The 121,292-nt window shown below is 50.3% G+C and overlaps 3 protein-coding genes across 3 annotated transcripts; 2 read left to right on the top strand and 1 right to left on the bottom strand.

Annotated features, from left to right (window-relative positions):
- Positions 1 to 3,506: 3,506 nt before the first annotated feature.
- On the bottom strand, positions 3,507 to 50,965 carry STAG3 (STAG3 cohesin complex component). The gene is made up of 28 exons (XM_088154055.1): positions 50,762 to 50,965; positions 50,578 to 50,679; positions 50,332 to 50,428; positions 50,109 to 50,185; positions 49,766 to 49,970; positions 49,518 to 49,669; positions 44,067 to 44,140; positions 43,861 to 43,984; positions 40,232 to 40,330; positions 38,295 to 38,374; positions 38,008 to 38,115; positions 37,752 to 37,854; positions 37,554 to 37,665; positions 34,275 to 34,378; positions 34,084 to 34,176; positions 33,799 to 33,888; positions 33,463 to 33,663; positions 18,164 to 18,234; positions 17,897 to 17,984; positions 17,605 to 17,715; positions 17,466 to 17,558; positions 15,887 to 16,055; positions 15,649 to 15,782; positions 4,788 to 4,889; positions 4,558 to 4,703; positions 4,281 to 4,409; positions 4,022 to 4,201; positions 3,507 to 3,874 (listed from the first exon to the last, which is right to left on the bottom strand). The coding sequence occupies exons 1-28, from the start codon at positions 50,963 to 50,965 to the stop codon at positions 3,733 to 3,735; spliced, it is 3,390 nt and encodes a 1,129-aa protein (XP_088010181.1). The 3' UTR covers positions 3,507 to 3,732.
- A 21,830-nt stretch (positions 50,966 to 72,795) lies between these two features.
- On the top strand, positions 72,796 to 86,261 carry LOC103048098 (protein-glutamine gamma-glutamyltransferase E-like). The gene is made up of 13 exons (XM_007440932.3): positions 72,796 to 72,851; positions 74,569 to 74,736; positions 74,980 to 75,216; positions 75,699 to 75,817; positions 76,507 to 76,635; positions 78,096 to 78,273; positions 79,171 to 79,306; positions 80,748 to 80,851; positions 81,874 to 82,119; positions 82,585 to 82,881; positions 83,961 to 84,118; positions 84,307 to 84,440; positions 86,007 to 86,261. The coding sequence occupies exons 1-13, from the start codon at positions 72,845 to 72,847 to the stop codon at positions 86,155 to 86,157; spliced, it is 2,064 nt and encodes a 687-aa protein (XP_007440994.1). The 5' UTR covers positions 72,796 to 72,844; the 3' UTR covers positions 86,158 to 86,261.
- A 16,675-nt stretch (positions 86,262 to 102,936) lies between these two features.
- Positions 102,937 to 118,021, top strand: LOC103067576 (protein-glutamine gamma-glutamyltransferase E-like). Its single transcript, XM_088154053.1, has 13 exons — positions 102,937 to 102,943; positions 105,240 to 105,413; positions 105,861 to 106,103; positions 106,499 to 106,617; positions 107,233 to 107,361; positions 107,442 to 107,622; positions 107,735 to 107,870; positions 109,551 to 109,654; positions 109,737 to 109,979; positions 113,936 to 114,253; positions 114,751 to 114,908; positions 117,373 to 117,497; positions 117,806 to 118,021. The coding sequence occupies exons 1-13, from the start codon at positions 102,937 to 102,939 to the stop codon at positions 117,963 to 117,965; spliced, it is 2,097 nt and encodes a 698-aa protein (XP_088010179.1). The 3' UTR covers positions 117,966 to 118,021.
- Positions 118,022 to 121,292: the final 3,271 nt, after the last annotated feature.

The raw sequence follows: 121,292 nt of genomic DNA, 5'->3' as shown, positions 1-121,292 counted from the left end.
GCTCTTCAATCAGGTGCAGCCTGCAAAGACATAAACCAAGGAAGGCTTTCAGACCAGACTTCTGTTCCAGGGCTAGAATTGCCAGGGAGGTTCTTGCCTTTTCTCCATTCATAGTCATCCCTCCCAGGCCCCATATTTTGCACCTCTTTGTAGCTGTTCTGTAAGTTCCAGCGGTCACCCTAACCACTGAATGGTTTAGCAGCACAAAAAGCAAATCAGACTTTGGGTGCCACAGCCTCTATGGGAAGTCCCTTTTCCACAGAAGCCTGCTGTCAAGCTCTCTGCCCTTATTTTTCTCCCAGCCGCAGGATTCAACCTTTGCTTTTATCGGGAGGAACCTAGGCTGTACTCCCCCTGAGAGCAAAATTAATATTCTTTTTATTGTGGCTGCCAAAAACAAACAAAATATGGCCATTTCTACCTGGTGGGACAGAAATAAGTGCTAGTGCCTAGGAGATACCATGGTTGCCTCCTAAGTGTAAGTATGAATTGGCTAACAGGGAAAGTAAATGTAAGTCACACACACACCCTTGCTTCATTAAACTGGACGTGCAAAAGAGCCAGAGTGAACAGCCAGCGTCTCCAGCCAAAAGGCTCTAGCTGCCTTTTCAGCAAAACCCACCACCACTTTCATCAACAAGATCTTGCACATAAAAGTAAGTGTGCCAGGCCAACCACTACCAAATCCTTCTGCATTTTTGAGTGTTCCTGAAGTTCAGCAAACCAGAAGGCAAAGGCAAATTACACCCAAAAACCCTTGCTTTTCAAAAGCAATCAGGCCAAAGCTCTCCAAAGGCCAACTGCCAAAAGCAAAACATTGGTACTGATCATTTGGAGAAAATGATGGATTGATCCTGGCTTCCTGGTTGGGCTGGTGAGCATGTACCTTCTAAGCGCTCTTGGGTTCTTGAAAACAGGCTGCATGCACAAAGCCTTTGTTTACCCACAAAACTGCTCATTTGTGCAGGTCTGCACCCATGTTGGCTGCGCCTTGATACAAGCTACAAGCTTCGCAGGGATGTAGGAGGGGGGAGAGACTTGAGCCCAGAGGCACCACACGTAATAGGGCCTAGGGCTGGACCTCTCCTCCTCTGTCAGCACTGACTGGTACTGGCCACAGAGAAAGGAGGAGAACCACCATGAATGGTGCTTCTCAATCCCTGGAGCTAGTCCAGAAAGATACCATGGTTGACAGCATCAAAAACCACCAAGAGTCAGGATGGACATACCAACCCCATCCCAAGCCCTCTAGAGGCTATCCATGAGTGTCACCAATGCCATCTCAGTTCTGCACCCCAGCCTAAAAAGAGTCTAGATAATCCACTTCATCCAGGGCCCTCTGTAGCTGGGACCCCACCACTTCCTCAACAACAGGTGGGGAAACATCCTTCAGGCTCCCTTAAATCTCTCAGCGGCATTCAGTGCCATTGATCAAGGCATCCTTTTGGACTGCCTACAAGACTTGGAAATAGATTATGTTGTACTATGGTAGTTCTACCCCTGCCCAAGAGGGCAGTTCCAATCAAGGACAGTGGAAGAGAGATCAGCCTGGTAGTTACTCCCGTTTCTCCCCTATTTTTTAACATCCACATGAAGCCACCCAGGAGAGTCATCCATCAGTTCAGGTGAGGTGCCATCAGTACGCTGATGACAGTCAGGTAGGTACAGGTAGTCCCTGCTTAACGACCCTAACTGGGACCAACAACTCCATCACTAACCAAAGTGGTCATTAAGCAAGACATCACGTGGCCGCAATGGCTTCCTCACTGACCTCGTCAGAGCCAGCTGGGAAGGTCAAAATCAGAGTCATATGACTGCAGGATGCTGCATCCGTCATAAATGCATGACAGTCGCCAAGCACCTGAATCATGACCGCAGGGACGCTGCGATGGTCTTGTGATGACCAGCTGTCACTTTTTTCAGCACCATCACAACTTTGAACAGTCGCTGACAGATAGTCCTTAAGCGAGGTCTACCTGAATTATCCCAGGCAAGCTAGAAACATGGTGGAAGAGTTGACCCACTGTCTGGAGGTTGTGAGAGATTGCATAGGACAAAGCAAGCTGAATTCTAGCAAGACAGGCATATGTCCCAAAAGATCATCTGCTCGCTCAGCTTGGGTTTTGACTCTGTATGGTGTTGCCTTCCCCCAAAGGAACAAGTAGATGATCTGGGGACTACAAGGCCTTGGATAGGAAGGTGAAGGAACTGGGAGCACACATTCCTCTGCTTTCCCAGGTGGCAAGACTAGATCCAATGAGTTAGAGCTACAAGGTAGGTTCAGTGGAACAGGCTGCCCCATGAAGTGATTCCTTGTCCATTGGAAGTCTTCAGAGGCGGTAGCGTCATCTATCAGACATACTACGGAACACTAAAAGCTTGGACTTAACCCTGAAGATCCTTTCCAACCCTGTGACTATAAATGCTAGTTTTAATAGTCCTTTCAGGCTTGCCTCCCAGGGGCCTTGAGAACTATCTCCAGGGATGGTTGCAATTGGCACCAGGTGCAATTTTACAAAGATTGCCCTGGCTAGGGCCTCCAGCTGCTGTTCAAGTAGGAGTTGTGAGTCCAGGAGAACTGCAAAACTTAGCAAACTCCATCCAGCACCGCACATGATGTCAGACAGCCTCCGTACCCACCACCACTCTCTCTTGCTAGGATTCATCTACATCTGTTCTTCCCCAGCCAGTCCCAACTGTCTCACATTACCAGCCAGAAGCAGTGATGTACAGCTAAGTTATTATCTGTCTAGTGATGTTACTTCAACCCCATGCTGATGTATGATGCCCCTAGGAGATTTGCGTATGTAGGGGTAAAAGAGCCTGCAACACCACATGACAAAGTAATTGAGGGCTCAATCTCTGTGCCAACCACTATCTATACAAACCTAATTGGGGGCGGGGGGGTAGAGTGGAATAGAAGCCTTAAAGCAACTCTTTGAAAAACCCAGATAAACAACTTCATCTAGCAAGCAACAGTGTATTCGTTCCAGTATGCATACATAGAGCTATTTGGAAGAGTTCATTCCCTCCATTCCGAAGTGGTTCTTGTTTGGGGGTGGGGAAGGGAGAAATGTTCTTTTTAAACTTAAACCAGCTGATTTGAGAAGCTGAGGTGGAACAGTTAGAGGAATACCTCCACCTGCCCCATTATAGGGAATGAAATTGAAATAAAACAGGACTGGAACTATGGAGGTATCTATGAGTCCCCCAAGTAGCCACCACCCTTGCAGCAGCCCCAGCTTAGAACTAATGGTCCCTTCAGCAGTTTTTTCCCCTCTGCAGCGCTCCCTTCCAGTTCCCAGAATGGTTCTCACGGTGCTCCTTAAAAGGTTGCTGTTTCACTCCAAAACTACCCCGGTCAGCCTAATCTACAACAGCATGGATGTGGCTGGTCCCTCCCGCCCTGACTCAGGCAGGACAATTCAGAGGTGACTTGTCTCCAGTCATATCATTTAAGCAAAACAAGATATTCAAAGCATTCCCTACCTGGAACACTCGCAAAACAAAACAGCTCCTTTGGCTTTCGAAGTTTTTACTGCAGCACTTTACAGCACATCCATACTGGCCCAAGTATCCTTACCGTGCCAGCTTTCTGCCCAGGTGGGGTCACCACAGCCTCCCCATCTCGCAGGGTTGCTGGAAACCCAGCTATAGTTTCCTGCTAAAAGGCCATTCAAACCCTGATGTGGGGCACAAGGAGTCACTCTATTCTTGTAACCCACTGACATCTCACCTCTGTACAAACTCCGATTCGCTGCCTGAATTCTCCTCTCCCAGCAGAGGGCTAGCCAGCTGGCGCTTTGTCCTCAGGGTGGTGGAAGTCAGCAGTGGTGTCTCCAGGCGGCTGCTGGAGGTGAGGCTGGCATTGCAACTGTGCCCAGAGGACTCTGGCAAAACAGAACACCAGGCGGACTGGTTTCCATCCTCAACTCCACAGGAGCACCACCAGTTCTCTTCCAGCCCTCCAAGAGTACCTTCCTTACAGAGTTCCCACTCACCACCTCAAATCCCTCTGCACACAATTCTGTGGGCCCCACACCCACCATTCAGGCGTTTCCTCTTGGCAGCACAGTCAGGTTGGAGCGGTGCATCTTCCAGAGGGCTCAGGGAATGCTGATAGACTAGAAGTGATGACCAGCAGGGTTCGTCTTTGTACTCTGAGAAATGCGCCTGACACATCATCTTCAGATAGGCGAAGCTGTGTGCAGGAGGAACACATCAGGTGTTTTCAGCTGGGAAAGATGCTTTCCAAGAGGTTCCCCCATCCGTATACTCACAGCAGAGCCTTATCAGGAGGCAACAGCCTTGGAGAAAATTCACTTAGCAGTTCCAAGAAGGGCAAGTTGATGAGACCCAGCTTGGTGTTTGGGGATGCTGGCTCCTCAAAGGCAAACTTTATACCATCCCTAGAATAAAGGGAAAGATGCTGTGATGATGGTTCAGCTACCTCCAATCCTGCCCGTCGCACCTGGGAATCCTCCCTCCCCCCCCAACCTGGCTTTCAACAGGCATTTGGCCAAGCCCTTTCCCTAGCAACCTCCAGAGCACCCTCACTTGTGCAAAGCAACAAGGGCTGGGCGGTTCTGCAGCTGGTGCAGCCCAAACAACAGAGAGAACCGCCGTGCCAAGTCTCGGATCTCCAGGAATGCAGGAGAGTCTGTGCCTCCAGGTCCCTGTTCCAAGAGCAGTTGGGTCAGCAACTAGGAGCAAAGAGAGAACTTGCTAGCCACCAGCTGTGCAAATGCCCCATTCTCCAATAGCTCCACCACAGCAGTTCCCACTACCTGCTGCAGGCTGAGTAACAGTGTGTGAGCCCATTCAATTCTGTCAATTTGGCGTGTCTGATTCAGGGTTTCCTTGATGATGTCCCCATAGTCACTGTAGAACTGGTGGGAAAAAATGGAACAATGGATTCTTTTGTTGTTATTTTTTATTAATTATATAAAACAAACAAAAACAAAGCAAAAACTAAGTAAAGAGAAAAGAATACATATACACACATAAGTTTTACACTAAAACAAAAATAACTATTTTCAATGTAGTTACATGGGTTGCTTCTGCTGCCGTTTTCTCTTTTCCGAATAAAATGCAACTATGCTTTTAATTCAGATAGATATAAACACTTTTTTTAACAGTTCATAGGATCTGAATGCATCTTCTGTCAACAATACAATATTCCAGTCTCAGACTAGGGTGCCAAAACCCAAATCTCTCTCCCTGTCACCATTTGCAAAGCCATCCACCTACAGTAATGCAGGGGTCAGGCTTTCATTTTTGTTACAGCCTTTTCTTACTCTGCAGAAGCAGTTAACCACCCCATTACCTACAACGGGCAATCAGAAGCTATTCAGGGGACCACAGTTCAGCACATACTCCCTCTGGCCCCCTTCACTTTTCATTCTGACACTCCCCAGGCAAACCCCTCCCCAGTGTCTCTCTTCACTTGCAGGAAAATGGTGCAGATACTGCCACACCTCTCCTAAAGTGGACTGCAATTGTGCAATTTCTTAGCCACTGTAAAATTACTATGGAATGTAGATCCTTGTGGTAATTACGTGATCTGAAGTCTTCTTCCCTGAGCGTAGGGTTAGGGTCAGAAGCAAAACTATCAGGCTTAAGAAGGCAATAAAGAAATCTATGCCTTCCTCAGTCTTGATTCCTGGCAACTACTTGGGCAAGTCCCTACACTTTTCTTAGCAACTTTTTTGGAATTGGTTTGGCACTGCCTTCTTCCTAGGGCTGAGAGAGAATGGCTGGTCCAAAACCACCCAGCTCGCTTTGTGCCTAAGAGGTATGACAACTCACCGTCTTCCAGTTTCTAACCTGGTGCCTTTAACCATTATACCAAACTGGTTCTCCTTGACAGTGCAGTGTAGCATATATGGTTAGTCCTCACTGAGCAACCACAGTTGGGACTGGCAACTCTTCGCTAAGTGAAGCAGTTGCTAAGTGGGAAATCACATGACTGCGACTGTGCTTTCCAGCTCAAAGCTGACAAGACCAATCAGTTTCACACCTTTGACTTTGGTTTGCTTCCTAACCACTCCCCCACACTTTGGAATGCTCACTCCACCGATGGAATAATTAACAAGAAGGGAATTAGCATTTTTATTTACAGTCATTAGAGAGGAAGGGATTACAAGAGAGTAAGCAGGCACACAGTGGGGAATAGTTTGCATAGCACTGGTGCCAGCAGCCATGAGCACACTATGCAAGCAGCCCAGTGTATTTCCTACTGTATACCTTACTCTCTTGTAATCCCTTCCTCTTCAATCTCTCCTCTCTGTGGGGGGCGGGGAGGAGGAAAGAACAGGTTAAGCACAGGAGAGACTGCCTACAGAAATCGGTTTTTCTCCCCCTGCCCACCCAGAGTGGATATGCAGAACCTTACCTTTCTTGCATTTTCTTGGATAGGGCTCAATGTTCAAGTTTTATCAATATACTTCAGTGTATCTTCTGAGGTCCTAGTAACACCAGCACCACCACCCCACCAGCTTTGTATCATCTGCAAATTTTATCAGTATCCATTTTATCCCCTCATCTAAGTCATTTATAAAAATGTTGAAGAGCACTGGGCCCAGGACAGAACCTTGAAGTATCCCACTGCATGCCTGTATCTGGACATCTATATACTACTAAAACTCTCATGTCTGTATCCTTCAATTGGGCAAAATAGTGTATCATAGGGCAACAATTTTTGAAGCAAGGTACCTCAAATGGGCTAACTTACAGAACACGTCCAAAATCTGGGATCCATGACTCCCATGGGATTGAAATTTGGGAAATTTGTGGCTGCTTCAGCACTGCTGCACTTCCACACTGCTGCAGTCAGCCAAGGTCACATTATCGTCATGGGCCCAACCTCTTTCCCACGTCCCTCTGCCCCCTGCACCCAATCATTTAAGAAAACTCTTAAAAGCAGTGGGCACTGAAGGAAGGATGAAGGAGCAACTTGGGTGCCTGCTAGCTGCGGGGTGCCAACAGTCGACGGGTGAGCCTTCTTCCTCCTTCGAGGAAGGGGGCCCTTGGGAACACACAGAAATGGGGAGCAGGGGTGCAGTTTTCCTCATGGTCTACGGCTCTTTTTGTTCTACCTTTCCCCAGCAAAGTGGCAGGCAGTTCCAAGAGTCAATCGAGGAGGAGGTGGCGGCGGCGGCTTCATGGGGCTTTCCTGAGGATCACGAGGGGAGGGCAAATGGTGCAAGTCTATATTATACCTAGGAGGTGTCAGATTCAGCCCAGCACAGCCAAGCAGCAGCACTGTTTCAGTTTCACTGCTGCTAGTCAGTTTCACCACCTCAGGCATAGGTGGGAAAGGTAAACAGGCAACTGCAAGTCAATTGCCGGCAGGCAGCGGCAATTAACCCTGGGCGAGAACAAAGGGGAAACAGATACCTTGTAACACAGCCGACTTCCCCAAATGCCCCAGGCAACGGCAACCACAATACTCAAGGAACTCAGCAATCCAGCAACGATCAACAACCAATTAAAAACCTCTGGTTTTACCCACATTAGAAAAGCTCCATGAGCACGGCGATTGCGAGACAAAGGAAGCAGGCTGAAACTGCCATTAGGAGAAGGGAGCGGGAGCTGGACGACGGAAGGGCAACCCAAGCATGGGCAGAGGTGGAAGCCAGGGGTACTGCGGGTTCAAGGGGGGAAATCCCATATAAACACTGTAAGGAACATGCCAAGCCAATCCTGGCTTTGTCTGTAACCGTTACGCATTACACCCAAGTAAAGTAACTTTCGTCCAAGCATGTGTCTCATGAGGGTTTTATTCAGCGTTGAATGTGGCGATCCTTACAGGAGGGAGGGAGGGAAGATTTCTGATGCTCCCCACGAGCTTCCCACAAGCAAAGTCAAAGGGGAAGCCGGCAGCAAGTCGTAAGTCACTCCTGCTCCCACTGCTTTTTTGCCCTTGGTCATTGTTTCTCTGTTTAGGTAAGGAAATATCTCTGAAACTATGGCCCAATGGGTCATGGGTTGTCCAGTAGATCCATTAGAAACCACACATTGGATACAGTTGTTCAACTGAGAATCCATCTGTTAGTAGGACCATCCATCCCACATTTTTCCATTTTATCAAGAAAGCAACTATAGGTAGTCCTCAGTTTAAGAACGAGTTCCATTCCCAAGGTCTGTCCTTAAGTCTAATTTGTATGTAGCTGGAACAGTATTATTGTATAATACTGTGTAAAGTAGCATTGTGTAATTAACTCGAACCATTGTGTATTTAATTTAAATTTTGCTACAATAGGCTTCGTTCTTAACTATGGGTCATCCGCAAACTGGGCATTCTTAACCCAGGGACTCCCTGTATAGTCAACTTTCTTAAATACCTTACTGAAGTCTAATTACATTACATCCACAACATTCCCAGTCTACTAATCCAGTCACTTTGTCAAAAAAAAAAAAAAAACAGTAAGGTATGTCTGATGTGGAGTTTAAAGGTTAATATTCTTTAAAAGTAGGCTTCCTTAGTTAAGGCTTTGTTTTTTATATGTAAATCATGTTTCCTGGGTCAACAAAAAATTGCATATAGCCAAGAAAGTTGTTGGGATTCAGGATGCCCTCTGATACCGTAATTCAGTTTAAAGCACGGTTTCCCAAACTGTGAGATGAACCTCCCTTGGGGAAATGCAGATAGAGTCCAGGGGAGATGTGAAGAACCTTTTAGTTACATTGTTAAAATAAATTCATCTTTCCCAAAGTTGCATTGTATTTTCATTATTCATTTGTATTCACTTTGGTGTTTGGATGTTAGGGGAGGTGTTAAAACATTAAGATTACATTAAAGGGAGGTGTGATGGCAAAAAGTTTAGGAACCCCTGGTTTAAAGTGATCCTGAGAAACGAGACAGGAGACAAATAACAAGGTACAGGCTTGCATTTGGGGAAAGGATAATCTTGTCATAAAATGGAAAGGAATGTAGATCAGGGTTGACCAGATCAAAGCACCAGCCTCAAGGGTTATTGCCAATAGGGAGTTGGGGCTTTTCCTATCTATGCAATGTAATTAATTATTTGTGACTACTGATGCACTTTTCTGTCTCCTATATAATTCTTTGCAATTCAATTATTTGCAAATATTCAGTGCTCGGTCAGTTGAGCTGGGAACCCAGTGATCACTGTTATGTGGTATTTTAATAAAAAACTTTGTTTCAGATTTCCACTGCTTTGTTGATATTACAGTGGATTTTTACCATGACACTGGTTTGACTTGTATTTTAAATAAAACTATGCTGGCTTCTAGTAATCAGCTTGTTCCTTTCTAAGTGCTTGCAAACTCACTGCTTATTTTTTCTAGGGTCTTCTGAGGTACTGGTGTCAAGCCAACTGGTCTTAGTCTCCTGAGTCCATGTTCTTTCTTTCAAGTTAGGAACAACATTTGCTCTTCTCCAATCTTTTGGTGCTCCAGGATTTCTTAAAAATTTTAGTTAGTGATTCTGAGAAGACATCCATCAGTTCCTATAACACCGCAGAATGTCATCCAGTCCAGGAAGCTTCCTTCAAAGCAGCACTATGAGAAAAATATACCTTTAGGTGAAAGAAGCAAGTTTTTGGAGGCCTTGAATGGGATCCCCTTAATAAAACTGAAACTTAAAGGAATGTGCAGCACCTTTGAAGCTGGTGTGAACTAAGCTGATTGTAAACTCCTTATCACAAACACCCCCACAGCAACTTAAGGGAGGATGCCTTCTTCCTGGCATTTGGCACCTTGAACTAATCAGTTTCTTCTTCTTCCTAGTAGATAGCAGTTGTCCTTGTAGATAACAGGTAACAGAGGGGCAAAAAATAACTTGAGAAGTATTGCTCATTTAGGTGGTATGCCTGCATCATCATATGAATATGTGTTCTTTTCCCTTTCCCCTTCTTGTAGAACTGTATAAATATCAGGGCACCCATTTTGCCTACAGGGGAGTGTCTCCCGCTAACTCTTGGTGGGGTCCCTCTGCAGTATGTTCTACCTAATAAACACTGCAGTGAAGCCTTGATTATTTTGCACTTGTGTCCTGCGCTTTGATTCCACAGCAATTTCTTCCCTATTTTGATCTGCATTTCTCTTCCGCCCCCCATGGTGCAGCTTTTGATAGGTTGGATAGGTTTCCTTTTGCAAAAAGAGGCAAAGTAAGAATTAAGCTATTCAGCCTTCTCCCTGTTGCTCATAACCTCTTGACATCTTCTCTAACCAGCAGGCCAGCTGTTTCCTTCACCTTCCTCTTGTCCTGTGCACACCCAAATAACTCTTTTCTGTTATTTTTGACATTCACCACAAGCCTCAGCTCCCTTTTCTTTCTCTCTCTCTGTTGTATTGACTGTGCTTGCACCTCAATTATCTCCTTAGGGATCAGTTGGGACTGCTGCTCACTTACCTTCCTCCCTGCAGTGTAGCACTCCCCCTTGACACTGGGCTAGGGTTGCCGCTGGAGCTCCCCAGATTTATGGTTCTGGGGGACTTCAACCTGCCTTCTCTGGGCCTGGAGTCTGAGGTAGCTCAGGAGTTCATGTCCACCATGGCAACCGTAAACCTGGTCCAACTTATTCAGGGCTTAACTCACAAAGGAAGTCATACACCGGTTCTGGTTTTTGTCTCGGGGCAGTGCCATTGTGATCCGGAGTTGGGAGATGTTAACATCAGTCCCTTGCCATGGATGGATCACTCCCTCCTGGCCCTGGAGTTCTCTGCAGCAGCCCCTCACTGCAGGGAGGTGGGGCCTATTTGATGTACCCAGGGAGCCTGGGATTTTTCACAAAGTTCTGATGCACAGTTCAGCCAAGGCCTTTGTCGCAACTTGGAATAAGCATGTGATGGGAGCCTTGGACCGGACTGTGGCAGTGTGGATTGCCTATGGCCTCAGATCTTGTAGAGCACCTTGGTTTATTGAGGAGCTCCGAGAGATAAAGCGACACAAGAGACACTTTCCAAACAGTCTTTCCAGGCTCTTCCTGGCAGTGTCATCTGTTCCAACATGAATGAGAAGGCAGAGGCAGTTGTCAATAAGTTTGATTAGCTAGGTTGCTCCATCATGTCCTGGACCTTTGTTTGAGACAACCCACTTCCCTTGATGTCATGTCTGGTCTGCAGATTGCTGACTCTATTCTTCTCAGCAGTGAGTCACCCATCACCACCACAACCCTTTCTTCTTTCTTCTGTTGGATTCCTCACCTTGGTGGATGTCCAAGCTTATCACCTTCCCATCCCTGGAACACTGGGAGAAAACCTTTCTTCAGAAGTCTGTAGTCACCCTCAATGGGGAGTAATTGAAATTGATTGCACAGCTCCTATCACAAAGACCAGCTCCTGACTCTCTTGATCCTCTGTGTTATGTTCTATTAGCCTTCTTCCTCTGGGGCTCCTATTTTCTTTGTAGTGGTCTCTTCCATCCTGTGTTGTTTTCTGCGACATCCTTTTGCCTTGTTCAGGAACGCATCTTCCCTGATGAGTCTCAGTGTGGCCAAATGTGCCTCCAGCCTTTCTACTTTTTCCTTCCGCAATATAACAGTTTTCACCTGGTGCAGGTGTAGTTGAAGTCCTCCTCAGGCAGGAACAAAAACATGGCACATATGTTAAATATCACCATGGTATTTGCCTCCTTGTCCACGTCTATGAGTCTCCCAAATATTCTACAGCTCCAAATGATGTTGGAGTAAATTAGATTCAGCGGATTTCCTTTCCTTTTCTCTCATGTTCTGTCTTCAATTTCTTTTGCTCAATCTCTTACTCTTTTCTTTGAATTCTGCATTACGCTGTTTGCCCCAAAGCAAATATGTGATGAGTGTGTTTGTAGATATGCTAAATGACTGTAACTGTGCCTTATAACACTGGTCTTGCAACCAAGGGGAGAAGCAATCCTAGATTTAATCCTAAATCATGGTCATTATCTGATTTGAGACACAAGTGTTATAGAACCAATACAAATCTGTAATCATCTTGCTATTACATTTACCATACATGTAAACAGGAAATGGTCACCCGAGTCCTACACAATCACATTTGACTTCAACAGAAGAATTCATCAAAAGTAAGAAGACTGGTGAAAAAAAGACTGAAAGAAAAAGTCAAAAAGGCTGGATCTATATAACACCTGGAGATCATTCAAAATCTTATTATTAGGACACTGCAATAAATCATTCATTCCCCAGCTTTCAAAGGAAGCCAAAGCTGTGGCATGTATCAGTCACATTTATTGCAGATACAACTGGCCCTTCATCACTCTACAAAGTCTAACAATCTTGCTGTTTATATAGGTATATGCTAAGGTTTTAAATCCTGTGCTTCTGTCTCCTGCCTTTAGATCCAAGCCACTCTTTTCTCAGAATTTTCTGGTACAGCCACTAGCCAAGTGTGTACAGAAGGGCCCTCTTTCCATCTTGCCAGTTTCCTCCTCAACAACTGAGACTTAACTGGAAAGTATTCTGCAAAGTAAGGTAAAGAAACAACCAAGGTGAAGAAGAGGCCATCATGGCTTTCAAGAAATGTCCATAAAGCTGCAAAAGTAAAGGAGGATTCCTGCAGGAAATGGAAATAAGAACAAAAATGACCTTGCTGATTTTTCTTCAGAATAGCTTGTTCTTCTATGTGTTATTTTTACTCACTGTTTCTACCAATTTGCCTGGAACAGATAAAAAGATGTGTAATTTCCTGTACTTCCCTTAGGCCAACTAAGTTTTCCTCTCAGGACATTCTCAAATGGAGCCTGTAACTGTGGGAGCCAACATTACTCTCTGTTCCTCATAATAAGGCTCATAATGTAGGATTAATTTCCACATTAATCACAGGCTTGGTGCTGCTGTTCTATCAAAACTAGAATAGCCATGAAGGAACAGGCAAGGGATAGTAGAAAAACTTTTTTAAAATAAAGGATAAAGAGGGGAAAAAGAGTGTCCTTTTCAAAAACATTTATAAGGCACAATATCCATGCCAAAAAAAATTGTTTTAAGCAAAAGGCAAAGAAAAATTGGCAAGTGGAGGGTCCATCCTCACCGTAATCAAAGTAAAAACTGAGCCCTGTTGATCCTTGCCTTTTCTGATTAATAGAAATCAACCTGCTACTAGATACCTCCTCTATATGAAACAGAGAACCAGGACAGCAAGAAGAGTTGCTATGACTGGAACAGCAACAAAACCATTCAGGTGGTAGGAGAATCCACAATTAAAAAAGAAGCCAAAACTTTCCAGGTGCAGCGGAAAGAATGGATATCCACCATCCATCAAGACAAAAAATACAGCAAGCAATTTTCTTACACAGATCATGTACATGTTGTAGATGTACAAGGACATGGAATCACAGAGTTGGAAAGTGCCATAGAGGTCTACTTTCTAACTCTGTGATTCCATGTCCTTGTACATCTACAATAGAGGTCTACCATAATGGAAATATGGAAAGTGCCATAGAGGTCTACCATAAAGAAGGCTGAGCGCCGAAGAATTGATGCCTTTGAACTGTAGTGCTACAGAAGACTCATAAGAGTCCCCTGGACTGCTAGGAGGTCAAACCAGTCAATCTTAAAGGAAATCAACCTTGATTGCTCATTGGAAGGATTGATAATGAAGCTCAAGCTCAGATACAGTGGTACCTCAGGTTACGAATTTAATCCGTTCCGTGACTCTGGTCACAACCCGATTTGTTCGCAACCCGAAGCAAATTTTCCCATAAGGTTCAATGTAATTACCGTTAATCCATTCCGGCGTCCGCGGATCATGCATCAAGGGCGGAAAAACGGCCGCGGAACGCGCGGCAGGGTGGAAAAATGACTGCGGATCACACGGCAGGGTGGAAAAACGGCCGCGGACCACGCGGCAGGGCGGAAAAACGGCTGTGGACCACGCGGCAGGGCGGAAAAACGGCCGCGGACCACGTGGCACAGGCGGAAAAATGGCCGCGGACCACATGGCACGGGCGGAAAATGGCCGCGGACCACGTGGCACGGGCAGAAAAATGGCCGCGGACCACGTGGCACGGGCGGAAAAATGGCCACGGACCACGTGGCACGGGCGGAAAATGGCCGCGGACCACGTGGCACGGGCGGAAAAATGGCCGCGGACCACATGGCACGGGCGGAAAATGGCCACGGACCATGTGTCACGGCGGAAAATGGCTGCGGATCCGGTTCGTACCCCGAGGCGGAGTTCGCAAGCCGAGGTAAATTTTTGCGGCCGGAGCTGGTCGCAACCCGAAAAGTTCGTAAGCAGAGGCGTTCGTAACCCGAGGTACCACTGTACTTTGGTCACCTAATGCAAAGAGAGGACTCTTTGGAAAAGACCCTGATGCTGGGGCAAAAGAAGAGAACGGCAGAGGATGAGATGGTTAGATAGCATCACTGAAGCAATGAGCATGAAACTGAGCAAACTCAGGGAGGCAGTGAAGGACAGGAAGGCCTGGCGCGATATGGTTCATGGGGTCACGAAGAGTCAGACACAACTTAACAACTGAACAACAACATAGAGGTCTACACCTAGTCTACCCCTTCTGTCCACTGCAAGATCCACTAGATCATCTCCAGCTTGGTGTTCAGAGAGCCAATTTGGTGTAGTGGTTAAGATGCTGGACTAGAATCTAGGAGATTGTGAGTTCTAGTCCTGCCTTAGGCATGAAAGCCGGCTGGGTGACTCACAGGGTAGTTGTTACAGGGAAAATAGAAGGCAGGAATATTAGATATGTTTGCCACTTTGAAGTACCGTATTTATCAGTGTATAACACGCACAGGCATATAACACGCACCTTAATTTTAAGAAGGAAGTTGAGTAAAAAACCTTAAATTTAAAATAAATAACTTGGAAGCAAAATAAAGGGAGCTCTGAACTTTTTGTTTATTAATATTTATACCACTTATAAGGTAAATACGTAATATGAAAGAAAAAGCACCTCTTTGAATGAAGAAAACCAGTGCTTCTCATCGCTCGCACGAGCACCTAAGTTCTGCAGAGCAGGAGGTGAGCGGTGGGCGAGCGAGGTCAGGCACTCGCATGAGCAACGGGAGCACCGGTTTTCACTCGCATGAGCAACAGAAAGCACCAGTTTTCGCTCAGGAGCAGCGGTTTTCGCTGGCTCACCCGTCACTCACCTTCTGCTCTGCAGAGCTGCCCCGGTTACAGCCCTGGCTCAAATGAAGGCTCCGCTCTCCCAGCCGTGCCGCATGAGTATCGGTGTATAACACGCAGCTAGGATTTCAGCCCCAAATTTTAAGGAAAAATGTGTGTTATACATTGATAAATACGGTAACCAAACATTTTTTAAAAAGGCAGGATAAAAATATAATCCACCATAATCTCTGACAGATGGTCACCCAGGCTCTTTTTCAGTGCCTCCAGCAAAGAACTCACCCCTTCATGTGGCAGCCTGTTCCACTAACTGACAGGTCATACTATCTCAAATTCCTCCTGATGTCTTTCTTGAACCTACCTCCTTGTAGTTCTAACCCACTGCTCAATCTTCCCCTCTAGGGCCACAGAAAATAAGTTCTTTCCTTCTGCTCTGTGACACCTCTTTGGATATTTGAGGACATGAGACTAGACATTCTAGAAAGGACTGAAGAAACTCTTGAGGCAAGGCAGGGAGTAGCTAAGCTTGAATTATGATTGCATCCAATAACTCCATGGCAAAACAAAATTTCCCATGCCTTCCCACCCTTCCTCACATACCTTGGAGTAATACTTGAAGATGTCTGAAGCAGCACTCAGTTCCAGAACTCCATAGACAACAAGTTTGCAGAATCCAGCCAGCAAATTACGGCGGTGGTGCAGTTGTTCAATCTGAAGCTCTTCATTTTCACTATCTGAGTTCAGCAGCCAATAAAAAATGGGGGAGTATTAGCGCACTTGTCCACTAAAAAATCCTGCTCAAAACCTTTCAAATTCCAACTTCAAGGATAATGCACACCATCATCCTGAGCTTGGCTGTGGTTGAAGACATGGTCCATTAGAAAGCCAGCCAGCTGTGACTGCAGAGCAGACTCTGGGTGATACACTAACTCCTGCAGGACATGGTGCCCTCCATCAGTCAGCTGTGGACCGAAGATCAGGAGCAAATCGCTCAACAGCACAAAGGCCTGCAAAGAAGAAAGGGAACAAGAGAATCACACGCTGAAGAGACTAATATTTTCCCTGAGGTTGACACAGCAAAAAGTCCGTGCATTAGATTTGCTCCTAAATCAGTTATACGGCCACCCATTTCTGCTTCTACTGGTTACAGAACCACCCAGTTTTGAGGACCAGTTGGTGCATGGAGAAGCACATAATGAAAACATGGCTGCTGTTCTTCCAAATACCCATTTTCCAAAAAGCAAGCTGAGGAGGATGCTCCTTAAGACTTTTGATCCAGCTTAACCTTTCTGGATCTCCAAACAAAGCACTGTCCTTCTAATTTTCCAAGAGGAAAACCTTGCAAACAAAGCTGATCCAAGAAAGTAGTATTTTGCAAAAAGTCAGATTCTTATTTAACTAAAATAATGTATTTTTAAAGTGAGGCAGAGAATTTATCTAGTAAAGTCTCCCACATATCATGTTTGAGTTCTTTACATATGAAGAAACCAACTTCACCTTCAAAGTCTAAACTTCATGGATCCAGATTGTTGGAGGGGCACCTTTACTTGCATCAGCTGCAGAACTTCTTATCTATCTGTTGAGAACAGCTAACTTGGTAGGAATGAGAAGATGCCTGAAAGGATATTTCTGAGTTGGTCAAACAACAGAGCTGGGGGTGTAACTGCCAAGGAGAAAGTCAATGCTCAAAAGGCAAAACCTCCTAAAAAGAAAGCCCCAGAGGAAGCAAAGGGGAGCAAAATGGAAATGCTGGCTACCAGCCATCCCAAGAAAATGCCAGAAGTCACTGTTTCAGCTCTCCAGCCCAGCTGCCCACAGAAGGTGGGAAGGGTGCCCCTAGAAATCAATGGCCGGGAAGCAGAAGGGCCTTTGCAGGCTGGCAGGAAGAGACCTTTAGTCAGAAACACACACCAAGTGGATTCGGAAGCCATCACTGGTATCTTTGGGTAAACAAGGAATGTCCAATGGTTGATGCCCGGGTTCAAATCACAACGCAAAAGGAGAAAAGCACTGCCAGCATTGTGTAAAGGTTAGGGTGGCCATATGAACCAATCAATGGTACCAACTTGCTCTTATGCGGGTAACAGGAAGCCAAAGGGCCTGTATTGTACCACCAGCAGGAAAAAAAAGGAGCAGCAATCACAACTAAGTAAATATCTCATTTTCTCCATCTTTTCCTCACATACTCACAGACGTCCACCCCCCACCCCCAATTAAAGTTACTGCTTAGGGCACAGGGTAAAGTACATTGTAGCTTTCTCCCACCTTCTATTCACCAACGACTTTAAGATGTGTGATATTGTGGAGCTGTATGGAAAATACGAAAGACCCAGCAGACACCTGCAAGGCGATGCTGGACTCCTGTGAAAGTAGATGAACATTCTCATTCCCACAGCTCAGGCTCAGATGTCTCTCACCTGCTCCTGGACACAGGGATCCATATCCACAAGACAGCTCTGACAGAGGGAGCAAAAGGAAGCAACCTTTTCCTTGAGACTGAGCAACTGCTGCTGGAGGAAAAAAGGGAACCATGAAGGCACGGCAGAAAAGGACGACCCCTAAAGGTCCCAAACACTTGCTCACCTGGTCAGAAAGGGCCCCAGATGAATGGTGGGACAGTTCCCAGAGCAGTGAGAAGTGAGAGCAAGTCATGGCAGAGATCACCACCTGTAAGGAGAAGAGGGAGGCAGGCAGGCAGGCAACATGTGACCACCCAAAAGCAGGAAAGCTCCCACTCTGAGTTCTCCCAAGGAATGGGAGGTCAGAAGAGCGACTGAGCAAGAATGAGACACAAGAAGAGAGGCATCCAGTTGTCCAAGGCCAAGGCCCAGAGCAGTTGGGACTGTACCTGTTGGTGGGCCTCGCCTATGTCCAGCAGGTGGTGTAGGAGACGGACACAGGGCTCAAAAAACCTCCATGGAGTGAGGTCGTGAGCACTGGAGATAAAAGAGCACACAAGAAGCAAGGGTGAGTTCCTAGAAACTCACCAGTGACAGCATGAAGGTGTTTTTGACTGGTCCAGAGTCTGAAAGCTAGGGATTTTCTTCAAAAGCTATACACTGGAGTAGGGGACAAAACTGCAAGGAAATGGCAAGACTGAATACTTTCCACTCACCTGTAGAAGAAGGCAATCCGTTTTAAAGTGGTAGCCAAGCTGTACACCACCTCCTTCTCAAAAAATGAGGACTGCATAGAAAGGAACAAAAGAAACACAGAGACACAATGCAAGATGCTTCTCCTACACAGAGAGAGGAGTATCTTGACACAGAAAATCATAGACTTGGAAGATATCTCAAGGTCCAACCCCATGCTCAGTGGGGGCCTCATGCTATCTCTGACAAAGATTATCCAATCTTTTCTTGAAAATCTCTAGAGATGGAGCACCCACAACTTCAGAAGGCAGCCTGTTCTACTGCTTAGTAGTCTCACAGGCAGGTAAATCTTTCTTATTTCAAGTCTGGATCTCCCTTTGTAAGCTTCCACCTGTTGGTTGTCTTGCCCTCAGGCACTGCAGAGAATAAATCCACAATGTCTGCCCTGTGACTTCCCTTCATGTATTGGAAGAGTGCTACTACGTCTCCCCTCAGCTTTATCTTCTTTAGGCTAAACATACCAAGTTCCTTTAACTGCTCTTCATAGGATTTAGACTTCAAGCCTCTTACCATCCTTGTCGCTCTTCTCTGCACTCTTTCCAGTTCCACAGCCCAAAACTGCATTGGCTCTTTTGGTAGTTGTGGTACTTTGCTGGCTCATGCTTAATCTGAGGTCTACCAGGACACCCAAATTCTTCTCACAAATACGACTGTGAAGTCAGGTACCCTCATCTTTTATCTGATTTCTACATTTCTCACCAATGAACATGTTGCTCCATAGGGGCCAGTATTAAAAGTCTGTCAAGATCTTTTTGAACCTTGAGACTGTTTTCTGGAGTGTAAATCCCCCCCCAACTTTGTGTCACCCACAAATTTTATGACCGTCTCTTCTGTTCCCTCATCTAAGTCATTTATGAAGATTTTGAAGGCTACTGAGCCCAAGACAGAACCCTGAGGTACGCCGCTTCATACCTCTTTCCATTAAGGACCACACGTTGACTACAGTTGTTCAGCCAACTGTGAATCCATCTGGAAATAGGACTGTCCATCTCACAGCATTCCAGTTTATCAGGGAGGGAGCTATAGCCTACTTTATCAAATGCCTTACTGAATTCTAAGTGCAGGGCCTCCATCTCGTTCCCTTGCCCTCAGGCACTGTAGAGAATAAATCCAATAGTACCTATAAAACTAAAATTAGGTCCACCAATTGGTCCACCAATCAAACCACACTGTCAAAGAAAGCAATAAGATTTGTCTCGCATGATCTGTTTTTAACATAGTAATCGTCTTTGTCCCTTTCTAAGTGCTAAGTGCACCTTCTAGTAATCACCTTGTCTCTAAGTGGTTGCAAACCCACTGCTTTCTTATATTTTCTAGGATTTTCCCAGGTATTGATATCAAGCTGACTGGTCTTCGCTTCCTGGGTCCACTTTTTTCCCTTTTTAAAACATTGGAACAAGACTGGCTTGTCTCCAGTCTTCTGGCGCTTCCCCCTGCTCCAGAATTTCTCAAATATTTCAGTCAGTTGCTCTGAGATGACATCCCTCAGTTCCTGTAATGCCCTGGGGTGTAATCCATCCAGTCCAGGAGACTTGAATTGGGCCATAGCACACACTCATAACAACGTCATTTTTGTTTGTTTTTCCTTAATATTCACCCAGACTCTTTCAGCAAAATTTTCATCCTTGGTGTCATGAATTTCCATACAGGTGTGGTCATTTTTACATATAATGTAACTCCACTTCCCCTTTTCTTGGGCCTGTTCTGAGGTTTTTTGAACAAATTATATCCTTCTAGTACTGGTTTTCAATCATGAAATCCATCCCATCAAGTTTCAGTAATACCTACAATATCATATTTGCCTTCCCATAGTAGGATTTCATTTCCGCCTGCTTGGTCTCCATATTCTGAGCATTGGTATACAGCATTGGTTCTCAACGGGGGCAGTACCGCCCCCCGGGGGGCAGTGGGAGGATGCTGAGGGGCGGTGAACTTGTTTTGGGCAGTAGGAGGGCGGTGGGCATGTTTTGGGCGGTAGAGGGGCGATGGGCATGTTTTGGCATTCGAACTTAATTTTAAAACTCCCAAACAAATTTATTAAATTGATTATCCGGTTTACACCATTTGTACCAGCAATAAAATGAACTTACGCGACAGCTGCCCTCACGCACTTCTAAGAATGGTGAGACGAATTTGTATTCTAGGTAGGATGACCTTGAAGAACTCGACACTACGATTCTTCTCCGATCCCAACCAGCACAGCGCATGCGTCAGCTGTTTTCCCGCGTGATTAATCGCAGCGCGTGTGTCAGCTGTCTTCCCACGCGATTAATCACAATGCATGCATTGAGCGTCCTTTCAATATGAATGTTTGATTTGACCCGTGTTTCTTGCAGCCGCCAATGATGTCAGTTAATAAAAAGTGCCGCGAATACAGTTCCACGTACTTGAAGTTCGGATTTGTTCCTTCGCCATCGAACTCGCAACTACCCATGTGTTTACTTTGTAACAAAGTGTTATCTAATGAGGCAATGAAACCGTCTCGTTTGCAGGAGCATCTGCAAAAAATTCATCCTGACAAACAAAATAAAGATTTGTCGTTTTTCACGAACATCAGGGACAAGTTTCTGAAGGCACCGTCTGTCTCAGGCTTACTAGCAACCTCATCAAAAAAATGCGACGATGGTTTGATAGCCTCTTATAATATATCAAAATTAATTGCTGAATCAGGGAAAGCTCATACCATCAGCGAAGAGTTGATACTGCCGGCTGTCAAGGAAGTTTTAGAAACGGTTTTACACCATCCAGCCGCATCCAATGTTATAAAAAATGTCCCATTAAGCAATGATACAGTGCGACGACGAATTGATGAGATGGCTGAAGATGTTGAAGCTTCCTTATGCAAACTTTTGACACCCACCGAATTTTCTCTTCAGGTTGATGAATCAACCTTGCCAAGTATTAATGAGGCTTTACTGTTAGCGTATGTCCGGTTTGTGAAGGAAGGAAAAATTATTCAAGAGATGCTTTTTGCAAGAAGCTTGATTGCAGATACTAAAGGTGAATCTATTTTTAATACTGTCAAAGATTATTTTAAAGAGAAAAATATTCCTCTTGCGAACATTATGTCTGTTGCCACCGATGGAGCTCCTGCAATGGTGGGTCGTCATCGTGGGTTCATCGCCCTTTTGAAGAAAGAGGTACCAGGTATTTTAGCTGTTCACTGCGTGATTCATAGACAGCATTTAGTTGCAAAAAACCTCAGCGACCGTTTGCATCAGTCATTACAATATGTCATCTCTGCTGTGAACAAAATTCGCAGTAATGCTCTCAACGATCGATTATTCGGGCAGCTGTGTAAGGACAACAATGAAGAATTCAATTCCTTGCTTCTACACACCGAGGTTCGCTGGCTTTCCGAAGGTGCCTGCCTCAATAGGTTCTGGAATCTTTTCGACTCTGTACTTGAGTTCCTCGAAGAGAAAGATGTAGCTCTGAGACAGATTGCTACAATTTAAGATTGATGTTGCTTACATGGCCGATTTATTCGCAAAATTCAATGGAATTAATTTGCAGCTTCAAGGCGAAGAGCTCAATTTGATCACAACAAAATCTGTTATTTCTGCCTTCCTAAAAAAACTCACTTTGTGGAAGCAGAATTTTGGTCGCAACGAGTTCAGCCAGTTTCCAATCTTGTCGGATCTGCATAAGAGCAGTGAAATCCCCTTCAATGAAACACGTTTACTGTCAACACCTTGAGTCTTTGCACAAGGACTTTTCTGAGCGTTTTGAGGATATTTTGTCCCTGGAAGTCCCTCAATGGGTCATGAATCCTTTTATGAATATTGAGACAGTAGAGGTTCAGATTCAGGAGGAATTGGCCAAACTTTCAACTAATGAAACTTTGAAAGCCAGCTTCCAGAATGGTGATCGTCTCACAGAATTTTGGCTTCAAAGTAACATCAATCGCTTCTACCCAGGACTGTGGACTATCATCAAAAAATTTTTAATTGCCTTCCCTTCCTCCTACCTTGTCGAGCGAGGATTCAGTCCTGTGACTGATCTAATTACAAAAAAGAGAAGTCGACTCCAAATTGTGGAAAGAGGGGACTTGCACCTTCATCTCTCTAAGAATATTGAACCAAACGTTCAGAAACTGGCTCTGAACCATCAAGCACAACCATCCCACTGACATAATCAAGCATGTTTCATTGATATTACTCTTTTAGCGTATTCTTTTGCTGTTTTTTTTAATTATCTAATTAAGAATAAAGAATTTTTAAACATTAAAAAAGCATTTGCAAAAAAATAAAATAAAATAAAAAATAAAAAAAATAAAAGAGCATCAAAAAAATAAATAAACGTATTTACAGCATTTTGAAATAAACATATTTACATAAAAGAGCATTTAAGCATTTTTTTTTGCATTAGTCATTTTAATTTTAATAAAAGGAATGCAATTACCTTCCAGGGCAAAAGTATCGAGTTAAATCGAACAAATTTGGTGTGTAAGTCTACTGAAAAAAATTACTTAAAATTTTTGCCTTTTATAATTCAGTAACTCCCCCCCCCCCATACCCTAAATTACAGGATTTTCACAAAGGGTGGCGTTGAAAAATTTTCCACTCCTTAGGGGGGCGGCAGCTTCAAAAAGGTTGAGAATCACTGGTATACAGGCATCTGAGCCCTTTAGCACTCTCTTTTGCCTGATGCATCTGATGGTGTATTCTTAAGTATTCCTTCCCTCTTACCCCTTCCTTCCTTGTCACAAGGGTTACAGCCTTTGGTCTTCTGTTTCGGGAGTGGTTCCACTTAACCTCTCCCAAATCTCTTCCCCTCCAGATTTAGACAAAAACCTAACCAGAATACCTCTTGTCACAAATTATGGGGAGGCTGGGAAAGGAATGGAAAAGAGGATATAAACAATCAAAAGTGAAAAGGTGCGTCAATTGAGGGTTTATCTCACAGATGGCAACTCAGCCCAGGTGGCAAGAAGCCTGAAAAGGAGTCTTTCAAATCATTTCAAGAGACTCATCCTTAATGAACTTACTATAAACTCACTACAGGTAGTTCTCACTTATCAACTGCCTCATTTAGCAACGGTTCAAAGTTACAATGGTGTAAAAAAAAAAAAAAAGCTTTGTGACCAGTCCTTGCATTTACAACCGTTATAGCATCCTACAGTCACATGATCACCATTTAGATACTTCGCAACTGGCACACATTTACAACCGTTGTAGTGCCCTGCAGTTACGATTGCCATTTGCATGCTTCACAACCAGCTTCCGACAAGTAGAGTTAATGGAGAACATGGAAATAAAATTGCAAGTTACTGTCACGTGATGTCTCGCTTAACGGCCATGGTGATTCACTTAATGACAGAATGGGAAGTGACACTGTAAGCCCGTCACAGTCATGTGATTTTCCACTTAGCAATCATGGTACTTAGCAAGGGAGCTGCCGGTCCCAATTGTGGTTACTAAGTGAGGACTACCTGTATAAATGTTAATTGTATATTTATTTATTGTTTTAATGTGTTGTGAGCTGCCCAGAGACCCCCATTGGGGGGAGATGGGCGGGGACAAGCTAAATAAATAAATAAATAAATAAATAAATGTGGAATCCAAAGGTTTTTTTAAATTAATTTTTAATTTTTTTATTACAAAAAAAACACAAAAATGCTTTAACATAAAAGTGAAAAAATACAACAAAAAAAGTTAATATATCATTATAATAGTACACAGTTCCAAAGCTGATGTCTTGTCCACGCAGCTGGACAAGATAAAGGAAGTAAGAAGTACAGGTAGTCCTCGACTTAGGACCTTTTGTTTAACAACTATTCAAAGTTACAACGGTGCTGAAAAAAGCAACTTACAGCTGGTCGTCACACTTACGACCATAGCATCCCTATGTCACGTGATCAAAATTTGGGCACTTGGCGTGTATTTACGACAGTTGCAACATCCTGGGGTCACGTGTTCGCCATCTGTGACTTTCCCAGGGAGTTTCGGACAAGCAAAGTCAATGGTCGAGGAAAACAATAGAATGGGGAAGACTAGAGATCTCTTCAAGAAAATTGGAGATATCAAAGGAACATTTAGTGCAAAGATGGGCATGATAAAGAACAAAAAAAGTAGGGACCTAACAGAAGCAGAAGAGATTAAGAAGAGGTGGCAAGAATACACAGAACTATACAAGAAAGATCTTAATGTCCCTGATGACCCTGATGTCCATGCTGGTGTAGTCACTGACCTTGAGCCAGACATCCTAGAGAGTGAAGTCAAGTGGGCCTTAGGAAGCATTGCTAACAACAAAGCTAGTGGAGATGACAGTATTCCAGCTGAGTTATTTAAAATACTAAAAGATGATGCTGTTAAAGTGCTGCACTCAATATGCCAGCAAGTTTGGAAAACGCAACAGTGGCCACGGGATTGGAGAAGGTCAGTTTACGTTCCAATTCCAAAAAAGGGCAATGCCAAAGAATGCTCAAACTATCGCACAATTGCACTCATTTCACATGCTAGCAAGGTTATGCTCAAAATCCTACAAGCTAGGCTTCAGCAGTACGTGAACCGAGAACTACCGGATGTACTGGGTTTCGAAGAGGCAGAGGAACTAGAGATCAAATTGCCAACATTCGCTGGATCATGGAGAAAGCATGAGAGTTTCAGAAAAATATCTACTTCTGCTTCATTGACTGTGCAAAAGCCTTTGATTGTGTGGATCACAACAAACTGTGGCAAATTCGTAAAGAGATGGGAGTACCAGACCATCTTACCTGTCTCCTGAGAAATCTGTATGCGGGCTAAGAAGCAACAGTTAGAACCGGTCACGGAACAACCGACTGGTTCAAAATAGGGAAAGGAGTATGACAAGGCTGTATACTGTCACCCTGCTTATTTAATCTATATGCAGAGTACATCATGAGAAATGCCAGGTTGGAAGAATCACAAGCCGGAATTAAGATTGCAGGGAGAAACATCAACAACCTCAGATATGTGGATGATACACCCTAATGGCAGAAAGTGAAGAACTAAAGAGCCTCTTGATGAGGGTGAAAGAGGAGAGTGCGAAAGCTGGCTTGAAACTCAACATTAAAAAAACTAAGATCATGGCATCTGGACTCATCAATTCCTGGCTAATAAAAGGGGTAGAAATGGAAGCAGTAACAGACTTCATTTATTTGGGCTCCAAGATCACCGCAGACGGAGACTGCAGCCATGAAATTAAAAGACACTTACTCCTTGGGAGGAAAGCTATGGCAAACCTAGAAAGCATATTAAAAAGCAGAGACGCCACCTTGCCGACAAAGATCCGCATAGTCAAAGCTATGGTTTTTCCAGTAGTAATGTATGGCTGTGAGAGCTGGACCATGAAGAAGGCTGAGCGCCGAAGAATTGATGCCTTTGAACTGTGATGCTGGAGAAGACTCTTAAGAGTCCCTTGGACTGCTAGGAGGTCAAACCAGTCAATCTTAAAGGAAATCAACCCTGATTGCTCATTGGAAGGATTGATACTGAAGCTCAAGCTCAGATACCTTGGTCACCTAATGTGAAGAGACGACTCTTTGGAAAAGACCCTGATGCTGGGAAAGACTGAAGGCAAAAGGAGAAGAGGACGGCAGAGGATGAGATGGTTAGATAGCATCACGGAAGCAATGAGCATGAAACTGAGCAAACTCAGGGAGGCAGTGAAGGACAGGAAGGCCTGGCATGATATGGTTCATGGGGTCACAAAGAGTCAGATATGACTTAAACACTGAACAACGACGTCATTGGGGGAAGCCAGATTTGCTTAACGACGGTGATTCACTTAACCACCCTGGCAAAAAAGACTGTAAAATCAGGTTTGACTCACTTAAAGACCACACTGCTTAGTGACAGAAGTTCCAGTCCCAACTGTGGTCATAAGTTGAAGACTACCTGTACATAGATTTCTTCCCAGTCCTGATGTTCCAGTTTATTTTGTTTAATGAGTAGAATGGCTCTCATCTTTTCTTCCCCAAAATCCGTAACTTCTGAGTCCTCTTCATTGCAGCTTATAAGAAAATACACAGAGTTTTCACTAGGGCTCCTACACTTATTTGCTCAGGTAGTTTTACATCTTGGAAATTGTTCTGCCACATCCCTGATCCATGTTCTTGGTAGGCAACATACTTCACCAGCTGATGGATTCAGTTTGCACACATTGTTTTCTTATAGAAGTGAATCACTGATTGCCACAACCTCTTTGTCTCCCTACTAGGCAAACTGGCATTCCCTTGCTCCTTCAGGATTCCGCATCCTGCCTCCCGTTCAACAATGTGGCTATTTATTTCCATGAAAGCTCAGAGCCTTTTTTTTTTCTGCAAGTCACAAAGATGTTTCTGAATTCTAGCAATGGAAAGTAATCCTCAGAATTCTAGCTTTGTGTGGACACAGAGGTGCTTGACCAATCTGAATTGGTGTATCTCTTGCATATAGAAAAAGCCTATGATGATCAACTGGTCTCTTACATGCAGAAGAGTTCCAAGATGCTGGTCTCAAGTATACAATTTCTGGCTAAGGGTAGCCTCAAAACTTCTGAAACATATAGAGGATATAGGCTTTCAACCAGTATATGAAATTGGGACTTAATTATCCCAATATCAGTTTGAGTTAAACTCTGACAAGCATGGATCTTCCAGGAAATTCCTGATTTGTCTTCCTAACAACTTTCTTCTTCAGAGGGTAGTAGAAAGCACACATGGATCAGCTCTTGACTTAAAATTAATCAATAGGAAAGATTTCATTGAAGTGGAAGTGCCCCTGAAATTGGACACAAGAATGCCAACTGGCACTTGAGCACTTTAAAAAGCTGTTTATGCCAGAACCAATTCTGAAACACCCAGACCCCGAAAAGCCTTTCATAATTCAAGCGGATGCATCAGATGTAGCTATAGGGGCGGTTTTACTACAAAGGGCTGAAGGGGACACATTACAACCGGTGCCTACATTTCCCGGAAATCTACAGAGATTGAAAGGCGCTGGCTAGTGTGGGAGAAGAAAGCTTTTGCTGTGAGGTGGATGTTACTAATGTGGAGGCATCTGCTAGAGGGGTCGCCTCACCCATTTGAAGTCTGGACTGATCATAAGAACTTAGAAGCTTTGAGATCCCCGAGGAAGTTGTCCCCAAAGCAAGTCAGATGGGCTGTTTTTCAGTCGCTTTAACTTTTCTTTGAAATATATACCAGGGGGAGGGGGAAACATCCTAGTGGATGCGCTCTCTAGATTGCCCCAACACAACAGTCAACGGGAAGAAGTGGTGGCTGCAGTCATTCCGGGCTCCCAATCAGGGTTGGTCGCTATTACAAGGTCCCGGAGTAAACAGCAAAGGGAAGAGCCAGAAGGGAGTCTGTTAACTGAATTGAATAGCAATTTGGAGAAGGATAAGTGGTTCCAGGAGCACAAAGACTCTTTGACCAATGAGGGGGGAGCATGGTGGCTAGGAGACAGGTTATACGTCCCAGTTGAATCCAGGAAGGCGATTCTAGAGCGCAGCCACGACAGCAAAACGGCAGGGCATTTCAGATTCGTAAAAACACTGCATCTCCTTCGAAGGCAATTTTGGTGGCCACCTATGAGAAAGGACATAGCAGAGTACATGGCCACTTGCCCCACGTGCGCCATGGCTAAAAGGAAAGGGGGTAAACCAGTGGGTCTGTTACAGCCAGTAGCGAATCCAGAAAGACCCTGGAAACAGATCGCTATGGACTTTATTGTTGAATTACCCGAGAGTAAAAAGAAAACAGTGATCTGGGTAGTTACGGACTTGTTTTCAAAACAAGCACATTTTGTACTGTGTGTAAGAGTTGCCACATTCATCACTGAATAAAGACTCCATGAGACGCAGGCTCGTGCAAAAGCAATTTACTCAGGTGTAATGCAGGTGGTTAAAAACAAAGCCAGGGTTGGCTTGGCACAGGTTACATTGCATTTTATAGTCTCCCCGTTTCCCGCGCTTAGCAAGTCCCGCCTCTTGCTAGTTCCGCCCCTCACCACCCCTGCCCGCCTTTGCCCATCCTTGCCTCACCCCCGGCTCCCCCCACCTCAGGTCGATGGCAGGTTCAGCCAGGGTCCTTTGTTTTCAGCTGTCTTGCTTGCGTGGCCGGTCCCATGAGGCTGACTCACAATTGCGCTTGATGGGCAACCGCGGCTTGAGCTGCGGAGCACTTTGTTTCTATCATTGGCTGCTTGCCTGCAGCGGCTGGGTAAAATCCCACTTGTTACAAAGTACTTGATTCCTGCCGCAGGTTGATTGCCGCCACCTGTCGCAGTTTACTTGCAGTTAGCGCTTCCTCTTTCGATCTCCTGCACCTGAGGCAAGGAAGCTGACCAGGCACATTTGAACTTAGCTAGGCGGAATGGCAGCTAGCTTGAATGGTGTGTGCTGAGCCAGGCTGAACCTGACACTGTGCACGTCCATTCCCTCTGCAGGGAAGTTGGCTAAAATGTTCATTCAGCACGTCTACAGGCGTCATGAGATCCCCAAACAGATCATTAGTGATCAGAGGGTCCAATTCACATCAAAATTCTGGAGGGCATTTATTAAATTGATTGGGTCAAGTCAGGCTGAGTTCGAGTCATCACTCTCAGATGGATAGAGCCAGTGAATGCCTGAACTCTGTGTTAGAACAGTACTTAAGGTGCTTTATTAACTACCAGCAAGATAACTGGGTGGATCTGTTGCCTTTTACCAAGGTTGCGTATAACAATGCCATGCATCAAAGCACTGGCTTTACCCCATTCAAAATAGCTACCGGGCAGGACTTTGTGCCGATCCCCAAGCTTCCTCAAAAGACCACTCAGGCTTTGGCTGATGAATGGATACAACAAATGACAGATATGGCTGATAATTAACGGGGCATTGCAGGAAGTGAGAGAAGATTATAAAAAATATGCTGATCGCAAATGATCCCCAGAAAAGGACTGGAAAGTGGGGGACAAGTCTATCTATCTACTAAACACCTCAAGTCAAGCCAGCCATCAAAAAAGTTGAGTCCCAAATTTGTGGGACCTTTTACCATAGAGAGGTTCATCAACCCAGTTACTTTTAGGCTACAGCTACCAAAAAGCCTTAAAAGGATTCATCCTATGTTTCACTGCAATCTGTTAAAATCCTGTAAAGAGTCATCAGAGTGGCACACTTTCCAACCACCACCACCTCGATCCCATGATGAAGGTGAACAGCATTTTGAAGTAAAAGAGGTTTTGGATGCCAGAAAACAGAGGGGAAATACAATTCCTGATTCACTGGAAGCATTTTCCCAAGTCTCAGTGTGAATGGGTCACAAAGAAACATGTCAGAGCACCGCAGCTGATCAAAGACTTTTACAAAAAATACCCAAAGAAACCAAAATAATGGCTTTATAAGTTTTATAACTATGTAAAAAGTATATGTGTGTGTGCGCGCGCATGCCCCTTTTCTCTCTGTCTTTGATCTTTTACAGGTCTCTCTCTCCAAAGGGCGAACCTGATCCTTTTTTCCAGAGGGGCAGCATGGCAGAAGCCTCACAATCAATTAATTGAGCTGCTAGTTTGCTTGCTTTGTTTCTGCCATTACTAGAGGCGGGGGGGAAGGAAGGATGAACCATTAGGCACAGATGGACTGTCATCTGTTTCTCAGGAATGCCCAAGGTTATGCCAGCATGAGACCAGGGGAAAACCGGTGACATGCACAAGAAAGATTATAGACAGGAAGGGGGGTGAAGGGAAAAAGTGGGTAAAAGTAAGTTTGGTGCGCGCGGGCTTTTTGTTTTGGCAATGACCTAGAACTGTACATTGGTTCCTCAACAAATGAATTCTTTGAACCTACATCGGTTTCAATGGGAGTTGCTTTCGTTGGGAACTGAGCCTTGCAGATTCTTATATTACTAGGAACGCTGAAGGAAAGTGACCATAGAGTGATGAAATTCATTCTATTCTATTCTATTTTGTTTTATTTTATTTTAGGTGTGTCTGGGCTGCTTCAATTGTTATGACTCTGATTCATTAAGCAGTAATATTAAACACATTATCAACATCAGAATAATTTAAAAAATAACCATAATTATTACTTATTTGTCCATTTATTTGAAAGATTTATATAGCTGCCCATCTTACACAATGTAACCATGGGTGGCTAACAACAATCAAACGATATCAACAAACTAAAAGATACAAACAGAAACCCCATAGAATTAAAGGCCATCACATTCCAGCCAAGGCACCGTCACAACCTCATACAAACTGCACATCTGCTGGGCTCAACTCACTTCCCCCAAGGGTTGGGCCAGAAGGCCTTCTGGGAGGCCAAGAGGGTATACAACAGTTCAACCTTATACGGATATTAAATACATCCTGGATTTCATAAAAGCAGATTTTAATGAATTCAGGGCAACGATAAATAGGATCCCATTACAGGAGAAGCAAATACAAAAAGGAACCCAGGATAGGTAGGAGTTCCTGAAGAAACTAAAATACAATTGCTAAAAAAATCCATTGAGGAAAAAAACTGGAGGAGAGCAAAAGAACCTAATGGGGCTATACAAACATTCTTAGACTTATATCCTTCTGGTCAATCAAGATAAACCTGACACAAAAGGGTTAACTCTCCTCTTCTGGGAGACAGCAGAGCTACACTGCTTTTTGTCTGTAAACTCTTCCACTTTAGTCACCCTGACTTCAACTGAAAAATATACCTTAAAAAGTTTATTATTCCGAACTCACAAGTCATAGAGAAACATGAAAAATAAAGTATTACCACTAAACAGAGGAACACAGATGATTCAGTATTCAACAGCACACAGACCCCAAACCACCTCTTGCTAGGTAGAGCTGCCAGGCCCATCTTCAGTGACCAGAAGAGCACCTCGTGGAAAGTCCAAGTGCCATTCTCAGTCACCAAAAGATAGTGCTGACAGGAAAGTGGACTACACGCTGGGCAGGTTCAGGTCAACTTTAGTTGACTCCAGAGATGCCAAGGTCTATTCTGTAACGTTTATTAAAGCTAGACCACTCTGACCATGTGGCTGCCTTACAGACATCCAGCAAGGAAATTCTGGGTGAAGCACACTCTGATGGCTGAGCCTGTCCACCATTGTGTTCAGGGAGCCCTTTATATATTGCCACAATCAAAGACAGGCAGGTGTCTCTGCCTACCTCATTAGCCAGTCTGCCTCCATTCCAACACCCTTTGAACTTTTTGTCTGACTGATTTAGAGGCTGCCTGACTTCCAACAACTCTGGGTGGCTTACAATTAAAAACAAATTACAAGACAAAAAAGAAATCATAAGTGCCCCCAAAAACATATAATTAAAAAACCCCACCCAACTGAGTTTCAACCGTCACTCTACTCTAAAGCCTGGGAGAAGAGCTGGGTCTTTAAGAGCTTCCTGAAGCCACTCATATCTCTGGGGGACATCATTCCAGAGGACAGACACTGAGAAAGAGAGGTTCCTCCAGTGATTGATATAAGTCTTGATTCTGATACTGTCTGTCTATATCAGGAGCTCTGAGTCCTAACCCTCAGCTCCAATCAACTGTTCAGCACCAAGGGCCTTTGGTAAGGATCCCAGGCCTTGAACTGAGAAGGATCTCAGCCTGTTCTCCAGCCTGTTCAGCCAGCATCCGTGGTCAGCTGCACTCTGATTCTCCTGAACAACACCCAAGTTTCAGAAAGGATTGGATGATGATGAAATAACTGAAATTATATTCAGATGAGACTGAGGTATTGTTGGGCCAGTGGGAGACTCAGCTCTGGGACCAGCCCCGGTTGCCAATTATTTCTTGGGCACCATTTAAACTCTTAGCAGTTAGAACCCAAATTTTTGATGGCCTGTCCATCTCCGTATCATCTTGTCCAACATTAAGATCAGCAGAACCAAAGATGTCTATACTTTCTGAAGACTTTTTGGGAGTATGGGAACAGGCTTTCTGTACTGCTCTGCTATGGGATGCATTCTCTCTACAGCCACTGCTCTTTCTCCTTGACAAAAGGAGTCAAGACCTTCCTCTTTAGTAAAGTCTTTTCACTCTGAATTAAGTGATCATTTATTTTAGCTGCTTTTGTTAGACTTTGATTGGCTGTGTATTATTTTCTACTTTGCTAAGATACTAAAGAATATGACAGCAACAATTGAAGAGTCAGCAATAATTCTGTGGATGGCAGGGGAAGCAAACATTGAGGACAGGGCAAAAAACACAACTCAAGCCAGTATACACCACCACCACCCCGGCCAGCATTTGTGCTAGGGGGGAGGATGCAGGGAATTAAAATTATAGCCTGAGTGTGACTAATGATTACTGCCTGCAGCCACTTTTCAGATCAGCATGACCACAAGAAAAAGTGAAGAGGCTAAATTAAGAGAAATGGCTTAATTTTAAAATTTTAAAATTTTAAAAATCAAAGGAGGAACATCCAATCAGAATAATTTCAGGGCCAACTAAAGTGGACATGACAATGAACCACAGCATATGCTTAAGTTCAATAACCAAGATAATTAAGGAAAAGTTACAATAGATCAATTAATAACCAAACATTCCAAATTCATTAATGCATTATAAGCTGATATTGAACACAATGAGTTCATTCAAGAGCAAAGTGCGCTCTTCTCTCACTGCCATCATTTGAGGGCGCCTCTCAGGCACCTCAAGATGGATCTGAACAAGCATCCTATGATGGAATGTATCACAAAGAGGAAGGTGATGTGATGGACAGCAACAGAGAGCAAGGCTATCAGGAAGATGGGAATGCATTCCAGGAAGGGAAAGGAGACAAAAGACAACACAGTCCGCAGGGGCAGCCTGGGGAGCATAACAGGTTCAGGACAGCCACTCCCTGGAATCTCCCAGGGTACATCCACTAGTTGCAGTGGTAAAGATTTAGTCTGGCAAGATTCTGTCTATATGGTGTAAGCAAATAAAAGAACTGAACTCAACTGGACAGTTTTACCATTGTTTCTTGGGCTGGGCCTGACACATCCTCCTGTGAAGGCCAAAAGCCTGCAAGGATTAAAATAGTCCTATCAACTAAGCAAACTGGAGGAGGAACTTACCATAGGACACTCTTTCACCCCTCATATTCTTAGCATTTAGAGGCTAAGCTAGAGCAGACTTTAGCCACCAGAATCCTCTACTATGATCATGTCAATTGGGACTAATGAATGAGAGTTCAAAACCTAGAAGGCACCAGAATCCTGAGCTAGGCACCCTCCAGGCCCACATCCCAAGGCAGCTTCTACTCCAGACCAGAATCCCTATCAAACTGCTCTCACTCTCAAGACTCATTCAGGCCTAGACACCTGCCATGATACAGTTCTTCTACCTGGAGTAGTTCAGTAGCCTCGTGTTGGAATTTATCCGCCAGATAGTCCACAATACAGCTACGAGCAAAATCTGCATGGCGATAGAAAGCAAATTCTGTACGGCAGAGCAGATGGAGAGTCTGGGAAGCCAACTCCAGCACTTCACTGTTGGTGTGCTTTTCCACAACTTCCTTTAGCTGGGCCAGCAGCAATTCTAAGTACTGGGAGGAAAAGACAGAGAGAGTCACAGCAGCATCCAAAGGCAGATTCGGACTTTTTTGGGAAACAGGAGGCAGAGCCTATTTAGGGGGGAAAACAAGGTACAGGTGGGGAGAGCAATAGCATGAGTCTCCTACCTTTTCCCGGCGGCCTGTGCTGTAATGAGTTAGATCAAAATAACACAAAGCCTCCAGCAGAGGTCCCACTTTCTCGGCATCAGCTGAGAACTGCCAGAAGAGAGCAGAGAAGAGTGTCAGGCTGCTGAACCACCACCAGAGGGCACAAACAGGACACACCGCTCCTTGCAAGGAAAGCCAAGTGTATCAGCCCTCCAAAACAATCAGGCAGGGCCACAGGCTAACAAGAACAGAATGATCTGACTTCTCCTCCTGCTTAGCAAGAGATCCTCTGAATGCATTCACCTTCGCTAGCAGCTGGGGCAGCAGGGGGATGAAATGTTGCGTGAGTCTTACACGGTCTTCGGCCTGCACTTTGTGTTCCCGAGCAGAAGATACCTGACAAAGCAGAAAAGAGGAAGAGGAGGAGAAGAAGGAATAGGTAGGTCCATGTGGGTTAAGAAGAACCTTGGTTAAGGAAGAACCAAGAAGGATACCTTCTTCCCAGAGAACCTGCCAACAGGTGGATGCCCTTCTGTGGCTTGCCGCATGCTGGCCACCAAGATCAAAATGAGGCTGCTCTCCTTTAGATCACCCAAACCTGCTGAGCAACATAGCAGTTTAGCTATGGAGCATCTAACACGTAGAATGCATCCATATTACACATCTATCACAACCTGCAGTCCTAACAGTGTGGCTGAACTACAGTTTCCTAAACATGCAGGAGCACTATACTATAGCATCCATAAAGAACCACCAATTTAACTTATTTTTAATTGGATACAATAAGCAGAATTTTTAAAATACAAATTGCCTAGCTTTCTTGAAAAACCCTGAATAATTCCCTTACATATTTCTCCATAAATACATTTAACAAATAAGGGGTCATCACACATCCTTGTCTGCTCAGGGCTGACCCATTTGCCAAGCATTCCACTTATTCTCACACATGATTTACTATTGCTCTCACCACATTCAGCAACCATATTTATGTGAAACTTTCCATAATTCAGATTCCCATTCACTTTTATAATATGCTTTCACTAAATTTACAAACATAGACTTCAATTTCTTAGTCGTATGTTTCTCAATGACCTAAAGAGCAAAAATGTGGTCTGCACAATTTCTTCCCAGCATGGAGAGGAACATGACTAAAGAACATAAGGTACCTCCAGAAACTGTAGCAATCACGTTAGAAAAGCTAAAGCTCAGAATGAATGAAGGCTTGCATAAGACAGCGAATACAACAAAGAAGAGTTCTGTGGAGCCCTTGGTGCTCTCTGAGCTGGGTTGTTTGCTTGCAGACGTTTCATTACCCAACCAGGTAACATCATCAGTGCTGGTGTATGGGGTTTGCTCCCTGTTTATATACAGTAGCTTGCCCTGCCAGCGTTCGTGAAGGTATGGGTTTTTCCTTGGTAGTTCCTTGATTAGGATACTGTTTTCTACTTGACTGATTGTTAATCCCTGTTTATCTGGGTGTTGGCTCATGGAGGGGATGCATCCTGGTCTTTTTGTTTCCTTCTTAGCTTCTTCTTGTCTCTTTTGAATGGTGTGTAAATATGGTTTATTTCTATGTATCTACTGATGGCTGATTTGTCTGAATGCCAAACTTCCAGAAATTCCCTGGCATTTTTGGATTTGGCTTACGCTAGGATGCTCACAATTTCCTTAAATCTTTACCTAAATTGGGTAAAGATTCCCAGGATTTGGCATCTTACAGGCCCATTTCACTTCATTTATAGAGTATAAACTGTACTCAGTAACGGCACAAGAAGAAATACTGTCTTAATTTCTTTTTGTCTGTCTTCTCTCAGAAAAGAAATGGAGCCCTTAGCTGGTCATCATTACAAGTAAACTAACTCAAGCCCCCAGGGCCAGATTAAACTCCAAGGTACTGAAAGAACTTGAGGAGAGGGCAGCAGGTCTGCTTTAAGTAATCATGAAAATTTCTGGAAGGTTCTTGGCAAATATATAGGGAAAAGATCTGAGCATCGTTGTCAACCACGAGTTTGCCGTGTGATGTAGCTGCTAGAAAGGCCAGTGCTATCCTGAGATGCATTACAAGTAGTCCTTGCTTAACGACTGCCCCATTTAGCAATTGTTCAAAGTTACAACAGCACTGAAAAAGCAACTTTACAACCAGTCCTCGCACTTACAATGTCACAGCATCCTTGCGAAAATGTGATCAAAATTCAGGCACTTCGCAACCAGCAGGCATTTATGACAATCACAGCATCCCGTAGTCACATGATCACCATTTGCGCACTTCACAGCCAGCTTCCGACAAGCAAAGTTAATGGAGAAGCCGTCAGTAAAATCGCAAGTCGTGGTCAAGTGATGTCTCACTTAATGACTGTAGGTAATCTGCTTAACATCTGCAGTGAGAGTGACATCGTAAGTCCGGGGCAGTCAGATGATGTTTCACTTAACAACCATATTGCTTACCCACAGAGTTGCCGATCCCAATTGTGGTTGTTAAGCAAGGACTACCTGTAACATGAGTTGAGAATTCTGATTATGGGAATTCTTGAATTTCCTTAACAATTTCCTTAAAGAAACTGAATTTCCCTAAGAATTTCCTTACAGAATTCCAATTAAAGGAATTATTCCACTCTATTGATCAGATCCCATTGTGAGTATATGTCCTGTGACAAATTGTAGCAAGTTCAGAGGACAACTACCAACATGGAGAAGGGTCAACAAACCAGCCCCTATGAGGAAGAGTTAAAGGATCTGGGTACATCTAGTCTACAGAATCACAGGGTTGGAAAGCACCTCGGACACAAGAAACTTCAGACCATCCCAGACCAAAGACTGTCCAGCCTTTGAAACCCTCCAGTGATGGAGCCTCTACAACTCCAGGGGACAAGCTGTTCTACTGCTCAAGAGCTCTCTCTCATACTTAGGAAATTCATCCTTGTTTGTTTGTTTATTGTTTGTTTATTCAAATTCATTATATCCTCCCAACTCCAATCGACTCTGGCACCATACTAAACCAAAAAAATCTATAAAAACGGATAAAACATAAAACCACATAAACAGCCCAGAGTAAAATGATCTTAAGAGCAACACAACTCAAACAAAACAGGCCTGGGACCAAAGCCAGGTTTTCAGAACGTTCCAGAACCCCTGGAGAGAGACACTGTCCTTATCTCTGGGGGGATGCTTTCCAGACGACGGGGGCACAATGAAGAAAGTACACTTCCTTGGTCTCGCAAGACAACATTTAATAGAGGGGAGCTGGAGCACACCCACTCTGCCAGAACATACCAGGAGGGCAGGAACGATTGGAGACAAGCGGCCCCTCAGATATCTAGGCCCTAAGCCATACGGGGATTTATAGGTAATAACCAGCATCTAGAATTGCACTCCCAGAAGGCTAAAAGGGTAGGGATCCCTTGGATCACAGGTGGGAGGCTATTCCAAAGGACTGGGGCAGCCATCAAGAAGGCACACCCCCAAGATCCCATCAGGTGACATTTAAAGGAGGGGACCTGGAGCACACCCACCCTATCTAACCTAGTAGAATGGGCAGATACCCTCAGGGAGCTGTGATCCCACAATAACCTAGCCCTGTGCCATGTAGGACTTTAAAGGGGATAACCAGCAACTGAATTGCACCTGGAAAGCAACTGGGAGCCAGTCCATGATTCCACTTACACTTTGCCCTTCCAACCCTGGGTGGGATTTAAGGAACTCTGAGGGCACCTTTTTTTCATTCATTTTAGCAGCAAACAGCTGATGTGAACTGAAGCCCATCAACCAATGCTCACCTTCTACAGAAGATTCCTCCAGCAGAAGGCCTGTCATTACCTGCCAATCCTTCAGCAGGGCAGACGCACAGTCCCAAAGGCTATCTACCAAATAGGCTGCATGGTCATGGAACTGTGGGTGCAGAACAAAATAGTGAAACCAGCCTGGGCAAGCCTCCCCAGGACTCTCACTCTTTGTTGTTCAAACACTTTGCTTACCTCACTTTCAATGAAGAACACCAAAAGCAATTGAACGAAGACACGAGTGCCCTCATGGTGCTCCCCTGATTCTCCCCTGGCATTCACTTTGGGTGCTAACAACCTACAAGCCAAGCCACAATCATTAGGAAAAGGAACCCAACTTAGAAATCTTTAGGAAGAAATAGGAAATTATATTCCTGCACACAACAGGAGGAGAAAGTTTTCTCAGAATGCCCCGCTGCATTGGAGAGGAGAGGGACAGAACCTTACTCACTTTTTGTATAAAAATTCACCTGCAGCAGCAGCTACAGGACGATTGGAAGCATATACAAGTGGGAAGACCTTTTCACAGTCAGCATCTGTGAGTGCACTGTCCATATTCCTGCACAGAAACCAATCTTTAGTGCACATAAAAATGCCAATCCCCAACACTTCCAATTAAGGGTGGAAAGGACAGACCCAAAACCCAAGAGACCCTCTGCCAGTTAGCACAGAGAATATTGAATTCAAGGAGTAATTCAAATGCTAACAATGCCTCCAGATTACTCTGGCATCACTTACTGAAGAATGAGAATAAGCAGTCTAACAGCTTCCACTGCCACTTGGGGCTCTTTATCCAGCACCATGGACACAATCCGTTCCTGCAGAAAACAACAGAAGTACTGGGGAGGTGGGGAATACCAATGCGCCAACTGTTTAGGAATGGTTAAATATCTCCTTGAAAATGCATCAGTCATATATTTCAGTACTTAAAAATAAATATGTTTCTGATTATTAGCTATTCTTTTATCAGATCATTACATATTTTGTTTATGGTCAATGTTTTGTAATTTATGAAAGCTGCCACAGGGCACCAATCCTCCACTACATAAATGCATGCCTTCATAAGGTTGAAGTCCATAGGTTCATAACCTGCCTCAAGTCAAGACCCATCTCCTCTGGCAGTACACTACGGAAGACAAATAATGTATTTCATATGCAAATATATGATTACCATCAGGGATCCTGAATCCTGAAAGAACGGGCAAATTGAAACTGCTTGATAACCCTGGAGGGGAAAAAGCTAGATTACAAAAAACAGGCTGTTGCCCTTTCCTTAGTGTGAAGGGATATGGGTATAATAAAAGACATTATGTTAAAAGAGGTTAATATTGGTGGAAAAGGCAGGCTTGGAGCCTCCTTAGAATTTAAATGCTGGACTGCCCGTAATAAGGTCACACAGTGCTCTTTATCAGATGCTACATTCCAGCTGCAATTCTTACGTATCATTTCAGAAGGAATATAAGCGATATCCTTGTGCGCTTTGGGGCTGTTCTGTATTCTTCTGGCAAGCCCAGTGATCACTGTAGTTGTGCATACACGTAGAAGACTTTGCTTTATCTTCTATCTCTAATAGCTTTCATTCCTTACTTAACCCTAACAAGACCTCAACAGAAATTCCCAAGCATCACTAGGCTCTAGGACAAAACTCAGCTTAAGTTCACAGACAGACAATATGGCATGACTAGCTAAGAATCTTTCTGGCATACTAGAAAAAGCCACTAAAACAACTGATTGCCCTGTTACTGCAAATATGTGATTCTTTTTTTCCATAACCACTGCAATTATGAAAAGCACATCTTTTTCCCACCCTTCACACACCCTTTTTGCCCTGCGTTTCTCGGCGTTGGATGAGTTTTGGCTGTTGACATAGCCAACATCTCTGGAAAACTGCTTCATAACTCCCATACCATCATGTTCACTGTAATCAAAGAGTGTAAACAAAAAGAGAGAAACTGCCAGATAAGCAACAAAGCATGGTTCAACATCCTTCATTGTTTTCCAGATCCTGCAAAGGTGAAGATGCTTCATCTTAAAGACACATTTCAGGATAGTCTTAAAACGGATTAGTACAACACCCCCGCACACATACAGACCCCTTTCTCCCTAAAATGGAACAATGGAGGACTGCTTTCCTCTCCTATGCTGGAAACCTGGCATGACAGGTATGAAAGGAACCCAGGAAACAAGGTGCTGTTGGAGAGAACCTTGAAAGAAAAAAGCAGCAGTGAGGTTGGACAGGGCCTAGTGGTCACCTGATTTTGCTCCAAAATAATAGCTGATAAAGCATGGCAGATTTAAGACACCTGGAAGCTGTCCTTGAATGGTGTCGGATTAAGGGGTGAAATGCCACACATACAGGTACAATTGAGGACATCTTAAAGCTTGCTTGCTTGCTTGATTTATTTATTATTTAACTTCCTATATTTATTTCTTAAAGCTTTAGTTAGTTAGCTTATACCACCCAACTCCCAACAACTCTTTGAGGTTTCTCACTCATGAACTAGGGATGAGATAACAGCAAGGAGAAAAGCAGATGTTTTCAAACGGTGTTTGCAGTTAAGTGTAATTGAGAACAAGCTCTTAGAATGATCTTCTCTCTCATTAATGAAGCTCCTGCCACCTTTTCAAGATGGGTCTGCTAGTCAAAGCTAACGGGAGGTATTATGGCTGTTTACCTTGAAGCGACTGGTGAAAAGCTCCATCTGCGAGGCAGTCTCCCGGCTGCAATATAACCCTTGCAGAGCAAGTAGGCACTTGAGTCGGACCTCCCCCTGCTGCAAGACAGACCCCATGTAAGAGAACTGCAAAGGATTGTAGCCAAAACCAAATAATGTGCCTAAAAACTACAAATGGTAACACCAAATCTTCCCCTTTGTACTGAATTTGTATTTGCCAGCTCGGAGTCAAGTAACCCAACCAGGATCAGGTTCAGAGAACGGCAAGAGCAACAAAAAATGGTCAGAAACAGGAAACAGAGAGAGACCTCAAGAGGTATTTATCACTCAAGAAGTGAAGACCAAGGCACATCATTAAGTTGTTATTACCATGCAAAGCACGACACAGACTAACAGCCCTGTTACTGCAAGACCTATCTGGGTCCAGCAAGAGGGAAAATACAAACCGATTAATGGGCAGAAGATGGCAGATGGCCCTCCACCAGGGGCACTGTAATCTGGATTCCTGCATCCAGTCCTGGAGGGGACTGAACTCAGAGACACGGGGCCCCTTTTCAATTTTATGTATGAACTTCTGGGTTCAAGTCCTCAACTCTGTTGGAACTTACTTAAGTAAGCCATTCTTCTGTTAATCATCACAATCAATATATAAAACAGGGACATCAGCTGAACTCATAGTACTGCTATAACAATCCAAATACACAAACCAATATATAGTAAACAGACCCACAGAACTGGAAGAGCCTACAAACCTGGTCCTCTGCTTAGTGCAGAAATTCAAATTAAAGCATCTCAGACAAATGGATACCTAGCCTTTCTCTGAACCCATCCAATAATATTAAGACCCCAAATCCTAGTGAATAGAATTGTTTTTTCTTCTGAGTACCAACGGGAAGGAGGTCACCCTTACCATGTAGGCCATACTATTCCATAAGTAGGAGACAGCAACAGAGAAGACGTATTTCGAAGATCCCACCCCTTTAGCTTCTGGAAGTGGAGGGACGCAAAGCATACCTTGCTGACTGAAAATGAGGGACAGGCAGGTTCTACCTGGCAGACAGCTTTAAGACCACCAGGACCAAGCCATGAAGGGCTTTAGGATGGGGAAGAGAACTGAGTCATGCTGTAGTGGCCTGGGCTTCCATTTTTCTTTCCCCATCACTGTCAACTGGAACCCCCCCTTAGGAAGGAGCAAAGCCACTTAGGAAGGAGTAAAACAGTGCCTTCAAGTCCCAACCCTTACAGGTTCCCCAGAAGGATACCAATGTTGATCACATCAAAACCCACTGAGAGATCTAACAAGACCCAAAGGGATACCTTCCCCTCATCACTATTATGGGTATCCACGAGCGGCTAATGCAATTTCTGTTCCACTCTCAAGCGCAAGGATCCACATCATCTACTTCTTCCAAGGTCCTCTGCAAATGACCCCCAACCGATTTAGACTTAACCAAACTTAACCAAACAGGAAAGGTTGGAGAGGTGTCAGATGTTGCCCAGATCTGCCGAATTCAGGGCTGTCTCTTCGGGAGGAAGCATACCACTTCCTTCGAGGCAGGTACTACCTCCCCCTCCCTTGCCAGTTGCCCATAAACTTCAGTAACCAGAATGTGATATGACTGATCCTGATGGAAATGTCCTCCACCTTCAGATTGCAAACCAAGTGCTCCAAAGTAATTGGTTCCATAGAACACAGAGGAGCTGGGGGTGTGCACGGGTGGGGAAGACTTACCTCAGCAACTTGCAATCTTCCCTGCCGGCTTCCCCGTTGACTTTCTGGGGAAGCCGGCAGGGGAGGTTGCAAGTGGTGATCGTGTAATTGTGGGGTGCTGCAACTGGTCATAAGCACGAGCTGGTTGTCAAGCACCCAGATCACGATCACATGACTGCAAGGGTGCTGGGACAGCCGGAATTTTGAGGACTGGTTGTAACCATTTGTTCAATGCCATCATAACTTCGAACAGTTGCTGAATGAATGGTCAGAAGTCGAGAACTCTCTCTCCCCTTCCTATACCTGTGCATTTGATTTTTGCTCTTAAATGCATGATTTTGCTATTGTCTGCTAAATTTAATTGTTATTCTCAGCCCACCTTTGTACCATATCACACCATCATCTAAACTGTTAATAAAAATAATGGAAAGTGGCAGACCCAAGACTAATCCTTGTGGAACCCCAATTAATACAATTTTATGAAGAATTTACACTCTTTGAGCATGATTTTCAAGTCAGCTAGGTATTGTGGTGGTAAACAGTACCCCCCCATATGCTTGTAAGCTACATTCACTGCCAAACTTATGAGATGTCCCCCATACATGTGAACTGCTTAAAGTGTCCTTGTAAGAAAACATTTACAGCAAGCTGAAGTGACCCTGAGTGGTGACAGGGGAAGAATCAGTCAGGAACCTATGGCTCAGTAAACCAAATTGTTTATGTTCACTGACCATATCTTAGAGATAGTATAGCTCACATGCCAATCTAGTAGGAAGGGATAAATAATGTCACCCAGATGGGTTTATCAAAAACATTCCAACATCATGCTGTAATTTACATTACTGTATATCTGTCTTTGCAATATAGTAGGCCAAGGGTATATAAGCTATGGTTCTGCCTTTGCTAAGGGCTGCCCAACAAGCTGCCAATGCTTTGCTGGGAGCCCAGCATATTCTGTTTTATCACTTGCGTGCTAATAAAATTATGTTGTATCTTCAAAGTGATTTGGTTGCTTTAGGTGAACCAGGTTTTGGCCTCAAAGGTATCCACTTAATTATCATGGTATTTTGCCATACTTGACTAGCTTCCTAATAAGCAGATACTTCTGTCAAGCTTAATTAGGGTTAATGTTGGCCAAGCTTTTTGTGACTCCACCCATTACATTAATATTATGGTAACCCAGAAAACTAGTTTACTGGGTATCCAGACTGATCATTGGGTAAAAGCAACTAGAGTGCTACACTTACCCTTCCTGCATCAGCCTGTTATTACAACTAGAGTATTTGGCAGCACCACTTCTGTGAATATGCAAAAGGGCGTAACTGCTAATGCTGGAGAGCTGCAGAGATATATGGATAAGAGGAGGCAAGGAGTAATACTTAGCATACAGGGGTTCTGTTGCCAATCCAAGAATGTCTCCCGATCAATTTAATGAGAAACCATTCATGCCCACGACGACACACCCCACTGTACTGAATTAGCTCCACAGTCTTAGATGACAGCAGTCTAGCTGTGCAGAGCATCTTTCTCAACATTTGTATTTATATTTATATTTTGAATTTAGACATTGCCCATCTCACAAGGAAGTACAAAGAGTACATACCAAACACCTTTTCCAATCATTAAAGCAGCCATGTCTTTTGCAAAGCAGAGATGGCCGGGAGCACCTTTTAAATAAGTGCAAGCCTTGCAAAACATGCAGCTGCTTTAGCGCTTCAAAACCAAGTGCTATGGACATGCTCCGTAAATTAGAAAGCATATTGTTCAAATGTTTTACATAGCTCTACTCAAATAAGCAGACAGGTTCATAATCTTGGAAACAAGAACTAGGTAACAAGAATGCCTTTAACATCTTGCAGAAACTTAAAATTCCTGAATGCCGTACTAATATTTTTCTGCAAGTGCCCTGGCGACCCACCTTGTCATGCAGAGTCCAGCCAATGTACTTGAGATAACCATCAGTTAGGAAGGAGATGGTGTAATGTTGTATCCACTGGCCCATCTCTTCAATGCAAATAGCACGGATTTCAGGTATGAGGTCCCTTAGCAAATAAACAACAGGGTCAGCAATCAGACTCCAGATTCTGAACCTACTCCATTCACACATGTCCTAATATCACTCACCTATAGCGATGAACAAAGACTCCCTTGAAAAGAGCATTCATCAAGGTCTCTAGCTCTTCTTGCTTCTCCTGGAACTAAAAACACATAAACTGGTAGCAGAGGGATATGGCACTCTTATTTTCAATTATTAGAAAGACTTAAAATAGACAAAAGAATTTATGGTTTTGAACACTGTAAGACTGAGTTTGAAATAGAATTCTATACAAATGAGGAACATATAATTGCTAAAATGTATACACTTTTATTGAAGTTTGAAACAGAAAAGGAACAAGTGAAAGAATATATGATAAAGTGGGCTAAAAATTTTGGTTATAATATACAGATGGAACAATGGGAAAATATGTGGCTGAAAGGATTGAAATTTACAGTATGTTATAATTTTAAAGAAAATTTCTATAAAATGATATACCATTGGGTATGTCACCAGAAAAACTGTCTAGAACGTATAAAGGCACTTCAAATTAATGTTGGAAATGTGAACAAGAAGAAAGGACATTTTATGTTTGGTGGATGTGTAAAAAAGCTAGAAAACTCTGGATTCAAATACATCTACTGATTTAGAGGATTTTAAAGATTAATATACAATTAGACCAGAGGTTTTTATTTTGGGATTGATGGACAAACAGTTGGAAAAATGTCATGGAACTTTGTACATGATAACTGCAGCAAGATTGTACACACAAAGATAGAAAGATTCGGAACTACCCACCAATGGAGGTTAGTGAAGATGATGGAACTTGCCAAGATGGCTAAATTGACTTCTTTGATCAGAAAAAAGACATAAATTAAGTTTATTGCTGATTAGAAACCCCTTATGGACTTCTTGCATAAAACAAAAAAAAATGAACTTATGATTTATGGTTTTGATAATTAGATTACAGAAAGAGAAGAGTTATGTTGTAACCACAGAGTAAGAGGTAAATTATTAATTGTACTTATAACTGCTGTAAAGATCAGAAGCTACTTCTTTGTATCTTTTTTCTTTTCTATTTTCTTTTACTTTCTTCCCTTTCTTGCACTTTCAGCTTTCTCTTTTCTTTTCTTATTTTATATTAGTTTGTATTAGTTTTTATCTTCATTTTTTAAAAATCTTTAATAGACATATTAAAAAAAGAACTAAAAACACATAAGGCAGGCTTATGCCCCCAGTCACATCTCTAAAGAGTTTTAAACTTTCACAAGCTCAACCCAAAGCTAAACAAGAAGTAGCTCCGTGTATTTCATATTTTTATCACAGCACTATGATTCAAAAAGGCTTAGATTGTCAAGATCCTCCTGCATTTGACTGTTTTCTAACATGTTTGCTATCCTCCCTATTTTTGCAACATCTGCCAGTCTAATAACCATGTTTTCTAACCCCAATCCAAATCATTCATAAACATGTTGAAGAGTATAGGGCCTAGAACAGAGCTCCACAATATATTACTCAACATTTCCCTTCAGCTTGAAATCAATCCGCTGAAATACACTTGCTAGGTAGGCTGTTCCACCAGCAATGTATCCATTTAATGATAGCACAATCCAGACCACATTTTGACATCATCTTTGCTTGGATCTCAGGGAAACCTTTATCAAATGCTTTGCTAAATTCTTGATACAGTGTTGAATGCATTCACTTGGTCAATTAAAATGGTCATTCTATCAAAAAAAAGGAAATCAGATTAATTTTGCATTCGTTCTTGATGAAGTTATGCAGGTTCCTGCCAAGTAATATATTCTTTTCTACATGCTTGCAAACCTACTGCTAAATAATCTGTCCCAGCACCCCAGAGTGGTCTTTGGTTACCCAAATATTCCAGCTGGAATCACATCATTTATGTGCGTGTGTGTGTGTGTACAGTATATATATATTTTTACAGTATTTCTCTATCACCACAATTACACATCTCAAATCATAAAATCTTCTGAGCAACTGACCTCATCCCAAGGGCACAGAGAATGAAATCCCCCAGCACTAATTCCCCAGAGGACTCCAACACCAACTGTAACAGAGGATGGTGCTGGGCAGCTAGATGGGTGCTACAACAGCAGAATCCCTAATCTGAAGTACAGGTAGTCCTCACTTAACGACCATTTGTTTAGCGACTGTTCAAAGCTATGACGGCACTAAAAAGTGACTTATGACCGGTGCCTGAAGTGACAACCATCGCAGCGCCCCCAGTCATGTGATTGCGATCCAGGCACTTGGCAACCAGCTTGCATTTACAACAGTTGAGTGTCCCAGGGTCACGTGATCACCATTTGTGACTTTAACAGCTGGCTTCCAGCAATCAAAATCAATGGGGAACTGCATGATTTACTTAACAACCATGTGATTCGCTTAACAGCCACAGCGATTTGCTTAACAACTGCTGCAAAAAAGGTTGTAAAATTGGGTCGTCACATGATTCACTTAATGACCACACTGCTTAACAACCTAAATTCCAGTACCAATTGTGGTCATTAAGCGAGGACTACCTGCAAAGCTAAAAAAACGTACATCCAGACACCTCTACAGCACAGCCTCTGGAAGCAACCAAGCTGTCCTGGAAGATCACTACCCTTGACATCATGGCCCTAGACCATCTGTAAATCTTTAGGGTAGATCACTGAGAGGAAACACCATCCTCTTCACCCAGGCCAGTTTTGGTAATAGACACCAGGGCATCTTGCACCTCTTTCCCCGACAACTTCATTTCCAGGATATATTCCTAGAGGGAGCCAAGGGGTTGCCAACAGTGAATTCTGACCCTGAGCAGCCACTGTATAGCAGTAGCTACAAGTGGTGGCAGCAGCTGCTCCCAGTCAGTCTCACTAATGAATCTAAACTACTTCTCCACCGATGGCAACAACATCCTCCTCCTCCAAAACCCCTCTCTTTCCCAACAATCATAATATACAGGTGGTCACCACTTTTCAATTCCCTCATCCCACTTGCGCAGTTTATGCTCTCCACTACCTCCATCCACCATCTCCTCCAATTGCATACAAAAGTCATTCATTCAAATCTTCATATGCAGAACTTTCTCCCCACTCTTACAATCTTCCCGACCATACTACACCCCACCATTCTACCCTTTCTCCCTTGCCAACATTCTTCTTCGTTTATTTCCCTTCCTTAGTTTTCCTTCCTTCTTCATATTCTCCTTTCACACTCTACTCCTTTCCACCTGGGCTCTTTTTCCCTTCTTCACTGTCTCTACCTTCTCCACATTTAAAACTGTCCACCTGACTTCCTTCCAGAAAGGTCTCCTGACCATCACTGACACCGTGGGGAAAACAAGCTAATCTTCAAAGCAAAGCCTTATCCCCATCCCTACCTTTAAGACTATGCTGCCCAGAATTACTGTCAGAGGGTTATCTTCTTGAAAAAAACTCCAGAAATTCTTAGCTTTTTTAATGCAGTGATACAACTTTTTCCTGTAATGTAAGATAAAAATTTTTTTGCTATAAAACATTCCCTATTTCAAGAATAGCATGTTCTTTGTACTCTAAGGATTTTATAAAGACATTTCAGAGAATTGCCCCAACTGGAAGGAAATGTGTAAACCAGGAACTGGCAATAATTTCAGGAGCTAGACACCAAGGTATAATAGCCAACGCACGCACACACAAAAATTAAACTTTCCTAAATCTTATCTCTCAAATCTCACATGAGATTTTCAAGAGCCAGTTTGGTCTAGTGGTTAAGGCACCAAGCTAGAAACTAGGAGATTGTGAGTTCCAGTCCCGCCTTAGGCATGAAAGCTGGCTGGGTGACTTTGGGCCAGTCACTCTCTCTCAGCCTAACTCACCTCACAGGGTTGTTGTGGGGAAAATAGGAGGAGGGAGCAATCGCCGCCTTATTTATAAAAAATAATAAAGGCAGGATAAAAAATCTAAAAAAAAAAAGCAGACAGGAGCAGAACTGAGTTTAGCTACTTCCTACAGAAATCAGGAAACTGCAATAATTCCTACAACTGTTAACTGCAACTGCAAGTTTCCTAAGCAATTGTCCAGGCCATCAGATCAGAGCACTGCTTTTGCTGGCCTAGTTGAGGCAGTTCAACCTTGGGTTACAACCACTTGTTCAGCAACCATTCAAATTTGCAACAGTGCAGAACAAGAGGGATTTACAATGGGTCCTCAGAGTTCTGGCTGTCATGGCATCCCCGCAGTCATGTAATTGCAATCCAGATGCTGTGTGTCCGGCTTGCGATTACAAAGTTGCAGCGAGCCACAGTCACACGATCATGATTTCCGACATTCCCTGCCAGCTTCCCACAAACAAAGTCAATGAGAAAACTGGCAAGTCAGAATTCACAGTCATATGAGGTTCTCACTTGAAGGAACTAGCAGAAGCGATCACAAAACTATTCTTGGTAATCACTGAGAACTCTTGGAGGACTGATGAGGTCCCAAATTGGAGCAGAGCAAATCCCATCCCCTTAAGAATAAAAACAGTGCCCAACAGGATTGGACCCCTGGTTGGTCCAGCACTCTGTTCTCACAGTGGCCAATCAACTGCAAAAGAAAGTCCACTAATCTCCCAGCAGATGGCCTTCAAAGGCAGTCACATTGCCGTCTCATGACATGAACTGGTCCAAGCCTTTTACAAAACAGGGAAGAGAACCCAGGAAGCTAGACCTGTCAACATGTTTGGCAAAGCCCTCAAAACAGGTGATGAAATCCTTGGATGGCCATGCTACAATTAACAGGAGTCAGCATGGGTTCTCACAAACAAATTGTGCCAGATGAACTCTTGTCTCTTGATTCAAGACAGCCACTAGCTTAGCAGATTAGGAGTATAATGGAGATGCAGTATACCTGAACCTCAGCAAAGCCCTCAAAAGAGCACCTCACAATATTCTCCTTGATAAAATGGTAAAATAGGGATAGATGATATTAGCGTTAGATGGACACACCATTGGTGCTCCTTAACAGCCCCCCTTCAGTTTGGTGGGAGCATCTGTTGGAATACCACAGAACTCTGTCCTTGGCTCTGTGATGTTCAATATTTTTATTAATAACTTGATGGAGGGACCTGAGGAGATGCTTATGGAGTCTGCAGCCAACACAAAGCTGGGAAGTATGGCTAATAATGTAGATGAAAGATTTTTTTAAAAAAACTCCAGACTTGAGCAGTGGAGTAAAACAAACAGGATAGAACTGTTTCCCGAGAGGGTATGACTAAAGCCAGTGGGTTAAAATTTCAAAAAGCTTCAAATTGGACACCAGGAAGAACTTTCTGACTATACAAACTGTCAGCCAGTGGAACAGACTGCCATATGATTTGGTGACTTCTCCTTTGCTACAGATCTTCAAACATAGGTATTGCTATATGATTATCTGTTAGAAACACTCTCGTGGATGCTGCACTGAGAAATGGGTTAGACTACATGGTCTTTGAGGTCCCTTTTAACATTGCGATTCTGTGACTGAACAAGATGCAGCCAAAAGTTGTCTTTATTGGTCTCCCTGCCAGATGCTCACCTCCTTATGTTGCTCCAACAGCCCTTCCAGCTTCCCTGGGGCCCAGGAGCCTAGTCCCTTAGCCCGCTCAGTCTCGTATTGTCGCTGAACCTTGTCTTTTTGCAAGCTTACGCTCAATGCCACATTCACCAAGGCTGTCATCAGCTTCATAGCTAGAATGAAAGAAAGGGCCACATAGCACAGGCATTCCCAATTGCCCAGGGAAGCCATAGCTGCCTCTCTTTGATACCAATTACTGTCCCACCTACCTGCCAGGGTACTGGTATGGCGGAAGGCACGCACTTGAGAATCAGACATGCCAGTCAGCAAGGCAATGAGGCTGTCCATCAAATATTCATCATAAACAACATTATGTTGGGCACGGCGCACGAGCACCGCTATTAACTCACAGAATCCTGCACGGAAACGTCGCCACGCGGGAGTGGTCAGTGACAAGGGGTACTCTGCTGAATCCTGGGGGAGGGATGGAGAGAAAGATCCATCAGAGCTAACCAGGCCGCCGCCGCCGCCGCCCCCCCCCCCGCCCGCTCTATCTGCCCAAAACAAGACTCCCGCCCCCTTCCTGGCCCTTCCCTCGGCCCGGGCTCTCACCTCGTGGAAGGATTCTGTCAGACGGCGGATGACCTCCGAGTTCTGGAGACCCTGAAGCATCTCCAGGCTCACAACGCCTGCCGGGCAGAGACAAACGCGCGGGCCAATCCATCCTCCTCCCGCGACCGGCTAACGAAGCAAAAACGCTCCCCCAGAGCCGGGAGGATCGGCCAGCCAGGGCCCCCAGGATCACCCCCTCCGCCAAATCCTGCATGGCACCCACCTCCGCAGCCGCAGGAGCGCACGACGAAGTTCACCAGCTCCAGGAAGCCCCGGTCCCGGTCCTCCCGGTAGCTCTCCAGCCAATCGTCCACGACGGGCTGCGGCGTCGGGCGAGAAGAGGAGGGGAGAGGCTGGAGCCACGGCGAGGGCGCCCGGAGCCGCCCGCCCCCGGCCGCCACGCCACGCCAGCCCCGCGGCGGCCCGGAGGGAAGGGGGCCGCGGCCCCACCGTCGCCGCCGCGCCTCACCTCCAGGGCGCTCCTGCCCGCCTTCACCGCTTCGAAGAGGCCCGGGCCGTCGCCGCCGGATCCGGCCTCGCCCGCCGCTCGCGGCCTCGCCCGCTTCGGCACCTGCGCCGGGCGGGAAGCAGAGCCGCCGTCACGCCCGGGTCGCCGCCGCCGCCCTTGCCCTTCCGCCCGCCTGCCTACCTACCCGGCAGCCGCGGCGCCGGGCCTGCCGCGTGGCGCGCCGGCCGGCCTCGGCCTCCGCCGCCTCGAAGTCGCTGCCCGAGTCCCACGCCGCAACTGGGCCCGGCTCGCCCGCCGCCGCCGCGCCCCCTGGAGAGGACGAGGACGAGGCGGAAGCCGGGCGGCGCGGGGCAGGCCGGCGCCTCAGTGCCATCGACGGCGGCCCCATGGCGGCCCGAGTCGAGCACGAAACCGCCAGGCCGGGTCACGTGGCCTGGCGCGCGCGGGGCGGCTGCCGCCTGCCCGGCACGCGGGCTCTCCCGCCCTGCGCACGCGCGGCCCGAAGGCGCCCGCCCGGGGAGGGGCTCCCCGGAGGGCCTGGCTCTCCCTGCGGACGGGGCGGGGCGCGGGGGGGGGTCTCTGCCCGCCTGCCAAGTCCGGCCGAACGCCCCTTCCTGCGCCGGGGCTGGCCCTGTTGGCGCCTCTGTCCGCCCCGCCCCCTTTATGCCTCGCCCCCAAGCAGAGACACGAGCCGAAAGCGTTGCGCCGGTGTGCTTTTCCCACGCACAGACAGGATCGAGCGCAACCTTTTTGACCAGTGGGTTCGGCTGGACTGCCCTTACCCAGCGGCAGGAGTTGCGCGCAGAGCAGTTCTGCTCGCGTCGTGCAGAAGTCGTGACGATGCAGGAGGGCTCGCGAGGGTCCTCCGTTCGCTTCCGACAACGGGGCCTTCGGATCCAGGCCGCCGGCGGCGCGAGGCGGTTACTCTCCCGTGCCTCGGGCGCCCGCCCAGGCGCCACGCCGAAGCCGGCAGCCAGCGCCACGCGCGGTCCCGCGGTCCGCGCCGGCGGACGAAGCACGGGAACGAGCAGCACTCGGCGTCCTGGCGAGGAGGGCCTGCGTGTCGTCGGCATCGCCGGAACCTGGAACGGCACGCGTGATCCGAACGCAGGCCTGGAAGGCCGCACCCTCGCCCGAAGGAAAAGGGCCGGCAGCGGGAGTGCTCTGTCCACGCGCGGAGAAGGGGGAATCTCGCTGAGGGCGTTCGGGAAGCGACGGGAGCGGTGTCGTCGTCGGGGTTTATCGGGAGGCACAGGCGAGGCCTTTCCGCGGCGGCTGAGCGGACGCTGAAGGAGGCCCGGAGTAGCGCCGGTGGGAGATCCCGACCGCCCCGGGGCGGTTTTTTTTTTTTTTTTTTTTTAATCTGCGCTCAGTCGTTACCGACTCTGCAGTGACTGCTTGGACGGGTCCTTGCAGTTTTCAAGGCAATTGTTTCAGAAGTGGTTTGCCAGAACCTCCTTCCTAGGGCAGAGCCCAGCTGGCAAGTGCAGGAGGCGGGGTTTCCGTTGCTTCGCGTCCTTTTCGGGCGCGCGCGGTTTTTCGCGCTTACCGGCAACTGCTCCCGACTCCTTTTTGCAAGGCGCCGCCAGCATTTTTCCTCCCACCGGAGTGAGAGTACCCATTTATCTACTCACATGAGTTTTCGACCTGTTGGGTTGACAGGAACTGGGGAGGAAACAGGAGCTCACCCTGCTAACGCGAAGGCTGGACTCGAACCGCTGAAGCGTTGACCATTTCTGGCCAACAACTTTCAGCGTCATTAAGCCGCTGCGCCACCGCGTCCCCCCCCCCGGGGCAGTTTACAGATTGTTAAAAGCATCTGAAAACAGGCAACAGTACAACAAGCGCAGATGAGGTACCAAAGGAACACCCGGATGGAGCAAGGGAGGGAAAGAAGAGCGGCCCCGGTCGTCCTCGCCACGGGCCTGGGCGGAGAGCCGCAGCTTCAGGGCCCCTCGAAGTACTGGTGGGGCGGGGGCAGCTTCCTTCCAGAGGGCAGGCGCCGCCACAGAGGAGGCGCGCTTCTGGGGTCCCTGTTTCATTGAGGGGACCCTGCTAGGTCGAACCGGCCGGGCAGGTACCGTGGAGACAGGCAGCCCCTCGAGTGACCAGGCCTTACGCTTTACGCGTAGAGCTTTGTAGTAGCGGCCAGTACCTTGAATTGCACCCGGAAGCAAACCGGCAGCCAGCCCGGCTCGCAAAGCAGAGGTGGTACGTGGGCATACCGAGGCATGCCCATCGCTGCCCGCGCCGCTGCATTCTGGACCAGCTGAAGCTTCCGGGTGGTCTTGAAGGGCCGCCCCAACTAAAGCACATTATAGTAGTCAAGCCGTGAGATGGCCAGGGCGTGAGCGACTGTCTGAAGGCCCCCTGATCCAGGAAAGGATGCAGCTGGCACACCAGATGAAGCTGGGCAAGGCCTTCCTGCCCACAGCTGCCCCCTGCTCCTCAAGCAGGAGCCGGGAGTCCAGGAAGACCCCAAATCCCACGCCACCCTTGAATGGGGGAGTTCCACCCCACCCGTGGTCAAAGTTGGAATATCCCCAGATCTGGGCGGCCCAAACGCCCACAGCCACTCGGTCTCGTTAGCGCTGAGTCGGAGGCGGTGGGTCCCTCCCTGTCCAAACCCACATAGCCTCCAGGCGCCGGGGCAGAACCTCGACAGCCTCGCTCGGCCGGCCCGGAATCCAAAGAGGCAGCTGGGTGTCCTCCGCGTACCATTTCGCGGTCATCAGGATAAGGAGCTAATAGGGAGGCCGGGAGGCAGGGCTGACCCCTCCTCCCAGGGTCCTGCAGAAGAGGATCTTCGAGCTGAGGACTCAAGCAGGCGAAATAAAAGAAAGCGAAAGACCTTGTTAATAAGGCGGAGGAGCGAGTTGTGTCAGGCTCGGCAGCCGCAGCGTGCGCCCCAACCCGTCCAGGAAAGGCACTGGGATGGGGGGAAGAGTTGCAGTGGCCCCATCAGGCTGAGGAGCACTGCCGTCCGGAGACAAGGGAGGCCTCGCTTCTCTAAACCTCCACTCTGGCCACCGCGGGGCTGCTCTGCCCTGGAGATATGAAATCAAGTGATTGTGGCCACGTGGCTCCAGACCAAGGGCAGGGTTGCTGGGAACCGGGCAGCCCCGACTGCAGAACCCCCTCTGCTAATTGCACAGGTGAGCCAGCTGGCGGGCAGCGGTAGAGACCCCGGTGGCGCCGCAGGCGTGGAGAGTCTCTGATGAGCGCTTGCTGGCGGCTCTCCCTGCCGCTTGCTAGAATGGCAAGAGGACTCGAGAGTGGGAGCGAGGGATCTGGCGTGCTGTCGGGTGACCGAGGGACAAGCCCTTTTTGGCCTGAGGGCCACGTAGGGTTAGGCAAGCGTGCAAAGACAGTCCAGAATCGGGGGGGGGGGGATGGCAGAGCGGTGGGACCAGCTCATTCTCCCTTGGCAGGGTGTCTTCCTCTGCCTCCCCTCAGAGTCTCTGCCGACCTTCTAAATGGGAAGAGAGTGGCACTCAGGGGCAGTTCCCCAGGGAGCGCGTTCCCCAGCCTGGGGGTGGCGCAGGAGGAGGCCCTCTCCCGCCCCCCACCAAAAGGATGGGCCTCTGCAGTGGGGAGGGGGAGGGGGCCCCTAAACAGCCAGGCCCTAAAGGCTTGTTAAGTAGTGCCCAGTAGACAGGCCCTCGGGACAGGTAGCATGTGGACCCCTGGACCTCGCACCAACTATACCTCCTGGATCCTTTGGGGAGGTAACTCAGGTGCCCATGGAGGCCATTGCAGTAGCCAGGACTTACCATGATGGGGCAACCCAGCCACGGGGGGCGGGGGGATTGTGTGTGCATATGGAAATCAACTGTTTTGTGTCGTATGAGATTTCAGTGATCCCGTAGGGGCTCATGCGGGATTGTGCATGCTTTTGTGAACTCCTTTTGTTTTGTTTTTTATCAGAATTTTTCAATACAGCAAAAGAGTACAAAATTAAAGAAAAAATAAAAAAGGGGGGAAAGGAAAAAAACATGAAAAAAGAAAACATAGAATAACGACTTCAGACCTTCTTTCCATCAAGTAATTGCCATCTTACTTTTCCCCCTTCCTCTTTAACCTTTTTTAATCCCCAAATTCATAAATTATCAATTCACTCTTTTCTTCTTTCAATAAAAAATCTTATAAAAAGCTTCCAGTTTTTTTTTAAAAGTCTATCATTTTTTCCCTGAGATTTTGTGAACTTCTGAATTCGGGGAGAAAAGAATTACTTGAGAGGGAGATGTCATTTGGGAATCTATGGGGCATCATCTTGTTGACATCACCTGCTCACGTGGATTTATTTGGAATATTGGAATTGCCTTCCCGTGTCCACTCAGCAGCTTAACCTTGCTTGCCTAATTTCTGTGCAAGGTGGTTGTGCTGCCCAATGGCTGGATCTGAGGGATGGGTTCTTAGTTCTCAATGGGGTTATCAAAACACAAGATGCTGAGCTGATGGCTGGGTTTGCACAACACACCAAACCACAAACTGGTTCTTGTCATCTTTTATTCGTTCTATTCTTGTAATGTTGTGTTTTTATTTATGTATGAGGTTTTGTTGCATTGTTCTATGTGAGCCACTGTGGTGAAGGGAAAACACCAGCCTCCTTGTGAGTAAGCCACAGCACCAGAGGACGAGTGCCTGCAGACTCAGTGCTTACTCAGCATAAAGGCCTCTCTCAAGGGGGGGGGGTTGGAGAAGAAGAAGGTTGAGGGAGGAGAACCCTGCCAGGGAAAAGCCCTTGCTGAATTACCCTGGATTAGGCCTGTATAAACAAAGTCCCCCGCCCTTTGGTGCTGAGCTCATTGCCCAGGCAGAGAAGGGGGCTGGTTCCTTACACTGGGAAGCCTTACTCCAAGCGAGGGAGGGGGCAAAGGCGGCTCAGGTGAGGAGCTGCTGATATGCCCGCAGCTGAGGCTGGAAGGCTTAATGAGACTTTGTGCCAGAGCAGGAGAACAAGCCTCAAACCGCTGCCGCCACCAGGTCCAGTTGCTTCCATGGTTAAATCTTTTATTTTGAGAGTTCTTGGTTTGGACCAGTGCAGGGGCTCCAGCGAGTCTGTTTTTGTCGTCAGCCGCCATCCTTCAGTGCTCAAGGGACAGGGCAGGGGGAGTAAACTCCATCTCCGGAGAGCCCGGTATTTGCTTTCTGTTGCTCACTAGTCAGCTCCTCCCCTCCGTCCGCAAGGGTCTCTGCCACAGCCGCCAAGAGTCACTTTTTACTGCCGCAGCAAACACACGTGTTTAAGAAATAAATAACATAAAAGAAGCTAATAATTATTAGTTCCTGTTTGCTTTTATCTTTATGCTTCTTAAAACTTAATAAAGTTCTTATTAAAAAAAGAACAGCAAGCTACCTAACCCTATTTTACCCTAATTAGCGTGTGGTTCATGCCCCGTCTTGCGCGATGGGCAGAACGGTGAGGTGAGCCGTGGGTACGGAGGAGGACCTGGGAGCTGCTGCTCCTCCTCTCCTGAACCTCCACCCCTTCTCCGAAGTCAGTTGGAAATCAATGCTGTGCCGTTGTTTCCTTTTCTGGCAGAGCCGTGGCTGGTTTACACAGAGCTAAAAGCTCAGCAGAATTGGTACTACTTGGAGGGCTGCCAAAATGCCCGTCCACGTGAGGGGAGCAGGAGGAGTTGGATGAACGTAAGGAGGGATATAAACAAACGGTGCCCTCAGTCCCTGGGCACCCTGGAGGTCTGGAAGGAAGGAGCCAACCTCCTTGCCTGAGGAGGGAGCCAGGGCCCAGGATGCCCCCTCCGATGTTAGACAACTGCCCCTTGGGCCAGGCCGAGTGGAGCTGTAGCCATGCCAGTCTGGTCAGATTTTAAGGAGAAGTCCTTGGGAAAGAGAGGAAGTCCCTGGTGATGGGGTGACTGCGGCAGAACGTTTTGGTTGCTGCAAGACAGGACTGCCTTCTAGAAATTCAGGAGAAACAGCATTGCCTTCATGTTCTTCTCCTTAATTATGATTTGTGTGGCTCTGAGGCATGGCGCGGTTAACCTCCGCATAAATATTCTTGCCTGCAGTGTTTTCAGCATGTTTTCCACTAGCTGGAAAAGACACTAGTTGGTCAGTGAGCTACCGTTGTCAGGCCTTGCCCCAAGACCTAGAGGTAATTATGCCTAGCGCAGGGGCTGCACAGGTCTGGGGGGGGCAGTCTGACCCGAGGCCCATGGCCTCCAGTGCCAGTCCAGGGCAAGTTGAAGGATCTGATGTGCCTGCAAGGAGAGAGGCCCAGTGACCAGCCTGAGGCCGCTGACCACAACTGCTGGGCTGGGCAGCATTCTAGCCAGCAACAGTTTTGGAGGGCCTTTGCCCCCACCCCCACCTTCCCTCTGCCGCCTGACCTTGCCAGCCTGTGCAGCTCCAGGGGCTGGTGGCGGATCTGCCCTGCACCAGGGCTGGGAACGATGGAAGTGTATCCTGCAGGAGGCGGCGGCCAGGTCAGCACTGCAGCTTCAGCCCGTCTTGAGGTTCTTGTCCCGAGAGACGAGAAGGATGGCTTGAGGAGAAGAGAGCTCCTGCCTGGCAGGCTTGGATCACCAGATCAAGGCTGTTGCTGGGGTCGCCCATGTGGGAGCGCTAGGATTTGATCCCTCTGCCACGTTTCCAGATCCAGGAGGGCCTTCTAAGAATCCCAGGGCTTTCATCCACTGAGTCAGCCATTCCTATCACGCTGCTGTGTTCTAACCCACCAGCCCCATCAGGGAGAGAGAGAGTCTTTTGTTCGCTGATTATGGGAGCCAAGTGGGAGCAACGGTCAGCAGGACAGAGGTGGGACCCACTGGAGCAGGAGGAGGTGCACCTGCAAGGGATCCGACTCCCTCAATAAGCACCCGTAGGACGAGAAGGCAGATGCTCCTGGGGCCGCGAAATGGAGGGGAGCAAAGGTCAGTTTTGAAGCTGGAGAGATGTTTAGAAAATTCTCTGCAAAGGTGAGCGCTGGAAGCGGGAGCAGGCAGCAAGGCGCCATTCTACACAGGTTGGTCAAATGCTTTGGGAATTGCAAAGGGCTCCCCAAGGGAGTCCCCAGATTGGCTGAAGAAGCATCAGAATGGAGTTCAGTTAAGCAGATGCAAAGAAACGCACACCGGCACACCAAAAAATAATCTGAGGTTCACATGGATTGTTAATGGATTTTAACTGGCAGCAATCGATCAAGAAAAGAGACTCACACGGGGCAACCCTGACCCCTTTGAACCAATTCTGCAGGTGGGAGGCAGCCCCCCTAATATCCGCCGGAATCAACTGAATCCGGGTCCCGCCTTCCTTATTTCCCCTCAGACTTTTCCAAACCCACCGCAGTCCTTTAGCGGCTCCTCTCGGGTCTCGGCTTCCGCTCCAGGCCTTGTCTGAAATCACTGGCTATGGAAACAAGCGAGCTACTGGAGCTGGGTCTTTCTGCGCCTCCGGGTGAGGACTTCGCGCCAGACCGGTGGGAGGGGTGGACGTGCTTCCCGTGAAGTGAAGACACGCCGCGCTCTCCGTCCTGGGGGCGTTTTTCTGCTGCGTGCTTCCCTCCAACCGACCGGGCGAGCGTCCCTTGGATCCAGCAGTCAGTCGACCCGCTCACGCGACTCATCCCCTCCTCCTTCCGGCACAGCAGCTTGCCAAACTTCATTGTACAACTCCACAATGCAGCCGCCTTGAGAAAGAGGATTGAAAAGGGGTGCCTGGAGCCCCCCAAATTACGGAAAAAGAACTCTTGGCCACTTTTCCTGTGTGAAACCTGAGCATGCACAGAGTTGCAGCCTGACCAAAAGCCTGGAGGAGGTGTTAGTGAGAGAGCCCCCCCACCCAGCGTCTTTCCACAGACCCAGACCTGCAGGTCCACACGACCTTGGCATGATTCAAGGGCCGAGCGAGCTATTTCTGGGTCTGTCCTGGTTTACCTGAAAGTGAAGCAAAGCTGGACCTTCTTTTTCTTGCACCTGTTGCCTCCCCACCCAGCCCCCTGTCCTGGCTGCTCAGCCTCCGTTGTGATCTGGAAGAGAGCAAGGGCTGAAGGGGCAGCCTCAGAAGGCGAGCGGGGCGCCCCGGCAGCAGCAGCCGCCCTCCTGGCCTGCTAGGGCATCAGCAGCCCCCCACTGCCCCTCCTCCCTGCCCGTCTTCCCCTCGCAGTTTCTGGCTCGCCTTTAAATCTAGCCGGTGGGATGACCCGAGGAGCTTCAGGGGTCTTCCCTGGCCTTCATCAGGGCAGGCGTGTTTCAACTGCGTGGAGGGCGGGCGCACCTTTTGCTACTTCAGCAAGGCTGTTCCAGTGGGACAGTAAAAGCAATAAAAATGGTGGTGTTAAGTCCCAGTAATTTTCCCTTGCTCCAGAGAAGGCGTGCACGCCTGTTCCAAAATGGAGCAGGGGGAGAGAGAAAGGAACTCAACTTTTCATTTTTGGTGAGGGGATTCTTGATATGTCAGGTCCTGTAGTAGTAATCCAGGGGTGAGACTGGTGTGCGGTGGCCAGAACACTACGGGCTGCGATGTGGCTCCTCCGAGTGGGGGGAGCAGGGGACAGCCCTTACGGCTCCCCAGACTGACTGCCTAGGTCATCGCTCCCCCTGTGGTGTCTGTCCTCCAGGTGTGTGGGATGACCACGCCCATCGTCCCCAGCCAAACAGCCCCTGCTTTGCACAGAGGAGCCTCAAGTGCATCCTGGATCGCACCCTTGGCGATCACGCCTTCCTTCCCTCCCTCCCTCCCCTGGGTCTTTCATGCCGGTCAGGCTTCAGAAAGGATAAGTCTGGGGGAGAGGCCCAGTCCTCCCAGAAGTGTTCTAGGCTGTTGAAGGAGGAGGAATGAAAGGCCACCTTGCACAACGCAGCTGCCCCGCCAGGGTTAAAGCAACCTCAGGGAGGGGTGTGATCAGGAAGCCACAAGCTGAGCAAGCAGAGCACCTCGCCTCTGCCTAATGGGGTTTCGGCTGGGGTTGTGTTACTGTGTGTGTCGCCCGCTCGCTCGCACAGGGAAGAGGAGGGAGGGGCGAGGAGGAGCACGTCCTCAGCGGCTGGCTGCTTTCATCACTGTGGGTCTTGCAAAAAGCAAAGGCGAGCCATTGCATGGAAGGGAAATGGTGGGAGCACCTTTTCTTTGGGGGGGCCATCATGGTTGGCCACAGCGTGACGAGGGGCAGGCCGATGGGGAGCAATGAAAGCGCCTCCGAGCACATGAAGTGCTTTTCTCACCATATAAATGGTCCCAGGAAGGGTCTTGTCACCAGCCAATGGCCTCTTCTTACTTAATCATCCGAAGCAGCAGGTTTACCCGAGCGCTACGGAAGAGGCAGGTCAGCGTCGTAGTTAAAGGTGCTGGGCTAGGAGCAGGGAGGTCCGCCTTCGAGTCGCCCCTCAGGCATAGAAGCCGGCTGGGTGAATTTGGGTCTCTCTCAGCCCTACACGGGAAGTCAGAGCATACCAGAAGAAGGCAGCGAGGGCAAACCGCCCCAGAAAAGGTTGCCAAGAAGACTCGCCCAAGGAAAGGTTGCCAAGAAGACTCGCCCAAGTAGTCACTGGGAGTCAAGATTGGCTCGGAGGACCACAACAACAACAGGAACAGTTCAACAATGGAGCAAACCCAAATGCCGGCATTTTATTTATGATGTGCTCCCACCTGGGCGGTCCAGCTACAATAAAACATTAACAAGCCAGAACTAAATAGCTATTAAAATTACACAAAAGGAATAAAACTAATACATACCATAATATACATATAATCACAATGAAAATAATGCTATGAAAACCTAAATTTACTGTCTAACTTTATTAACAATATACAACAAAACAGCCCTACCCCAATTCTCAGCATCTGTTCACAACCACTTCCGCCAATCAGTCTCCTTTTTTGAATAAAGAGGTTTTCAAATGCTTCTTAAATGCATCCAGGGAAACGTGGAATTCTGAAATCGGGCCCCAGTTCCTGAAATGCGTGTAAACGAGATGGAGGAACACCTGAAAAAAGCCCCTGTCCTGCTGATGCCCTTGTATAAACCCTCAGGATCATACAAGGGTCTGGCAGTGGGAAGGGCCAGCCAGGGAATAGGGGCCTGGGGGGCTTTCTGTGTGGTTGCTGTGCTGAGAAGAAGCTTAAATCACAGTCCACCACCCCATGTTTGGAGTACACTCTCAAAACACACCTTGGGGAGGGGGATAGAATCTCCAAGAGTTGGAAAGTGCCTTGGGGGTCCATCTAGTCCAACCCCCTGCCCAGCACAGGATCCTCAGTCTATCCTAGACAAAGGCCTGCCCAATCTTTTCTTGAAACCCCCCGTGATGGAGTCCCCATGAGGCAGGCTGTTCCGCTGCTTAATAGCTCTCACAGTCAGGAAATTCCTCTTTATAGTATTTCAGGTTTGAGTTCTCTCTGTAAAGCTTCCCTGCATTGGTTCTGGTCTTACCTTCTGGTATTCTGGAGAATAAATTCGCACCATCTTCCCTGGGACAGACCTTCAAGTATTGGAAGGCTGCTTTCGTGCCTCCCCTTAGCATACCATGTTCCTTTAACTGCTCTTTGTGGGATTTAGACTCCAAGCCCCTTAGCATCCTTGTTGCTCTCCTCTGCACTCTTTCCAGTTCCACAGCATCCTTTTTGTATTATGGCGACCAGAACTGGGCACACTGTTTCAGCAGCAGAGAACAAAACATTCACTTCCTTTGATCTTGGCATTATCACCTCTACTGATGCTGCCCAAGACTGCATTGGGTCTTTTGGCAGTTGCAGCACACTGCTGGCTCACACTTAATTTATGGTCTACCGAGACATCCAGATCCTTCTCACAAATACTCCTGGTAAGCCAGGTATCACTATCTTGTATTGTGCATTTGGTTTTTCCTGCTTAAGTACAGAACCTTGCATTTCTCACCACTGAACAATGTTTGGTGGACAAGGCCCGGTCTATTAAGGTTCTTTTGAACCTTGAACCTGTCTTCTGAGGGGTTAGCCCCCCAGCTTTGTGCCATCCGCAAATTTTATGAGCATACCTTCTGTTCCCTCATCTAAGTCATTTATGAAGAAGATGTTGAACAGTTCTGGGGCCAGGGCAGAACTGAGGATCCCTACAGCATGCCTCCCTCCATGTAGACATAGACCCTTCAAGGATCACAACATATTGGCTACAGTTGTTCAGCAACTCCATCTGGAAATGAGACCATCCATCTAACGCTGTTCCAGTTTATCAAGAAGGAGGCTGTGCTCTATTTTATCAAATGCCTTACAGGTAGTCCTTATTTACTAACTGCCTTGTTTAGCGACCATTCGGAGTTATGACAGTGTTAAAAAAAAACAGCTTTGTGACCAGTCCTTGCATTTACAACCATTGCAGTGTCCCACAGTCATGTAACCACCATTGGTATGCTTCACAACTGGCTTCTGACAAGCAGAGTTAATGGAGAATGTGGAAGTAAAATCACAAGTCATGGTCACATGATGTCTCACTTAACGACCATGGTGATTCACTTAACAACTGAAGCAGAAGTGAGTGGTCACATGATGTTTTGCTTAGCAACCATAATGCTTAGCAATGAAGTTGCTGGTCCCAATTGTGGTCGCTAAGTGAGGATTACTGTATTGAATGATATGTACACTACTTCCACCTCATTCCCTTGTCCTGCCAATCAAGTCACAATGTCAAAGAAAGCAATTTGTTTGGCATGACCTGTTTTTAATACTACATCCATGCTGGCTTCCATTAAGTGCTTTGTCCCTTTCTAAGTGCTTACAAACCCACTGCTTTATCATATTTTCTAGGATTTTTTTTCAAGTATTGATGTCAAGCTGTAAAGGTGTAAAGAAGTAAAAGGTGACGGGAGAGGTAGTGAAAATCATCTTCAGATCAGACCCATTAATCAATATTGGTACAATGCTGGCCCTCTAGCTTTCAAGTTGACCCCTGTGGCAAAATAAGGGATGTTCCTGCACACATTTGGGATGCGACCATTTCTTTTGACAGATTTTACACTTGCTAGTTCTATGCCTGGGTGCCCAAGTGAAGTGTAATTGGGCTGACAGATGATGACAACTTCCTCACTGGGGAAAGAGGAAGCATATGTTGTTAGGCTGCCAGAGCAAGGTCAGGCAAAGGCAGCCCCTGGGTCAGCTGTCAGTCTGGTTCTCTTCCTGCATCAGTGATGTCAGCTGAGATGGGTCCCTGACCAAGGCCAATGAAAAGGAACGGTCCCTTTCCAGGGTGGGCTGTAGTCCTTTCTGAATGTTAGCATTGCAACGGTTGCAGGTGGCAGCTGCAGTGACCAGTCAGGTTCTCTTACTGTCTTCTGTCTTCTTGTGCCATTTCTCCCTTTTCCTCTTATGTTGGTTCCTGAAATTGATGTGCCCCTGATGATGTGTTTTTCAACTTCACCGGTATTATGGTTTGAACAATCTAATGATGGGAGTGGTTTGAACAATGTGGCTGTAACCTAGGGGCTTACCTAGCAACAGTGTGTTCTAGAAGAAAGCTTATGCTGTGTTCCTGGATGGAAACTGGGAGATGTAAGCATGTGAGAAAGTCAGTTTCTGATATAAAGCAGCGTTTATATGTCCATGGGACAATTTCAATAGAGTGGCCAGAATATGAACCTGTTGCAAAGGGTGGTTAGGCTCACCTTAGTGACAAGTGAATATTCTTGACAGAAGGTTCTTCTGCCATGGCCCCATGAAGAACAGAACAACAGAAAGAGAAGAGGGGTTAGCTATACCAACTCAAAAATCTAAGTAAATGAGCTTGGCAATACTGTAGAGAACATATGGGTTAAAATAAGTTGGAAAAACAAAAACATACTGTTGTTAGTATTCACTATTGCTCACCCTATGGAGAACATTTATTTATTTACAGTGGGGCAAAAAAGTATTTAGTCAGCCACCAATTGTGCAAGTTCTCCCACTTAAAAAGATGAGAGAGGCCTGTAATTTTCATCATAGGTATACCTCAACTATGAGAGACAAAATGGGGGGGGGGGGGAAATCCAGAAAATCACATTGTCTGATTTTTAAAGAATTTATTTGCAAATCATGGTGGAAAATAAGTATTTGGTCAATATCAAACGTTCATCTCAATACTTTGTTATATATCCTTTGTTGGCAATGACAGAGGTCAAACGTTTTCTGTAAGTCTTCCCAAGGTTTTCACACACTGTTGCTGGTATTTTGGCCCATTCCTCCATGCAGATCTCCTCTAGAGCAGTGATGTTTTGGGGCTGTCGCTGGGCAACACGGACTTTCAACTCCCTCCAAAGGTTTTCCATGGGGTTGAGATCTGGAGACTGGCTAGGCCACTCCAGGACCTTGAAATGCTTCTTACGAAGCCACTCCTTCGTTGCCCGGGTGGTGTGTTTGGGATCATTGTCATGCTGAAAGACCCAGCCACGTTTCATCTTCAATGCCCTTGCTGATGGAAGGAGGTGTTCACTCAAAATCTCACGATACATGGCCCCATTCATTCTTTCCTTTACACGGATCAGTTGTCCTGGTCCCTTTGCAGAAAAACAGCCCCAAAGCATGATGTTTCCACCCCCATGCTTCACAGTAGGTATGGTGTTCTTTGGATGCAACTCAGCATTTTCTCTCCTCCAAACACGACGAGCTGCGTTTAGACCAAAACATTCTACTTCGGTTTCATCTGACCATATGACATTCTCCCAGTCCTCTTCTGGATCATCCAAATGCTCTCTAGCAAACTTCAGACGGGCCCGGACATGTACTGGCTTAAGCAGGGGGACACGTCTGGCACTGCAGGATTTGAGTCCCTGGCGGCATAGTGTGTTACTGATGGTAGCCTTTGTTACTTTGGTCCCAGCTCTCTGCAGGTCATTCACTAGGCCCCCCCGTGTGGTTCTGGGATTTTTGCTCACCGTTCTTGTGATCATTTTGACCCCATGGGGTAAGATCTTGCGTGGAGCCCCAGATCAAGGGAAATTATCAGTGGTCTTGTATGTCTTCCATTTTCTAATTATTGCTCCCACAGTTGATTTCTTCACACCAAGCTGCTTGCCTATTGCAGATTCAGTCTTCCCAGCCTGGTGCACGTCTACAATTTTGTTTCTGTGTCCTTCAACAGCTCTTTGGTCTTGGCCATAGTGGAGTTTGGAGTGTGACTATTTGAGGTTGTGGACAGGTGTCTTTTATACTGATAATAAGGTCAAACAGGTGCCATTACTACAGGTAACAAGTGGAGGACAGAGGAGCCTCTTAAAGAAGTGGTTACAGGTCTGTGAGAGCCAGACATCTTGCTTGTTTGTAGGTGACCAAATACTTATTTTCCACCATGATTTGCAAATAAATTCTTTAAAAATCAGACAATGTGATTTTCTGGATTTTTTTTCCCATTTTGTCTCTCATAGTTGAGGTATACCTATGATGAAAATTACAGGCCTCTCTCATCTTTTTAAGTGGGAGAACTTGCACAATTGGTGGGTGACTAAATACTTTTTTGCCCCACTGTACTTACTTACTTACAGAACTTACACGGCTGCCTATCTCGTATAGTGATTCTAAGCAGCTCACGACAATCAATAAAAACAACGATAAAAACAAAAATACCCTTCCCCTGACACCAGTCCAAACAGCCTCCCAGCTCAACCCCCATCCTAGCCCAATACCTGGGGGAAAAGTCAGGTCTTCAGGGCCTTCCAGAAGGCTAAAAGAGTAGGAATCCCTTGGATCGCAGGTGGGAGGCTATTCCAAAGGGCTGGGGCAGCCACCAAGAAGGGCATCTCCAAGGTCCCGTCAGGTGGCAACATTTAAGGGAGGGGACCTGGAGTGCACCCATCCTATCTGACCTAGTAGCCAGCGCAGCTCACGCAGCAGTGGTGTAACTTGGGTGAATTGCTGGGCACACAAAACTGCACATGCCACCGCATTCTGGACCAGCTGCAGTTTCCAGAGGGTCTTCAAGGGTAGCCTCATGCAGAGCACATCGCAGTAACCCTAGGTTACTAGACTACTGCAATGCGCTCTACATGGGGCTACCCTTGAAGAGTATCCGGAAGCTTCAGCTGGTCCAGAATGCAGCCGCGTGAGCTATTTTTGGGGTCCAAAGAAGGACCCATATAACACCTTTGCTCCGTGAGCTGCACTGGGAACCAGTTTGCTTCCAGGTCCAATTCAAGATGTTGGTTATCACCTTTAAAGCCCTACATGGCATGGGGCCAGGCTACCTGAGGGACCACCTCACCCCCATGATTTCAACCCGTCCCACCCGATCTCACAGAGAGGGCATGCTCTGGACCCCCTCGGCAAAAGAACTCCGACTAGCGGGGCCCAGAAGGCAGGCCTTCTCTGCTGTGGCCCCCGCCCTTTGGAACATCTTGCCCCCGGAGGTGAGACAGGCCCCCTCACTCCAGGCCTTTTGGAGGGATTTGAAGACCTGGCTCTGCCATCTGGCCTGGGGCGGGGAGGGAGGTTGTCAGAAATGGGGTTGGCTAGCCCCCTAGAGGCCTGGTGTGGCTTCCAGCGGCCTCTTGGATTTTTTCCTCTTCTTTCCATTTGTGTAAATGTGTTTTTTCTTTTTATAAATTTTAATTATGTATTTATTTGTTTTAATTTGATGTAAACCGCCCAGAGTCCCCCATTGCAGGGAGATGGGCGGGGATAAGTCTATGTATAAATAAAAATAAATAAATAAATAAAAACCCAAAGAGGAGGTGACTAAGGCATGAGTGACTATGAGTAAGGGCTCCTGGTCCCGGAATGGGTGCAGTTGGCACACAAGATGAATTTGTGCAAAGGCACCCCCGGCCACAGGGCCACCTGCTCTTCCAGCAGAAGCCACAAGTCTAGAGGACCCCCAAATTGTTCACCAACTCTATCTGGGGGAATGTTGCCCTGTCCAGAGTCAGAAATGTCAACTCTCCTGAACCCAAGGGCCAAAAACCCACAACCACTCCATCTTGCTAGGTTTGAATTACAGCTGGTTTCTGCCCATCCAGTTCTTACAGCCTTTACAGCCTCCAGGCACTGAGCCAACAGCTGAACAGCAAAACTTGCCTGGCATGGGACAGAGATGTATAATTGGGTATCATCAGCATCCTGATGATACCGAACTCCATGCCACTGAATGACCTCTCCCAGGAGGGGAGAGAAACTCGAGCCCAGTGGGCCTAGGGCTAGACCTCTCCTCCCCTGCCAGCACTGACTGATACTGGCCACGGAGAAAGGAGGAAAACCACCACCGAACAGTGCCTCCCACTCCCAATCCCCAGAGCCAGTCCAGCAAGTTACCATGGTTGATGGCATCAAAAGCCACCAAGAGATCCAGGAGGTCCAGGATGGACATACCAACCCCCTCCCAAACTCTCCAGAGGTCATCCATGAGTGTCACGATGCCATCTCAGTTCTGTACCCTAGCCTGAACCCAGACTCAAAAGGGTCCAGATAATCCACTTCATCCACAGCTGGGACCCCACCACCTCTCAATAACCTTCCCTAGAGAAGGTAGGTTGGAGACTGGATAAAAGTTATTCAACACTGATGGTCTCTTAAGAAAGGGGTGTACCACAGCCGCCTTCTAGGCAGATGGCACCATCTCCTCCCATAAAGAGGCATTAACCACCATTTGGATGCAACCCCATGCCACATCCCAGGAGGTCTTAACAAACCAGGAGGGACATGGGTCCAGAACATAGTTAGCCGAGCTCACAGCACCACTTCCTCAGAATTGACAGGATTGACCTCCTCCTAGATAACTAAGATAGGATGTGCCTCAGTCACTTCCACTGTAGCAGAAGTTAATTCTTCAGAAAGCAACTGCAGATCTTTCAAAGCATAATGAAGCAGTTGTAGTAGTGATTATCAAGACATCTGTTGGGAGACAAACTGTGCCAAACCTAGTTCTTCCAGGAAATTTCTGGCTTGCTCTGCCGACAGCTTTCTCTGTCAGAGCATGACAGCAGGCACATAAAATCTTTGAGGAAGGCGGATTTCAGTTGAGGGTTATGAGAAACCTAACAGTAAGAGCAGTTCAGCAGTGGAGCCTTTGACCCAGAGAGGTGGTGGGGATCTGTCAGCAATACTCTTATTTGGCTTGTGCAGGTAGAAGGAGACTGGACCCGATGGACCCCTTCAAACTCTACGATTCCCTGTGGGGCAGAGAAGAGACTCTGAGGGTGAGGAAGCCTTGTTCTGGCCTTCCACAAAAAGGTTTGGTGTCTGCAGGGCTATATGAGTAGCCATGGTTTTCTGTCTCGAGAACTTGGCGGGCAGACATGCTGCAGCACTTTCGTAGGGCTTCCTTGGTGCGTGGAATCCATCATTGTAAGCAGAGCCTCAGTGAGTTAGTCTTGGCCCCACCTGCCATCTCAGTGGCTGTAGCCCTTCTCTCACTTACCTGAGAAAGGGAGTGGACTCAGGGACTCACACCTGAGAAGACATATATAAGACTGTATTTTCCATAGCCCATCAGTTCTTCTTCTTGACTGTGAAGCATCAGTGAGGTGTGATAGGGTGAGTTTCCCATGCAGAGTTCATGCCATTCCACACATCCGTACTGCCCGGATATCATGTCCTACAGAGCACAGTGATGCAGAAACATAATGGAAGACCCAGAAGGCTTTTAACGACCACCTAAATATCAGTTCAGCTTCAAGCGCTCAGCAGCAGTTCTGGAAAGCCCTAAGGGGGAGTCATGAGGGGAATGTCCAGGCACTGGAGAACAGCAAAGAAAGAGAGACCCCAGCCCCAGATAACAGAGTAAGCAGCAGTAAAGCTCAAGGATCTCTCCCTGAAGAAAACTTCATTGACTCCCTCTCTCCACCTGCTGCAACAAAATAAGTCATTCTGAGGCAACACAAGAGCTCTAGGACCAGGCTGCCAGTGCAGGACTGATCTCTCCCAGGTCTGGGGCCAGGGGGCCTGGATAACCCTCCTCGGCCTGGAACGCTAGCAAGACTTGGAGCTCCATGTCGTCAAGAGCAACCATCCACCTGGCGTGCAAGCTTTTCCCATGCTTCTGGAGAAAGGAGGTGTAAATGTTGCAGGTGTTTCCCCAATCTCTCTGTCTCCCAGTGCAGAACCCTCAAACTGTATTGCTAAAGAGCCTCCCAAGAGCTGAAGGCAGTGACTCTCCATGGGATGCATGTGGTGAAATGCACACCCAGCTTTCTCCCTTGCTGAATCCTAGGCACATACTCCCATCTGTCCAAAGGCTGAGGACATGTGGAGCAAAGCAGTGCAAAGGGCTTCACAAGTCCAGCAGCTCCTGATTCTTCCAGTGGCCAGGAAGGGGTCTGTGTGTGGGGGGAGGTGTGCACCTTCAAGTCAGTGTTGATTCCTGGCGACTGCCTGGACAAGTCCCTGCAGTTTTCTTGGCAAGGTTTTTCGGAAGTGATTTGCCCTTTCCTCCTCCTTCATAGGGAGAGGGACTGGCCCAAGGTCACCCAGCTGGCTTCGTGCCCAAGGCAGGACTAGAACTCACGATCTCCCAGTTTCTAGCCTGCTGCCTTCACCACAACACCACACTGGCTCTCCAACCAGGAAGAGGCCTCTGGAAATCCCCAAAATGAGGCAGGAAGAAAAGCATTCACTCCCTTCCCAGCTGGGATTCAGCGCAAACCCTAAGTAGACCTTTTGTTCAGGCTGCTCTCTGCTGGAGATTATTTTTTTTATTAATTTTTTTATTTGTTAAATTTGTCCCCCCACCCATCTCCCCCCAATGGGGGACTCTGGGCGGTTCACAACACGTTAAAACAATAAATAAATATACAATTAAAACCTATAACAATACACATTCACAAAAATAAAAGGGAAAAAATCCAGGAGGCCAATGGTTCAAGGCAGCAACGCCAGGCCACTAAGGGACTAGCCTCCCCTGTCCACTGGCTTAATCCGTTTTAGGGTCACCTGCCCCAAAGGCCACCCAAGGGGCTTCTTTGGAAGCCAGCTGGTGCACTGCAGGCAGCTCTGGGGAGACCTGCCCGTGAGGCTGCCAGGCTCATGGCAAGTTCCTTAAGTCAGGCACACTTTCCGTCAGCTGTTTTGCAACTGAAACTCTTTTGTGGTTAAAGATTTCATCAAAGTGGTGGTTAACACACAGGCCTTTAGATCAATCTGGGGGTGGAAACCTGGGCCAAGGAGCATCTCCTGGGCATGCATGTGGCTGGCAGGCTGAGCCTGGGGAGTCAACGGAAGCCGGGAACTGGCAGGTTGGCAAATACCCCTGCATTGCCCCAGCCCTTCCTGCCTCACTCTTGCTCACTTTGCGGGCCGTATTGCTCCAGCATTTCCCCAACTTACCTAATTCTTTGGGTCACAATCACAAGACACTTGGTGGTGCAGCAATACTGGGATCCTTCATTTTGCTGGCATACCTCCCAAGCTACTCTCTGTGGCTTGGGGGAGCGGTGTGGGTGGATCCCAGGACAGGCTCCTTAGGGCACAGTATGGAAAGCAGTAGCTAAGAGACCCCCGCAGCTCCTCCTTTGGGGGACCCAGGGCAGTGCAGGCAGTGCGGGCCAGGCCACTCTGTTGGGCAGGGCGGGGAGGGTCCCTGTGAGGTGGGAAGCAAAGGCTTGACAAGCGGCCCAGGAAACCAGCTTCCTTGTCAGCTGCCGGGGCAGGAAAGGGTTGAAGCTGCCTGCCGGGCATGCCAGGCGAGATCTGGCAGCCCCGGGAGGGAGAGGTGGGTTCAGCAGCGCTGGGCTCCAGGCAGTCCCTCTTTGCGCTGCCCTGCACTTGGCCTGCCGAGCCACACTTCTGGAGAACGATCGCTCCCGCACTTTCCCAGACAGCTCTGAAAAACGCTGCGGGAGCTTGTGAACATGCAGGGTTCGATGTACCGAGGTTTCCTCCTGGCTAGGGAGCGATCAGGTCAGGGCGTGACCCTTCTGCCGCGCGCACATACCGCTGGCTGCGCAGCCCTTGGGGCTGGGGAAACCTGAAGGGGAAGATGCCAGAAGACCCAGTTCCCTGGGAGCCAGCGGACCCCTGATGTGTGTGGTGGGGGGTGAGAGAGACAGAACTAGGGACATTCTTGCAGGCTTTGTCAGGTTCTTGAAGGGCTTTGAGAGGAAGGCAGTTGTGGGGTGGGAAGCCACCCCCAACCACTTAAGATCCCATAGATGCTTATCTCCAGCTGCCACCAGCCCAACAAGTTGTGCTGGTGGCAAGAGCTTGTGGGAATTGTGATCCAAACTATCCGGAGGCTTCGTTGCTTAACTCTATTTGGTACTGTCCCGTATTCATAGACTTTCTCTGCATGTTGTAACTCCACACGAGAATTCCACGCGTGTTTAGGCTACAGATTGGTCAAGGAAAAATCGCAGCCTCCGGGCTCTTTCCAATGCCTCGCAGCAACTTAGTCGACCGCCCGCTGCACAGCAAAGGAAGCGGGAGCAGGCAAGTCTCTGGAGACTCGCCAGGAGCTCAGGGTCCATCTGGAGGGTTTCTGCTTGGGGTGATTATTGGGCGAAGCAGCAGAAGGGTTAGGAAGGCCCACCAGCACCAGTTCTTGGTCTTGGGGCTTTGGCCTGATCCGCTCACGCACCGATCTCATTTGCTCATAAGCCTGGTCCAAGAGTTTGTCCCGAGTGCGGGAGTGCCTCGCCTGACCCACCAGTCACTGTGCATCAGAACATGCACTTTCTTAGTCACCCCCAGGATAGCCACCAGCACACCAGACCGAAAATGCTTCTGGAAGTTTTTAGACTCCCTGGAAAGTCCACCAGAGGCTTGGGCAGCTCAGATGATATGGGGGGGTGTGAATCATGTGTTCCACCCTTGGAAACGCGGTACATTCGGCTATTTGAAAGCAGTGACCCTTTTTCCGTCCCAAAGACACAGGCTTCTGTGGGTTAAAAGAAAGGCGATGAAATGACCCCAGAGAGCCTGCCTGTCATGCTGGGAAAGGGGATCTCAGCCAGATGTGGAGCCTTTTCTCCTCAGGGCTCTCTGTAGAAATGTGCCCGGCTTCTGGCGGAGGGAAGCGGAGGGATGGAGAGCTGCGAGTAATATCAATATTTCCCCTTGTGAGATTCCTCCCCCCAAAAATCCAGCTGAGGTTCTGCCCATCTGTCTGTCTTCAGCACGAGGAGACTGACCACCAAAAAGCTGCAAGTGAGCACACATAACCAGCCCTTGCAGGAGTAAACATGGTGCGTGAATCCCTCTCGCTTATGCCTGCCATAACCAGCAGCGCTGAGCTTCCGCTCTGGCAAGAAACTGTCCCTTTGGAAGATGTAAGTTTGGAAGACCCTGAACAACTGCAGTCCTGTAATAGAGGGCACCAAACTAGGAACCGGGAAACGGTGAGTTCTAGTCCTGCCTTAGGCACGAAGCCAGCTGGGTGACCGTGAGCCAGTCACTCTCCTTCAGCCCTGAGAAGGAGGCAGTGGCAAACCACTTCCGAAAAACCTCGCCAAGAAAACTGCAGTCGCCAGGAGTCAACACTGAGGAAGGCACACACACAGGGCTGTAATAAAAGAGTCCATAACCACCTAAAATTATCAATGAACAGCCAAATGAATAACGGTGATTCTGACAGACAGTCAAATGCAGTCTTCCCTCAAAACTGGCTCCCTGCTTTGCCTGAGGAAGCTGATCACTGGCTGATCCACACCAGAGGCTGTTGGGCAGCGCTCCCACTTGGCCTGCAAAAGGCTGGTCAGTTTTACAAAACACAGCCCCTCTTCTACCTTGCTTGTGGCCCCAGAGGGCTGTGGGCCCACCGCTTGAGAAGCCCTGCCGCAATGCGTATGGGGCCGAAAGGGCCCGGTCTTGGTCACAGGAACTGGGCCAGGAAGGCCTTTCTCTTCGCCCCGGGATTTCCCGGCACCAGTTTCCAGGCGGAGCCTTGGTGCCCAGCCTCTCCTGCCCCGCACAGGAGCAACAGCTCCCAGGAGCTCCTGGATCAGGCTGGCCGAGCAGTCTCTGGGCGCCCCCCTTCTGCCTGCCAGCAAGGAGGGCTGGTGAGCCACTCAGAGCCTCTGCAGAACCAGGCAAGGGCAATCGGTGTGGCTGGCTGGCTGGCTGACTCACGGTCCCTTTTCCTCCTTGGCAAGTGACTCCCTCCTTGCACCCTGCCTCAGCCTCTCAGTCATCAGCCTCCCGAGCAAGAAGAGCCGCCCGTGTCTCCCCTGCCCTCCTCTTGCATCAGGACAAGACAGCCAGAGAACATTGCAGCACCACTGATGTGACCCATGAGCCTCACGCCCTGGGCAGGAGGAGGAGGAGCCGCCGTTTTGCCCTATATAAGGTTGCTCCAGAATCCCTTGGAGCTTTATCCAATCCCAGTAAACTGTCCAGAGACCTCTGGGGTCCCGAGAGCAGTCAAGAGAGAAAGACCATGGCTGGTGAGTAGGAGTAGCAGGCTGGGTCTGGGGGCCACCAAGGCCCTTGCGAAGCAGGGCTTCCTTCTGGCGGATCTCTGAGAATTGGAGGGTCACCCGGCAGACAGAGTGCACGGGGAAATGCTGCCTGCTTCTCAGTGGGGCTGGCGCCCGCAGCCTCTCCAGCTCCCTGCCCCTTCCCCACCCTGGGACCGAGAGGGCTTCTTCTACCACCTGATTGCCCCCTGCGCTGCTGGCACAGAAGGGAGAGAAGGAGGGGGGACACACTTTGGGGACAGCGAAGTCTATCATGGACTCGGAAGGAGAGCAGCGTGCCCAGTGGAACTCTGGCGGCAGACTGACACGGACCGTGCCCAAGTGAGAGGTTTTAACATCCCCATTGTCCCCTGAGCTCTGCTGCGCAAGGGCTGCCAACCAGCCCCTAAGCCCTTGCGTGCAGCGAAATCCAGCTCAAGGAAATGAGCCCCAAACCACCAACTTCCTAGAGGCCTCCTGGATTGTCACCTGCGGCTGCTGTTTGTGCAGGATATTCTGCCTCTGTGTGTGTGTGTGTGCGCACGCGTGCACACCCCAAGCTGGGAAGAAGGGAGCACCTTGTCTGCAGGGAACGTAGCCTTTTCCTCCTCGAAAGACCCATAATTAGGAGGGGAGGCGGCAGCGGCGGCGGCGGCACCTGCAAGCAAGCCAGCGCTTGCTGGACAGGTTGGGCTCGGTGCCTGAGATCAGTCCTCCCTCCTCTGCAGCCCGTCCCCGTCCCGGGCCCCAGTCTAGGTTGAGAGGAGCCCGGAGCTGTTGGGAAAAGGCCCCTGCCCAGGTAGTGCTCGGGGCACCTCAGGGCCCTTTGGGCCTGCTGCCCCCCACACTGATTGCCGGCTTTTAGCTGTGGGTCCCCTGTGAATCCGGAAGCCCGTTGACGAGGGCCTGGGGAATTGTGGCCTGTGCTGCTGGAGGCTGCGGGGGGTGCCTGCCCAGCGTCCCCATCCTGGAGTTGGCCCCCAACAGTTAGAGGGGGCCAGCGTGGAGCATCCTCTCGGGGGAGTGGCAGACAAGTCCCGTCGGCACACCCAGAGGCTGCTGGCGCTCGTCTGTGGCTCTCCTCCTCCCATCTCAGAAAGCACTTGTTTTCTCTGCTGCGGCTGGCCCACGAACGCCCCGGGCTCCTCCATGGCCCTTCCAGGCTCCTCTCACGCTGAGCACGGCCTCTCCTCGAGGCTTGCTTTTGGCCACTGCCTGCCCCTTGAGGCAAGGAGGGATGCCTCCTCTGCAAGGATTCCTCCCCCACGACCCTGGGCATCGAGCAGAGGTCTGCGCATGACCCTGAGCAGATGCCCAGCAGCCCCCAGTCTGAGGTCCAGGAGCTCCTGCCACCCTATGGTAGGCTCAGGCGGCCAGGATCCTCGGGGTTCACACAAGCCCCCTAAGCCCAAAACCCAACTGAGCAGAACGCAGCAGCTGTTAAGCAGGCCTTGATTCTTCTTGGGGTATCAGTGCCCTGTGGACTCAGGTCCTCTGGCGGGGGGGTCACCTTCCTGTGCAGAACCATCATGTGGGGCCAGAGAAGCCGAGCACATGGCTAACTCAGTCAACAGTGTGTTCCCCACCCACCTGCCCACCCCACTGGTAGCCCAGCGGGCAAGCAGAAAGGGGGCGCTCTTGCTTCCTCAAGGAGCAGCATGGAAGCTGCAGTCATGGCTGAGTCGCCGTCTCTCCTTCTTGGCAGCTTCAATCAGCACCAACTGGAGGCAGAGCGAGAATGCCCGCGAGCACCACACCGACCAGTACCCTGGCACTGGGCTGGTTTTGCGACGGGCCCAATCGTTTGGGATCACACTGACCTTCACGAGCTCAGCTCTGGCTGCCGACGGCATCACCTTCTCTATAGACAGAGGTAAGGATGTGTCCTCTTTCCCGGCTCTGCCCGGGAGAAGCACCCCCCCCCCCGCCATCAGCGGGCCCTGCAGGGGCAGCTGGACCGTCTGCAGCAGCAGGAGCAGCAACAGCCTTCCATGGTATCAGAGCTCACCCGCTGGGTGCTGGCCGGCAGCAGGAGCGGCAGTGGTGCCCTCCAGTCAAGGGGGTGGAGCCCGGCCCCGCTGCCTCCCGCCAAACTGTGGCTGCTTTTCCCTCCCAGGCTCAAGCATTGCCCTGCAGGCCAAAACCCGAGTGGACTTCGGCATCTCCAGCGCACACAGCAAAGGCTCTTGGAGCGCGGTGCAGACCTCAGGTCCTTCTGGCTCCTTGAACGTCTCCATCTTCAGCCCAGCAAATTCTGCCATTGGACGTTACCGGCTGGGCGTCAAGACCAGCTCCAGCAGCAGTGTTTCCATCCTGGGCACTTTCGTGCTGCTGTTCAACCCTTGGGTGCCAGGTACAAAAGCAGTCCTAGGAGCGCTCGGTTTGGCACTTGAAAACATTGCCACCCACTGGCAAGGGGCAGAGGGTGCAAGGCTCCTAGCTCTGTTGCCCTGAGGGCTTGGACACGGCTGCAAATTCTTTTTTAGTGGGCACAGCAAAGAGAGAAAATTGCCCAGCCTCTTGGCTCTGCCCCTTCCAACTTTAAGAGAATGGAGGCTGGGGCTACAATGCAAAACTGGGGCTGCACCCCTCAAACTACTGGTGGCCTCAGGTACCCCTTGGATGCCCAGACTCTCGCCTCCCCAAGGAAGTACTGATCAGTGGAATGGAGACTCAGAACATGCATGTGCCGGGGACACGGATGGTTTTGTGCTGTTTTGGGCAGGGTTGGACCAGAGGTATTAGGGAGGATGACAGAAGGGTTTTCAGCACACACATGTTCCCCGGGGGAGAAAGCCCTACCATCACTATGTCTGCCTGATATTTGGTTTTCAGAGGATGAAGTGTTCATGCCAGACAACGCAGAACGTCAGGAATATGTCCTCTCGGAGTTTGGTGTTGTCTTTGTGGGGAGCACAAACCGCATCTCTCACTTTGGCTGGAACTATGGGCAGGTAATCAGAAAGGATATGCCATTTAGATATAAATTCAGAATGGGGTCCAGAAACATTTCTTGAATGTTACGAGTTGATTTAACCCCTTTCCCTTTGCTCAGTTGTTGCTCGTCAGCAGCACCTCTTTATTATTTATTTTATTTATTCAATTTATATGGCCGCCCTTCTCAGACCAGTGAGCTGCCGCTCACCACAACCACTACGGGGCGCCCCCCTGCCTCAGGTTCTTTTCTGGAGGGGATCACGCAGCAGCTGAGAAGGACTGTTGAAAGCAAGCCTCCTCCTGACCGCTTGGCCAGGAAGAAAGGACCCCCTCCCCCGCCCCAGGGAAAGCCCTCTCCATGCCATCCCAGCTCTCCATTCAGGTTGCTGGCAGGTGGGAGTGGAAGAGAAGCAGGCTTGGGTGGCAGAGAAAGGATCCCCCAGGCTATTAGCAGCCTTTGGAGAATGCTGGGAAACTTCTGACGAGATGCCCCCTGGCCAAGCTGAAATGGACAACCTGCCCATCAGATCCAGACCCTCAGAAGGCTGGAACCCCTTCCTGGTGGCATCTAAAGGTGATTCAGGAATGCCCTACCCACACCAAGAATTAGGTGGTGGTAGTAAAGCTGCTGCAGCCACTGTTGCCACTAAAAGTGTGTGTGTGGAGGAGGGTATTTTGCCTGCCTGATAACTTCCTCTCTACACAGTTTCAAGAGGACATTCTGGACATTTGTCTTTTCATTCTGGACCGGAGCTTAAGCCACCGCAAGGATCCAATTGCTGATCTGCGTCGCCGGAATGATCCCAAATATGTTGGACGGGTGCTGAGTGCCATGGTATGAAAATGCTTGCATCCAACACGGATTGTAAGACAGCATTCTGCACCTCCAGCCCTCCATTGCGGCCCAAGAAATGGGGCGAAAATGATTAAACACGAAGCTCTTTCTGGTGTGTGAAGGGCGGGAGGGGGCAAACTGGATGCTTTGCAGAGGCTCAAAACCCCCTCTCTCCCCCCCACACCCCCTATTGGCCCAATTTTTCCAGTTGGGATTTTAATGGAATACTGTAGGTACATAATACAAAATGCTTCCTTGGAGCACATTTGGACATCCACTTCGGGACAAAACGGTCTCCTTCTGGGTCTCCCTTCTGAGGAGCCAGAGCACCCGTGGGACACCCCTGCAGGCTGCCGTCCTCCACTGTGGAAATCCAGCAAGGAGAAAGTCAGCCTTCTCTCAGTCCTTGTCTCTCATTCCTTTGCGGCTCCCAGTCTCTCATTCCTTTGCGGCTCCTTTGAGCCTGCCCCCCCATCTCCAAGCCCCAGTGTTGGCCAAGGGAAGCTGAAAAGCCCCTGTGCCAGGGGGCCCGTCTAGCTTCGGGCAGGTCCGTTCAATCACCTTTCAAGTCTCATTGCAGGGGAAGTGTGTTTGTGAAACCGTTCACAACGGTGGTAGCAGGGAAGGGAGCATTGCACAAGCCTCCTCCCACCCTGGGCGCATCATCAGTGCCTCCCCAGTTGTGGTGGATTTTCTGCTCCCGTTTGCATCCAAGTGTGCTCTGGCAGGGAGCATCTTCAAAGGAAAGGTGCCTCCTTGGCAAGGAAACATTTTAGCCTGCTCCAAAACCACTGCGTGAGTCCCGTTCTGATTGTACCAGAAAGCGCTGGATCACCTGGAGAGTTTTTCTGCTCATTCAGATTATATGGCTGCCCATCTCAAGTTAATGACTCTGGGCAGCTAAGAATGTTAAAAATATATATAAAAAACAGAAAGACCAAAAAAGCCCACACATAAAATAGCAGCTAGGGTATATTGTAATTTCAATTGATTTTTACCTGTTTTGTAAACTGCCCAGAGTCATTTCAATGAGATGGGTGGTGACAAATTTGATAAATAAATAAACAAACAAATAAGAACAGCTCCATCCATAACAATTAACATAGCCAATGCAAGGGCCTTTAAGGCCTTATTGAAGGTCAACAGGGTCAGGGCCAACCTGATCTTTGGGGGGGATGATATTCCAAAGGGTGGGCACCATGACAGAAAAGGCTCTCCTCCAGAGTCCTGCCGGAATGACACTCCTTAATAGATAGGACTTGGCACGCTCCTCCTCTGCCAGATCTCGTGGGACGGGTCGGCATGACTGGGGAGAGGTAACCCAGCCCCGTGCCATGAAGGGCTTCATAGGTTACAACCAGCACCTTGAACTGCACCCAGAAGCAGACTGGCAACCGGTGCAGCTTGCAGAGCAGAGGAGTTTCCCCACAGCAGCTTCTCCTATTTTGGCTTTTCCCCAGGTTAACAGCAATGATGACAATGGCGTGTTGCAGGGAAACTGGAGTGGGAATTACAGTGGTGGGGAAAGCCCCAGCAGCTGGACGGGGAGCGTGGACATCTTGCGCAGGTGGAAGAGCTCAGGTTTCAGGCCCGTCCGCTACGGACAGTGTTGGGTCTTTGCTGGAGTGCTGAACACCGGTAAGTCTTCTGAGAACTGGAGAGATTCTGGGGAGTCTGTCCTAGCAGATGCTGGATGTGAAGCTGGAAGGGAGCAGAAAAGCAGTAAGTGCTACTCAGACTTATGGCTGTGAGTACAGAGTGTCTGGACTGCGGAATCAGCCCCGCTGATCCTGTGGACCCCTCTGGTTCGCCTCAGGGCAGCGGGACCTTTCCGCGCTAGCTGTCCAAGTGGGACACGGGCCCTGGGTGGTGGTAGAAAGACTGCTGGTTCTGCTTCTCTAGTTCACTCCCTTTGGGACTCGTGACTGATGGGCATTTCACCTGGCAGGTGGGCAGGGCGAGGTGCATTTCACAGAGAGAAGGAACAGATTAAGCCCCTGCAGGTCCCTCCGCTGGCCTGCCAAATGAGGATGGCAATCAGTCTGAGGCGAGGTTGAAGGAGATGATTGAGCCTGGCCGGGGGCAGGAGGAGCTGGGGGGAAAGAAGGGGCGGCAGTCAGTCACAGCCCACGCAGAGAGGACAGGAAGAGAAACATGAGCTGCAGGGAGGCTGGGAGGCACGAAGGACGGGAAGGCAGGCACGAGCCAGCTGCGGGTGCCCTCCCGGGCAGGGTGGGGACTCGGAGCGGATGACGCCCCCAAAATCCCAGCATGGGGGCGGTGGGAACTCTGGGCCACAGGATCCCTGTGAGCTCACCAGTCCATCTGCAGGTCCACCTCAGGAACCACGGAGGTTGGAGGCTGAGCAGCCCCTTTGGGCCACGGAGGCCGTGACAAGAGGCCGACCCTCAGCGCAGCTTCCGCCTCCTGACCGGGAGGCCCTGGCTGCCAGCTCAGCCTCCTGCAGAGACTTCCCGAGAGATGGTGGCTAAGAGCACGGCCACCCTTCCCATCTTCTCTTCCTCCTCCCTGTAGTCCTCCGATGTCTGGGAATGCCCAGCCGCACGATCTCAAACTTCAACTCTGCCCACGACACGGACATGAGCCTGACGGTGGACGTGTACTACGACGCCGAGGGGAATCCTCTGAACATCGCCTCTGACAGCATCTGGTAACTGCCCCACCCGCGCTGCCCAGCCCTGGCATCGGCTGGCATACTGGGTCTCCCCCGTCCTTTTCATGCCCTAGGCAGGCAGAAGCTCTCAGGGCAGACCCCCTCTTGGCCGCCTGCCCGTGCCCCTCCTCCTCAGGGCTTCTTTCCCCCCTCCTGGGCATGCTCCCCTCCCCCACAAGGGTGCCAGGAAGCCAATGGAGGAGGAACTCGTGGATCTCCCTGCAAGTGGCTGGCAAAGTGCTTCCCAGGGGCGGGAGAGACAGAAGGGGGAAGGGGTGTGTCGGGAAGCCCTTTCCCACAACAAGACAAAGGTGTGTGGCGTGTTTGCCTGCCTGCAGGAAGCGGCGATGGCCATGGCTTTGCAGGGGTCTGTGGCGAGCGAAGGCTATGCTCTCTGGAGCAGGCGTCAGGGATCAACTCACGGCAGAGCCGCCGCTTCCTCACGAGGTCTTCACAGGCCCCCCGCCCAGGCATCCTGCTGCCTGGAAGCCTCTGTCTCCTGCTGGGTCCTCTCAATCCCCAGCCCATGCTGGAGGCAACCCAAGGCATCCCCTCCTGCTCAGTGTCCACAGAGGCCCTCTGTCCCCCTTCGTGGGCTGCTCCGTCAGCAGGGCAGACAGATGACCCCTCCACCCCGTAGCTGTATCAGTCTGGCCCCAACTGGCCAGCCTAGGCTGGGAGCCAGAGCGGGCGGTGCTCCTCCAGCGCTTTAGCTTGGGCGTGAGGAAGAGTGCAGCCATTTTTGAGGCAAGGGAGCAAAGCTTGCCTTCGCTGCTGCTGCTGCAGCGGCAACGCAGCTGTTGTTGGCCGATGCTGCAAGGCGCAACAAACACTAGCGAGCCAATGGCTTTAGCCACTTTGGGACGGGGGCTGTATCTGCATTGCAAAGTCCCAATGGCCGTGTGGGGTCACGGTGAAGAAGGCAGCAGACTAGAAACCAGGAGCCCCTGAGTTCTAATTCTGCCTTGGGCCAGTCATTCTCTCCCACCCCTGGGAAGGAGGCAAGGCCACCTGCTGCTTAAACGAAATGGCCACTAGATGGCAGTAAAACCGAGCAAGAGGGGGGGGGAGCCGCCCTCCCGGTTGCCCCTGCTACCTTTCAGGCCAGCCTTGGCACCAGGATCTTTTGTCTCTGTGGAAGCACTCTGGACATGCCGTCCCCCCTTTTTCCTGCACGCGAGGAAGAGAAGCCCATCTCTCTCCCCACTCCCTGCCCCCAGCGAATTTCCTTCCCTTCCCTTGTCGTTTTCCACACCCAGCGGGCACGTGGCAAAGAAAGATCTTTCTGAGGAGTTGGAAACCCCTGTCGGAGGAGGCAGCGCAGGATGGCCCTAGCTGGAAGCCAGTCCTGCCCCTCTGGAGAAATGGGCAGGGAGGGGGAAGGGGGAGCCTGCGTCTGCCCGCGTCTCCTTGCCAACGGGCCGGCTCTCGGTTGCAGGAACTTCCACGTGTGGAACGAAGGCTGGTTTTTCCGATCTGATCTTGGTGCCACCTACCGCGGCTGGCAAATTCTGGATGCCACTCCACAGGAGAGGAGTTCAGGTACCAGGGCCGTCCCCATCTCCACAGGCTTAGGACGGGGAGAGGGGCCAGGTCTGGCTCTCCGCTTAGGGGGGCGCCTGCAGAGCCAGGGCGGCTCTGCCAGCGCCGCGGGGAGCCCTCCAGCTTGGCTGCCCAGCTTCCGTGCCCGGCCGCCAGCAAGGAGAGAACCGCGAGCCGCACCGCCCTCCTGCTAGCCTCCGGCAGGCTAGCAGAGGGGAGGCCAAACCTGCTTTCCCAGCGCGTGGCAGCGGCCCAAAGCCTTTCCAGACGCTTGGGGGCTTGGGGTAGCCGGCCTGGGCCGAGGCGAGGCCTTTGGGATGCGCCGCTCCTCCGCGCTGGTCTGCCGGCCTCCCCACGTAGCCGGTCAACTGCTGCACGCTAAGTGCTCTCCATGGCTGTTTGGGGGGGGTCCCTTTAATGCGTAAAGTTCTTTTGACCTTTTTGACTGTAAAGTTGCAAAGACCCTCCCTCGGGGATGAGGCTTCCCTTTGGTGGGCAGAAGGTACCGTCCGGGCTATGCGTAGCACAGACCTTTATCTTGTGAGTCATTGATTCTGTTCCGATGGCCACCCATCTCACTATGGCGGCTCTGCACAGCTAACAACTTTTAAAATCATAGCACAAGTAACGTAACACCACAGGACATAGGACAACCAAATCAAACAAAACCTGATAGGGTTCAACTAATGATCCTCGTCTTCAAGGCTTTCTGCAAAGCCAGAACTGGGTTTGCGCAGGGTACTTTTATGAAAGATTATGAACTGTGAATTACGATCACAGGGGATAATTCATTCCCTTGTTCAGAGAATAAGCCAATAACATTCTCCCTCCGGGAAGGAGAGAGGCTGCTCCCTGCCCAAGCCACCTAAGCTAGTGGCCAGCAGTGTCCATCCTGTGGCATACATGCCACCGTCTGGCACTGCCTTGGGCTTTCCTGCTGCCACGTGTTCTGCACCCAGCGCCCTAGGTGGGGTTTCCTCCTCCCTTCTCCTAATCTCGCGCGTGGCACCCTCATTCTCCAGGCATATTCCAGTGTGGACCAGCATCCCTGACGGCCATCAAGGAGGGAGATGTGGACCTGCCGTTCGACTCCCCGTTCGTCTTTGCAGAGGTCAACGCTGACCGTGTCACCTGGCTGTATGACACCACCAACGGCGAAAAAAAAATGATTTACTCGGAGACCAGATCAGTTGGCCAGTACACAAGCACAAAAGCTGTTGGCAGCTATACCCGCCAGGACGTCACAAACAATTATAAATATCCAGAAGGTAAGACAGATGAAGCAGAGCTCCCTTTTCAGCTTTGCAGAAATTTGGGACTGAATCTGGTGGACCAAAGACGGCATGATTAATGCCAGCCATTAAAGGCGCACCTACTGCAATTAATGTTCTTCGGTGAGTCACCAACTCTTTGCATTGTGGATTTTGCCACTGAAGCTGATGGCCAACCCAAGACCAAGCCAGTGGCTGCAGAGCGAAACCTTTTCAGGAATGCCGGCTGTCACTCCTGAGAAGCCGGCTGGAGCTGCAAAGGCAGGATGGCCTCTTGAGTCAGCTGCCCAGAGCGAGAGCCCTGCTGCCCCGCACCGGAATGAATGGCCCTCAGCCCTTCTCCCTCAAGGGCACCAGAGAGGCCAGTGTGGGCTCAGCCCCACAGAAATCAAGGAGGGCAATCAAGGCTCCCGGGCATAAAGCACCCTCTCTTTACCCCCCTTTTCTGTCATTCCCTCTCAGGCTCAGCCAAGGAAAGGGAAGTCTTCAAAAAGGCACGTGGCAAGCTGAACCTTGACCCCCTCTTGGCCACATCTGCCAAGCTGCCCGAAAAAGATAAGCCCATCTCAGGGAAGTTTAAGGTGGAGAAGCCCCCAGAGGTCGGCAAGGATGTCAGCTTGGTCTTGCAGCTGACCAACCTTGCTTCGGTAGCCAGGAAACTGACAGCCAACATGACCGCCTGGACCATCATCTATACTGGAAAGCCGGTCCACGAGGTCTGGAAGAACACCCTCAAGGTGGATCTTGGGCCCAAAGAAGGTAGGTCTGGCCTGTCCCGGGGAGAGGAGCAGCGCAGCCAGGCCCGGGGCCCGTGCCTAACGCTCAGGCTGCAGGAGGGCTGAGCCCCACACCTGACCACCTGTAGTGCGCTGGGAGAAGAGAGAGGCATGTGTGCAAAGGGCCCCCCAGAACTGCGTTGGTTAATAAGATGGCCAGAGGTACCCAAGCCCCTGCCACGGAGGTCAGAGAGCTGCTGTTCGTGCCCAGGGGCAGCACATGGCCTGGTTCTCCAGAGGATGATTCTCAGTCCAGCCCACACTGGGAAGGGAAGTAGCACCCCACCCCTGACTCTGTGACCGGCACGGGGCCCCTTCCCTCATACTTGTTCCTGGACCTGCCCCACATGATGGGCAAGGAAGAGATGGACTTCTGTGCATTTGTCCGCCACTTGCAGTTGTGGGCATGTGTGCAGGGGCCAAAAAAACCATGCCAGAGCTTTAGAGCTACAGAATCATCGCAGGTCAGCCCCAACCTTGCTGAGTCCCTCTTGGGACTAATGAAGCTGCAGCTGCCCTTTGCAAGTGAAGGGCCACAGTGTGCAAAGATTGTCCCTGGGGCAAGATACCAGGCAACCTCTTCCCGAAGGTGGGCAACTGCTAGGCTTCAGAATCAGGGCAGTCCCTCAGGGGGTCCCTCCTTTGTGGGCGATTCCCCCGATTCTGTAGGACAGCAGGGAAGCAAACCTTCTGCCCTGACAGCTGGAGGTGACAAGCCTGCCAAAGATGGGGCTGGAGAGGTCTTTTGAGCTTCAAGAATCTCAGCCTAAAAACGGATGTTTAAAAAGGTCCATGCCCTTAGGCTAAACAGTTCACGAGGGTGCTTGGGAACGTGTTCATGCTCCCTCCTGCCAGCTGTAACCAGCAAAGAGGCTGCACACACACACACACACACAGAGCAGTTCCAGAGCACTTCTTCAAAAGTGCTCTCTGGAGAGCACTTGTGCATGCACTCACAAGGAGAGGCGCACTGAGGGGACAGCGCCTAGCCGGGTCCCAGCCCTCTGGGCCCAGCTCAGTGTGTGAGGCTGAGACCAGTTGCGTCCCTGCCTCTCCTTCCAGAAAAAGCATTTCCCATCAAGATTTCCTACGCCGAATACCAGCAGCACCTCACAGCAGACAATATGCTCCGTGCGACTGCCTTGTGCCAGATCAGTGAGGGGAAAGACACTGTGGTGGAAAGAGACATCAGTCTGGACAACCCCTCAATCGCCCTAAAGGTGAGCCGGCTTGGCCGGGACCCCCTCTGGCCGGTGAAACCGCCAAGCCGGCCTTGGCCAGAATGGGCCACTTCGTTTGGGAAGGGGTGGGGTGGGGAGAGGAGCTGTGTCCGTGGGGCTCCTCAGCTCGTGCCTGCCTTCAGGGAGGCTGGACCCAGAGGACTCACCCAAGGCTTTGCTCTGGGCAGGTGCTGGGCCAGGCCAAGGTGGGCCAGGCGGTGAAAGTGGAAGTGAACTTCACCAACCCCCTGGACGAGGAGCTGAAGGACTGCATCCTGCTGGCAGAGGGCAGCGACCTGCTGGCAGAGAAGCTCAGGCTTGAGTGAGTCCCGGGGAGGGTTGGGGGGGGGGTCCAGGGCAAGGGCTTTGCCCGGCCAAGGTGGAGTTGCCAATTATTCCACTGAACCATGGGGGGGGAGGTGACTGGCATCTACAAGGAGACTGATGCTCCAGCTTGCCCCTTGCTGCTCCAGGCCTGCGTTTGTCTCACTTATTTATCCCAATGGCGAGTCTCCCCACACTCGGCTTTCAAGTGAAGCCTCTGCCAGGCCACTATCACGGAGGCAATGCAACGATGACTCCAGGGTCTTTGTTCTCCCTGAACCATTTGAGTCAGGAGGAGGGGAGGTGCAAGCCATCCAGTGCAGGATGAACACCCGGTTCTCTGGAAGGAGCAGGTTGGCTCCAAGGGCAGCGCCAGTCTTCCCTGGTCCCCCAGGCCCCCAGCCCTGGAGGGACCTGGTGTTGTCAGCACCGATGGCTGGATGGCTGCCACAGACTGAGCCCCTGATCGTGTTAAAGATGGTCCCCGCCAGTCCAGAGACTCGCGAAGCCAAGTGGGGCTGCCGTTCTGCTGCAAATACAACAGCAGAGGAGAAACGGCCTGTGCCCACAGATCCTGATTCCGAGGGGAATCCCCTCCTGGCATGGCATGGTGAGGGGACAGGATTGGCAGTGCCAAGGTTAGAATGTGGAGCCCGCAGGTACCAAGGGGATGTCATGTGAAGATGGAGAAGGATTAAATCATAGAATTGTAGAATGAGGAGGAAACCCAAGGATCATCTCGTCCCCCTCAGCAATGGGCAGGAAATCCAATTCAGGCATCCTGGGAAGGTGGCTGTCCGGCCTCCCCTGAGGACCTCCGAGACGGAGAACCCCACCCTCCAAACGTGGAACAGATCTTAGCACCAGGAGAGATAGATCCTCCTTCTATTTCCACAAACTCTTAAGCAGTTGCAACTTATGCCCACTCCTTCTGGTCCCAGGGAAAGAGCACTTGAACATCGCCCACTGAATGTGGCCCTCTTCCACGTGCCTCCCTTCGGTCCTCTTTCCCCAGACTCAGCCTCCCTGGAGGTGCTTAAACAGAGGCTGGCATGCCATCTGCTGGGCATGCTGCAAAGCGGATTCTTCCGCCGGGCAGGGGTTGGGACTCCTTGCACCCTTTCCTTCTAGGAGGCATTTGCCCACCGATGGGGAGCTTCATGGCTGAGATTCCACCACCTTGGCTGCAGTGGTGGAGTCCTGGAGAGCTCCCGCTGGCCTAGCTGGGCCTTGGAGCGAGGCGGCTTCTCCTCTTACGCGGAGGCCTTCCGCTGCGCCCCTGCCTGCAGCTGGTGTGGGCCCAGGCTCCTCAGCCCTGAACTGCCCCCTCCCTCTGAGCACAGCTGTCCCTGCCACTGGGCCTTCCTTAAGCAGCAGCGGTTACGACCAGCAAAGGGGACCAGCCACAGGAGAGAGCGTGGAGCGTGCCCCGCCGAGGGGAGAGAGCCCCAAGGCAGGGCAGCGCAGCCTCTGCCCTGGCAACCTAGGAGGCCCCTCGGTGCCTGGCAAGTCCTCGGCTCAGCCCAGATCCATGCTGAGCAGCCTTCTTGCTCCTTCCCCACAGGGTACCCCCCGTGAAGGCCAAGCAGAACTCACACATCCACTTTGAGGTCACTCCCAGCAAGGACGGGACGAAGCAGCTGCTCATCAACTTCTCCTGTGACAAATTCCAGGACATCAAGGCCTTTGAGACCATCACGGTGGCCGCCAACTGATCTGGAGGCCTCCAGACATACCTGTCCTGGGGCGCAAGAAGGATGTGCTGTGAAAAGATGTGGCCAAGGGCCATTTTGTCTGAATAGCATGCATTGAATATACATTTCCTTGCTGTATCCAAAATGTCTTGACTCCTCTCTGAACGTCTGTTGTATTCCTGTGGCTGTTCCCTGCAAACCAGCAAAGGGTACCTGCCGCTTTGCAAATGGCCGTGGGGTAGGAACCCATTACTGCAGGCCACATAGCCTGCATTTCATTTCCTGCCAGTGAGTTCCTCTCCTTAGCAGGGCCGCACAAGTAAGTCAGCCGTATTCTGACGGTGTAGAAAAGGCTCCTCCCAGAGCACAGCCTTCAGATATAACCAAGTTCCTTTTCGTCATAAACCGAAAACTGGCTCTTGGGGGAGAAGACTCAAATGCCAACCAGCCTATTTTCTCCAGCGGCAACCAGGCAAAAGCTTCAGCTATGCAAGGGCTGTGCACTCCTTTTATTCATTAGCTGTTTGGAAAATGTAGATACTGCCCATTCCCTTAATGGCTTTGAATGGCTGACAAAAATATAATAAGAAGATCACTAGGAACAAGAAATAGAAAATAAGCAACGAATAAAGGACATTAGAACATTAAGACATTAAAAAGCTTGGGTGAATAAGTATGTCTCAACCCCCTCCTAAATTAAAATGGGGGCTGTGCCAGTGGTTCCATAACGCAATAGCCAGCTCCCCCCTCCTCGCTCGGCCTTTCAAAAATACGGGGGGGATGGCGGACGTGTGGCTTTAAATCAACAGGGGAAAACACGCCAATACGACTAAAAGAACACAGAAACAGAAAAGAAAGAAAACTTCAGCCACAGATTTGGGGGCAGGGGCAAGTAGAGTGTGTTTGCACCACCATGGATCTGCTGGGGGAATGCTGTGGGAGGAGGTGACACGTGCGCGTCGCTATCACGCAAATAACGTGACGCTGGGCTTCCGTCCAATGTGATGCGGGGAGGTGACGGTGGCACTTGCTTGATGACGCGTCGTTTTCACAGTTCGTTATGGATGCAAGCCTGCCCCAAGCCTGCCCGCGCTTTACCCGGGGGATCGGAACAGCGGCTTCTTGATTTGCCGGGGGGTGGGGGGGAGAGACACTGAAAGTGCCACTGCCAGCAATTCCAACGAGGAAGAAAATGGAGGACGGAAGAGGAGTCACAGAACACACCACCTGGAAGAAGCCAGACCTCCCTCGCAGCATCCCCCGAGATTTGCACGGCCCTCCCCTGCCCTTGTTCAAGCACGTTTCCCCCCCATGCTTCGGCCAGGATGAGTGACGGGCCTCTTATGCGAATGCATAGGTCAGGTTGTAGGTTCTGTTGCTCTGGCGTCACTGCTCTTTCTCCTCACTGCGTCGTTTTTCCAGCTTTTGCAGCATTACACGCTGCTCAGAGCTGCCACGGAATTCGGCAGCCTTATAAATGTGATATAGATAGATTGATAGATTGGTAGATTGATAGACAATACTGACACAAGATGGTGTGCTTCTATTATCCTGGCAGGGTTAGGAGGAAACAACAAACTTTTTTTGGAAAACAGAGCCCTGCCACAAAGGCAACACCTGCTTCCCAGAATTGGAGGCAGGTGAGCCGAACCCCTGTGAAATCCCAGGTCAGTATCCCACCCCTGTCAGATGAGGGTTAGGGCACATATTTTTAGGAAACATTTTTTATTTGGAAACGAAAACCCTTCTGCCTGTGCACCATCCACTCCCTAAAAAGTGGAGACAGGCAAGCTAACAAAAATACAGAGACAACCCTCGAAATGTAACCTAGCCCACCTCTTACCCCTCCCTTGCACCCCGAGCCCAGGCCCTCGCACAAGTCCGCGCAAACAAACGAACTGGCATGCTCATCTAAGAGACTTCAGAGCCCCAATGCAAGGCCCTCGATGGGCCGCCGTGTGTCCGCGGTGTCCAGTCCTCGGTCTCCCAGGGCCCAAAGCAGCGCCACCACGTGTCAGTCGTTCAGTCCTTCTCAGCACGGCGAAGTCCGTAAAACCTCTCTGTGCTCTGGGAGGCGGTTCCAGCGCACAACGCCCATTCTTCCTGGGCATCAGATCTCAGCGGGAGGGACACCTAGCGACAGAGGCGATGGCCACACCACAGTTCCGGCAGCATCTGGAGGAGCAGGAGGAGGTGAACCGCTGACCAGGGAATGGACCAGTGCTGCTGCTGCTGTTGTGGAGACCACTTCGCTCCTCTGGGATCCTGTTAACCACTCAGCTGCTGCAGGCTCCCCGTCGCCAGCTCTGGCCTGGGAAGGGGGCCGTGGCGCTGCAGTGAGTGGGCACCCTCATCGGTTGGCCGATGGAATTGCCATCTTTGCTGCCGCTGCTGCTGCAGAAGAGAAGCCCACCTCCTTGTTGCCCCCACTGATCTGGCTGCAAGGACCAAGCGTCAGCTAGTGGCTGACCCTCCATGACCGGTAAGGGGCCGCAGAAATGCAGGTCAAGGGTTAGGGTTAAGGTGGACCCCCTCCAGCTTCTCCATGTCCTTTTGAGAGTGCAGTGCCCAGAACTGGACTCAGGACTCCAGGGCGGCCGAACCAGCGCAGAGCGCGATGGACAGGTTGTCTCCTGTGCTTCTGGCGACACGGCCCAAGGTTGCACTGGCCTTCTGGGCTACAGCGCCTCCTGGTTGCCCATGCCTGGCTCGTGGCCCACTGGCACCCCTGGATCCTGCTGGCACGCGCTACCATGAAGCCTGGACCCCAATCCTGCACGTGCCTGCTGGGTTTCTCATATCCAGAGGCAGGACACCTTCGGTTGTGGTTGGTTTCGAATTGTCTTCCAGCTAAGAATCAGCCGGTCTACCTCCCCCCTCCTTGTGCAGGTCTGACCGCGTCTCTTCCCTCCCCTCTTGGGGGCCTTTTCAAAGCACCGGGCGAGGGTGGGGCCCTAGGGGAGTCCACTCGTGCCTCTTCGCGGGGCGGGGAGGAAGCGTCCTGGCGCGGCGTTTCGCCGGTTGCAGACCCATCCAGGCGCCATTATCCTCCTTGCCCCCAGGATGTCGGGAGAGACTCCGTCAGGTGGTTTGCTGAGATCGAGGTTCGCACGTACACAGCTTTCCCCCAACTACCCAGCTGGCCCTCAGCCTAGTGGAGAGTCAGGAAGATAGGAAGATGGCCTTGGCGGAGACGCGCAGGAGCCCTTGCCCAGGCAAGAGGGGCCGGACCCTCCTGAAGTCCACAACGTGACAACACGCAGAAATGGCTCAGGTGGACGCCCCCCTCATTCACGGAGCGAGGAGGAGGCGGTCCAGCACAACCAGACTTGCCAGATTCTCTTATACAGCCCATCTCAGCCAGAGCAATTCCAGTCTTCCTGTGGAGCTGACTTCCCGTCCGGTCTGCCTCGAGGCCCGGCTTGTTCTTGACCCCCACCTCGACCCCAGTGCTGAGCCCTGCTCCTGCTCCTGCTCCGGCTCCGGCTCGCCGCCTTGCCTGAGCGCTCGCGGCGGTTCTGCTCGACGGTCCGCTCTGGACCTCGCCCGCGCGGTCGCCAGACCAACCGACGGCGCCGCCACCGCTTCCGGGCTCTCCCTTCGACTGGCCGTCGGGGCGAGGCCCGCTCTTCTCCCGCCTCCAGCCCCCGCCCCGGCTCTCCAGCGGTTCTCGGAGACGAACGTCGGGAGGCGCGCCCAGGCAGTGGCCCCCCTGGCCTCGCGGGCTCTTCTCGCTGCGCGCGAGGCGAGGCGAGGCGAGGCGCCTTCTGCGCTTCCTTCCCCGCTCCCTGCTCTGCCCGGCCAGGCTCGCCTCGGCGTCGGCGTCGCGCGGCCGCTCCCTGCGGGCCGAGCGCCCCGCCCCGCGCCCCGGCCCCGGCCCCTTTCCTGGCCGTCCCCTCGCGCTTCCCCCCTTGCCCGTCGGGTGGCTCCCCCCGAAACAGCCTCCCCGTTTCCCTCTTATGGGGACGGTCTGCGCCCGCGCTTCCCTGAACCTGCTCTGCGAGATCTCTGGTCCACCTTCCACCCGTTTCTTCTTCACGGTCCCAAAAATTCGCCCGCTGCCGGTTTCCACCTGCCTTCTTCAGACCAAGGCATACTGTTGACCTTTCTCAGCTTTCCCCCCCTTCTTGTTTGTTTATTATTCGGTTTCTAAGCCACTCGACTCCAGAATTACTCTGGACAGCCCCACAAAGTTAGAACAACTTTGCATAAAATAAGCCACCACGCTTGAAACAGAAAACGCCCAAGGGAACAGGACCATCCTTCCATATCCCCCTCGAGCTTAAAACGGCCCACCCAACATCCCACCCAATGCCGCCTCTCCCCCACCGTTCCTGCTCGCCCCGTTCCCCCCCTCCCCCCCCATCCAGCAGAGAGGGCCTGGGTCTCCAGGTCCCTCCATCAAACAGCGCAATCTTGTTAGATCCAGGAGCTGTGCCTTCTCCGTGGTAGCGCCTGCGAAACAGTGTCTCTGCAGAGGTCCGCATGGACCCCGGCCCCAACCCTGACCCATTAGCCTTTTGCAAGGCTTTGAACACCTGGCTGTGTCCCTGTGCGCTTGGTCCTGGAGGTTAGGCGTTGATGTGTTTTTTTGCGATTTGGAGCTTATTGTTTTAACCTTGGGTGTCATGGCTTATATGTTGCTGCTCAGTGGGGAGAGGATTTAAACCGTGCAGGGACTGCCTTCCATTGCTGGAAGCAACTTCGGCATCTGGCTTTGTACCTCGCGTATTCTTGCTGCTGACGCCTGCTACGTTTTTGACCTTGGTGTGCTCTTGACCAAGTCTCTGGCTCTTTCCTCGGCGCTTCTCAAGACGTGTGCTTTCAGACGGACTGACCCGGCGTACCTCTTCTCCTCGGGCTCCAGTAAGCTGTCGTGCACAGCATGCTCTTTGTTTTGCCCCCCAGCCCCACTTCTTCCCCACCCGTCTGCTGCCGTTTCTCCAGCTAAGCCTTCTGGACACCCTCTCAAGCCTCGCTGCGAGTGCCCCGCTCCAACCGCCACTGGTGCCAGCGCTCTCCTCTAGCCTCCCCTCATTTCCCCTCCTTGCAGCATTTCTTACCAAGCCGCTTCTTTATTCTCTCCCCAGCACCTCTGCAAGCCTCACCCCCAGCCGCCCGCATTGTGCCCACATCTTGCCTGCTCGTTGCATGGATGTTTACGCTCTTTGTCGAAGCCAGGGCACAGAGGTGGGGGCCGTACGAAGGATGCTCTTCTGGAGGACGGTTGTTCAATCCTTTAGCCGATTGCAGCTCTTTAAGACCTGGCAGACATCATTTTACCAGGGTTTCCTGTTGGCATCTGCTTCTTGTGTCATCAGCGAGAGCATCCGGCCACTTAGTATCTGAGGATCCAGCGACTGTCACTTCAGGTTCCCCTGGAGCCTCGACATAACGTGGCTGCTTCCCAATGAGCATCTTCAGCCCATCTTCAGCCCCTTGCCAATTCTCCTCTGGGGGGCAGGGTTATATCTAGGGTAGCTGGCCCCTTGTTTTTTCTTCGACCTTCTGAAAAATGGTGTGGTCAATGAGAGAGATAGTCAGTTGGTCAGAACTCCCACTCTTGGCTGAGTCGGTTGTCCAGCAGGTATCCGCAAAATATCAAAGGGGTCCAGTATATACTGCATTATTGCTGGTATGCAATCAAGGAAAATTACGTTGTGTCTTCAAAGTGATTTGTTTGCTTCAGGTGAGCCGATTTTGGCCACAACAATTGAAGTACCCAGAACGGAGGAGTTGGTGCAGATAACAGAAGGGGCAGAAATGACAAAATTGACTTCTTTGATTAGGGAAAAGACTACATTGGTTAGTGACTGGAAACCCCTAATGGACTTTTTCCTGAATATGGAAAAAAAAAATGAACCTTTGATTTATGGGTTTTTTTATTTGAAAGGGTAGAATATGGAAAGAAGGGAGCCACGATGGGTGGCTTACCTTAGAGAGAGGATAAAATATAAATGCATTTATAACTGCTGAAAAAAAGATTGGAAGCTACTCCTTTTAATCTTTTTTCTCTTTTCTGTCTTTTTTCTTTTATTTCTTTATTTAGTTATCACTTTTCTTTTACTTTACTTTTTCTTTAAATTAGTCTTGTTTTTATTCTGTAAAACATTTCTTGAATAAAAATTAATTAATTAAAAAAAGCACCGGTGAGGTCATCTGCCGTTTTGGGGTTCGGTATCATCAGTATGCGGAGGACACCCAGCTGCCTCTTTGGATTCCGGGCCGGCCGAGCGAGGCTGTCGAGGTTCTGCCCCAGCGCCTGGAGGCTATGTGGGTTTGGACAGGGAGGGACCCACCGCCTCCGACTCAGCGCTAACGAGACCGAGTGGCTGTGGGCGTTTGGGCCGCCCAGATCTGGGGATATTCCAACTTTGACCACGGGTGGGGTGGAACTCCCCCATTCAAGGGTGGCGTGGGATTTGGGGTCTTCCTGGACTCCCAGCTCCTGCTTGAGGAGCAGGGGGCAGCTGTGGGCAGGAAGGCCTTGCCCAGCTTCATCTGGTGTGCCAGCTGCATCCTTTCCTGGATCAGGGGGCCTTCAGACAGTCGCTCACGCCCTGGCCATCTCACGGCTTGACTACTATAATGTGCTTTAGTTGGGGCGGCCCTTCAAGACCACCCGGAAGCTTCAGCTGGTCCAGAATGCAGCGGCGCGGGCAGCGATGGGCATGCCTCGGTATGCCCACGTACCACCTCTGCTTTGTGAGCCGCGCTGGCTGCCGGTTTGCTTCCGGGTGCAATTCAAGGTACTGGCCGCTACTACAAAGCTCTACGCGTAAAGCGTAAGGCCTGGTCACTTGAGGGGCTGCCTCTCTCCACGGTACCTGCCCAGCCGGTTCGACCTAGCAGGGTCCCCTCAATGAAACAGGGACCCCAGAAGCGCGCCTCCTCTGTGGCGGCGCCTGCCCTCTGGAAGGAGGCTGCCCCCGCCCGAGACTCGAATGGCCCCCACCCCACCGGTATTTCAAAGAGCCTTCACGGCCTTTGGCGAGGACGATTTATCGATGCCCCTTTCTTCCCTTTTGTTCCCCTCTGGGTTTGTTTTCTTTGCCATCATTGTTCTGTCTTGTCCTGTTTTTTTGTGTTTTTTGTATTGAATTTTGTTCTTAAATGTTTTAACAATTGCAAACTGCCCAGAGTCGCTGGGAGTCAGGTGGTATATGCATGTAATAAATTACTATTATTATGCAGACGACGTAGGCCATGGCCAAGGAACCCAGATCTTCTCTGCCGTCACCTTCAAGCAGGGGTTGGGCTAAATGACCCCGAGATCCCACAAATACCTCAGCCAAATTGTTCCCTTGCGAGATCCCGCTTGCTCCTTCACCCCTTGTCCGGGGCGTGCGGTCATCTGACATCCTCTGAAGTGCCAGGCATCCCCAGCTGTGGAAACGAGGACAGACAAGCTTCGTTCAGCTCACTTCAGGACCAAGTGGAATCGCTCCCGGCGGCCCGTTTGAGCCGGGGAGGCACGCCGGGCACCTTCCGTGGCCACGCGGCCGAGGAAGCCGTGCCCAGGATCTCTGCGGCCCCTGAAGCAGCCCCGGAATACCTTCCCCCTCCCCCGTGTAAAGGTATTCCAGTTAAACTACCCGGAGCCTTAAGCTTGGGGCAGCACTGAAAATGCGTGAAGTAAATAAATCAGTGTGACGAGGCTTTGTCATTGTTCTGCCATCTATTTGTGGGCGTAGACAGCTGCCCATAGTGTAGCAACCACCCTGGGCAGTGCCCAAAATGATAAAAACAACAGAAGCCCCATGCCAGAATAAGATCAGTAAAAAACTCTATAAAGACTCGTGCACTGTTTTTAACATTTGCTGTGTTACGAGATAAATATCAGGTATCGGATGTAGCCCAATGGCAATATTTACAGTTATAACATTGGTTAACAGCATTGCTTGGACCAGCTGCATTTTCAGCTTCTGAGGCACCTGAGATACTAGAACAGCTTGTTAAATCCTTTAAAACTAAAAAACCTACTATTAGTTTTTATAGATATTTGTTATCAATAAATCAATATGCAGACGCTAAGAAATGAGGGGAATAAAGAATTAGAGGTTCCTATAGTGCCATACAATGAGAGAGTGTCTTAACTTCTATAGCAAGAGTGTCAAATGGATCTTCATAACAATTTATACAACAAAAAATAATATTCAAAATTTATTGGACTCCACTACGTTTGTATAGAAAAGGACTGAGACAGCATTTTGTTTGAGATGTGATAAGGATCATGCTTCTTTAAAACACGTGTTTTATACAATGTCCTATACATACTAAGTTTCGGAAGAAAGTCGTGGACTATATAAATGTGTAGCAAAAGTTAAAATTTTCAGAGGATAATATTCTCTTGAACTGTGGCCCCATTCACTCAATGGATCGAAGATCTGATCGCATTTGCTACTTATGAGCGGATTGCCTACAGACCTACAAGTATAATGAAATATGGGACTCATTTATACAAAATACAATAGGTTAAAAAAAAAGCATGATAGTTATATAAGTGTATTAGAAATAAATATGTTTATACTTACATAATATTTTAAATTCTAAGCTTCCCAGAGTCACTCTCTGGGGGAGATGGGTGGCATATAAATTTAATAATAAGTAAATATTATAAAAATTTGTGTTAGATACACATATATAGAATTGAAACTGTTTACTGTCATAACTCTATTTTGTTTCTTTTTTCTCTTTTCTGTTAGTTTCTTTTCACTTTTTTTTAAAGCATTTGTTACGTGTGTTTTTTCCTTCCTTGACAATGTATGTATTTCTATCATGATCATCTCTGCGTTTTGTTCTTTTTTTTCTTACTATTTTAAAAACAATTTTAAAAAAAGACCTCAAGCACTGCGGGGCAGCCCTCTCCCTAGGCACCATTTTGCTGGGCCCCAGCCTCACCCCACCCCAATGCTTCAAGGCCTGGCGGGGGGGCAGCTGCCAGAGCTGGCAGGGAAGGGTGTCCGCGGGCTGCAGAGAAGGTGCCCCTCCCAGTCCCACCAGACGGCAACACTTAAGGGAAGGGGCCTGGAGCGCGCCCAGCCTGTCTGACCTGGCGGGGCGGGCAGATGCCCTCAGGGAGAGGCGGTCCAGCAAGTAGCCTGGCCCCGTGCCATGTAGGGCTCCAAAGGGGATCACCAGCGGCTTGAATGGCACCCGCCGTGTCCTGGATGTGGGCCTCAGGAAGGCTGCACATTTCACGTGACAGCTGTATGATTCCATAAGGAACCTGGCCCCGAAAATAAACGTGTCAGAGCCAAAGTAGCTTCTGCCACGTGGAGCGGTACAGCAAGGGGATGAACTTGTGTACTTGGAAGGACTTTTACTAAAGATGGCAAACGGATGGAGAAGTGTTAAGACACGGAAATGCTGGTAGGAAAAAGTGGATAGCGCGGGGTTTGCGGCGAATGTGTGAAAATGCCTGCATGGAAGACCGTGTTTCTGGGATGCTGTTAGCAACACAAATGTAAACTGGATGCAGAAGGGAGAGTGGCAAAGCGAGAAGAGAGAAGCTCAAGAAAGAATGTGGATGGAATGGAAAAGTGAGCGATCAGGATGCAAGAAGTACGTTGTGGGGGTTTGGTCACATAATAAGAATGAACGAGGATTCACCTGGAAACCATATGAAGGAAGAGTGAATGGGTCAAAGGGAAGGGGAAAGTGAAGGAAAGACTCTTGTTGCTAGGTGATTTGAGGGACTGCCTCTCTCCCACGGTTTCTGCCTGGCCAGTACATGCTGGCAGAGTTGGCACGCTCCAGGTCCCTTCAAGTACACAGTGTCATCTATTGGGCCCTAGGAAGTGTGCCTCCTCTGTTGCAGATCTGCCCTTTGGATTAACGTCCCCCTGAAATCCATGCGGCTCCCACCTGGATGGTGTTCCATAAAGCTTGAAGACCTCCCAGGCCTTGGGTCGAGATGGATAGACCCCTTCTTAGGGGAGGGGTATTATTTTTATTTCTGTCTGTACATTGTGCCCATCTTGTTTTTGATTTATATTGGTTTTTATGAACCACCCAGAATCATTTGGAGTTGGGCAGTGCCCAAACTGAATTCAATCGATCAATCGATCAATCATCTCCCAAGGAGGTCTCTTCCATCACTGAATAGTTCTTAGAATTAGGAAATTCTTCCTGGTGTCCAGACAAAATATACCTCCTTGTAATTTAAGCCCACTGTTTCTTGTCCTAGAGTAACACTAACAATTCTGCCCCTTCTTCAATCTGGCAATCCTCCAAATACTTCAAGACAGGTATCATGTCTCCCCACCATCTCTTGTCCAAGCTAAACAGACCCAGTACCTGCAACTTCCAACCACTTTTCATATGTTTTTGCCTTCAAAGGTTGAAGGAAACCTTCCTTATCTTGGTTGCTCTCACGTGGTGATTTAGAGTAAGAATTTAGCCTTAATTAATTATACTATTTGTAATAATTTTTAATAGTTTCAGTTGTGTTTCTCTGATGGCTCCTTTAAATAGGGAATTCCTGTTATGATGCCAGTTTTGTTACTAAATGGCCGTAGAATGGATGCCTTGAGCAGAGGCAGTAAATTCAAGGCTGCATCCATGTGCTTCCTTATTTCTCACCCTTCTTCTGCAGTGATTTACTGGGTCAGCTTGTTGGAATAAAAATTAGAGCCTTGACACCTCTCGTATATCAAAGCAGCTATGCTGCGCTCCAAAAAAATGTGCCTGTAATGTCTTCACACCATGACTAATACCTGTGTTTCCCTTAGAATGAGCTTTTCTTTATCAGTTATAAAGCAATTCCTTCTCTCTTGTGGTCTCCCATTAATGTACAGACACGCCCAGACTGCCTGGCATCAAGATTCCACATAGGTTCTGTCAACTTTGGAGTGCTTGTTCTTGGCTCGGCTGGTGGAAAAGACCAGGGACTCTCTGAAACCTGTTGCTTTGGAAAGTAAAATTATCATTGGATCTTCTCAAGTCGTTAGAGTTTATTGGGTGAGTTTCCCACCATACTTCCTTCCCAACATTCAGTGTCCAGAATGGGGCATAATATTCTGAGTGCAGCCTGACCCGCATGGAGTAGACAGAAACAATTACTGTTCTTGATTTTGACACTACGGTTCTATCGCTGTAGCTTAGGATTGCAACTGCCTTTTTTCCAGTTGCATCACACTGCTGGCTTATGTGCGGCTTGCAATCCACCAAGACACCTGGACCCCTTTTGCAAGTGCTGCTGCCTAGAATGGTTCTCCCCATCCATTTTTTTTCCTCCCCAAATATAAGAATTTCCATTTGTCCCAGTTGATATTAATCTTGCCAGTTTTGCCTGATATTCCAGTCAGTCAAGATCCTCCTGAATCTTGATATTGTCCTCTAAGGCTTTGCTCTTTCCCCGTCTGTCATCTTTAACAGCCTATTTTCCACCCCCTCCTCTAAATATATTGAGTCACGTAGGGCCCAGCTGTTCCTTCTAGCCCCGTCTTGGTTTTCAGACTTTCACCAAGATGATGATTCGGCCAAGACAGGGGCTGAAAGAGGCCACAAAATCAGGAATAAAACAGTCCCCCTGGAAAAGACCAGGGACTCTCTAAAAGAGAGTCCTAAAAGGCCCCAGTGCTTGAATCAGCAATGCGATATGCAGTGATAGTCAACAACCTGAATTACTTTCAAAGGGGAATTTATGGGTGGAGGGGCTACCCATGGCTAACCATCATAGTTCTATAGTATCTCCAGGATTAGTTGTCACTTGCCTCTGCACATGATGTGGTGGAACGAAAGCAGCCAAGCAGCTGCTGTTTTTCATTAGTGCCTGTGACACATTTGAGCCTGCAAATTTGTTATTGTGTTTTGGCCTCCTTTGTGGTGGAGGGAGAATAATTAAAAGACAACAAGGCAAGTTAGACTTGGAAGATGGTATCATCTTTACCCTCAAGAAAATCCGCATGCTTGAGAGGGAGAGCTGTCCCCAGAACAGCCTCTCCATCTGGAAGTCTCTTCAGACTCCATCACACTGAGAGGCCCCGTGGGCTGCAGTTGTGTTGAGAAACCACGTGCTCTGGGTTGTGCATGAATATCAGTGACTGTGATCAAGGATGCGGAAAACTGTTTGGAGGAGGATACGTGTACGTCTGCTGGATGCAGGCAAGCGCGGCCCAGGGAGACCAAGCCTGGAAGCAAGACGAAGGAGAGGAGGCCTCTGGCTCTGAAAGGCAACCTGATAAAAGAGAAGAAGGGGAGTCAGAGATCTGGAGAGCTGGGGGAAAGGAGACGAAGAAGACCCCAGGGAGACAGGAGACAGAGGTGTACTCCGGGAGAGCAGAAGGTCAAAGGCGCTTGAGCCAGAGGCCCTCCTCCGTGTGCCCTACTGGAGCACCTGCTCGAGGTTCGAGTGCCAGGCGGGTGAACCAGCCGGCAGTTCCCCCCACAGAGGGAGCACCCCAGCATAAGGCCTGGGAGGGGACCAAGAGGGCATGGAGTGCCCAAGGGGGATGGCTGGGAGCTTCCCTCGGGGGCAGGTTCTTGAATTCAGGTGCTACAGCTGAAGCATAGCCAAGGAGCTACACACCCATGCTTTCACAACCCTTGCCGTGTTATGGCCAGCATTTGGAGGTTGACTAACTAGGATATTCTGTCCACCTTGATGCAGGTAATTAATTGTGAGGCTATTCCAAAACAAATTATTTGGACCTTGGGAAATGCAATAATAATTTGGTCAGTTACGAATAGCCTTTCCTGGGAAGTGCCTGAGTGGGTGGTTGTATGCAACCCTAAACTTCCTTGAAGGAAAACGATTATCTCAGCCCATTTCAAACAGGTTTCAGAGCTGGTTCTAGCAGAAACTGATGTAGATGCCTTGGTGGACAACTTCTCCAGCAAGAGGAAGGTGGGAGAAACACAGCCCAACAATTTCTCCTGCTTCCTTTAGCTGGTTTTGTGAACACCTGCCATGTATTTAATCCCACTGGCTCCTTCACATCCTTGGAAACTCGGCGTGCAAGGTCAACCGGAATTTGGGGTTGGGGCCACTGGACTGCAGAGAATCCTCAATCTGATCTCAATCCAGGATTAGATGCAGCCATAGCAGTGCTGAGTCACCTTCAGGAAGCAGGGGGACACGAAGGTTGATGAGCAGGAGAGGCTGCCGATGGGGAGGATCCATGCCCTGAGACCACCCCTTTCTGGAGAGGCAAGGGTGGCAGCAGTCGCCTTTCTCCAGCTAAAGCTAAAGCTGGACACAGGACCTACCTTCTGGTAAACTCCACTAAAGGCTATTGTGGTCAGAGTTGCCTCTGAAAGTGGTCAGGTAAGTGCAGCCAGAGCCCCCTCTTTTCTTTGAGACAGCAGCCAGTTACTAAGTGCGAGCTAGTAACTAGTAACTTAGTATATAGGGCAGGGGTCTCCAAACTCTTCAGCTCATTGACCCTTTCATGAAGTTTCAAATGTTCATTGACCCCCAAACATTTATTATGTGAAAATAATTTAATAAATGCTACTTTAACAGTACTGCAAACAATAACAGCAACAGTAGATATCAACATCCAGGATACTTTAGAAGATATTCCCTCCTTATAAGAACCTCTAGTATGAGGTATTAGGTCAGCAGATCATTTTGAAGAAGGTCTATCTATGTGGTCACTGCGAGTCAATACCAACTTGATGGCACATAATCAATCAACAGAATTTTGGAATTGGGCAGGAATTTAGAGAACATCTAGTCCAACCCTTGCCCAAAGTAGGAATCCACCACAAGAGCCTCCCAATATATGGTCCTTCAGCTTCTGTTTAAAAACTGCCCGCCAAGGAGACTACTATTTCCCAAGGCAATCAGTGCCAGTTTCCAGTTCTTACCATTAGGAACATTTTCCTGATGTCCAACTGACATTTACTCCCTTGTAATGGAAACTCCTTGCTTTTTATCTCCTAGCCCAACTCCAGGGCTTTGGAGTTCTGCTTTGTCTTCTACACGACAGCCCATAAGATACTTCAAGACAGCTATCATGCCTTGTTTTCTTCTTTCAGCTAAGTATATCCAGAGCCTCTTTTCAGTTTTTATTTCCAAGCCCCTTCTCATCTTGGGGGCTCTCCTCTGGACATGCTCCAGTGGGTCAATGCCCAGCACCCAGAACTTCTCGTAACACTCTAGATGTAGTCTGACTGGTACAGAATCGAGAGGAACAATGACTCCTATTCAACAAAATGAGCAGGACAGCCACTCACTGCACTACTAATGAGATCCCCTCTCTCCAGTTTTTAAAATGAGGCAGGGGCTGCAAAAATACCTCCACACATCCAGAACAACTTCTCCAATATGCTTCAGCGATGCATAGAATTAGAGGGCAAGAAGAGACAGGGGCACCGTCAAAGGAGATTGCGAGGATGACTCCTTTCAGAAATTTCGGACACATCCCCCCTCCGTGAGTGAAACCTACGTATGCTGGGAGAGAGTATTTTGGAAGAGTGGCCTGGATGTCTGGCAACTGGCGTCTCTGGGGCTTGGTGGCACACTGGAGGGAAGCTCTGAACGTCAACGTTCCTGTCCCCTAGCAGAAGAGGAGAGCAGCTGGATCCAGTGAGCTCTTCCTCATGGCCCATGGATGGGATGGAGCCATGGGCTACTCTGAATTTTTCAACAAGGCTCGCAGGAGTAGTGTGCAAGAGGTCTTGGCAGTTGGCTGCATGCCAGGATCCCAGTGCAAGGCAGAAGGTTACTGCAGCCCTACTGGTTTTCTGGAAGCTGAAGAAGGAAGGAAGCTGGAAGTGCTCTGTTGGCAGAGGAGGATGAAGCACAGGGGAAGTGGAGGAGGAATGGAGTATGGGTGACATTTAGGGATGGCATTTACAAGGTAAGGAATCTCCCAACCATTCTATGACTCAGAAGCCAATTCAGGGCAGGCAGCTGACTTCCTCCTGAGAAGGACAGAGATCCACATCAGGTCCATTAAGTGGGGTGTGGAATGAGGAGCTGTGTTGCTCAACCATGGCATACTTCCAGGATCCACTATGACGTTTAGGTGAAACCAAAATGTTTTCCTGTGAAGACGGCAGGAAATAAACAAGGATGAAGCCGCAGCTCAGTGGCTGAATTCCCAAAACTGGAAAGTCAAGCCAGGCAGATACCATCTATGCCGAGAAACACCCTTGGGATGGGAGGGAATCATGAGCTGAGACAAGCATGGCTACCAGCAACAAAGGGGTGTGTGTGTGTGTGTGTGTGTGTGTGTGTGTGTGTCATGGGGTGGGTGGAGGGAGGAGGAACAGGTCCAAGGTCTTTGCAGCACAAAGGCATAGCTCACGGTCTGGGGGAGCCCTAATGTGAGAAGGAATTAGTGGGACTGAGCACCCCATACTGGTACATGTAATGTGAGGGTGGAGTGAGCTAGGGCTGAAGGAACACCCAAGACTGCCTAAGCAGGAGGAAGAGGAGGAGGAGGGGACAGGTGCTTCTTGAAGGATCTCATCTTCAAGAGCACCAGCAGCAGGCTGGATCCACTGCAGAAAGCGGTGAGTGTCCCAAGAGGCAGTCGGCGGGAGCGAGGGGGCTTTCACGCAGGCATATGGGGCCAGCTCCCCTGCTCTCTTTCCCACCTCGAAAAGTGATATGGGGTGGCCTGGTGGTTTGGGGATGTGAGAAGCCAATGGGAGAAAATAGGTGACTCCTGAAGCAGCTGCTAGACTGGGTGGACCCAGGGAGACATAGTGGTGTGGTATGGCAACCACAGATGGAGAGAAAAACTCATTTCTGTTTGGGTGAAGGTTTGAATGGAACTCAGAGGCCAACCAGGAAAGGGCCCAAATCAAAACCATGACATGTAGGACTCATCCTCCCTCCCAAAGGTAGGAGAAGACAAGGATCCCTCAGGCGGCCTGGAGAATGTGACCAGTGGTTTCATCTCTTGAGTCTGGGCCTTGCTTACAGAAACCGAGGCCTGGAAGGGGCTCTTTCAGCCCTCTGCCCAGCCCCTGCAAGAATCCATAGTGATACAACCCCAGCCGATCCCTCCCCGCCCGTCCCTGGATCATTGCTTCCACTGTCAAACTACTCTTCTCATGCTTCCTAAGACCAAGGAGAGCAGAAGGCCACTTTCCACGAGCAGGGCACGCTGAGCAGATGAAGGGGAGCCACTGCTCCCTTCAGCCACGACAAGGAAAATTGCGGGGAGGGGGGAGGCCATGATGGATGCGATTTGGAAGCTGTACAAGGGCATAAGGATGCCAGGGGTCCCAGAATGTCCTGAGGCTGGCTCACCGGGTGATTTTCAGCCTCTTGGGTTGCCTTGGCTTGAAGCAAGACTAACCCATGGTACTGCTCTGGCCCTCAAAGCATTTCTCTCTTGACTCCTTATGTGCTGCATCCTGAACTCCCTGGTGAGAGGACAGGAGGGCGTGTAAATGAGAGGCACATACCCCAGAGCAGAAGTATAATTTGCAGATGTGACACGTCCAAATGTTGCAGAGGTATGAATGGGCGCAACGTGAGCAGGGCGCCATTCTTTACTTCCTCCTGCAGCTTCTTCCTCCCAACCTATTTCCTTGTCTGGGGGGGTGACTCTTGACCTTGGAATTCCACAGAGGAAATCCAGTTGTCATTCCCACAGCAGGGAATGCACTTCCTCTGAGTAAAAAGGATGCCTCGCCTCCCCCAGCTGCACCTCCCACTGAAGAGGAAAATTGGTGTTGCGCCTATTAGAGGAACTGGTTAATTGCACTTGGATAGTTTTATAGGCATCAGCAGTAGCTGCCTCACATCACACACGGGACGGTGGATCGCTGGAGTGTGTGGCAAGGAAGGGATGCGATAGAGGTCTCTGGCAGTGCTGAAGAGAAGCGGCAGCCATGGCAGGTGAGTGCGGGCTCGAAGCTGGTGGCCTCCATTCGCCCTTCCCTCGACTTCTGGGCAGCAGGAGGCCAGGAAGGAGCCAGTGGCTTTGCTTGGGGACGGCTCGGGGGCGGGACGGCTTGCGAAGAAGCACCGCTTTAGGCAGCTATCCCCGTCCTGAGCTGGGTCCCAGTCCCTCTAGCTCAGTTTCAGAAGGAGTTTTTCCAGCCGTGCCTGGAGACCGAGCCTGGGACCACGTCTGTGCAATTAAGGAGCCACGTGAGGACTAAATTCACCCTTCAAGCCTACAAGGACACGCTGGGCAAGGGATGAAGCCAGGCTGCCTCGTGGCACTGCCTCCCTTCAAAACAGGGACCACGGCTTTCCAGCCAAGCACCTCAACGCCCTTGTCCCCCGAGGGCAGTTTGGCCCTACCTCCCACGGCCGCAGTGCTTCCCTCCCGAAGGCAGGCCAGGCCACACGTCCCTTGCCAAGGCCCCACAGGCCTGGAATGACCTCTTCCCCCGCTCTGCCTCTCCCCAGCTTTTCAAGTTCTCTCTTCAGGGCAGAGGAGCATTCTCGACGGGGCACCTGCCACAGTGGTTAATTCTGCTTCCTCTGGGGTAGAGCTGCCTCGAGGAGAGGGCTGAAACAAACTCATTCGCCCAGGTCTTTCCATCGTTAAGGGCTCCCCGTTCAGTTGTTACGTTCTGTATTTCTTGTTTTCCTTGCTGGAATTTGGTCAGCCACCTGGAGCCGTTAAAGGAGAGGGTGGCATGCCGTCCCTGAACAAACAAGCAAGCAAGCGACTGGATAAGTGCATTCCGGGGTGCTTCCTCTTCTTCGCTCCAGTCCAGCAAGTCTCCACCCACCCCACCCCACCACACCACACCCCACCCCTGAGCTTCCAGCTGCTTTCTCCGTGGCCTTGAACAAGCAGCCCTCCAGCCGGCCAGGGAGGCGACACCTGGGGCGGGAAACGGGAGGCAGCAGCCAGGCAGGGTCTCGCAGACACCCACCACCACCACTCCCCCGGTGTCTGGCCCCTATTTATGGTGGGTTCTTCCTGCCAGCCAGTGGCTGCCTTTCCCCTGCCAGATGCCCACTCCTGCCTGCCACCCTCACCATTTTCCACACCAAATCTGCCTTCCTCTAGAAAGCCCCAAACGAGGAGGAGGAGGAGGAGGCCATGAGCAGATGTGCCCTCAGCACATGCTCTCAGAACATGATGTGGTGGTGGGTCAATTTTACCCAGAACCTCAGCCTCCTGCTCCCACCGGGGACCTCCTGGGCAAGGGAGGTTCTTATCGGCATAAGACCTGGCCCAAAGCATCCTGTCCCTTCTGGGGCACGTGACCTGAAAATCAAGGATTCCGCTTTAAAGGGTTTCTCTGGCAGAGGTGCTGTTCACACCAGAATGTGTGGATAAGCCATAGACAGCAGCAGCAGCAGCAGCAGCAGCAGCAGCAGCAACAGGACTGATTCTATGTTGCCTTATCTGGTGATTTATGCCTATTGTAGCTTTTCATATGTTCTGATAGTCATTTACAATAACGATAGTGATCATAATAAAAACAAAAAAAAGCAAAGGTAGTCCCAGTAGTAACAGGCGCCTTGGGTGCAATCCCAAAACACCCAGAGCACCGCCTGAAGACCCTCGGCACGGACAAAACCGCCATCGGTCCATTGCAAACGGCGGCTCTCCTTGGAACAGCTTCCGTCCTGCCACAGTGCCTTTACCCCGTCAGACCACAGCACCTGCCTCTCCCGGGTCCTTGGAAGGACTCGACAGGTGGATGGAAATGCCAGATCCAGTCTAAACACCTGGCTGACTGCGCAACCAAAAATAATAATGTATTAAATTTATATAGGCCGCCCAACTCCCAGTGACTCTGGGTGGTTTACAATTGTTAAAATCATTTAAGAGCAAAAACGAAAAAATGAAACCAAAAACAGCGCAAGACCAAAGAACAACGACGGCGAAGAACGCAAACCTGGAGGAGAATGGAAAGGAAGGAAGGGGTGTCAGCCGTCCTTGCCAGACATTGCGCGTTCCCTGTAAGAACAGTTGTCCGAGCAATAGGCCAGCAATTTATTAATGAGCAAAATACAAATAATAAAGGTCGTACTTGGCACGGACCTTCCTCTGGGGATTTATCGCCCAGCCTACGGGGGCTCGAGAGGAGGAGGGCCCTTTCTCGGGAGCCCTTGACCCAGGACAAGCCCACCGTATGCCTGACCGAGTCACAAGGTGGGGTACTGATGCAGTCAGCGGGCAAGTCAGTTGATTTCACAGTGCTCTCTTCTTGTTGCTCCGCAGAGTTGATCCCCACGCAAATCAACTGGCAGGTCCCAACCAATTCTGGGGCACATCACACCAACTGCTTTGCCAGCACAGAGTTTATCATCCGCCGTGGGCAGAAATTCGACTTCACGCTGTACTTCAACAGGGCTCCACAGGCAGGGGAGAGCCTGGCGTTCGTAGCAGAGACGGGTAACGCCCCCAGCCCTCCCCAGCTTCCTCCACAGAGAGGTCAATGCCGTCTTCCAGGGCCTCAGAGCAGCTCCGAGTTGCCCTGAGGCCCCTTGATCCTCCTTCCCAGTGCGAGTCTTATGACAGGGCTCTCCGAGGGAGCCCCTCTGTGGAAGACCAGCTCACCGATCCACCAGGCGGTTTGGGGCCTTTGAAACCATCAGATCCCACCCCTTGCTCTGTGCAAGAATCCCTCCAGCCTCCACATGGACACTTCCCACAAGGAGGAGCCGCCCCCTCTCTGGATATCCCAGTCCTGTCCAAGGCCCCTGCTAGCATCTCAGTGGGTGTCAAGCTAGAGTTTCCCGTTGTCCAGCGATGGATGATCGGAACAGTTGGAGACGGCCGCGCGTCCTTCTCAGCGGCTGTCTCCCAACAGTTTGCCTTTGCCTCCCTTCTCCCTGGCAGGTCCAGCCCCTTCGGAGTCCTACCACACCATGAACGTGTTTGCCCTGTCCAACGCGCTGGATGGGGGGGCCTGGTCTGCAGTGCAAAGATCGAGTGACGCCAACTGCATCAACTTCTCCATGTGCAGCCCCAGCAGTGCTGCTATTGGCCGCTACAAGCTGAGCCTGCGGGTGACCTGTGGCAACCAGATGGCAACCAGGCTCCTGGGAAAGTTTGTCCTACTCTTCAACCCCTGGTGCTCAGGTAAGAAGAGGGGCACTCTTCTGCCTGTCGCTCCTGCCTGGGCACACCCTGCTTAGGAGGAGACAGGGGGCTGCCACGGAACAAGGCCTGGCTTCTCTGGCACGAGCTGCCAAGCGGCAGAACGTTCCTGCCCGACCCTCGGCCGCTGAACCCCCTCCAGGGCATCAGGGCGGGAAATGCTGGAGCCTCTCCCGGGCTTGTCCCCTGTCCACAAAAGAGCTCGGAGGGTCAGGCTCTGAACCCGCTGGGAGGAGCCCGGTCTTCAGAAGCCTGGCGTGAGAAGAATGGGGAGCCTTGGCAGTCAGGCGGGGGGGAGGGAGGAAGCCCTCAATTCCCACTGAGAACATGGGGCACGGCAGAGGGCTAGCTTTTCAGCACCGCATTCTTCCCTGCAGGGGATCTGGTTCATATGGCAAACGAGCCGGAAAGGCAAGAATACGTCTTGAACGAAAATGGTATTATCTTTGTGGGCAATGCCAATTACATTGAAGCTCGAGGATGGTACTATGGCCAGGTCAGTGACCAATGTAGCCCTTGGATGTGCCAAGGGCCAATCAGTGCTCATTGGCCCAATTTGGCCTACTGTTAGACACCCCTCTGTGCCACCCTCAAGCTGGGTCTGGATGTCACAAAGAGAGCCCTATGAATTGCCTGCTCAGGTTCTCATTCTTGGGAGCGGCAGACTCCCCGCAGTGCGTCCCGGTGCACTGAGCAGAGATCAGAAGCATTTTCAGAAGCATTTGTATGCTTGAACAGGGCGGCGTTGGTCTTTCCTCGGCCGACTACACAGGCAAACCTGGCGCGTGCAGTGCACTGGGCTGCGCGGTGCAGACCATGGGCTACCTTCCCCAGCACTGGCGGGCAGGGCAGGACACGTCAGAATCTCACGGCTCCCGTTTGAGCCTCAGGGGATTGCTCTGCAGGACGTTCCTTCGCAGCGTCCAGGGCTGAAGATGCCAAGGGAAAACCTTTCTGGGCGCCCTCAGGCAAGGACCATTCACAGGACTCTGTTTGTGACATCCAGACCCAGCCCGAGGGTGGCACACAGGGGTGTCCGATGTCCTGCAGTGTTCTCTTGGGGGTTTCCACTTGCTGGGATGCTGAGGTGTGAGTTTTCTCTGGGCTGCAGTTTCAAGAGAACATCCTCAGACTCTGCCTTCACCTCCTGGACATGAGCCTCTACCACCGCCAGGACCCAGCGGGTGATGCATCGCGTCGGAGAGACCCCCGGTACGTGGGACGCATCGTCAGCTCCATGGTATGGTCAAGCGCAGCAGGGGAACGGGGACCTTACCGGCCTGTGCCTTCTGCTCCCTCACGGCTCCTGTTCCCCTTTAGGTCAATGGCAACGATCAGGACAACGGGGTGCTGGAGGGCAAGTGGAGTGAGGAGTTTGGCCACCACGAGAACCCCTCCCGGTGGGACGGAAGCGTGGCCATCCTGAGGAAGTGGGCTCAGGACAATTACAGACCTGTCCAGTACGGGCAGTGCTGGGTCTTTGCCGGTGTGGCAGGCACAGGTACGCAAGTCCTGGGAAAAGGGAGCTGGCCGTAGCCCAACACGGACGGTGGCACCTGCTGGGCAGAACACCTTTGCTTCCCTGGCACACTCTGTGTTCCTCTTGCTTCCAGTCTTGAGGTGCTTGGGAATCCCGACTCGTCTGGTCACCAACTTCAATTCTGCCCATGATTCAGACTCAAACCTGAGCATTGATAAATACTACGACCCCTCTGGAAAGAGCCTCAAGATGGGACAAGACTCTGTATGGTAGGGATGGGTAGCTTGGCTGGGGCAGGAGGAGGCCTTGTGGGTTTAGCCCCGTGGCACGTTCCTCCCAACTGGGAAGCCACAGGAGCCTCCATCCCAGAAGTGCCACCAGATGCTTGCATTTGGCTTTGGGGCAGGGCTGGTCAGCCCACAGACGGAACAGTGTCTTGGAGGAAACTAACGAGGCTGGCTTCACGCAAGAGACTTTGGGGGAGGAGCATGTGGCATCAGAATACAGGCAGATACTGTGTGGTAGCCCCTCTCCCTGTGGTGGGAGAATTCAGGTAGAGCTATGGAGAGCTTCGCCCTACGGCTGCTGCTTTCCTAGAGAACTCCACACCCCAATTCCCAGACCCCTTACAAGGCATCTGGAACCCCAACTCCCTGCCCCAGATGACAGGGCCAGCAGCCAAGATGAGCAGAGCCCTCACCCCCACTCCGGCTGGCGACAGAGGTGAAGGGGAATCACAGTATCAAAGGGCCAGGGGTCTCCAAAGATCTGCTGATCCAGCTCCTCCCCAGGGCAGGAATCCAGACAGCCTCTGCTGAATTGCTTCCAGCTAAGGAGAGGCCGCCTCTTCCCAAGGCAGTCGGTTCCATTCCCGCACAGCTCTAACCATCAGGACTTTTCCCTGATGCTTTCTCTGCTCCCTTGTTATCAGAACAAGAACATAATGCAGGTCCATTGCAAAATGTTATTGCTTGTGCAGCTGTGCAAAGCGTTCAGGAAACTGAACCAGAAGGCACCTGCCTCTCCAAGGAATTGCTGGGGGACAGCAATTCTGCAAGATAAGCTACACTTGTGGGACCCCCAACTTTTATGGAGAATCCCTTGCAACCTCCCTGAGCTTCTGCCTATCCTAGCCAGAATAAATAAATAAATAAATAAATACATACATACATAAATACATAAATACATAAATAAATAAATAAATAAATAAATAAATAAATGAGAAAGAGAGGGAGGGAGGGAGGGGGAGAGAGAGAGGGAGGGAGGGAGGGAGGGAAGCAAGCCAGCCAGCCAGCCAGCCAGCCAGCCAGCCAGCCAGCCAGCCAGCCAGCCAGCCAGCCAGCCAATCTAATTAAAACAAACAGAGTCAGGAAACCTCACCAGTAGTCCTTTCAGTCAGTGCTGAAAGAGCAGAGGGACTCCCTTGTGGCTGGGAGGCATTTTCAGCCCTAGAACCACATCCATCCGGGACTTGGGAGGCAGCACCATGCCAGCAGGGAGTGGCTGGGGGGGGGGCTATGCCACTCCCCTCCCTAAATCCTGTCCCTCCAAACAACCTCAGCCCCCATTCATTCACTTTTCTCAGACGTACACTCGCCCTTGCATTGGGCAATGGGGGGCGGCAGGGGGCTGATCCTTGAGGGCTGGGGGGTCTGCTCTCTCTTTAGCTAGCCTTGAAACTCGCAGCAGCTTCCCAGCGAGCAAGCCTGGCTCATCCACCTCCAACTCCCCTTCAGGAGGGGCTGGAGCACCCAGAGGCAGCACCCTCACTGGGATGTGGTTCCACAGCCCTGCCTCTTCTGGAGGGTGGGTCTTCTGCACCAGGGGGGGGGCTCACAGGTGAAATCCTTCCTGCGGGCCAGAGAGTAGCGCCTCCAGTGCCATCGGAAGCTGATGGGGACGGACACCTCAGCCTCAGCCCGGGCCTCCCATTGCCTTCCTGCCTTCAGGGATTACCACGTCTGGAACGAAAGCTGGTTTGTCCGGAGGGACCTGGGCGGGGCTTATAGCGGCTGGCAAGTGATCGACGCCACCCCGCAAGAGAGAAGCCAAGGTAAGTCCTTGTGGGCTGCCCCGCAGGAAGACCCCCCGCAACTGCCGAGAGCCATTGCGCAACTCCACGTCCCTCCTTCCAGGGATCTTCCAGTGTGGGCCAGCCTCCGTTCTGGCAGTCAAGCAAGGGGACGTGAAGCTGAACTACGACACGGCTTTTGTGTACACCGAGGTGAACGCCGACATCAACCGCTGGGTCGTGCAAAGCAACGGGAAACGCACGAAAGCCTACTGCGACACCTCGTCCATCGGCAGAGCCCTGAGCACTAAAGCTGTGGGCAGCAACCACCGGGTGGACGTGACCAATAACTACAAATTCCCTGAAGGTGGGTTGCTGCCTCGGAACAGGGTCACAGAATTAAAAGGGCAGTAGAGGTCATCTGGTCCACCCCTGCTCGGGGGGAGCCACTAGCCTCTCTTTGAAGACCTCCAACGAAAGAGAGCCCACCGCTTCATGTGGCAGCCTGTTCTACAGGCTGACATCTGGAGGAGTCTCTGGTGATATGCGGACACACTAGCGTTAGGGGTGCACAGTAAGGAACAGGCAGACTCTGAACAGCAGCAGATGTAGGATGTCCTCAGAAGGGCGCTGTGGCCCAGATCAGGGCTGCCAGGGGTGCAGGGCTACCCACCCTTTGCCAGGCAGGCCAGGCAGGGGAAATCCTCTGAGTCTGGAGCAAAATGCAGCTGGGCTGCTGTCTGTTGGTGGGAAGAGCTCACTGACCAGGGACGAGGTGAACATTTGCAGTCTACACGCTGGAGGGCAGGGGGTAGAGACAGGAGGTAGGGGGTGCTTTGCCCAATGCCTGGCACTTGCATGTCCAGCTCCAGAAGGGTTCCAGCAGGGCAGGGCAGGGGAGATGCCCTCTCCCCATCTGGGACCCGGCTGGGCCTTCCACATGTACCTTTCTGCCACCCCTTCGAATGGTAACCTTGCTGCCTGGGCTGCACAGCCCCATCCTGCCAAAAGTCCAGCCACTGGCTAATTCCCCAGTTCCAGATGATGGGCAGGTTGCTGTCCAAGAACACCTGCCCCACACCCAGATCACTGCCTGAGACAGAGCCTTGGGCCAATTTCCAGGCCTCTGAAGCCATGGTGGAGCCTCCAACGGTCCCTTCCTCTGCTCCAGGTGGGTGCTTGCCGTAACCCACCAGCCGTGAGCCGAGAGGCATGTGAGAGGGGCAGTGGAAGGCAGATGCCAAGCCCACAAGCAGCGGTGCCCCCTCCCCCCTCCCAAGGGAGGAAAAGGGGAGAAGGCCTTTGGTTGGGGCGATCTGGGATGCACCCTTTCTGCTCAGCTTCCCGGCCGCTGGGGACCCGGCCCAACACCGCCCTTCACCGCAAAGCTGCAGTGAGATTGTAGAGCTGGGCCAACCGGGCACCTGCTGAGCGGGTACAAGTGTAAACGGGAAAGACTCCCTCAAGGTGAACTTGACTCCTGTGGCTTTATAGATACAATCACAGATTTCCTGGCAGAAATACAGAAGTGTCTGCAGGTTGTTTTCTTGATTTCCCACTTAATCTGAAATCCCACCCATGTCCCCCATGTGTAGCTTCTTTTGAGATCAGCCAAGGCTGACTTGAAGCTTCCACCAGCTGAAGCGCAGAACTGCCCAGGTTCTCCTTGACCTCTCAGTAGCCTTCATGACCACTGATTATACTTACTTGTAGAACAACTGTGAGGACTAGGAGTGGAAGGCATGTGTTGAGGGGGGACTCTCCTCCTTTCTCTACAGTGCTTCCAGTTAGTATGGCTGGAGGGGGAGGCCCCTGACTTGCAGAGAGATCCAGGGCTCAATGTTCTCATCCCTCCTATAGTACATGAAGCTGCTTGGGGAGGTCATCTGTTGACACAGGGTCAGGTATCACCAATATGCTGGTGATATCTATTCTACATCTCAACACCAGGCCAACCGAGTGATGCTGTTAAGGTCTTGCCCCAGTGGCTGAAAGTTGTGGAGTCCTTGGGGTTCTCTGAGCTTGATTCCTTTCTTGCAAATGTTTCATTATCCGGGTTTGCAAGAAAAGAACCAAGCTCAGAGAACCCCAAGGACTCCACAGTTCAACCCTGAGCTATACATATTCGCCTCTATTGGTGACTGAAGGTTGCTGGGGGATGGATCAGGAAGAACAGGCTGACAAGACCATGTGGCTACATGTTCTCCTAGTACCATGGATTTTCCATCTTTAGTAGCACTTCCCCAGACAGAATTGGTGCCCTCTTGGACCACAGCTCCTGCTTGAGGAGCAGATGGCAGCTGTGGCCCAGGGATCCCTTATCCAGATTTGTCTGGTTCAATAAGCACACCCTTTTCTGGACCGGGAGTCCCTTCTCATGGTCACTCGTGCCTTGGTCACCGCACGTATGGACTATCACAATGTGCTCTGCATGGTGCTGCTCTTGAAGACCACTCTAAAGCTACAGCTGATCCAAAATGTGGCAGTAAGGGCAGTTATGGGCACACCTATGCTGCGTGAGCAGATAAAATTCAAAATGCTGGCGGCGACCTATAAAGCCTTTCATGGCATAGGCCTGGCCACCTGAGGGACCGCTTGTCTCCATCCCCCTGGTGAGGTCTAGCAGACTGCACGCAGTCAGGGTCCCATTCATCAAACCATGTTGTCTTGCAGGACCGAGGAAGCGTGCCTTCTCGATGGCAGCACCTGGTCTTTGGAACAGTATCCCCCAGAGCCTCAGGTTGCCCTGACCCCATGGTGCTTTAAATGGGCTCTTTCCCCAGGCATTGGCTCAGGAGGGGTGTGCTCCTCTGGAAATTTTATTAATATGCTTGGTTCGTCATTCTCTGGGTTACTGCGTTCTTTTAATTTTACCTTATTGTTTTTATCCTGTATGCCAGCCAGAGTCGCTATGAGTTGGGTGGCCTGTAAATCTGACGTATAAATAACTGAACCAATGGTACAGTTACCACCCATATTTCCAATGAATAAATCCTGCTTTGAGCAGCAGGCTTCCAGGTGTGTCAGTCCACAGGAGAGGGCTGCTCTCTAGTGGCACGGGATAATCCCCCAGCTCCTGCTTATGTTGCCACAGCCCCCCAAGCTTCTTAAATTGCACCAAGAGGCGTCCCGATCCAACACTCTCCCCCTTGCAAGAGTCCAAGAGCAGCAGTGGCGTGACGCATCCACTCTCTCCTCTGGCCCCTTTCAGACAAAGTGTGCTGCAGTCTGGGAAGGGGTCACCTGGTTCATGGCTGGGCCTGGTTTTTCACGTTGAGTCAGGGCTGGACAGTCCACAGTTGTCCGACCCTTTCTCTGACCTTCCTATAGACTCTCCCAAAGCAAGAAGCAGGAGGAGGACCCTGGGAGCACGCTGGGTCCACCACTAAGCAAACCCCCTGGGCCCCACGAGGAGGAAGAGAACGCTTCTTCCATGCAGTGCTTTGCCCAGCTCCCAGAAGGTGACAGCAGTCCAGCTTTCCTACAGATCCCCCCTACTTCTTCTCTGCTTTTCCTCAACACAAAAATCCACCAAGCAGGGACAGAAGAAGAGCTGCACTAAGTCTCTGGGGTGGGGAGTAGGAGAAATGGTCCCCCGGAAGCACCTCAGGGTTCAAGAAGTGGATTGCCCTTGGCGCTCTCCTAATCCGAGACCAAGATAAGTCCCTAGTTTGGGACTGGCATTCTACAGAATGTATAGGGCCCACAGTATAATTGTAAATGTATAGACAATATTACTATAGGCCTTAATTATATGTAATCATTTCAGGTGAATTTTCATTTTTTACTTAGCTGAGATTTCGGGGATGAGAACCTTTTCTGTAGGAACTTTGCTGGACCTGTGCACTGGGTGCCCTGTCTCTCTGCTTCTGTAACCTCACTCCTGCTGGCTGAGAGGAGAAGCATCAAGAGTTTGCATGGTGTTCAGGAAACAGCCCGGGGGCCTAAGGCAAACCCACAAGTCCTTCCTGTGGGGTGAAACAAGAAGACCCAGAGGGGCTTGTTCCACGGGGACCACCACCGCCCAAGCAGTCCCATCTTAGCGGTTCAGGAAGAGACTGCATCACGGTTTGGGACTTCTCGGCTCCACCAAACCAGCTTCCAAACAGCCCTTTGTAATGGCCGAGGGCAGCCGGCTCGCCCTGGCTCTTCCCGCTACCCCGGTGCGAGGAGGCTGGCAGGAAACAGCCTGGATCCACAGCTTTGAAAGGCTCCCCGTCAGAGAGCAAAAGCCCTTTTTATGGGACCCCAGGAAGGAGCATTTGGCGGGCAGGCCTTGGGTTGGAGCTGGCAGGTGAGCTTCCCTTCTCCTCCTCCCCACAGGCTCCGCGGAGGAAAGAAGCGTGTACCAGAAGGCCTGTGCCCAGCTCTCCGGCTCCAGCGCGGCGGCCAGGAATGCCAGCCCCTCCGACGCAGCGGCTTCCGAGTTGATTTCCCACCCAGAGCTCTTCGGGAAATTTAAGCTGGCCCAGCCACCGGTGCTCGGCAAGGACATCAACCTGATCCTCACGCTCTCCAACCTGTCCACCTCCCCCAAGTCGGTCACCGTCAACCTGAGCGTCTCCAGCGTCCTCTACACCCGCAGGGCCGTCAGAGAGATCCTGAAGGAGGCCATCACGCTGAGCCTGGGCTCCAAGGAAGGTAAGCAGCCAGCCGATCTGAGGCACGCTTCGTAAGGCGGGGGAGCCGTCCCGCGGCACCCCCAGCTCCTGGCCGTCCTTGGGGGCGCTCCTGCAACCCCCCCCACAAGGCGGGAGGCACCGAAGGCAATTCCGCAGGAGCCGAGTACGGAGCCCCCCAGCCCCGGTCCCCGCTCGGTCTTATTCCCACCCCGCCAATCCTGAGCAGGCAGGGAAGGGCTCCTCAGCTTCCAGCAGCCGCCCTTCGCAGCAGCCACCACGGCCGAGGCAGGAAAGCCACGTCCGGGCCCGAGCCTGGGCCGTGGAGCGGGACCCAAGCCTGGGAGGGGGGGGGGCGGCGGTCGGGGGAGACGCTGCCAAGCAGCCCGGGCAGGCTCTTCTGCCCACCGAGGGGGCACGGCCCGCAGAGGCGTCCTGGGGCAGGAAACGGGCTGCGGGAAGTGAAGGAGGAGCGGGGAGGCTCTGGCCGGGCTTCGACGCTGCCCTCCTGCCTTCCAGAAAAGCACCTCCCGCTGCGGATTACCTACGCCCACTATGGCAATTCCCTGACCGACGACAAGAAGCTCCTGGTGACAGCCTTGTGCGATGTGTTAGGGGGCGTGAAGCTGCTGGTGGAGAAGGCCATCACCCTCGAGAGCCCGAGCCTCTCCATCACGGTAAGCATCTCACCCACCCACATACCAGAAAGTCAGGAAGTCAGCCTGGCCGCGGGCAATGGACTACCCCGGCGGCCCCCATCCCCGCTCCCAAGGCACCTGTGGCGCCATCCTTCCCTGCCATGCTTCCGCCCCAGCGCAGCCTTCTGGGGCGTGTGGGAGATCCTCGTACCGCTGGCCCGGCCCGGCCCGGCCTGGCCAGCAGGAGCAGGAACGCCTCGAGCATGGCAGAGCCAGCGGCGCTGCACGAGGCCGGCTGGTTTCCACTCCGTAGCTTCCCTCTAGAAGTCCAGGTTCGTCTGGGGCCACCCCTGTTCCGGTGGGAGACGGAGCCCTCCTCATCAGGAGGCTCAGGGAACCCCTTCACGCAGCCCGTCGTGCTCCCTAGAGAAGACTCAGCCGCAAACCGGCCGGCCTTCTGGCGGCCTGGCGCCTCTCCTGTTTTCCCACCGGCAAGGGGAGGAGTGGCGCGGGGGCCCCAGGAGGCAAACCGCTTCCATTTCCACCCTTAACTTGCCCCGGACCTGCCAGAATGGCCCGGAATCCTGCCACCAAAAATTGGCCGTTACGCTGCAGAATCTCGGGAATGAGATTTTGGATTATTGGGGGGAATTTCATTGGGCTTTAGGGATGGGAAAGGGGGAGGTTTGGCTGCCGTACGTTTCTGACTCCCTTCTGACTTCAGGCCCAGTGGGCCGACCACGCCGTCCCTCCCGGCGTGGTTGCCTGTGACCCTCCAGCCGATCTGGGGAGCTAGCTGTGGCCCTGCTGGGGGAAGGGCTCTCACCCTCTCGATCTTGCATTCCCTCCGGCGGGTCATGGCCAGCGTGTACGGTCCAATGCTCTGGTCTTTCAGCTGGGGCCAAGGGTTAGCTCCCCCCCACAAAGGGGTGGACTATTTCCAGGGAGGCGTGTCTAGGATTATACTGTTAATTTCAGTTGATGCTGCAATCCATTTTATTCCCTAATTGCAAATATTTTAGTAGCTCAGTATTACTTCCGGTGGATGGGAAGAGATGAGCATCTTGAAGCAGCCCCTGGGCTTCCTGCGGGCTCCAGACCAGGGAAAGAAGCGCATGCACGATGAGCTCCCTGCCCCTGCCTCCCCGCTCCCTCGGTGTGGGCAAGGAGGGCCGCCAGCCCACAGAGGGGCTCCCAGAGGACCACTTTTCTCCAAGCGTTCTGCTGGGGGCTTCTGGCTGCAGGACTCTCCCTCTCCCGGCCTCTCCCGTTTGTGAGCACGTCTGCTCTGCGGTGTCCTCCGTCTCATGCTCGACCCATGGGCGAGGCAGCCTTATTGCTGTTGTGAGGCCGTTGGCACTCCTGTCCCCAGGACCAAAGTGCAGTTCCAGGGGCGCCAAATCTGGTGCGTTTCTCTGCCTGCGCTGGCAGCGGCCTGGAGGTGGCAGGGGCAGCAACCCTCCAGGCTGGGGGGCAGGTGCCCTCCTTTTTCTCCTCTCCCCACAAAAAGAGCCGAAGAGGCGTGTCTCCAAAAGGGGGTGCTTTGCCACAAGCACCACACCGCCACAGTTCGGGGGACCTGCAGAGTTGCTGGTGAACTGACCCGCCCTCTCCTGCTTTGCTGCTGGGCATGGTAGAAGAGAGAGGCGGATCGGGCCTCCTGTCGACACTTGCCACCTCCCAAACCCCATTTCCCCCCACAGGCCCCTCGCTGGGATTGGCAGCCGCTCCTACTGGCTGGCAGCTCTCAGACCTGGAGGAAGGAGGGCAGCAAAGCCAGAGGGTGAAAGTAACGGCTTTGCTCCCACCCCCTCAAGCCAGAACAGAGGCAGGAGGGGGACCCGCAACGGGGACGCGAAATCTCCCTGGCTGATGGGGGAGCAGCTGCACTGGGCAGTGGATGAGGCCTTCATGGCTGCTGCGTTCATGAGTCTAATTTAAGGGTTTTCCACACCAAGTGGGGCCAGTGGGGCGCCAAATGTGAGCCCCAGCAGTGCAGCCCACGAACACACCCTGGGCCGAGTTGGAGCCATCCATCGTTGCCCCAGAGAACCTTCTGTGGGGCCTTCAAATCTGTTTTCCCCTCCCCTGTCGTGTTCAGCGGGGGGAGGGGAGAGCAGTCCCAAAATGCAGGGGCATGTCTGCTCCTGGACACCTACTTGTGGGCAAAGGAGGAGCCTTCCCTAGACTTTCCAGGCCACCAGCTGGGAATGGAGACCGTTCATTCTCTGCTCCCACTGTGGATCTGGTGACGGGGGGTGTGTGTCTTCTTTCCTAATCCCTCGTTAGTGCTAACAATTAAATGGTTCAGCATATAGATAAAGTCACCTCTAGTGAAAGAATGAAGCATTTGATGAGGGCTGAGGAGAGGACCCCAGCCCACGTCCCGCTTGGCATCTGAGAAAGGGGAGGAGGGGGCATCGCAGATCAAGATCTCCCACCAGCCCAGGTCTGTGGCACTGAGAAGACCTAAGATAGGGCTGACCAGCTGCTTTCCCTGAAGGTTCCTCCGAAGGTGTTTGCCAACGCGCCCGCTACAGTGGAAATCTCCTACGCCAACCCCCTTCCTGAGCCAGTGAAGGACTGCGTGCTGCTGGTGACCCTGATGGGCCAGGCCGTCAAGATCAAGTACGTGGGACTGGGAGGGAGGGGATACCAGGCTCACACGCTTGCCTGGGAGTTGCCCAGCCAGGGCAAAGTTTGGGCCATCCCATGCTCCCCCTGAATGCCAGGCTGGTCACTGTGAGGCTGAGCCCATGCAACGCTTTGGGGTTGCCCGCCCGCCCACCCGCCCCACGGCCTGGCTCTCGGGTGGCAGGGCTGCTGGCTCTATACCTCCAGCTGGCAACCCTTCCGAGACCTGGCACTGTCCAAGAGCAGCCCCTCCCCCAAAGACCTTGGGAAGCTCATTTCCCCCCCTCCCCCTCTTCTTTCAGCGTGGCAGACCTTGCACCCGGGGAGCGGTCAAAAATCTACTTTGAGTTCACGCCTCGCTGCACAGGAGCCATGCAGCTGCACGTCGACTTCTCCTGCAGCAAGTTCCACCACGTCAAGAGCTTTGTGCTCATGGATGTGGCCTCAGCCGGCCCAGTTTAACTGGGGGAGGCACGGGGGGAGGACGGCATCTCTCCTGCTCCTACCCTACCATTAAACCTTTGTCCCAAGCAGAGGAGCTGCTGCGGTGTGCCACTCAGCCTGTTCATTTCCAGAGCTTAGAGGGGGCAGGAAGTGACAATCACAGCGGGGGGGGGGGCGCTGCTCTTTGGAAAAGGTGCCCTCCCTTCCCAGGCTCAGACACCACGCTGACCTCCATCATGTCCATTTCTCACCGTGGCTTTTCATTCCACTTCGGCCAGCTGGCCGGTCGCTCGGGGCACCTGTAAGTTTTTCTGCAGGGCAGGGAAATTGTGGCTTCAGTCCTGGGCCAGGCCGGGCAGGTTGGCCCTTTTTGTGGGGCGCCCTAGACAGGCGGGCTCTCATTAAACAAGCAAAGTCTGCTATAGAGTCAAGGGTGGTGCATCTGGGTCCACCCTGCTTTGCTCTGCTTTTCTTCCCACACTCCTTGCAGTAGCAATATTCTGCATTGTCACCCTTCACCGGCTGCCCCTGAGGGACAGTTCATCAGCAGGGAGGCTCCCCCAACCCCCCCTCCTGCCTTTAGCCAGAAATGAACCGGGACCTGAGCATCTGCCTCTGTCCAGGCCAGGCCAGAGTCCACGCAGTTGCACCCGAGGCTCCCACATCTGGGCTGCGTCATCCAGGTGAGATGCTGGCGAAATCTCACTCCTCACCAGCATCATTCTGCAGCTCCTTCCTGCCATCAGCCCTTCGCAGAGCGCCTCCCTGGGCAGGCCACACAACAGGCCCCAAGCACTGCTCCATAACCACCCACGTGCTCCTCGAGGGCTTGGGTGGGTACTGATGACCCCCAAACCTGGCCTGGGCTGTCCCCACGGCAACTGCATAGATAGGAACCCTTCCTTCTTTCCGTCCTGCATCTCCACAACTGAGCTCCTGCCAGCCCTCCCTGGGTCAAACTCTTTTGACCTAAAACAGAGTCCTGCTGGTCCAGATGGCTCCATCTTCCTGCCTTGGAAGGGAGGATATGTGGCAAGGCGCACTGGGCAGCACAGTGCAGAAACATGAGCCAGCTGAGCGTGGTCTTGCTGAGACTCAGATGGAAGATCCATCCCCAGTCCAGCAGGACCTGTTGTGTTCAACGTGAACTCCACAACTGAGATTTCTCTGATTCAGTCCTATGGGCTCTCAGCTACTTCCAGGCTGTGATGCTCAGCTGCAGAAATGGATTCAAATATGAGTGGGAAGGGTTGGGCACCTCCTGCTCCTTATCCCAGTGGGTTCTGGGATGGAGGGGGACAACTTTGCATGAGACTCTCACCCGCTGCTTGCCTGTACACAGCGATGGCTTCCGGGCATGAAGCGGGGCTTCCTCCTTTCTAGCTCACCTGGTTTACAGCAGCAGGGTTAGTCCTGATCAGCTGAGGCTCAACCCCAAGTCTTTCTGTGGTGCTCATCACTATATTTTTATTGAGATGGTATCAGAGACCATACAGAGTGTGATAACTTATCTGTTTCTTTCTTTTTTTCCTGTTCTACTCCATAAAAGCTTAAGCCAGGAGGTGAGCAATGCTATGCTTTTGAGCAGCTGTGTGTCCACAGTTACCCTACCGGGCTCCTTGACCACCTGATTTTTTAAAAAATTCTTTAATTAAAAACAGTTAAATTGGCAGCTGGATTCCACAAATGTTATTGGAGAATAAAAATGGTGGGCAGCCGCAGCTCTGAGCTTGTTTGGAAGTGTCCCCACCACCCAGGAAAAAAAGTAAGGCAGCTGGAGGTTTGGAGAACCTCCCATCGCAAGCCAGTGGAGAACCACCTCCACAGTTCGCCTTCCAATAAACTATCTCTAACTTCCACAGGGTTCAGCATAAAGCCCTCTTGATCAAGTCTGCCATGCTTCTGCCAAACACATTTTTGTAGTTCTCACGAGTTCAACCCAGCTGAGTTAGCAATTCATTACTGTATCTAGATAACTCATACCATGGTGAAAGAGACCAGATCTCACATCAGTATCCAGTCATTCAAATTTTGTTTTGCCTTTCTGGTCCTCTTTCATGAAATGGGAGACTGGATAAGAACTCTATGAGAGTCCTCAGGATAGCGAGTGGCCTTCCTTGATCTTCAAAGTTCATGGCAGTACGATGCAGCTGTTCTTCGCAGCATCGTTTGACCCCAGAAAAATTACCAGAAAGATAAGAACATAAGTAATATCCTGCTGGATCAGACCCCTGGCCTATCCACCCCAGCAGTCCGTTCTCACAGTGGCCAACCAGCTGCACAAGGGAGCCCACTAGTCTCCCAGCAGATGATTGCCAGTGGACTTGACAAGATTTAGGTTCGTCACATCCGTGATCCTTGCTCCTGGCAGATAGCACATTCACAAGCTGATAGGTGTAGCCGATGCACAGCTGTTTTGATTCCTCACAGCAGTGAATTACCAGCTGGCAGAACTGTTCTGTTTTCTTGCAGGATGCACCTGCACGCTGTCTGCCAGCCAGGGATTCACCGTCCCATTTCCTATTCCACGGTACTTCTTTTTCTTCCTCTGAAAGCTCGCAGCCTGTTTCATTTTTCCTCTGGGTGCAGAGTATTTTACGCCTTCCCGTTGCAGCCCCTCCTCCTTTGGATCTAATAAATCTTCATCCTCTCTCATCTGGGGCAGTGGGACCACTCGCTGCTCCAATCTGTTTCTTCTGGTCTGTTACAAGCTTGCATTTGCTGCGAGTATTTCCCAGGTTGTTTTCAGACATGCCACAGTATTGCAGATCGTGATTACCGTTCCACGGCTCCTGCCCATTCATCTGCCCACTCAGAACCCCAGGGCTGGGAGGGGTTTTGTCGTGCAACCCCCTGCTCAGGACAGGAATCCTCAAACCATCAATGGCTGCCCAGTCTTTGTCTGAGACCCTCCCCGATCTAGGAGGCGGGCTGCCCCACTGCTTAGGGGCTCTCACTGTCTGGAAACTCTGGATGCCGTGCTTGGAGCCTCCTGGGGTGCCATGAAGGGTAAATCCACCTCTTCTTCCCTGAGAGCGGAGGTGGACCAAGTGACCCCTGAGGACATTTCGCTCTGACTGAAGGCCTCAGAGGCTACTCACTCCTTCTCCTCCCACCTCCCCATAGGAAAAGGGGGCAGGTAAAGAGGCGCTTCTGACTGCCTCAAAAGCATCAGCCGGCTTAGCTCAAGCTCCCAGGGAAAAACAGCACCGGGCAGGATTGGGTATGCTGGGCAGCCGAGAGGATCCAGAGGGACTATGGACTTCGCTGAGCTTGCTTTTTTCTGCCTCAGCCCCGCACACACACCCCACACACCCCCGATTCCCGGCTGAACCCACCCCACAG

Source organism: Python bivittatus, unplaced genomic scaffold (assembly GCF_059951505.1).
Source record: "Python bivittatus isolate LINGU-HERP-01145 unplaced genomic scaffold, Pbiv_v1 ctg000700_np1212, whole genome shotgun sequence".
NCBI classification, from domain to species: domain Eukaryota; kingdom Metazoa; phylum Chordata; class Lepidosauria; order Squamata; family Pythonidae; genus Python; species Python bivittatus.
Note: the sequence above shows the minus strand (reverse complement) of the source record. Positions and strands in the feature narration are given on the sequence as shown.

Bases quoted from the DNA above. Each gene is read 5' to 3' on its own strand.
- LOC103048098 (XM_007440932.3), top strand. The intron at 75,217-75,698 runs GTACAAAAGCAG...TTTGGTTTTCAG, and splicing joins GTTCAACCCTTGGGTGCCAG to AGGATGAAGTGTTCATGCCA. The intron at 79,307-80,747 runs GTAACTGCCCCA...TCTCGGTTGCAG, and splicing joins ATCGCCTCTGACAGCATCTG to GAACTTCCACGTGTGGAACG.
- LOC103067576 (XM_088154053.1), top strand. The intron at 107,362-107,441 runs GTATGGTCAAGC...GTTCCCCTTTAG, and splicing joins GACGCATCGTCAGCTCCATG to GTCAATGGCAACGATCAGGA. The intron at 107,623-107,734 runs GTACGCAAGTCC...TCTTGCTTCCAG, and splicing joins TGCCGGTGTGGCAGGCACAG to TCTTGAGGTGCTTGGGAATC.
- STAG3 (XM_088154055.1), bottom strand. From the start codon at position 50,965: ATGGGGCCGCCGTCGATGGCACTGAGGCGCCGGCCTGCCCCGCGCCGC. The intron at 34,379-37,553 runs GTGAGCATTGGT...GTTGCTCAGCAG, and splicing joins GGAGGAATCTTCTGTAGAAG to GTTTGGGTGATCTAAAGGAG. The intron at 4,704-4,787 runs GTAGTGGGAACT...CTTTGCTCCTAG, and splicing joins TGTTACTCAGCCTGCAGCAG to TTGCTGACCCAACTGCTCTT.